Here is a 144,179-nt window from a genome sequence, read left to right on the forward strand (position 1 = left end):
GCTTCCAAATCCATGCGTGCAAGCACACGCAAGGTCACGTTTCAAGCTGCTGAGTTTTGTTCACTTTTGGAAGGGAAGAGAGAGAGAGAGAGAAAATTGAAAGTAGGAGAGGTAGAGAGAGAGAGTTTTGTTTATTAATTGAAAATGGAAAAGTGAAGGTTGATTGGGGCATCAAAGAAGACAAAGGGAAAGGGAATGCGTTTGTTAACGTGAAAATTGCAAACAACTCGCCCCTTTCTCTCTCTCGTACCGGTTAGAGTTTAGGAGGGAGGAAAGATGGAGAAGGTTTGAACTTGAGATTTTTGTTTCTAGTAAACAACTACGAGGTTCAAATGACGAAGAAAAAGGATAAACCACGGAATGACTGTTGGTTTTAAGGGCTGTGGTGGTTATTGGTTTGAGTTTAGTTTGATATATATATATATATAAAATTAGGGAAATTGTCTAAAATTCATAAGGAGATTTTAGCAATTCTATTAAACTCACCACAACTTTTCAAGACATTAAACATGAAAGGGTGTTAATATATTACCATTTTAATATTTAGACATGAAAAAAGGAAAAAGTTCAAAAAAACAAAATCAGAAAATAAAAATTGTAGAAAAAACACCAAAAATTATAAAAAAAGCACAGAAATTGCAAATAAATAACAAAAAATGCAGGAAAATTTATAGATTGTAGAAAATAAAAAAAAATAAAAAAACAGAAATTATAAAAAAACATTGGAAATTATAACAAAACGTTAAAAATGTAAAAAAAAAACAAAAAACTGAAAACTGAAAAAGACCATTTTCCTCTAATTCACCATTCAAGGGTAATTTGGTCATGAAAATTGTTATGTATGCTGACATGGACACCTCTATTAGGAAGCATTAACGGTGTACTAACGGAAGGTGAGTTTTGAAAAATAAAAACTTAATGACATTGTGAGTTTTAGACATTTTGAAAAGGTTGTGGTGAGTTTAAGAGATGTTGAAAACTCATGATGAGTTTTAGGCAATTTCCCATATAATTATATTCTTCTATAACATGTTTTTATTTTAGTTTTAACTTTTATGTTAAAGGAACACATAGATTTCAAAAAGTTACCCAAAATAAAAAATTGGACATTTGAGTGCAAAATTGGGACCCATAAAATTATGTGCTAAAAATTTTCAAAAAAAAAATGATTGGTTTTCTAAAATGGGACCAATTCACCAGTTTTCCTATTCGATTGGCTGGATCAGCGGCTTTGGCCAATTTTTAACCCAATCCGGTTGTGGGGATATGACCAAACCATCCAGGGTCCGATCACAATTTCTGGTCCGGTCCAGTTTTCTGAACACTGGATATATAGCTTAAGCTTTGAGTCGTTGGCCTGTTTGTCACTGTATGGATTTTGCCTCAAGGCATAGGTGATGTGAAGCTTAAACATTTGTCAAAAGGAGGTATACATCTCAAAAACCAATGACTATAAGGGATGTATATGGATCGAACTCAGGATTTGATTCATCATAATCCAAATTTGAATAGTTAAAAGGGGGACCCGAATCTGATGCAAAATCCTACAAATATAAGATAGTCAATTCATGATTTTCTATGATCAACTATAAGTAGTTTCCAAACAACACTAGCCTTGGTTGTCACCAGTAGTCGACTACTCACTAATCACAACCTTAGAAACTTAAAGATATTGGTTCCAAAAGTATAAAAATCATTGTTTAGGCTTTCAAATTTAAGTTCTTTTTGAGTTCAAGTTTGGTTAAGTTGAATTAAGTCAACCAAGTTTGATAAAGTTTAAGCCCATAGAATGCATCTCATACATATGATTTACATTAAGGCCAAGTTCGGGAGTACTTATTTGAAAAGTAAGTGTTTAAAAATAAGTGCTTATTCTAATAAGCACTTATGAATGTTTGGTGAAAAGATACTTTAAATAGGGGTACTATAGGTATTTTTTAAATAACATTGTGGACCAAAATGAGAAAAGAAATAAGCACTTAAAAATAAACCCAAAATTCGGGCTTCTCAAATAAGTGTCCATTCTTAGAATAATCACTTATTTCAGGCTTATTTCCCAAATGCAAATAAGTGCTTATTGGTGTGCTCCCAACCCAAAATAATGCTTATTTGAATAAGCACTTATTCTTAAGCACTCCCAAACTTAGCCCAAGTCCTGAAAGTATGACGCACAATGCAGAGTATTAGAACTTGATGTTCTTTTCCTTTGAGCTCTTTAGTAACAACCATCTTTTTCTTTGGAGAGTCACAAGTAGACTATCAATTGTCCAATGTACTTTATTCAAGCTTTGATCCCTTTTAATAATTTGTCAACTGTTTTAGCTCAATAAATATGGCTACACACTCGATACATTCATTAATACTCTCAATAAATTTGTTTTCATCATAAAACATAGAGCCATAATTTAGACTCTTGGATCTATAGATCTTCTACATTCTCATTAATCTAATATAATTTTTAGATTAATTATTCATTTCAATAATTATTAATGAATAGTTTAACTTAAATAAGAAACAACACATTAATAGCTGTATACATGAAGCTATGTTACATGTGTCTTGAACATTTAGTTGATTCATTATCAATAAAGTTGTATGATATCTACATGTTGAGTTAGATTAATTATAACATATTTTTTCATACAAACTATATATTGGTTTATGTGTTTTTTGAATACTCATGCCTATCATGGTTATTTCAACCTTTTATTTATATTAATGTATATGGATTGATTTGTTGATGGAACCAATCTATATCAGGTCCATATTGGTCAATATGAGCCAATTCTATAGGAATGCTTTGATTTTTTTAATAAATTTCTCTATCATTAATGTCTATATATAACATAGTTTTTAAAACTGAACCGGTCAGGGGTTCAGTTGCCAGGTCAAATGGTCTGATCGTTCAAACCGAACAATTGGCCTAGTCTGACAAAAAAATAAATAAATAAAATAAAAACCGATCAAAATCATTCGAACGGTTAACCGCCCGGGTCAGCAGTTTGCTGACCAAAATCAATGTTTTTTTATGGAAAATCCAGTTTTGGGGATAACCGGAACTGGTCACCTGACCAGTTCCTGGTTTTCCGGTCTGGTCCGGTTTCAAAAACCATGATATATAACTCCTCTCTCTCTCTCTCTCTCTCTCTCTCTCTCTCTCTCTCTCTCTCTCTCTCTCTCTCTCTATCTATCTATCTATCTATCTATCTATATATATATATATATATATATATATATATATATATATATATATAAAATTGATTATTACAATTTATATATTTATAAATATTAACATAAATCATATTGATCTTCTGAAATTAAGATACATGCATTCATATTTTAGTTCTCACCATCATTTTTTCTATGTTACATGGGTTTGATCCCCTACCTCCATACACGAAAAGACACGGGTGATCACATCTCTTAGGTGATTGGCAAGTATGTATTTTTTGTGTATGACTTATTTATAGTTATCTAAAATTTATATTTGGTGTGGCTGTATAGCTTTGGAAGGCAATTTACTTTTCGTGTATATAGCTTATTTATAGTCATCTAAAACTTATATTTGTTGTTGTTGTTGTATAGCTTCGGAAGGCAATGCAGCTTTTGGTGAAATCTCCTACTCCATGGCTTATCAACACCGTTGTTGATTACAGGTGCCTTCTCTCGCCTTAATTCATTCTCAATCCCTCATGTTAAGCGTCAAGCTCATATATGGCTGTTGCCGCTGTTCACAAACTTGCTATAACTGCTCTTCCGTGTAATTCTATTGTTACTTGGTCTGCATCTCCTCACTTCATTTCAGCCACTGTATCTTCTGAATCAGGGAACTGAGATGAATATGAAAGCTTGTTCACTGCCTGTTGTATGTCAGGTAAAATTTCCAATGCAACAATTCGTATTTCCTCACAATTGATTATATGAGACACCAACAATAAATAATTAACTCCAAACATTCTACAAAGAAACTTAGTGGTGAACAAACAGTACGGTCAAAAAGGAAAATATACGTTACAGGATGGCTCCTTAAACAACATCTGGGTCCTCTATCTGATTGATTTAAGACTGTTCAGCATGTCTCTGCCTCTTTGACTTCTTTGGCCGACCTTCATTTTTCAAAGAAAATCCCACATCATCAAGTAGCTCAGTAGAATGCTCATGCATTTCACTTCTGTCATCCTTTCTTTTCTTTTTCCTGATACTCCAATAGATATTACTTTTGTTAGTATAACAGTAGAAACTGGTAAATTTTGTGCTACATTTGTCGTAAAACTCTTTTTTTTATGATGGGTTTTCAGTTCAACAGACCAAGCTTTCATTCAAACAAGTATAATCACATACTTAAAGATCCTGAAACGCTACACCCCAAGTAAAAAAAATGAAATAAAAAATTAAAAAACAGACTGCAACGTAATGGAAATAGGAGTACCGAGTTTCCAACCTGTCTACCATTGAACCTTCTTCCATATTTTTATGTAACCATTTGGTGCTTCCGGTGTTAACTGGAATCAGGGATCCAGAAATGTGGAGTATTTCTTCATCAAAGCTACCATGATGGAAAAATAAGAATTATGCCAAATTATTACTAAAAAAGAAATGTCAAAGCATGGATGAAAGGCACCAAAATTAGTGCGGCTACAGTGTAATAAAAAACTGTATAAATGATAATGGAACTTTAACATAAAAAAAATTTTAAAATAACTGTCATCAAAGACGATTACATAAAAAGACTAAGTACAGTTAGCAACATAAAAAAGACAATTATTAAACTCATTTGTGTAGGTTTGGATGTTTGGTTCCTACTGTTCAATATTTTGAAAATCACATAGATACACTTGTTCTGCAACTCATTGCTGCCAGTTTCAGTTCCATATTTGACTGCTCCAAGTACACACATTAAAAGACATAATGACAATGAATACAAGGAACTTTATTTACCAATACTGGTAAATATCAACATACTAACTAAAAGTCAAATTTTTGTTTCTTCAATTATTCACCTCTTTTACTTCTAAATATATGCCTTGTTTATATGGTGACAATGAAATACTTGTCATACAATGACACAAACAATTTGGAATCATGACTAAAGAGTAAAAAACAAAATATAAGATTCCCATGCTCAGTGACTTAAATAGGAAATATTGATAAGAAAAAGAAGTTATTACTGCAACAAATAGGAAGCAGAAAACAAGTTTAACTTCTAATGTTTTCAGATTCCATCTATTGTATCCTTGATGAAACTAATGCACCTTAAGGGAATGTCCATCTCCACGTGTTTACCAGCCAACAAAACATGCATTTGTAAGACTAGTGATGTGATGAACATGTAGCATGATCAAGGAATATAGATAACTTTTTTTATGGGTATACACTGTACGGAAGTACCTCATAGTTTAGGCTGGCAACTGCCACCCAAGCCTCATTAATACTTTACAATTTACAACTTAAAGTTCCTCAACTGTCTCCAAAATAATTGAGTTCCTTTTGTGCCCTGTCTAGATAAAGCATCAGCCATATAGTCTGTATGATATACCCAGCTATAATCACCATCTCATTACTTTTTTCAACAGTAATACTTTAAAACAAGGTATAAGTGATATAATATAATGTATCACCACGCATGCTAAAAAGATGCAGCAATAGTAATAATATTATAATAAGTTACCTGCCTTGTGATTTCTTTTGAAGAAAGATAACTTTTATTGCACAAGGGAAACAGGAAGGATGTAAGTTAAGGAATTCAGGCTTGTTAGGTGCCTAGTTGCATAAGCAACATCTTGACAACTATGATGTTCAATATCCACTAACCAAGATGTTAATAACTTCTTCCTTCGAAAACCAAAATATAGGCATTATTAGTATAAAAGATATCTAGACTAATTTCCCCAATTTTTTAACAATATGGAAGCCTCTAAAAACGAATCATACTACCTAAAAGCAATGATCAAAACAGGCAGAATCATAAAGGGGCTGTTGGAGCATCTTCAAAAAACTCTCAAGTCTAAACCTTGGAAGTTCGACCTTATGCTACCTGTTGTTTATTTATTTTGATTGGAAATGGATAGGTTTATTAGTATAGAGAAAAAATCATGTCTAATTACAAAGGTATCTAAGTGCCAAGTACCCCATTGACCTCAAGACAAGTGACAGATCCCCCTTTTTCTTTTCCCTGAGTGATTGGCCCACTGATGACAATCAAGACCCATGTGATACTAGATCCCAATACAGTTGATTTCTATGCACCCTTCGCCTAGCTAGTGCATCTGTCCCATTGGCAGATCTCCTCACCCATTTAAAAGATGTGTGTATCTCTGCAGCTGGCTGAACTACCTCTCTCATAATATACCTGTATAGCCAAGAGACTTCCTTTTTGTTCTTCATCCAGCTTACAATCACACTAGAATTTTCCTCCACCTCAAGGGTACTAATGTTCAGGAGCTTTTTTTATCGCAACTGATTAATAATTCAGAGCCATGTCATTCTTAACTTTGCAATTCTGCAAGTAGTTCAACACTTGTGGAGTCTCCAACTCCTATTGGCCCCGAGAATAGTATAGTTATGTTACCATGACCATCTCTAAATACTCCTATTCTGATTGGCCTGGGTTCCCAATACCACCTGTTACAAATGGTAAAATCACATTCCATGAGGAATTTTAGTTGCACCTAGTTTAAAATAGAATAATTCACTTGGTGATGACAGACCTCTCCAAATAACAACCAATAGTGGTGGCAGGAATAAGCTTAATCAAACTGGAAACAAACCATAAGGCCCTCAACTTGCTTGTATGAGACTTGGCTGGAGAGCATTCAGCTAAAAAAAACTAGAAAGAACTTGTATAATGTTTCAAAAATAAGAAAACAAAGGGGAGACATAATTGATAATAGAAAACCATGCATAAGAATGAAAAACCACTGAACAACAAATGCATGATATTTAAGTTACTGTAACACAATGTCTTTCTTCTCTTCTATTATTTTTACTATTTTGCATCAACTATGTCAGTGTCACATCTTGGAGAATTGACATCGCTAGCACAAAAAGGAGCCTAGTCCAGATTTATCTGGGTGCATTTATATAGTTCTTTAATAGAATAAATAACATAACGTATGAAAATAATATATTACCTCTTTACTAAGAACTGTATCATGCTTCCAACCTTGATCACATGCCGCTTGTGAGATGTACTAGCAAATACTTCCTCTCCATGCTTCTAAAACAATAAAAATCATAGAAAGCAAACCAGTAATAAGTTTGTCTCTTGCCAGAACAAAAATAGTAAAGAGAGCATCTATAATAGAGCAGGGAGAAAAAATGATCCACTGAACCAAGAAGTCCTTACTATTCTATATCGAAACTCTTCACGAATATCCTCCTCTGCAATGGAAGCAGATGAGAAACCAAGAACAATGACATGAAGGGATTCTTTTCCAAGCTTAACAACCTTGCCTTCTGAAGTATCCACACAAAAGATAATAATCCAGGTTAAAAGAAAGAACAAGAAAATGGGCATGTTAAAATCTGCATAAAACTTTAAGTTAAAGATGCACACAGAAAGATATCAACAAAATTAAAATTTCAAATTAACTTCCATCTATCCATGTGAATATGCTTATGTATGAGTAAATACAAAAGAGCTTGATTTTTTTTAAAGGTAAAAGAAAAATATTATCCAAGAGAAAAAGAAGATTACAAGAAGGATAACCAGTAGTCACATGAGAGAGAACAACAAACCAACACCACCTACTTACACCTCCAACTTTAACCTGAAAGACACCACCATCCCAGTACCAACCACTTGAAAACAAGAAAACCCACACCCCCTCCAGCCTGAACACCAAACAGCGTTTAGCCTTGAACCACTCCCCAAAACTCCAGTCATTCAGCCCTTCCAAGAAACTGAGCATTTGCCTTTCTATTTTCCTCCTGAGATTTCTTTTTTTTCTTCACCTTCCTAATAGCACCTAACAGGAACAAAACCCCTTTTAACCTTGCAATGACTTTTGAGACCAGAACCTTTTGGAGAGGTACTTCTTCTGGATCCTGTTGTGTCTCCTGCCCTTGACATTCTGATTCTTTATTTTTGGACTTTACAGCTCTCATTTATCCTTTCTAATTCCAGAGCCGCATTCTTTTCAAAAGTCTGAGATGCAGCCAACTCACCATTCTCCATTTCAGCGTCAGACTTACATTCTTCTCCATCTTCTTCTAAAGGCTTGATCCTGTATCGCCATTTCCTTCGTACACTTGTAGATTTGAGCCCCCTAACTTTTCATTTTAGTGTTCACCTTTAACTCCTTCCCAACAGTTTCTCTTTCACCTTCACATACTTATTCGATGCTGACTTCAAACAGAGGTTTGAAACAGGGAGACCCTATTTCCCCTTTCTTTTTCACACTAATTGTTGAGGTACTAAGTAGATGGACCATCAAGGCTGATTCAGACCATGGTTTAAAACGTCCCTAATTTCCATAATATTTCCAGGACATATTTCCATTTGCATCGGTAGTGCCACAAAATTTTATCGGAATCAACATATTCCCCAATGAGCACTACCAGCACTATGTGGAGTACAAGAGATAGTTTCCACAACATGTTTCCGTTTCCACTTCCAACGGTAGCGACATGAATTTTACTGCAATCGACATATTTCCATTTTGTTGCTGGTTTGGAAATTTCTGGGGGTTTGATGTCCTGGTTTCTCTGTCAGTGGGCTTTGCCTTCTGTTTGTTTGGATTGGAGATTGGATTGTTTTTGAAAGTTTGTAGGATTTGGGTCTTGTGTTTTTGGGTTTTCTGGGTGATTACTTATCATTTGTGTGCATTTGCCTCTATCTTTTCTCTTCTCTAATGAAATTTTCTTATTCATTTATTTCAAAAACAAAAACACTGCTAGCACTATGTGGAGTACAAGAGACAGTATTATAACATAAGTTGGTGATAATATTGTAGATATGTGGAGTAACAATGTTACTGCCCGCCTAACGTACATGGTTACTACTTTGAACTAGCTCAATATTCATTTCAAGCATGAAGTTAAATATTAGTTTTTGTTTGTGTAATAGATTATTTGGTTGATCCATTACAACCATTTACATTTTCTATGGGTTTAAAATCTGCTTTAACTCATTCTACCATGAAGCTTTGAAACATAAGGTTTGTAAGGCAACTTCAGAACATATTCTTTTGTCTATAACCTTAGCTTCTTAGCTTTGTTTAATAATTTGGAACAAGATAATAATTTAAAAAGGCATGCCTATGCTTCTTTTAACATTTCATAGAATATCATTCTATATTTTGTGTATTTTACAATGTTTCCACCATGTATATAACTTTTGCAATATTTCCAATACGATAGGATGTGGTCAATTTCCACGGTTGGTTCTTTTACTTGTGCTTCTTTCTTCAACTTCTTAATACATCCAAATACCAAGGGGTTAACTTCCCAATGAAAGAAATTTGGGGCAAGCCTATTCCACCTAAAGTTTAGACTCTTTGTTGAGATGTCTTTCTTTGTTGTAGAAAAGAAGGCCGGATAAAAGCCTTTCCGCTCATGTGTGTTTCCATTGCAAGGATGGTGAAACCATTTCCCATTTTTTTATATCCTGTTCCTTTGTGCTTTGTATTTGGAAGCATCTTTGCTCCCTTTTTGGGTGCAGGTGGTCTCCCCCTCAGGATGTGGTGGGTCTTTTTGAGCCTAGTTTCCCAAGGCAACCAAAGAAAAGAGGACTATTGTGGAAAGCAGTGAGGGCAGTTGTTCTCTGGACCATTTGGGAAGAAAGAAATGGAAGAATTTTCAATGACCAAAGCAAAACCAAGGCGGGGATTATTGAGATAATTAAGATCAAGACAATACACTGGGTGAAAACTATGGTGGCTTTCTAAAATTTCTCCCTGAATGATATCTTGAGAATTTGAAAAGAGGTGGCACTCTTGGCTCAAGTAAAGGAAAGGCAAATTATGATAATGGAAACCCCCAGCTTCTAACTTCATAAAGCTCAACTTTGATGGAAGCTTCATTCTCAATGTGGGATTGGCTGGAGTAGGGGAAGTCTTCAGGGATTCAGAAGGAAGAGTGGTGTCCTTATTGCAGGGATTAAAACTTGCTTAACAACTTGGGTTCCACAATTTAGAAGTGGAAGGAGATTCTCAGGTAGTCATTTCCTAGACAAGATGCAGTACCGAAATCCTTTTGGTTTTCTGATACAAATTTAGGGAGATTGGGAGCTTAATAAGGGAATTAAGTTTTTCTTTCAAATGGGTGAGAAGAACAACAAGTGGAATGGCAGACACTCTAGCAAAGTAAGGGGCTTTAAGTTAAGACAACATTTATTTTGGGCAAATTTACAAATTCTTGTACTGTTGGGGTGAAATTTACACCCACCCTTTTGTAATCTTTAAGTCTTATTAATAAAACCTCTTTCTACTAATCAAAAAAAAATTCCATATGATACTTCCGACATGTCTCTTATATTTGGAGGACCAACATTTCCACTGACACCAACATTTCCACTGACACCAACATTTTAAACCTTGATTTGGACAACTTGATTGGGGGTTGGTGGGTAGGAACAATGCAGCTATAGCCCATTTACACAATGTACAAACAATATAACCATTTTCAATGATGGGAGTGATGAAGGTGTGGTGAGGAACCTTAGTCAATACCTCTCAAAGGGTTTCTAACCTAAAGGTGAATTGGAGAAAGATCTGTGTTTCAAGGATCAACTTGGGAAAGGATGAGATTCAATCATGGGCAGAAATCCGAAGTTGTGAGGTAAAAGATTGGCCACTAGAATACCATGGACTTTCATTGGGGAGAAACCCGAAGAGCGGAAGGCTTTTGGAAATCTATATTGGAGAGATTTTCCAAAAAGTTGGCACTTTCGGAAAGGAGTTATATTTCAATGGGAGAGAAAATACCCCTAATTAAATCTACATTGGCCAACTTGCCCATTTACTACTTGTCCACATTTTGCATTCCAACTAAAGTGGCTAGGTAGTTTGGGGTGTAACCAAGCCAAGCCAAGCCGAACTTTGGCATGTCTTGGCTGGACTTGACTAAAATGGTACTAGGTTTAAGCTCAAGTTCAATTCAAAGTCTATCTTTCGGTTCAAGCTTGATTCCATTAAACATCTAATGAGCTCAAGTTTGGCTCAAAAGCTTGAAAATGAATATATTTTTATATTTTATATATATAGGATGCTTTTTATAATATATATTATATTCTTATTATATATAAAATATAAAAACATGCTTTACATACAAAAATTAATAATATATTGTAAAATATATTTTTATATTCTATATATATATATATATATATATTAATCGAGCCAAGCTCACAAGCTTCCGATCCAAACTTTTTATTGGTCAAGCTCGAGTTTGAACAATTAATCAAGCTTACCCTAAGATTTGAGCTCGATTTGAACTTGATTATAACCAAACTCGATCTGAGCCTCATTGAACCAATGTTTTAAAAGCGCAAGGGCCAATTTGCACCTGAGGCGCAAGGCGCAAGGCGAGGCACCTTTTTAAGAAAGGCGCAAAATTACAAAAAAAAAAAAGCTAAAAAATCAAAAAAAAAATGTCAGAAAATTCCAAAAAAATGACAAATTTTAAAAAATGCAAAAATATTAAACATGAAGTTAATAAAAATAAACTTAAATTTTAAAATAAATGATTTAAAAAACCTATTATCTAAAATTAAAATACATAAACATAACACTTAAAGTGTATTCAAATGGAAATTAAAAATAAAAGCAAACATATAAAGCATTTCAATCTCTTTTTTTCCTTAATTGCATTGCTTCAAGTGGTTAATGTGATGTAAAACATATTGCATTCTTGATTCTGAGTCGCCTTTATAGCACGCCCCTCAAGGCAAGCCCAACAAGTCTATGTTAGGGTCTGAAATTCTTATTTCTCACATAAAAAAATAATGATTTTACAACTTTCATTGCCTTTTAAGAAGATATTTTATTGCAATGAATGAATGAACAACATAAGCATATAGGGGGTTCTCGGGCACAAAAAAAAAAAGCAAAAAGCGCAAAATTTTAAAAAGGCGCACGCCTAGGCGCACCAAGCGCACGCCTTTTGAAAGAGGTGCACCTAGGACCTAGGCGAGGCACATACCCCAAAATGCGCCTCACCTGTGCGCCTAGGCACACCTAAGGCACGCCTTTTAAATCACTGCATTGAACTCAAGCTCGAACTATCCGATTAGAACTCGATCCAATTACACCCCTACGATAATTAGAAAAATACATTAGAGACTATTTATGAGAACTGAGGGATGAAAGGAAAGACCATTTAGTGAAGTGGGAACAAGTGTAGATCCAAGTAATAGGATGGGCTAGGTAGTAGGAACATAATGTAGAGATCGCATCTTTGCTAGGTAAGTGGTTGTGGAGATTTCCCCTAGAAAGTGATAGGCTATGGTACAAGGTCATTGAAAGCATTCATGGTGTTATGAAAAATTGTTGACATGCAAAGGTGGCTCGTTTTTTCTTTTTCTTCTCCTTGGGAGGCAATACAAAAGGCACTCCTAACTTTTTTCAACTTCACTCATTTTGATGTAGCCATGTGGGTAGTAGGAATAAAGTTTTGTTCTAGGACCTATGAATTGGTAACATGCCCCTCAAATTGCAATTCCCTTTGCCTACTCCCATTCAAACTACAAAATTGAACCTATCTCAAAATTTGAACTAGCCTTTGCCTCGGGATGAACTAGGACTTTGGTTTCAAGAGGGGCTTGAAGAATAAAGAATGCTAACCCCTCATTCTCTTATTGGCAAGTTGGATGTGGTCTGCATGGATTAAAACTTGAATGATAATAGAAACTGATTTTCATCCTCTAATGGCTTCTTTTCTTGTACTTCTTTTTTAAAACTACTTATCCACTTTGTTTCCTTGGGAATGTAATTCCCGAAGAAAGAAATTTGGTGTGAGCCTCTCCCTCTTAAAGTTCAAGTTGTGTTGGGAAGTTTTCCTTGGAAGGATTAATACTTGAGACATGCTATAGAAAAGGAGGCTTAACATGTGCCTCTCTCTTCATGTGCATGTAAGGATCAAAGTATCAGTACTAGGTATTGTATTGGATAGTTCAGATATGGATACACTTTGGAAACACATTGATACAGACTAAATATATGGAAACACTTGGATATGCTAGGAAAATGCACACAAAGCACTTCTATATTTTGAAATAATAGACCCCATGACTCTTTTCATTCTAGAAGCCAAGACCTTTGTACATCCAAAAAAAGGAATAATGCTTTGTTAAGGAAATGGTTGTGGAGATTTCCAATGGATAGAGACAAGCTATGGACAAAAGTAATCATCAGTATTCATGGGCTAGTGGCGGATGGCTGGGACTCTCGGATTTTGGCTAGGGCTACTAGTGCTTCTCCCTAGAAAGCCATCAATGCAATTTTACCATCCTTGTCATTTGTCAGGTATAACCCTTGCTCCAGAAATCTTGTCAAATTTTGGGAACATGTCTGGTTGGATAATTCTCCTTTTAAGGAGCAACTCCCCTCTTTTTGCCATTTCTAGTCGTAGGGATGAGCCTATTTCTTCTTTCCTTGTTCCCTCTATTTCAATGTCTGGGTTCGATTGGAACTTGGGATTTAGGAGAGGGCTACGTGAGTAGGAATGAAGTGACATCTTTTTTTTTTTGATAAGTGAACTAAGTGTCTTCTTGTCTATTGTCCAAAAGTTAGAAGGGGTTTTCTTGGATCCCACCAAAAGGGATTGTCGAATATGGACTCTTTCTTTCTTCGGATCCTTCTCCTGTGCCTCCTTTTTCTCATCCTTAGTTCAGCCAGTGGATAGCTTAGGAATGCCTTTTCCTATTAAGGAGGTTTGGAGCAATCCTATCCCTCCTCGAGTTAGAGTGTTCTGTTGGGAAGCCTTTCTATCGAGAATTAACACTCATGATTTACTTCAAAGAAAAAGACCAAATTAGTGGTTATCCCCTATTTGGTGTTCTCTTTGTAAGGTTGAAGGTGAGTCTTGTTACCACTTATTAATTTCCTGCACTTTTATTTCTTCAATTTGGGAATGGTTTCTCTCTTTGTTTGGATGCAGGTGGAAGCCCCCCACCAAACATACAAAGCTTGTCTGCCTCTACCTTTATTAGTTAGCTGAAGAAGAGGGGAAGATCATTATGGAGATGCACAAGGGCAGTTGTGTGCTGGACAGCTTGCGAAGAAAGGAATTAGAGGATTTTTCTTGATATGGAAAGAAGTACAGCTGCTCTTATTGGCACCATTACAATTAGGGTGATGATCCATTGGGTGAAGTCTTTGGATCTCTTTGAGGAGGTCCATGCAAATGATTGTTTTATTAAGCTGAATTTTGATGGTAGTGAAGGAAATCCTGGTCCTTTTGGCATAGGGGGAGTTTTTAGAAATGGGGGAGGAAGAATCATAACCATTTACTCGGGTCTGATTGGTGTGGGAGACTCTCTAAGGGCTGAAATAATGGCTCTATTGGAAGGCCTACAAGGGCTAAAGAGCTGCACATTCATAAGCTCCTAATTGAGGGAGACTCAAAGTTAGTTATTGAGTGGTTGCAATGGGAAGCTAATTGTATGGCTGATGCAAGCGAAACAACTGGTGGCGTGAGAATAAATGTTTTGGGTGCAATTGTAAACTAAAAAGAGATAGGGAAGGAGTTAAGTGATCCTAGCTCCTTAGAGCTCCTGTATATGTGAACCTTCATGTTCTTTTAATAAAATTGCAGTTATCAATCAAAAAAACTGCTTTTTTTCTTGCACCATACCGCCCCCCCCCCCCCCAAGGGGGGAAAAAAAGGAAAATGAACAAGAAAGTAGCTAATTGCCTAATTCAGTCAAAAATTAGCTCTATTACACCATTCAAGTCTATCCAAATTCCAAAGTCATATCTTCTACCAATGCACACACCTTTAGTTCCTAAAGCAATTGTCCTTTTAATGACAATGCACCAAGTCCAACAAAGTTTACCAGAATATGCCCATTACATGGCACCAGCTCATATGCACACAAAATACTGAACTTAAAACAGAGCACATCAGAAACCTTTAATTTGATTATGGTACTTGACTGCTTTGTCCCCTTTAAATTAAAAAAAAAAAAGATAAACTCAATTAATTGGAATTTCTAAGTTAATCACTGTGTTCATAAGTTACCAGCCTCCTGTCAAAGTAGGCACATGCTGTTGCATTAGCTATATAAACAAATCAGAAGTAATCTAAATTGGCATAAAATATACAGCTTATTGGACACCATGAACCAATATTAAGTTTTGAAAATAAAAGCAACTGAATGACACTCATAGTACTCAGAAGTTCAACTCGGAACTACCTAAAAGCATGTCTGGCTTTGGAGTAAAGAGTAACATCTTTGCTTTCAGATTTACTCCAAAACATGGGTAAATTCCAGGAAGAACCTTGGCATTTTTATTCTGAATTGTTACGTCATAGGCTAGAACAACACCATCAAAGATTTCATTGTACCTGCAAAAAGGCAATGAATTCAAGTCAGTCAACTTGCCTAGAAAAGCACCAATATTAGTTTTCCAGCCACAAGAAACAAAACCAGAAAATGTAACCTAATAACTAATCTGGAGCTGCCACTTCTTAACAAATTGAACAACTATAGATTAAAAACCTATGTGGATTCAAGGTTTCAAATTCTGCTAGAAGACCAGCCTAGATTTTGATGGTTTTGCCAGAATTTCAGCAAAATTTCAAGATTCCTGTTGGAACAAAAAAAAATAATACCTTTAGTTTTTCTACTATTTTTCCTATTTTCCATTTTCTATGTCCCTTTCTGGATTGAATCCATCCTCGTTCTCTCTATTTCCTAATTATATTCATGCTATTTTTCTCTCCATTGTGTTTGGTGATTTATAACAAAATAAGAGATTGAATTGATTATTTTCCATTTTCTTTTTCAATAAAAATAAACCCCCATAATTCAACAAGGCAGTATGGTATCAACATCAATCCCTTTCAGTTCAGTTGTTTATCTTTCAAAACTGCAAAACCAATTCTTATGCAAATTCTGTCTTCTGCATATTAAACCTCAAAAGTAAGACAGTGTTTTCAGTTTTTCAAAGCAAAATCACCATTTAATTATGTCCTTACCAAGTAAATGGTAATTCAGTAACAAGTGTATATTGTATAATTTTCATTAGTTCATTTGCTGATCGTTCTACAAGTTTGTAAATTTTACATTTCAAAATTTAGTGAATGGCATGAGTACATGGTGTCGGATGAAATGTTTTCCAAGAGAATGTCAGCGTGTTCATATGCAAGAACCCAACCAGATCTTAAATAAAAATAATGTGACAGAATATCAGACGCTATTCATCTTGATATTATTAAGTAGAGGACTTTGAACCAAGCAAGGTCCCAACACAGCAAACCAAGCAATTAGAAAGTTAAAGGAATCGACAAAACCAAACAGGCAAGGTGAACATAAGTACAGCAACAAGGTCGTTGACCAAACTCATTTCGTGAGATCAGAGAGAGAGAGACATACTTAAATAGCAAAGTACTGAGCTCCCTAAGGATCGATTGAGAAACCTTGCCCGCCTTCGATGGGTGTATGTAAACAACCAAATTCGCATCAGAAACCTTCAATCCCTCCATTAGAGCTCCTGGTAACGTCGAGACCTCGAAAGAGGATTACGGTTTCTCTTGTCAACAAAAGAACCCCTCTAAGAAATCTCTCCGCAATGCCGTTGGAAGCTTGAAACCTGCCGGCCCTGCTCAAGTCTCAAGCTTTTTAAGTTTTGTTTTCTCTTTTTTTTTTTTTCAGTTTCGTTCTTCAGGCTTCATAAGAATATTCAACTTCAACATTCAAGCTTCCCTTCAGCTTCCATTTCGATTTTCAACATCAAGTTCCAGAGTTCAAACTTCAGACCTTCACGTTTGGACCATGAAGAAAGCTTTCAAGCTCTCGTCCCTGTCCTCTAAGCTTCAAATCTTCACCTTCATCGAACCAAATTAGGGCAGATCATTGAAAGGGCAAGTAAAATACCTAAACGACCCCTAAGTTATGAAAACTAACCTCTCTTGGCCATACTACCGGGGGTAGTGTCCCTTTAAAGTATCCTAAATTTTCTCGATCGACAAGATCTTCCCCGCCGTAATCATGCTAATACAATTTGCTTCTAACTTCTAAGTGATACAGATACATGCTTTAACAAATTTTTAAAATCTCAAAATTACCCTTTTATAATTAATTTTGCCCTTTATTATTTATCAAATTTTTAAAATAAAACCCAAACGGCTCTACTTGTATATTGTCTGATACATATTTCCACCGTAATCATTCACCACCATTAAATAAAGAAATTTTAAAGTTCTTGTACGATTCTAGGGTTTCCCAACATTTTTTGGCTTAAGGCTGTGTTTGATTTGAAGGAAAAGTAGAAATATCTTTACAAACTTTGTATAGTTTTTCTTGCTTTTCCTTAACTTTTTCTCCAAACCAAACATAGCCTAAAGGTTTCTAGTCATGCTTTTTACTTTTTGATTAACAAAATAGGAAAGAAAATAAAAACAACTAAGGCCTTAATCACTTTTTAGTAAGTTATTTACTCAGGTAAATGCAATTATCTGGGTAACCTTTTTCTGATAAATACTTGAGTAAGTGTCTATGTTCTTTTATTAAAAGAGGCATTTTTGTCCCATTCAAGTGTTGGGAACCCCCCCCCCCCGAAAAAGTTATTTACCCACCTAAGATATAGGTATCCAAGAAAATAAACTTTCCCTAATCCCCACACTAATCTAAAAAATTAGCATAGGATTTTTTGTTAACAATAACCAAAATCCCATTGATCAACTTTCCCCCTCTCAAAATCAAAAAACAAAAAAAACACCCCCTAAAAGAGAAAAGCACTGTTCCTACAAGCATTAAGGTTGTGTTTGGTGCCATTTCAACTTTTATTTGCAATGCTTTAGGTTGGTCAATACAAATTTTAAAGAATGTCTTATCACATTACACTAAATAAACCACTTCCACTAAAAACTATGTAGCCATTGGATTTAGTGTTGTCATTTATATTAGAAATATTAAATTTGATGTTTCCCAAAAAAAATATACCAATGATACTAGATATTGTATTGATAACTTAAATCATTTGAATATATATGTATGTATTCTCATAAAATTTGTACTGTCAAACCTAAAATGTTGCAAGTAAGATGACTCAAAATTAGGTTCGATCAGAGATCCCTCTCCCCTTCGACAAAGGGACTTTTATAGGGCATTCTTGTAAAATCGGGCGTAACCGCCACTAGGCTTTTGTCGCAACTGTTACCTGCCAGGGCTGTGCAGGTGACCGTTGCAGGCCACTACCCAATTGGATGGGTGACACATCCCAGGAGGACAGGAACGCCACCATCTGTCGAGAGACGTGAGTACAGTCTGTCGAATGGGCAGGGATTGCGCCCTCAGTCAAGAGACGTGGCGCAGTCTGACGGGTACGGTCTTGTCAAATAGAAGCTTCCTAAGAGCATCGCGTCGCTTAGTCACGAGCTACCCTATCGCGCAACGAGTTATCTTGTCGCGAGCTACTTCATGGCAAGCTCCCAGGGGTACTTCGAGGTGATCCTCATCGAGATTGTTTTTGGGGCAGTCTTTCTGCCTAAGTGTTGGAGCGAGCTGGTTACCCTAGCTCGCGAGTTGGGATAGTCTTGGAGTATTCCCTTTCAGTAGCTCGAGGGACCTCGAGCTCGCGTTGTAACGAGCTCCCCCTATAGTGAGCTATGACGTAGTGAGCTGTCTTACAGGCTCATTACTTAGTCGCAGTCAAGTTGTGGTGCTGAGTTGTTGCTCGTGCTGAGTCAAGTTCATGTGTCATTGTCTCAAGGGGTCGGTCAAATCATCCTCCATCAATTGCCCCCCACTCCTCGGGCTAAGAGTGCTACCTTAGCGTGAGGAGTTCATGAAGTGTGACGGGTGGATTTGACCAAAGATCAAACTTGATTGACTGCTTGCATTAAATGCGTGCGCAAAGTCAAGGGATTTCTAACGTTTCGAATGCCGAGAAACGCGCCGAAGTGGCTCTTAACTCTGGATGCCGTGCAACCATCATTACCTCAATCATGGGAGACATGCAGCCAATCACATTTCAGTTTCAGAAGATGTGCAGTCAGCTTGACTGCAAACCATCAGATCTGTTTCAATCTGGACCGTTGATCTAGGGGCACAGTGGCTATAAATAGGAGGGCCCCCAAGCCTCATTTTCTTTCATGCTAACTTGCTGTGTTCGGATTCTGAAGTTGCGCATCCATCTAGTCTGCCCGAGCTCTTCTGTTCACACCGTTTCATCTTTCCGGTGAGTCTTATTGATTCTGTCAATCATGTTTGGGTATCCGCACCACGTTTATCCCCAGGACGGCGACGTCCCCTCGAGCTCAAAGAGAGCTTGGGAGCAGCCTCCAGAGGTTCGGGAGGCCTCCGGCGATGTGGCTTCTACTTCTCGGGGCAGAGGGCCCGACACCTTCGGTCCCTCCTCTATGACGATGGAGAGACTTAGATCTCTAGTCCTCTACTTTCACCTTCCCGGGGACCTTATTTACGGTCTCCCCTCCAGTAACTTTCCCTAGGAGCATGGTCCCAATGACATAGTAATTTTCTAGGAACAACTCGATGATGGCCTGCGTCTTCCCCTGCACCCCCTAATAGTGGAGGTGTTGAATCATTTTAACGTCACCATTGACCAACTCCATCCAAATGCCATCCGGAATGTAGTTGGGACCATTTCCCTGTGCTATGAGTATTGCCTTCCCCTTGATCTCAATATCTTTTCTTCCATTCTCTGCATTAAGAATGCCACTCCTGGAGTGCCTCTAGAAAGGCGTTCTTATTACTTTTCTCCCCACCGCGGCTTTAAGCTCCTACACGACCTACCGAATAGGGTTCCTACATGGAAGCGAGACTATTTTGTGGTTCGTAACCCAGAGGGGTGGCCCTTCCCAACCTCTTGGAGGGGCACCATTCAGGACCCCGGGGTTGAGTTGGACCCTGAAACTTGGAAAACGCTGCTGTCCTGGGCAGCTGTAGGCCTTCTCTGTTCAGACTACATGACCGAGGAGAAGCTCGCGCAGGCTAGCCTGAGTCCAGGTAGGTTGCCTTTTAGGTCGTGTAGTGCCTTGCAAAAATACATCATATGTGTATACATATATTTTCTTTTTTACTGGACTAATACCTTGCGGTTTTTTGGTTGCCATCATGTCTAGTGTTGACGCACGCTGCCTTCTTTCCAGCAACCAGAAGCGTAAGGCAAAGAGGTCGCGTCCTGACCGAACTCCTACTTCTGGGGGCATTGAGTTCGAGTCTGCTGAGCCAGACTTTGTTTCTCCACCACTTGAAGTTCCACTGGCCCCATCTAAAGGAGGTGCCGGAAAGGGTGGCCTCGAGGAGGGCGAGCTCCTGAGGCAAGGGGTGATTCCTCCAGGTCCTTCCCGCCCATTCCCCTACCCGCAATTCCCGGTGGGGGACTGGGGGTGTCAATGACTACCTAGTGGCTGGGCGGAAGAGCCAAAGGGCGATCTGCCATGAGGAGGTCGCTAAGTGAGGCGAGATGGAGCCCAGGTCGCTCGTCGCGCTCACCGCCTCTCACTATATGGTGGTAAGTGGTCCTTCTTTTCTTCTCATTCTTTCCTTTCTTTTGTTGTTTTCTGACCTTAGTCCCTTGTTTGGCAGGTGAACTTCACCATCCACGCCATGGCCTTCCAGACCAACATCCACTCTGGCGATGCCCGTAATCATAGGGTCCTCATTCAGAATCTCTAGGGCGAGCTCGACCAAGCCTGAGGTGAGCTCCTTCAGACTCGTAAGGGGAGCGAGGCCCAGGAGCTGCTCGCCCGTGACTAGGAGGCGCAGATTGCCAGGCTTTCTGAGGAGAGCGCGCGCTACAGGGAGGAGTAGTCGAGGGTGGCAGCAGAGAGAGAGAGCTCCTTCGCCAGCAGGTTTGGGACTTAGAGTCTACACTTCTTGACCAAACTCAGAACATCGAATCCCAGGAGTATCATGACCTCCAAGTGGAGTATGGTTCGAGCTCATACCGCTCCGGGTTCAATCTTTGTCGCTGGTTAGTCCGAAAGAAGTCCTCTAAGCTCAGCCTCGACGGCATCACAATGAAGGGCTTGGCTCCCGAGACGGCGGACCAGGCGGAGGAGGAGGAGCCTAACTCCCCGGAGGACGAGGACGAGGTGGAGGAGGTGGACCCTTAAGGATGGCGGCTCTGTTTTTCTGCTTTTCTGACTGATTTCTGGTGGTTCCCAAGTGCCAAAACCTGATTTTCAAAAATCTTCTTCTTGGGCAGTTGTGCCCTTTTTTTTTACTTCTTGTTGAGCTTTCCTGAGCTTTTTTAGCTCAGTTTTTATTTATTAGTAATGAAATTTTTCTTTTTTCTGCTAAGTATGGTGTGGTCTTTTATTTTTTGCCAAAGCAATCTCATCACTCGAGCTATTAGAGCTACATACCCAAAATAGGATTTTTTGGTAATCATTATCCCGAGCTATCCCATAGTGTTCGAGGCATCTTTATAGCAAAACGCGAAGTACCACGTATGCATGAACTATATGTTTGTAGGTCATTCCTTACTTGGTCCAACCGATGTACTGAGACGAGCTATGCTTCATAAGGTTCAGACCCGAGCTGCTTACGCCTGTGATATTTCATACCTTGCCTCTATCAATGAATTGGCTAAGTCTTTCATAGTTTGAGGTCTTAGTTCGATGTATTAGCCCTTAGGCTGAGAGGGTGACTTATGGTCTGCCCTTGGAGTTCGCCCATGCCATGGAGGCGACTGGGCCTTATTGCACCGAGGTCGTGTTAGCTCAGCATTTTGTCCCTTAAGCTTTGAGGGTGACTCATGGTCTACTCAATAGTTCGCCCATGCCATAGAGGAGATTAGGTCTTATTGTGCCGAGGTCGTGTGAGCTCGGCATTTTGGCCCTTAGGCTCTGGGAGTGACGCATGGTCTACTCAGTAGTTACAGGTAATACTGCCTTAAGTTGACAATATTCCATGCCCGATGTACTTGTTTCCCTTCAAGGGTTTCAAGCTCGTATGTTCCTTCCCCGAGCACCCGTTTCACTCAGTAGGGTCCTTCCCAATTCGGTCCGAGCTTGCCAACGCCGAGCTCTGGTGCCATAACTATACGAAGGACTAGGTCGCCAATGCGAAGGTTCCGCTTCTTGACCCTGGTTTTATAGTACCGAGCTACTCTTTGTTGGTAAGTTGCTGTCCTGATATATGCAAGGTCCCTTACCTCGTTGAGTAGGTCGAGGTTGGTACGGAGCTCGTCTTCATTCGCTTTCTTGTCATATGCTTCCAGTCGCAGCGAGGGAACCTCGATCTCAGCTGGGATGACTGACTCGGTGCCATAGGTGAGGTTGAAGGGAGTCTCTTCTGTGGCGGTCTTCTCGGTGGTTCGGTAAGCCCACAGAACACTGGGTAGATTGTCTGCCCATAGTCCTTTAGCTCGATCTAACCGTGCCTTCAGTCCGTAGAGGATAGCTCTGTTCGTGACCTCTGCTTGACCATTTGCTTGAGGGTGTGCGAGCGAAGTGAAGTTCTGTCGGATCCCCATGTCTTGGCACCAGTTCTGGAATTTGATGTCCTCAAACTACTTACCTTTATCAGAAATCAATACCCGAGGTAACCCGAAGTGACACACTATGTTCTTCCAAAAGAAGTTCTGGACGTTTCGGGCTGTGATCGTTACAAGATGTTCAACTTCTACCCACTTGGTGAAATAATCCACTGCTACCACTAAAAACTTCCTCTGGTCTGTCGCTGGTGGAAATGGTCCAAGTATATCGTTGCCCCATTGCACGAAAGGCCACTGGATGGTGAGATACTTGAGATCAGCAGCAGGCTAATGGTGGATATTGGCATGCTTCTAGCACTTGTCACACTTTTTTACGAGCTCAATAGCGTCTGCTTTCATTGTTGGCCAGTAGTATCACTATCGTAGTGCTTTCTAGGCGAGGGCCCTACCTCCCAAGTGTCTGCTGCACAGGCCCTCAGTGTCACGGAGTACGAGCTCGGCTTCAGAAGGTCGCAAGCAGCGCAGGTAGGGGAGCATGTAGGATCTTTGGTACAGCCGTTCGTTTATCATGACATATTTGGCCGCTTGACGCACTACCCTTTTGGCAGCATTGCGATCTGCAAGGATGGTCTCGTGTAGTAGGAAGCTCGCGAGCAGGTCAATCTAGCTCGGCTCTGCTTGAACGGTAGGAGCGACCTCCTCTGCCCCCCCCCCCCCCGAGAATGCTAGGTCAAGGCAGGTTCTCATGGTGTTATCACTAGTGCTGGCTAACCGGGATAGGGCATCGGCCTTAGTGTTCTCCGACCTCGGGACTTGCCTGATGAAGTGTGACTGGAAATCGAGCAGAGCCTCTCTTACTTTGGCTTAATAAGCAATCATAGTCGGTTCGCGAGCTTCGTATTCTCTTATGACCTGATTGACCGCAAGCTAGGAATCGCTGCAGATGATAATGTGCTTGGCTTTCATTTCTTTGACTAGAGCTAGCCCGACTATCAACGCTTCGTACTCTGCTTCATTGTTGGATGTCGCAAACTCGAAGCGTAGTGCGTACTTCAGTTTTGTGTCACTTGGACCGTGTAGAACTATCCCGTCCCCGCTGCCCTGCTGGTTCGAGGAGCCATCCACGTGAAGGATCCAAGGCTCCTCATCCCATTTCGCGCTTGGCCTAACTAGGAGAAATGCCGCACTGGCTGCTACCTCATGGTGCTCGGACTCAACCGGCCTAGGGGCTCCGAACTCGCCCGAACTGGGGGTCTCGTGCTCAACCGGGGCTCGTCCAAACTATTTGAGCCTTTCATCTAAACCTTTCTTTGAAAAAAACACAAAACTTTCCAAAGATGCTTGAATCAAAAGAAAAAAAAATCAAGGGACGAAAAGAAGGAAAAAAGAAGATAAAAAAAAAAGAGAGAAGCATGAAAAAAAAGAGGAAAAAAGAACTAGGGAAAGTTCATTAAAGGGCCCCAACATGATCAAAGAGTAATATTTCTCCTTGTAAATGATCAATTGATAAACTTAACATGTATTTCATTTTATAAGCCATGCATACAATAAAGAGATGCATGGAAGTCATCTATCAATCATTTCACCATGTCTCGAGACATTTATAAATCATTTCACCATCTATCAATCATTTCACCATGTCTTTGAACCACTAACCGATCTTATGAATCTCTTCTGAACCCTATGTTCAAGAGACAAATGTCAAATGTTTAAATGTCATTATAACAAGCAAAAGAAAAAGGATGAATAAAGTCAAAACGAAGTTAGAAAAGTGCAATTTTGAAAAAAAAGAGGAAAAAACTAGGGCAACTAAGTTAAGCATCTATTTCCAATTTCATTTTAACCCCACCTCGTTCTCCACCCTAACAAGAAGTCCTCCTAGATTAAGATAAAGGTATGGCTCATGACATCGAAAGACATGAAAAGCTTTTCTCATCCAAAGGGAAGAAAAAAAAAGAAGAAAATCCTAACAAAATGCTAAAAGCCCCTATTTTTCAATTCAAGCATCTGAAACACATGTCAAAAGAATATTTGAGCCTCCCATTTTTCGATTTTGAACCTTGTCCTAAGCTACATTTCATCCCATTTAATAAGACCCCCTCGATTTTTGAGAGATTAGCAAATTGACCTTAGGCACACCGTTTTTCACTAACAACAACAAAATCAAGTGTAGGTTCCCTAAGTAGAAAAAAAAGAGGAAAAAGAAAAAAAAAAGTTGGACCTGGAAACATAAAACCAAGGGCCAAAGGGGCAAAAAAAAGAAGCAAAAAAATACAAGAAAAGAGAATGATACAATTCTAAACTTGGGGCAAGCGTATCAAGGCACAAGAAGTTCGATTTAGCAAAGTTGTGAAGATTCAAACTCTACTCGAATGGGCAATTACCTCTTGCTCGAACATTTTCCTGAAGTGAATTTCTAAATGGCACCTAACATTTCTAAGACACATGTCCTTGAAGCTAACGGTGTTGCTATCAACAAATCTCACACCACATTAAGGGCAAGTAGGCTCTTTTGAGTATCATTGCTTTGTTGGAAGTAAGCTAATCATTGTCAACCTCTTGGTTATTTACCATGCTTTTCAAAATCATTAATCTTCCAAATAGTCATATCATTTCCTACAATATGGCATAAAAATCATTGTTTGATTATCGAATCTGTTTTAAAAGTCCCTTGCAGCATCAAAGTCCCTCGTGGCACCAAAGTCCCTCGTAGTATCAAAGTCCCTCGTGGCACCAAAGTCCCTTGTGGCATCAAAGTCTCTTGCGACATCAAAAGTTCCATAAGTAAAAAAAAAGGGTCTTGCATCATCATCATCCTTTTTTCTCATCTAAAGCATCCAAAATTTTGTTTTCAAATTATCCAAAAGTTTTCCAAAAAATCTAATAAAAATCTCTCATCTTTACATTTTGGCATGCACGTAATCCAAATCGTCATCTTTTTTTCAGGTTACTTTCGTTTGAGTTTTCCAAATCCAAAAGTCATTAATCAACCAACTTTCTTTCATCAAAATTGAATACTATCAAATATCATCAAATTTTTTCGTTTGTGCGATCCGCGCTCGGGCATAATCGAATACACATCGAAAATCATCAAAATCGAATACCCATCAAATATCATCGAAATGTCTTGCCTTATGCAATTCACCTTCAGGCATAATAAAAAATCATCAAAATCGAATACCCATCAAATATCATTGAAATCTCTTGCCTTGTGCAATTCACCTTCAGGCATAATAAAAAATCATCAAAATCGAATACCCATCAACTATCATCAAAATCTTGTGCTTTGTGCAATTCGCCTTCGAACATAACCAAATACCCATCAAATATCATCAAAACTTCTTTTGCTTTCCGCCTTCAGGCATAACCGAATTTTATCGAAAGTCATCAAAATCGAATACCCTCAAATATCATCAAAATTTCTTGCTTTCTGCAATCTTCCTTTGGGCATAATCGAATATCCACAAAAAATTATCAAAATCGAATACCCATCAAATATCATCAAAATCTCTTGCCTTGTGCAATTCGGCTTTGGGCATAATAAAAAATCATCAAAATCGAATACCCATCAAATATCATTGAAATCTCTTGCCTTGTGCAATTCGCCTTTGGGCATAATAAAAAATCACCAAAATCGAATATCCATCAAATATCATCGAAATATCTTGCATTGTGCAATTCGCCTTCGGGCATAATAAAAAATCACAAAAATCGAATACCTATCAAATATCATCAAAATCTCTTGCTTTATGAAATTCGCCTTTGGGCATAATCAAATACCCATCAAATATCATCAAAATTTCTCTTGCTTTTCACCTTCGGGCAAAAACGAATTTCATCAAAAGTCATTGAATACCCATCAAATATCATCAAAATATCTTGCTTTGTGTAATTCGCCTTCGGACATAATCAAATATCATCAAAATTTCTCTTGCTTTCTGCCTTTAGCCATAACCAAATTTCATCGAAAGTCATCGAAATCGAATACCCATCAAATATCATCAAAATATTAAGCTTTGTATAATTTGCCTAATGGCATAATAAAAAATCATCAAAATCGAATACCCATCAAATACCATCAAAATCTCTTGCTTTGTGCAATTCACCTTCGGGCATAATCAAATATCATCAAAATTTCTTGCTTTGTGTGAAATGCCTTCGAGCATAATCGAATACCGATCAAAAATCATCAAAATCTCTTGCTTAGTGCAATCTGCCTTCAGGCAGAATCAAATACCCATTGAAAATCGTCGTAATTTCTCACTTTGTGCACTTCGCCTTCAGGCATAATCATATACTCATCCAAATTCATCAAAATCTATTTGGCATAATCTCTCACCATCAAAATTTTTTACCTTGTGTGCCTTGCCTTCGTTTAAAAAAAAATCTAAACTCAATTGTGGAGTTCAAAAATATTTTTCCCCTTGATAAGTGGCAGTATGTCCCGAAGCACAGAAAGCTTAGTGAGCTGTGATTGGACCACCATACCCTCAAACCACCTTATAAAATCTAGACCATCATTGGGGGCATTAGACTTGCTTTAACATCATACAAAATACTCCACACAGTTTTTGTCACTTGAGTTATTGAAGTTTTGATGCGCAAGTAACTCCTATCTGTAGGGATCTTATTACCTATCAGAATGACAACATGCATTATAGCAATCACAAGACCTTTGCCAAGTTTTTAAAATGTTTTCCTAAAATGATTTCAAACATAAAAAATCAAAACCTATAAAAACAAAATCAAAATCAAAATCTATCAAGTATTTTCAAAAATCAAAACCTCCAATATGAAAATCAAAATCCATAAACTTACATCAAATATTCAATTTAATTAACTAATTTCAACCCATAAAAACTCAAAACAAAAATCACAATACAAAAAAAGGAAACAAACAAAAATCAAAATCCTTTCAAAAATCAAAACCTATAAAAAATCAAAGTCCATATAAAACTTTTATCTAATGTTTTCAAAAATCAAAACCTGTAAAAACTCAAAGTCAAATAACAAATTTCAAAAATTGAAACCTATAAAAAAAACAAAAATCAAAGTCCATCAAATATGTAAAAACCCAAAACAAAAATCAAAATCCATCCTAAAACAAAAAATCAAAATACATAAAAAAAAAACAAACAAAAATCAAAATCCTTTCAAAAACCAAAACCTATAAAAACATAAAACAAAATCCATATTAAACTTTCATCAAATGTTTTCAAAAACAAGCTCAAAGAAAAAAAAAATGAAAACCCATAAATTTCCATCGAACATTTTAAGTAACTGAATTCAAAAATCAAAGCCCATAAAAACTCAAATAAAACAAAAATTAAAAAAAAAATCAAAATCCATATTAAGTTGATAAACTTCCTTAAGGTATCAAACAACTAATTCAAATCAAAAGTCAAAATCCATCAAATAATCAAATCCATAAAAAATCAAATATTTCAAAAATCAAAACACCATCAAATATTCAAATCAAATAGACAATTTCAAAAATCAAAGGCCAAAGTCCATCAAATATTTCAATCAAATAAAACCCGTAAAAAACCAACTATTCTCAAAAATGAAAATCCATAATCAAAAGTCAAAAACCATTAAATGAAATAGCTAATCAAAAGCTAAAGGCCATCAAATGTTTAAATCAAAATAAAACCTATAAAAAATAAACATTTAAAAGTAAAAAACCATCAAATATTTAAATCAAAATAAAACCTGTAAAAAATCAAATATTTTCAAAAATCAAAACCCATAAAAACCCAAAAAAACCATAAAATATTCAAATCAAATAGCCAATTTCAAAAATCAAAAGCTAAAATCCATCAAATATTTAAATCAAATAAAACCCATAAAAATAAAATAAAATCAAAAATCAAAACCCATAAATATTTAAATCAAAAAGCCAAAAACCATCAAGTATTAAAATCAAATAGCTAATCAAAGCCAAAGCTCACCAAACATTTAAATCAAATAAAATCCATAAAAAGAAAACATTCAAATATTTTCAAAACCCATGAAAATTCAAATTCATCATAATCAAGACCTATATAAACCAAAATCCTTATCAAGTTAATAAAATAACAAATTCAATCTGCATCGGTAAAAAAAAATATAAATTTATAGGCTTTCATCAATTCAAGTGTCATAACATACAAAGGACAAACCCATACAAACTTAATCTGAAAGCTTCTATCAAATAACAAATTCAAACTTCATAACCTTGACTATCAAAAGACCTAAATTAATAGAAATCAACAATCTTTCAAAATTTATAAGTATCAAATCATCAATGCGGGTTTTAATCAAAAATCAAGTCTAACTATTTTTTAGCGGCACCACTATGTTTTTCTTGTGTTTGCTTAACAGTTGCAATATCCTACCAAGGCCTGGGATGGTATAATACATCCTAATCAAAGGTTTTGCACTACATCAACTTCAACATTTACTAAAGCTCCAACAGCAAAATCCCCTCTTCCAAACTCTTGGCCCTCACAAAAATCTTTGTATGCTTCTTTTTCTTTGTTGTTTGGCAGTTTGCCACCTTCAACAAAGAGGGGCAGCTATTAGCACCCATTTTTTGCTCGGTCCCTTTACCCCACCTATTGGTACTCTCCCCTTAGACCTAGATACTCAGAAACATAACCAGATCAACTCAAGACTTTCCAAAATCCGAAATACCCTCCTTTGACACAACACACAAGACAAATAAGAACCTTGAAATCAACATCAACATTCGATCAGACATCATCCCGAGCCTTTGAAAAGTACAACGTAGTTATACAACAATTTTCATGACTAAACTCTAAAGGTCCACTATTCATCACACCAACTTCCTTTCTAGTGGCCTCAATCTATGTGATATCCAAATCCCAACTCCTCCAAAATCAAATCCAACATATCCATCACCCCAAGATCACTAGGAAGCAGTTAACTAGCGACTTCCACCACAAATATACCAAGATCCCATAACCTTGAATGATTACCAAGATTGTCCTTATCCTTCTTAGATCAGAACCATCCACTTGAATCCTCCCCTTAATCCATCCATACCCCCCAAATTGTAGCTCAAGATTCCCTCATTTAACCCCCATCAAGCCTAGATCATATTCCAACAAATCTTATTAATTAGAGCCTACCAACCATCATCCCAATTTCACATAACAAATCAGACCTTACCTTTGTGTTCAAAAATCCAAAAAACCTCAACATGTCAAATTTCATGACCAAATGCCTCCGTTTGATCGTTAAAAAAGTAAGATTCCATTTCAAACCCTCTCGTAATAAAAAAATCATAAGCTAAGACCATGATCTGAACTAAATTAGTCAATATACACCTTTGATCGAAAACCCATCACTTCTATTAGGTTTATGGTGATAAAAAATGCCAACTCAACAAATTTCTTCCCAAAATTCCCCCGTTTGACCATTTATCGAACAAAGATTTTATTTTAGCAAATCTTATTGATCTGAACTTGTCAGTCACAGATATCAATCCTTCCAACCCCGTTTGTCAAATCTAACATCATTACTGTGTTCAGAGACCCAAAAAACCACAGGACACCAAATTTCATGACCAGATTCACACATTTTACCATTAAACAAGAAAGATGCCATTTTGATGCACCAGATTAACTCGCCATGTCATTTGGCCCAATCTAAAGACTTATATGGGTGATGGCTGACGTCAGGCCCATTCTTGACCCATGATAACACTTGGACCAATGAAACAGAGCATAATAGGCTTAAAAAAACCGAAAATACCAAATATACCCCTACTTAAAACCAAGAAAAAACAAAACCACTTTAAAAAGTTCATTAAATTTACATTTTCTACCACTGACAACCCCAAATACGAGACTGCAGTGTCTGGCACGCCCTCTGCTCCCATTGGTTGCACAAAACCCAGGAAAACCACCACCAAATCGAAAAAAATGTTTCACCAAATAAGAAAACTTGACTGTGCACCCATTTCTTTGAAAGAATCTTGCCTATTTCAGTGAAAGAACTCTGCTCAGCCACAAACACTATCGCTGAGTGAATTTCAGACCATTTTCTCTATAAATTGATGCCCAACTCGAGCTTGAAAAAAGAAGGGGGACCGGATGAAGAAGAGAGACCTGAAAGAAGGGGGACCTGAGAGGCAACCTGAGGAAGGGACAGAAGAGAGAAAACCTGAGAGAGTCTCCTAGAGAGAAAGAGAAAGAGAGAAAGGGAGCTTTCTTCCAACCCATATTGCCTCTTATTCACCTGAAACTCGAAAGTAATCTAAATCCCAAATTCCAAATTCACCTTTATCCATTTTCAAGCGGAAGTTTCCACAATCGAAAGCACTTCCTAGCTCAAGAACCCATTCAAGCTTCGTTCTACCTCATTTTGAGTTGTTGGAAAATTCCCGTCAGGGTACATACGAAAAGTAAGTCTTCTTCTAGTTTTTCTGGGTTGCTTGAGATTTTGAATTGTTGAAAAACCATTGCTTGCAATTTCTTCTTGACTGAGAGTAGAGGCAAAGAGGCAAGGGTCTTAGGGAAATCAGTACCTAAGACCTGATAACATCACTTCAAAATTGGCCTTAAGAGGAGTTGAAAGCATGTTCCTCCAGATTTAAGAAACTCCTGCAACTATTTCTGTTTTCTCTGAAAGAAATTGAGCCTGGACAACTCCCGTGTTGGGTTACAACAGTAGCTTGGATAGAGGGGTGCCTAACACCTTCCCTCTCCCATTTCTTGGGACCCGAATCTCTTAGTTGTATGCCTTTCCCATGGAGAATGGAGTCACTATCAAAAACCCAAAATCGATATTTTCAAACCTGAAATGAGGGTCCATTTCCTCTAAAAAAATGGGTGGCGACTACAAATCTTTTGAGCCGGCCATGAGCTTCCTGGAGCTTACAAACATCTTATTTTCTTTTTGCTTCTCAATTAATGAAATCTTTTTACTTATCAAAAAAAGAAAAAAGAAAAGAAACCAAAGGTAAGGTCTGATTTGTTATGCTTAAACATTAATGAAATCTTTAAAAGAGATCTATTAATGAAATCTTTTTGCTTCTCTGTTTTTTTTAAAAGAGATCTATTAATGAAATCTTTAAATGAGATATTTAAAGATAAATATCAATTAATGAAATATTCATCATAAAGAAATAGGGATTTGCTTTTCTAATGTTTAGCCAAGTACCACCACTTCCCCCAACTTTCTCCTAAATTGTCTCTAATTCCTATTTATCTCCAAAAGTATCTCTCACTCTTATTTATCTTTAAATTAGTAGAGAGATCTATTTTCTCCTAAACTATCCCTAATTCCTATTTATTCTCTCCCCCACTTTTTATCTACATAATTTCTATTTAAAGAAAGTTATAAATAAATAATTTTAAAATTATTTAATTATCATAATGAAATTACATACTAACTTTAAAATATTTATTCAAAGCACAAACAAAAATTATAATAGGTCTAGTAATATTCAAAATATTAATAATCCTATATTATTACAAAATTCATCATGAAACTATGTAGTAACAATATAAATTATAATTTTATGAATTATTCAGTTTAAATGCTAATCAAACAATAAAAATTTAACATTAAAAACAGCAAAATAATTCTACAAAAATATTTAATATTGTGTAATAACTTTTAAAATAAATAAAATTCAAATAGTGAAATTTTTTAAATATTCTACATACTATTCAAATATTTAAATAATGAAATATTTAACATGACTAAATTTTAAATAGTTAAAATAAAGAAATTATGTAATAAATTTAAAACTTTTCTTAAAAGTAGAAAAATAATTATAATTGATTTTTCATAATATTCATATTATTAATAATTTAATATTTTATAAATTAATAACGAATTATGTAATAATAGTACTATATTATGATTTTGTGGATTGTTAAATACAATAACTAATTAATATCTAAAAATAAAAAAACAATATTATTTAAATAATTAAATAATATTGTAAATAAGTAATTTCACTTATACCAATTAATAGTTATAGAAAATAGATTTTAGTAATTGTTTGTTGTATTTTTTGATAAATATGTTTTAATAATTATTTATAAATCTATTTTTGTTTTGTTATTTAACATAAAATTGTCAATAACTAGTGGAGATTAAGCAACTATTTTTAAAATTTTGAAATTTAATTTTTTGTATTTTTGTTATAAATTTATTTTTAGTAATTATGTATTTTATTGTTTATTGATTAATATTTGTTAGAGATTAAATTATTATTTGAGATTATACTATTTATTGGAGATTAAACTATTATTATTTATTAGAGATTAGAATATTAATTTAGTTGGAATTAGAAGTGTTCAAGGATCGGTTCAGTTCGGTTGTAAGTTGTCTCACCAATCAAATAGACCTGGTCAAGTTGGGAGTTTGTCACACAAATTTAATTGACCATTAGTGAAAACCCACCAACTCAGGTTGTATCGGTTTTGATATGTTTTCTGTTTGGTTTGTTTGTGTATAATATTTAAACTTAAAAATTAAATTTAAATTTTATAAATTATAATGGTATTATTAAAATTAAATTAATGACATAAAATATTTTAGACTAAGAAATATGGGAATTTTCCCACTTTCCTGTATAAAAAAATTATATTTAACATACAAAATATTAATATATATCTATTGTTGGGTTAGTTCACTTTTGGTCGATTTACAAATGGCCAAACTCTAATTGACCTAACTTGGTCGGGTTAGAAAATTGTCGAACCAAAGCCGATTAGAAAATACTATAAATTTGACCAACTTGGGTTGAGTTCGATCGGATTGATTATAGAAAGTTAAAATATAAAACATTTATATACTCTTGTGTATTTCTATTGGTTAGCTTACATTCAACAAAGCCCATGTGTTGCACGGGTCCCGCTAGTGTGTGTGTGTGTCTGTGTCTGTGTATATAACATCAGCATGCCTCCCTTGCTCCATTATCCCCACCCTCCATTCTCCTTCACTGTCTCCCCTCTCCGCTTCCGACCACTCCCATTAAGCCATGTAACCATCCCAACCCAACTAGCCAAAAATATTCATAGAATCTCTCCCCTAAGGTATTTACTCTAAGCCATTAGGAACATATCATGTTACCCCACTCCCTAGTTAGTTCCTAAAATCTCACCCCCAAATCTATATCCACTCTCTCTCATTTAAAATATTCATATTAATTAATAAATAGTTAAATATGGTTAATATTTAATGCAGCCCATATTCAATGAATATTAGATAGTGTTATTACCAAAAGTTAATAAATACGGTTAGTAAATTATCAAAAAAAATATTATTATTAGTACGGTTAGTAAATTACTAAAAATTAATAAATATTGTTATTAATTAACAACATTTTATAGAAATTAAAAACTCTTTACCTAATTTCTATAAAATTGAGAATTATATTTAACAACTATCAAAAAGTATAAAATTTTAGTTATTGCTATTATTATAGTTGATAACCGAGTGCAGATGGGGGAAAATATTATAATGTTGGAAAATGAAATTATTAATTAATTTATATTGAAAAATAAAAGATAAATTAGTATAGTTTTGTAAGTAACTACCTAATAAAAATAAATAGTTACTAACAATTTATGATAATTTTCAATAAATCTCCATAATTACACAAATGTAATAAAATTTTCAAAAAAAAATCATAAATATATTTTCATAAAATAACATTTTGGAAATTAAAAGATATATAATTTTTAAAAGTTTATTCAAAATGTACTAAATAATTATTGAAAATTATTGGAATATTTTGAAAATTTTATGAAAATTTATTACATTTGATAGTTTTTGGAAAACTATTGAAAAATTATGTATGTTTCATTGTAAATTATTGAAAATTAATAAAGATAAATGAGTATGGGAAAGGGAAAACTGTACTTTGAACCAATAACTACACAAAATATTATGATAAATTAGTATAATATTGGAAAAGTGTAATTATTGATTAGTTTATATTGGAAATTATAAGATAAATTAGTGTAATTGTGTAAGTAAACCATTTAAAAAGAAAATAAATTATTTAATAACAATTTAAAAATAAATTTGAATAAACTTTCAAAATTACACAAATGTAGTAGATTTTCCAAAATTTTCATAAAATTATATATTTGAAAATTAAATACTATTTACTATGCTTTTAGAAATTTATCATGTGGCTGAAACTCAGTATAACTTTCTAATAATTTTTTGTGAACAAATTGAATATTAGGTTAATGGGGAGTGGGTGCCTTGCCTTGAACCTACCTAACACTTGAGAGGGGGTAGGGAAAATTCAAGGAATCCCCATCATTGATGAGGAGTGGGTGCCTTGCCTTGAATTCCTCAACACTAAAGACAAGGCGGGGAAATTAAAGGATTCCTCATCCCTAATGGAGAGTAGGTGCCTTGCCTTGAACCTGCTTGACACTAGGGATGAGGCGGGGATGGGGTAGAGTATTGACTACAAGGCAATGATAGGGATGGGGTGCCCCACCCGAAACCCTCTTCGTTGCTATTCTTATATAATTATTAATTATTAGTGAAGTTAATAAAAATGTTAGACTTTGCAATCATTTTTATTTATTAAACTTAATCAAAATTTTATTTAAAATAATGAAAATATAACAGATATTAAAATTACTAAAAATGATTGATAGAATTAAATTTATTAAAAAATATTTGCTCATATTAAATTAACAATAGTTATTTTTTTTTAAATCGACAATAAATGAAAATTACAGTTAATAAAATTTTAAATATTATCAATAACTATGAATGCTTTTAGTTAATTAACAACAAGTTTTGATTATTAATTTATCAATAAATTAGTAGTAAATGAAGCTATTCAATCTTTTAGATTTTCCTATGCATTGCACATGACCCTGCTAGTATATACTAAAAATAGTCTAAAAATTTTCTCTTATTTTTCAGTTTTTTATTTTTATTCTATGTAATTTTTGAAATAACCAATGAGATGTTCTCCTTCTCATAAAAAAAATACATAAAAGCTCCCTCCCCCCCTCTCCCCCCCCCCCCCCCCCATGTTCCCAATAACCTAAATAGTATCCTCTCCTAAAATTTCTCCTACACTACCTCCCTTACTTTCTTCTAAAATACATAAAAGCTCCCTCTTTAATTCCAATTTATCTCCTAAATTATTTTTAATATAGAAAGACTAAGTGGTGTTCGATGGTGTTGAAGCACCATCAGCCATTGTTGCTACTCCAAACATGCCACCCCAAAACTAATAGTTTGGTTGCACCGTGGCGTAGATCAAACCATACTATATCGTGGATTGGTCTACACCACAAGGCAAAATATCGTCCATGGTTATTTCTCGTGGACAGCCCATTGCTACCGTGGGTATTTATCTCTAATTTGTTTATATACTTTTTGCACTACTTTATAGTGTGTTTTTCAACGCTTCGTACTATTCTCAATATATTACCATTGCATTTAGGGCTCATCACTATGAAGCTTGTGTCTGCTACCTCTCTATCTCATGTCAGGCATTGTTGCTACTCCAAACACCAGTACATCATTGGACCATCAGATGTAAGCATGGTTTTCAAAATCGGACCAGATTGGATGGTCGGACTGAAAATTGGAAACCGGTTAAGTGATCGGATCCGTTTTTCCCCAAAACTAGATTTTTGCCAAAAAAACATTGATTTTAAAATCCTTGGATGTAAGTGATTCATCTCTATTTTCCACTGTCATTTTGTTTTTATTTTTTTGTGCAATATTTCCCTCTACCATTTGGTTTTGTTGGTCATTACAAGGCTTGTCAATGCTAATCCATTGCTAGGTAGAAGCTCACCATCGTTCACCATTTCCTACTATTAGGGATATAAACGAATCAAATCGAATTCAAATCAAGATATATCTGAATCCAATCTGACATTGTTCATTGCATATTCAATATGATCGAATATGATAGGCAAGGATTTGAATTCAAATCTAATCGAGAAGTTGGATATTCGGATCTAATCCAATCCGATTTGTTTTCTTTAAAAAATAATAAATTATTAAAAGAAAAGTAAAATATACCAATTTAAATAAAGAAAAACAAAATATACAAGTATTTTTAATTATTTTCATCATCATATATACATAGGGGTGATCCAAATCCGATCTGATTTTTTATCGGATCCTATTGTTTGACTCGATGTTCCAAATAGGGGTGATTTGAATTCAACTAAATATGATCAGATCTCGAATCAAATCAAAACCTGATCTGATCCATTTGCACCCCTACCCTCGTTATCTGTTGCTACAACAACTATCGTCACCACTGGTAAGAATTTGTAAACCTGTTATTGTAAAATTAGCTAGATTTTCTGAGAAGCATTCCAAATTTCCCATTATTGTCATATTGTGTGTTAACCAATGTTGTAACTAAGATGCATGGAACCATAACACAAGGTGTGGACTGAAATGAAATAAAACTTGTAGAATGCATACGGAGGTGTTGTGTGGTTCAATCCACACATTTTTGTCCACAGGTGTGGTGTGGATGAAAACACACTAGCCAATTTCTCATCTACGACATAGTACACCCCCTAAATTATCTCATATTCATATTTATCCTCTCCCCCACTTTTTATCTATATTTATCTAAACAATGTTTGAATTGAAAATTTTAAAAATCATTTAAGTATTCTAACAAAATTATATAATAACTACAAAATATATATTAAAAACACAAACAATATAATAGATTTAATAATATTCATAGTATTAATGATTTTATATTTTTACAAAACGCATCACGAAATTATGTACTAAAAATACAAATTATGATTTGCTAGATTATTCAAATAATAAAATTTTAACATTAAAAAGAATATATTATTTAAATACTTTAATAACTAAACATCTTAAATAACAAAATATTAAAAATAGCTAAATAATTATAGAACTGCATATTTAATATTATATAATAACTTTAAAATAAATAAAATTCAAATAAGGAAAAAATTTAAATATTTTATATATTATTTAAATATTTAACATAATTATATTTTAAATAGTTAAAATAAAGAAATTATATAATAAATTTAAAAAAACTTAAAAGTATAAAATTAATCATAACATAATATTCAAATTAATAATAATTTAATACTTTAAAGAATTAATAATGCAATTCTATAATAATAGTATAAATTATAATTTTAAGGATTATTAAACTCAATAAATAAATAATATTTTAAAAATTAAATAATGGTATTATTTAAATAACCATATAATATTGTAAATAACTAATTTCACTTATATCAATTAATAATTCTAGAAAATAAATTTCAAACAAGTAATATCTATTAATAAAAATTTAAAATCTTAATCTATATTTATTATATACTTATATATACTAAAAGTTAATATTTATTTTATTTTTAGTAATTTTTTATTGTTTTCGTGTTAAATATATTTTCAATAATTATATTCAAATCTATTTTTATTTTGTTATTTTACAAAAAAAAAATCAATAATTCTTAGACATCAAATCATTGTTATTTAAATTTTTAAGTTTAATTTGTTATACTAACCGAATTTGTTGTATTTTTGTTATAATTTATTGATTTATATTTATTTGATCTAGATTAAACTATTATTTGAGATTACTCTATTTATTCATTAATTTAATATATTTTTTGGTATTTATTATTTTTTGTAATTCTTGTATGTATTGTATTTTTATTATTTATTTATTATATTTCATTATCAATATATTTTCATTAACTGTGTATTTTCACTATAAATTTTCAATAATTATTGGAGATTAAATTATTGTTATTTATTAGAGATTGGACTATTAATTTAGCTAAAATTAAGAGTGTTAACGAGTTGGTTCAGTTTGATTGTAGGCATTTTAGCTAACCAAATTGACCTAGTTAGGTTGGAAAGTTGGTCACCCGAAATCGACTGACCATTAGTGAAAATTAGCCAACTCGGGTTGTATCAGTTTGGTCAATCAATTCATAAGATTTCAACTTAAAAATTTTAATTTATTTTTTTTGAAAAAATATAATAGCATTATTACAAAATAAATTTAAAAACTAAATTTATGATATAAAATATTTTAGACTAAGGAATATGGGAATTTTCTCACTTTTGTGTATTAAAAAATTATATTAAAAATATAAATTATTAATAGATATGGTCTATATGGTCAAGTCATTCCATTTGTAGTCAATTTATAAATGGATAAGGCAAAATTGATCCAATGTGGTCAAATTGGAAAATTGTTGTACCAAAGCCGATAAAAAATACTAGAAAACCGACCAACTCGGCTCAAGTTGGTTTCATCTATTTGATGAATAGCCCTAGTTGAAATTAATTATTGTTATTTTTTCTGTTGTAAAAAATTGTATATTATTATGTCTTCCTATTGTTTAGCTTTCACATAACAAATCCTGTGCATCGCATGGGTCCTCGCTAGTATTATATATTGATCAATTCGTTTAATTGCGGGTTTTTAATAGTTTAACCAAAATTTTGTAAAAAAATAAAAAACCCAAAATTGAACTAATCAATTCAAATAACTACATTTTTCAATTTAGGTGAAAAATCTAAACAATTTCAATTAACTAGATTTTCAATTAACCAAAAGTAACCAATTTCAATTTAAATTTACACTACAAGCAAACCGAGCATTGTTGTTTACCATTTGAACAAGGGTAAGTTACGATATGAACTTTCAAGTGTGATATTTTAATACCTTGAACTTTTAAAAATATAAAATTAAGTCTAACTCCATTAAATTGGTGTTACAGTGAGGGTGAAAATTATTAAAATGACCATGTTCAAATTCTTTTTTTTTTTTTTTCGTTCATTTTCTTTTACCTTTAGATGTATTCCAATGGCCACATAAAGAAAACACCAATTCATAGAATAACAAAGCAGCTAAAATCTACACCCAAATAAAAGCATCCGGAAGCAAGTGGGAACATTTGAGTTCTCTAATAAAGCCTCCAAACGATAAGGATGGATGAATACCGATCAATGTGTACATGTTGGTTTTTGTACCTGTATAAATGCATCGCCCACCAAATTTTTGTTGCCACCACTATTTGCATTCAAAGGTAGAAAGAAGATAAAAAAGGGAATTTGAACATATTCATAAGTGTAAATTTCTGAAAGTATAGGGTACTAAACTATGACAATAGAAAGTTTAAGCCCTCAAGTGTCATTACCCCTAAAGTACATGGTATCTATCTTGAACAATGCTTTCAACCCTTAACACAACTAATTAAATTAGTTCAATCATCACTTGACTAAGATTCTAAGTTCATTTTGTTGCCCCAAATTGCGGACTCAAGAGGGAGGAAACTTTTCCCCTTTTATTTAAAAGCTTTTTACAAAATGAGTTCAATAACAATAAATGTGAGAGTTGTGTGTGCTATGTGAATATAGCAAAATACATTGTAGTTAAACAAACAAAAATAAACAAAAGATAAAGATTGCAATAAATGTAAAACATTGAGATTTTTATAAAGGTTCGACCAATCCAAGCCTATGTCCTTTATTCAATCCCTCATGAGATTTCCACTAACTAAACTAATTGAACTTCTCAAGTATCAACCAAACCTTCACAAACCAACAACCCTTCCAATACTTATATAGAATTTCTTAGTGCTATCCCCACAACTTTGGTGTTTGCTTTTTAAAACACCCCAAATTCAAATGATAATAAGAGTGTAAGCACATATACAAGTAAAAGCCTCTCAATGGGCATATATAAATAAATACAAAGCAAACTGATATCATAATCAAGAGAATGCAATGCAATGATAAGCTCAACACATGAAGAGATTCTTAAATCTCAATGAGAAACATATAAGCCACAATGACTACTTTTTTTCACTCCAACTAATTAAACTTAAAGAATCCTTATTTTCTTGAAAATAAAAATTGCTCACATAATAATTTTAGTATAGCAAATATTTCACAAATGAAATTTTCATTCCAAAGCATCAATTTATAGATATTGACACATTACATGAAAAATGGACTTTTAGCTATAGACAAAATTGTAGCTAAAAGTTAGCAAAAATGTAGCTATAGACCTATGGTTATGGTATAGCTACGGTAAAAATCATAGCCTATTTTCCCATGGCTATAGCCTATAGGTTATAGCCATATATTTATGGTCTATGTGGCTAAAAGGACTTTTAATCATAGTTACAAAGTCAAGAATTATAACAATTTATGTCTATGGCCACAAAAAAAGTTTGTAGCTAAAACCCTAGTCTATGTTCCCAGTGTCTATAGTTATAGCTATGCATTTTATGGTTTGTGGCTAAAATGACTTTTAACCCTAGTTATTCTTCGTAGCTAAAAGTCCAAGAACTATAACCATTTATATCTATAGCTATAAACAAAACTATAACTAAAATTTAGCTACAACTATAGTTTCTATGGTATCCATAGCTGAAAACCAAGAATTACAACAATTTGTATTTATGGCTATAGACAAATCCCTAGATAAATATCCCCAACAAATATGATTTTTATGGAATCTGTAGTTAAAAACGAAAAATTAAATAGTTTGTATCCATAGCTAGGGTTGTTCATAACAAGACCCAAACCGACTAACCCGGTCCGATCCAAAAGGACTTTCACATATTATATATATATATATATATATATATATTTCAGTTTTACTATATATATTTCAGCTTTAATATTTATTTCAGATATATATTTATGGATATATATTTCAGCTTTATTTCAGAAATATACATATTATATATAAAATATTAGTTTTAATCCATCAAATCATTTTTAATTTTCAGGCATCCAGCCTTTGCTTTGTTAGACTTGAATCTTTTACCGTTCATACTGAGAGAATCATTCACAAAACCGACCCAAACCGATTCAAACCGACTAGGTTGGTTTTACTTGGTACTCGGTCGATTTCGATTTCATTTTTAGGTAAATGACCAGGTTGGGTCGATTGGGAAAATGCCAGTAAACCGACCCAACCCGACCTATGAACAGCCCTATCCATAGCTATAGACAAAACCATGGCTAAAAGTAGCGTATAGCTATACGATTTCACTATTGTCCACAACTAGATGTTCTATCACATTGTTAGCACCTGATTTTTGTCCAGTCCTTTTGTCCAGAAACCCAATTCACCCTCAAACACCTATCAAACCATTACGACCCTATTGAAACCTAAAGAATCTAAAAAACCAAAGTATTAACCCCTAGATCCCTAAAATCCATTGTTGAACCCACCTAATACCCTTAAAGCCCAAAAATGCCCCTTTTCTCCAAATCTCCAAAATGCATTGACCAAATTCCCCAAAAATATCCCTTCATGTCTAATACCCAAAATACCCTCATTGTGCCCAAATTCCTCATATACCAGTGTTCCAAATTATCAAAATACCCCCTTATTCTAAATTACCAATATACCCCTGACCAAATTCCCAAAATACCTTTGACCTAAAATTCCAAAATATCCTCATTTCAAATTACCAAAACACCCCCCTTCTTTTAAGTTCCCAAGATACCCCTCAACCAAATTACCTAATTACCCTTCTAAACCTACCATTTCAAACCTTATACTATCCTAATTATTTTTTGATATTGCAATTACCAAATTGCCCTTTTCATCTCAACTTTGTAAGCTACCCCTTGATCCAAAATTACAAAATTACCCTTTGGACCCTAAGTTACGAAACCCACCTATTCTCTAAATCCTAACATTCCAAAATCCCCTTTGTTTTAAGAGTGAACAAAAACCACTCTTCCCTCTCCTTATAAATATGAGGCACCCATCCCAAGAAAAGGGGTCAGACCTATCGACTAAGTCTAAAGGTGGGGATTCTAATAGAAAAGGGATGGGGATTCTCACCTTTTTGCTTAGCTCCCTACATCCAAAAAGGGGTTGATCTAAAGGATGGGGAAGATGCAATCTTAGCAACTTCTTTCCAAGTTGTCAAACAATATGGATCTCAATCCTTTCCAATGTTTCATTATTTTTAGACAATAATTAAGTAACAAATTGAAGGGGGGAAATTCAGTGTTCACACTGATAGGAGGGAGGGGTGCCTAATCCCTTCCATCTCTCCCTCTTAACTTACATGGATCGAGCCTTGTCTTGGTTGATTGATGTGGAGTCACTATCACTTGACTGATTTTGAAAAATGTAAATTCGAAGAGGCTCATCACTCCCAATTATGTATTCTGATGGGTGGCGACTCCATCTGTTCGACATGAAGTGAACTATCAGTATTTTCCCGATGTTCACATACATGTTGACATTTAGCTATATATTTTAAAAGATATTTGTGGCTATATCATAATAGATGCATTATATAGTGAAAATCATTATCACCACCATATCTTTATTCTTCTAACAACTAACATTATATCATGAAAAGAAAAAATTAAGACCCATTTAGTTCACTATAATAGGATTTTGGAATTGGAATCGAAATGAGTCATTCTAATTCAAACTATTTGGTTGGGAAGAATTGGAATCCCATTATCATTCATATTGGAATGGGGGAATGGTTATTTCCTCCCCCTCCATTGGGAATGAAATCCCATTCCAACTTACTCCAATTTTGATTTCAAAAGACTTTTGTCTCCATTCGTGCATTAGGAGTTACTCCTTACGTATATTCAAACTACAAAGAAAAGAAAAAAGAGATAAATAAAATTCACCTTTGTATATATAACTTGTGAGGATCTAATTAAATATACAATATACAATGGAGAAACACATTTATACTTCAAAAATTCATACTTGTTTTTAAGAATTCAATTGTTTTTCTCTAACTAAATGTCCCACAAAATAACGGGAAACATCATTTTCCATAATCCACACTATTCTACCTTGTTCACTAGTCCCTTAAGTTGTTAACTTGCAAAAAATGCTTTAATCAATTTAAAAAAATCACACACTATGTTAAACACCAAAACCCTTGCCCATAAACCTCAAACAAAAGAGCAATGAAGAAAGAGATGGTTAATTGTACTATAGGAAAATTGATCTATAACTACAAACAAAAAATGTAGTTATAAATGCATAAAAACATAGCTAGATGCAATAGTCAAAAAACCGTAGTAACTATTGCAGTGGCTATAGGCAATGGCTACAAATAACATAATCTATAGTGCTAACTAACTTACAACTACAACCTATGCTAGTGATTAAAGCCTAAATCAATAATGATATATGCATTTTTAGTTATAATTTTTAAGTTATCCATAGCTAAAAACTTAAATTTATAGGCAAAATTTGAATGCGATGTAAATATTTATCGATGCAAAAGTACATTGGCAGAGTTTAACACCAATCAATTAAAAATTGTAAATATTTACAACGATTTTATCAATGTTGTATTTACATTGATTATCGATGTAAAACTCTACTATGGGTGAAGTTTTTCATTAATTTTCAATGTAAAACTATATTCTATTCAAATGCCAACAAATATAGACTAGATTGTTTAATTACACCGTTTCTTCTTTACATATAGCTAAATGTTAATATATAGCTACATTTTTGAGTTATTCATAGCTATAAAATATGGATTTATACCTATGTTGTTTTTGTAACTAAAAATACAAACCTATAGTTATGGTAACTTAGTTTTCAAGAACTAGGAAAGTTTTTAGAGTTGTTAAGGGGTTATGTCTAGATCAAGATCGGGTGTTTTTGTCTCTTTTTTATTATTAATCGGAACTATAGAATAGCCCAAAATCAAAACAATTATTAATTATGAAAATCTGGTCCAACTTGATTAGACTCAATTATACTTGATGTGTATAATTATCATTGATAATAACAACTCAGAACTTCATTATGATGGTATAACCTTAACGAAACTAAATAGTAAAAAACTGAATTGTTTATTTGTTGATAATATATGTTTTTTAACCACAATTACATTATATATTATTTATGAAATTTACCCTTTTAGACATTAGTTATAACAAAAATTATAAAAAAGGTTTTTTATATATATTATCAATTATAGAATTGATTTGGGACTAAATTGGTCCAGAACAGTAAGACTAGTCCCAACCCAATTATTAATTGAAACAAAACCACATAACTAGAACCAACATAGTTGGTTTGGTTAGTTTGGTTTTATTTAGTATACCCAACTCATTAACAACCTTAGAAAGTTTAAAAGATCATACTAATACGACTCTCCTCAACCAGCATATGTTTGATTAGTTTGGTTTGACATTAGTCATGTGTTGTTCTTAGTCCAGTTGGGGAGAATTGAATCAATCAGATATTGTACATGAACTTTCAAGGTCTTAACCAACTCCAAGGTCATGATAGCACTGGTACATTATTTGGGGAAGTCGGGTCCCCGTCGAGGATGAGGAAATTTTTCATCCCTAAATGAAAGAAAAAATTACTAATTTACATAGCATGTATCAATAAATATTGTTTTCAAACTTTTAAGGCCTATACCACAAATTTTGACCATTAGATGTGGGTTACATTATATATCCATTGTTGGATTTGAAAATTGGTCTTTAAATGCAAGTATGTATAATTTGGACCATTGAATTAACAAATGGATCCTATATATCAAAGTAAAAGTGTCACACTGAAATATCCATATGGCTATTTATTGAAACGTGCCACCAAACAACAAGAAGTGAAAAAATGTTTATTGTGTTGAGTTGTAAAGGGGCATTTTTTAAATGCCCAAAATAAACCTAACCAAACAACACAAAAAAGCGTTTAAAAGTGTTTATTAGATAAACATTTTTCTAATAAATGTCCATCCAATAAAAGTAAATGCAACCAAACACATACTATATCTATATATTAAAATTGAATGTTCCAAGCAGCTAGCACTTTTATGCTTTGTAGTTTCTTTTCAAATGCACCAATCTCTTTTCCATCTTTTTAGTTTTTTTTTTTAATTTTAAATTTTAACAAAATAACTCAAGTGGCTAATCACATTTTTTTAACTCTCTTCATTAACTCTTTCTATGTCATATTTCCCATTAACTCTTTTAATTATCTCTCCTCGTTAACTATTCTATTAACCATCTCCTTCATTCATGCCACTAATTCTGCCTCCTCTTCCTTACTCCATTAAATTGCTTAAAATAATTAATTTTATCTATATCTAATGTAATAATTTTATATACATTAGATATACTTACATTAAATTATAGTATTAATAAAAATTAATTATATTGAAATGGAGATAATCAATGATATATTGTTATGCTAAATTATCTATTTCCATTGAAATGATAATTAACTTTTAAGTTAATTAATCAAGTAATTTGCATTTTAGAATAAATATTATTTACTTCACCCAAATATATAAACTTGACATTTTAAAAATTGACTTTGGAGGCTGAATAGATTTTACTTTTAGGTCATTTGTTAACGATTTAATTACCTAGGTTAAATGAGTCAAATTGTGACACTTCATATATATATATATAATATAATATAAAGTTTATTTGTTTTTAATTTCTTATAAATATAAGAGCCAAAAATTGAAATTTGAAGCCAACAATTGATTTTTTTTTTGTATAGTGAGACTCATGGTTTTGAAAATCAAATCAAACGGTTGGATCAGTTGACTCGGGAATTGGTCATATATTCCTATCTAGTTTTAGACCCCAAAACTATTTGACCTGACATCAGATCGGGTGGTTAGATCGTTTGACCCAAGAACCAGTAGCCAAATGATTCTATCTCCAATTTGGTTTTTAAAACCATGACAAGGTTGTAAATATCATAAAAAGTTATCTAAAATATATAAAAAAAGATCATCCCCAATTAAATACTTGAGCACAAAGTTAAATCCTCTAGAAGTTTTTAGTATTTTTTATTTTGTAACCAGTGACCCAATGACTAGGTCAAAGTGGTAAATGGTTCGATTACTCATGTCGTACATGGTTGGTTTTAGGAAACCCAAAATTAGGAATAGGGTCAAGTGATGGTTTGAATTATTAAACTTTTCAAGTAAATGATAGGTAAAAAGACATTGAATAGCATAATAAAAATTATAATTCATTTACTTTCCGGTTGAAAATAATAAAAATTAATCAACCATAATAAAAGTAACTTAGTAAGTTAAATAAAATATAATAATAAACTTTACTAAGATAATTAAGCGAAATTTAAATAACAGAAAAGGTAATTTACTAAAATACCTCTTATAGTTTCATGAGTTTACTAAAATCTATCATATAGTTAGCATTTTACTAAAATACCACTTATAATTTGCAATGGATTTAGTCAATCTTCCATTCGATGACAATGGAAAATGATAGTGTTAACCCTACTGTTCATGTAAATAAATTTAATTAAAGAAACTAAAAATAAAAATACCATTTTCATGCTTAATAAGACACAAGCAACCACTCTATTGGTTATATTTGGTCAATTTTTTTTTTATACAAAAAAGTGTTAAGGTTATTTTTGGAATAAACATAATGGGCCTAATGGCAAAACAAACACTCCTTATGAAAGGTTGATTAAGTAAATAAGTTGTAAAATATATGAGATGTTTTAGTAAAATGAAAATTATAAGATATGTTTAAGTAAATATGTAAAACTATAAGGTGTGTAGGAATGGCAAAGGGACGGGGATCCCCGTCCCCGACCCCGATTCTAAAATTAACCCCCATCCACGATCCCCGATAGGATAGGTTCCTCGTGGGGGACCCGAATCCCCAAAATGTATTCAAATAATATTGTTTTTTAATAAATAAAAAATTTAAAAATGTTTTGATATATATATAATTAGGGTTGGGGTAGGGCGGGGACCTCAATTCCCATCCTTAACCCCAACCCCAACCAGGGATTCCTATTAATCCCCATCCCTGCCCCTACCCAGTCAAAACAATCCCCATCCCCAACTTGAGTCAGGCCCTGTCGAGGATGGGGAAAATTGCCATCCTTAAGGCCCCATATGGTTTATGGGATGTGGATGAGAAAAAGGGAATATTCTAAAAATATTCTTTTTTCTCTCATTTGTTTTGAGGGAAACAGAGGGATGGGATGAGAAAAATGTGAGATGTTAAATTCCAATATTGTGGATTTGGGGTCGCACCAAAACTGTGCGCCCCTAGTAGAAAATTTTGAGAAATCATTGCTACAGGTACCAGTGACGTCGAAAATTATGAGATATCACCATTCATCGTCTTGTAGCTCCCCTCTCCATTCTAACCTAGAAGCAGAGTAGCAGTGGCGGCACAGCCTCTCAGCCACTCCCTTTCGTTCTTCTTCTTCCCCGTTTGAACCCAGAAGTAGAGTAGCGGCGTTGGCAGCCCCTCTTAGCCACTCCCTTCCTCCCTCTCTCCTTTCTTCTTCACTTTCTTTTTCTTTCGTTCATTGTCTACTACCTTTCCTTCCCCGTTCAACTTTTTAAATAATTAATATTTAATCATATTTTATATACTATTTTTAATATAAATTTTATAGTACAAAAATAACAATAATTAGTTTTAGTTAGGTTTATTCATCAAATTGATGAAATCGACCAACTTGATTAACTCAACCCGAGTTGGATAGTTTGTTTAGTATTTTAGGTTGAATTTGGTTCAAAAATTTCCCAATTTAACAAAGTTAGATCAATTTCACTTTGGCCATTTTATAAACTGACCTAAATCGAATAACCTAACCATGGATATATATTCTCATGTTTCTTAGTCTAAAATGTTTTATATCATAAATATAATTTTTTTTTTATTTTTAATAATTACACTAAAATTTTTAAAATTTAATTTAATTTACAAGTTTAAATCTTTTGAACCGACTGACCAAATAAAAAAATCGACTCAAACCAATACAACTTGAGTGGGTTAGTTTTCACAAAAGGTTAGTCGATTATAGCTTACCAACTCCCTAACCTGACAATGTCAATTTGGTTGGCCAAATAGTTTTATCTTTGATAAATAACAATAGTTTAATCTCCAATAATTATTGAAAGTTTATAGCAAAAATACATAATTATTGATAATGAAAAATACAATAATTATAGAAATTACAAAAATACAATAAGTACTAAAAATATATTAACTTAGTCAATAAATAGTATAATTTCAAATAACAATTTAATATCTAGTAAATATTAATCAATAACTTATAAGAAAAATACAATATGTATAATAAATTAAACTTAACAATTTCAATAATATTAATTTAATCTCCAATAATTATTGAAACTTTTCTATTAGATAACAAAACAAAATAAATTTATAAATAATCATTGAAAATATATTTATCACAAAAAATAATAAATATTAATTTTAGTATATATAATTATATAATAAATATAGATTAGGGTTTTAAAATTATTATTAAAAAATATTATTTTTCTTGCAAGTTATATTCTTAAAATATTACTTGATATAAGTGAAATTAATTATTTACAATATTAGGTAAAACCTAGTTACTTTAAATATTTTGTTATTCAAAATATTTAGTTATTTAAATACTTAAAAACACATAAAATCATAATTTATACTATTATTACATAATTTCATTATTAATTTTGCAATATATAGAATTATTATTAATTTCAATATTATGTTATAATTTTTTTTTCTACTTTAAAGAAAGTTTTCAAATTTATTACATAATTTTGTTATTTTAACTATTTAAAATCTAGTTATGATAAATATTCAGTTATTTAAATATTTAAATAATCTATAAAAAGTTTAAAAATTTTTGTTATTTAAATTTTATTTATTTAAATATATTACATATTATTAAATATTTAAAAAACTTTTAAATTGATAATCTGGAAAAACATAATTTAAATTGTTAGTACATAATTTCGTGATATATTTTGTAAAAATATAAAATTATTTTTTGTAAAGTAATTATATAATTTTGTTATGTTGTTCTTAAATTTTTTAATCCAAACTTTCTTTAGATAAATATAGATAAAAAGTAGGGGAGATGATAAATAAAAGTTAGAGCTAATTTAGGAGATAAATTCTATACTAAATTAGAGATAATTTTGGAGATAAATAAGAATTATAAATAATTTTGGAGAAAGTGGGGGATAGTGGTGGATGTAGTTTAGGAGAAATTTTTGGAGAAGAGATTATTTAGGTTATTTAGAAAGTGCATCTCTTTGGTTGTTTAAAAAATGACACGAAATAAAAAAAGAAAAAAAATGATAAAGAATGATAAAATTTCTTGATCAGGAGATTACTCATTATTGTTATTGATAAATATATTTTTATTAACATAATAAAAATAGTTTAATTAATAGAAATGAATAAGATAAATTAAAAACTAATATCAATTTAAAATAATATAAAACTAATACAAAACTATCTAACAATTATTAGTTTTTTAATTAATTTTTATTAATTTAAAACCAACTTAAATTTCACTAATAAATAAAAAATTAATATAGTTAATTAAATTGAATAATGATTCATAAAAACAAAAAAATAATAAAGTTTTATTAATTTTAAACATATTTTAATTAATTTAAAATCAATTTAAGTTCTATTTACAAATAAGGGAAATTATAAATACCTCCTTGTGTTACAATCCTATGAAACTTCCCTATTTTTGACCTTAACAAAAACTTCTCCTATTTTTTTGAAAAAAAATATGTAAATACCTCCCTCCTGTTTTGAACAAAATTGTAAATACTTCCTATAACAGAGATTTGCTTGCTTTTACTTTATTTCAGCCATTTGCCTTACTTCATCTAAGAAAATTAGAGAGAATTACTCTTGAAAGTCGTTCAACAAAATATATTAGAGAGGGTAAAGTTGAAACTTTGAATTGTGTATTATAATGCCTTAATAATGACAAGACTATTTTGGTAACTTTTGTTATTAAAAATTCAAGGAAAATGAGGTATTTGCATTTTTTCAAAACTATGAGGGAGGCATTTAATTTGTTAAGGTCAAAGCACAAATGTGGTTTATAGAAATGTTATACGATGATTTTTTTAAAGATTTTACTTAAAAATAATACAAAAATAGAAACACATCAATAAGAATTAATAAAGAATTAATATTTATACTATCTATCTATACTATTTTATATAGCCATAAAGGCCACGTCACAAGCCCTCTTCTCGCTCCATCACTCCAATCTTGGCTTCTCCTTAACTCTCTTTCCTCACTTACCCTTCCCAACCCTTCCATGTAGCCATGTGGCAGCCCTCTCCTCTTCATTAGAGTCCCACTCAAACTCCCTCTCTCTCATGCTCTTAATTATTCACCCAACCCTTCCCCTAAACTATCTCTAATTTTTGTTTATCCTCTCCCCCACTTTTCATTTATATCTATCTAAAAAAGTTTGAATTAAAAAATTTAATAATTATTTAAATATTATAACAAAATTATGTAATAACTTTAAAATATTTATTAAATATATATATATATAATATTTAATAATGTTCAAATTATTAATATTTTTATATTTTTATGAAATTTAAATTTAAATTATGTAATAACAATATAAATTATTTAAATTATAAAAATTAAAAATTTTTAAATATTATTTAAATATTCCAATAAATATATAATAGAATATTTAATATTATGTAATAACTAAATGATATTTTAAAAAATCAATAACAAGATTATTTAAAATTATTTTTAAATATTGAAACTTTAAAAGTTTAAAATAATTTTAAAATAGTTCAATAACTAAATATGCAAAATAAAATATTAAAAACAACTAAATAGTTATATAACCAAATATTTAATATTGTATAATAACTTTTAAATAAATAAAATTTAAATAAGGAAAATTTTTAAATATTTTGTTGTATTTATTTTGTAATTATTGTTTTTATTATGATGTGGCACGATCCAGGCACTCCTAACTGGTTGCTGACGGGCTCTTTGCTAGCAATGGACGACACCTGAGAAGATAAAAGGAAGGATTCCTTGGGATTTTACCCAGTGGGAATACTCCGATGCTTAAGTTAGAACGTAAGAAAGAAGGAAAAGAAGAGTTGGTAGCCAAGAGTGTAGATCGCGCTTTATCACTATACTCGAGAGATTAAAGGTCTCTAGAAAAAACTTCTCTTCTGCCTGAGGGCTTTTATAGGGGCGCTCTTATCAGATCGGGTATAACCGCCACTGGGCCCCTGTCACAGCCATTACCTGCCAGGGCTGTGCAGGTGGCCATTGTGACGTACTCCTCGCCCGGGTGAGTGACACGTCTCCAAAGTGACAGGCACGCCTCCGCTTGCTGAGAGACGTGGGTGCAGACTGTCGAAAGGACATGGACTGCGCCGTCAGTAAGGGACATGGCGCAATCTGATCGGTACAACCTATCAGATAGAAGCTTCCTGAGGAATGCTCATGCGGCCCATTCGCGAGCTACTTTGTAGCGAGCTTGGAATACTTCACGAGTACCCTAAGTAGAATTGGTCCTCAGGATGACTTGTTTGCTCGGGAGCTCGGGCGAGCTGGTTTTCTTAGCTCACAAGCTAAAGTTGCCTCAGAATATCCCTTTAGAGGTAGCTCGGGGAACCCGGAGCTCGCGTTGTGGAGCTCCTCCCTTTGTGTGCTACGATGTAGCGAGTGCTTTATGGGCCCGTTGGTTGTATTGAGCCTCAATGCTGAGCTGTCGCTTTATGCTGAGTTAGTGTCTACGTGTCATCGCTTCATAGGTTGGGCCAAATCATCCTTCATCATATTATAAATTTATTTTCGATAATTGTGTATTTTTGTTATAAATTATCAATAATTATTAGAACTTAAATTGTTGTTATGTATTGGATATTTTAACTATTAATTTAGCTGAAATTATGAGTGTTTAGGGTATTTTATGTACTTCTTATAATATATATGCTATATAAAAAAAAGTTAAAAATAATAGGATAAGTTAAAAATTGACATTCTCACTAAAATTTAATAGGATAAGTTAAAAATAATATTTAAATTGCACTGAGATGAACACGATTTAATTAAAAATGTCGTAGAGTTACTCCCTCAATTTTTTACAACAAAGACACTTTAAAAGGAAAGACAAATAAGAAATAGAATTAAAATTTGAAGACAATTTTGCTTATAAAATTGAATAAATCGATTTAAGGCTGTTTCGACGGAGTTCGGATTGCTGACCCAACACACTCCATCCAGCCGTGTGTTGAGAATCTCGGTGACCACAACCCATCCGATGGTCCATATCTGTGTCTGAAAGGACGTGGCCAACAATGTCTTGGATCCGGATTCCGGACTCGTTTTTTTCGGTAATAAACTGTAAACGAAAAGGGGCTACACAAGACGGGGGTAGGCCGGGTAGCATGTCCCCACGAATCACCGGACTCGTTTCGACGTGGTTAATGTTGCGGGCGAATGCTTGGGAGTTGGGAGCGTATTTGAAACTTTTCATAGTCTAGTTAGGAAAGTAATACAACCCATGGTTCGGGGGATTTTGGTTGGAATAAAGATTTAAGTTGTTCTTTGAGTTGGTTTCTTCTTTGGTACTTGCTTCTTCTTCGACTAACGATCAGCATTTACACAGAGAGGGGCTTGACAACGATCATCGAGCCGACGACCAACCTATTGGTTCCACCCTCCGGCGAGCAAAAAGCTAAGCAGAGGAGCTTCACTGCAGTGACCTGCGTCCGGCGACCAAAGACCAAAGAGAGGGGCTTGACAGTAGCAGGCCGGCGTCGGCAACCAAAATCCAAAATCAGCGGCTTTATGGTTCGTCCCTTCCTGCGTGGGACTCCTTATCAAGCCCTTATCAAGCCCTTCTTTTATGGAGTGGTTGAAGGGATGGAAGCGTCAGTTCAAACCATGTTATGAGTTCCTTGATGGTGTTATCTACTTATCTTTTTACTCTTGGACGCAAAATCTAAATTTTCTTCAAATTCTATTTTTTCCTGGTTGTATAGTAATAGATTTCTTTGGAGTTTGGACTCTGGAGTGATCGGACTGTAATTGCTTTAGTGCCTAAAGCAAAATCCAGCAAAGGGCTTCGTTTGCGGCCTTTTCTCGACCCTTTCTCTCTCTCTCTCTCTCTCTCTCTCTCCGCACCCACACGCGCATTCAAGATGGCACTTTTTAAACAACTCAAGAAACTGTCTTTTTTCAGCCCCCATCCTCCCCCAATCTCTTATCTTCTCTTGATTCGTTTCTCCACTTTCTCATCAAATCAACCATCCTGGCCTTCAAATCCCCTAACCTGCCGGAATCTTACTCCCCATGTTTCATCTGTACCGATCTCTTCTGACAACAATTTACAGCAGAAGATTGCACCTTCAGAGACAGGGTTGTATGCAACCCTGTTCTGCACTATAATAGAAGCTTACCTGGCCTGCACTAGATTCTCAGAGGCAATAGAAGCTTTCTTTTCCATGAGGAATCACGGGCTTACTCCGAATCTATATTCATGGAATCAGCTACTTTACAAATTTAATATTTCCGGGTTAGTTCCTCAGGTATGGACCGTTTACAGTGAGATGCTCTCTTGTCGAATAGTTCCGAATGTTTGTACTTATAATATTTTACTCCACTCTCTATGCAAAGTGGGTAGGTTGAGAATGGCTTTAAGTTTGCTTAGAACTGCCGAATCTGACACTGTTAGTTATAACACTATCATCTGGGGGTTCTGCAAAGAAGGATTCACAGAACAAGCACTTGGGCTTTTGTCAGAAATGATAAAGAAGGATGTGCTTATTGATTCTTTTACTTGCAATATTTTGGTTAAAGGGTTTTGCCAAATTGGGTTGTTTAGAGATGCAGAATCACTAATGGGTAAGTTGGTTAATGAGGGCATTAATCAAGATATTATAGGTTTGAACACATTGATTGATGGGTATTGTAAGGTTGGAGATATGAAAGCTGCTCTCAAGTTGAAGGAGAATATGAGGAGGGTGGGCTTCAGGCCTGACACTGTTACTTACAATACTCTGATTAGTGGATTTTATAGAATTAGGGAAATTGATGAAGCTGACAAACTTTTGGATGAGATGACTTTGGGTCTTAAAACAAATGCAAACAGTTTTGAAATTCATACAAGTCAGTGCCAAGATGAGAATGCAGTGGAAGATAATGTAACAGGATGTTCAGATTTGGAGCCAGACATTATAATACACACTATACTTATCAGTGGCAGTGAGTATTACAAGCAGCAAGTGCTTGAGGATCCACATTCTTTGTGTGAGGAGATGCTTAAGAGCGGTTGCTTACCTGATGTGGTCTTTTGTAGCTCCATTGTTAATGGCTTGTGCAAGAGTGGGAGGTTGACTGAAGGGAGGTTATTTCTCAGGGAGATGGAAAGGAGGGGTGTGGCTCCTAACCATTTCTCATACTCCAGTCTGATTGATTCCTTTGCTAAAACTGGGAATATTATTGATGCCCATATTCTTCAGGGAGAAATGGTGGTTCGAGGAATTGCATTTGATTTGGTGGTGTACAACAACTTGATTCATGGGCTTTTCAAAGTTGGAAAAGTTGATGAGGCAGAGGACTTATTCTGTGCACTGCCTATGCTTCAAGTTGTTCCAAACTACATTACATATTCCATATTGATTAATGGGCGTTCCAAGGCAGGAGATATGATGGGTGCTGTATCAGTTGTACAAGTAATGGAAAGGAAACATCTACGTCCAAATGTCATTATTTACTCTTCTTTAATCAATGGGTACACCAAACAGGGGATGCTTGATGCGGCTGTTGATTATATGCAGAGGATGAAGGACCAAAATGTTTCTCCAAATGTTTTCATTTTTGGCACATTGATTGATGGCTACTTAAAGGCTGGTAAGCAAGAAGATGCCATTGCCCTGTATGATGAAATGGGGTGGAGAGGTTTAGAGGTTAACAAATTTATACTTGATGTTTTTGTAAACAACTATAAAAGAGGTGGAAGGATGCAAGAAGCAGAGGTCTTGTTTAAAGAATGGACGCAAAGTGGCTTGTTACCCGACCGTATTAATTACACTTCCCTAATAGATGGCTTCTTTAAAGTGGGAAAAGAATCTGATGCTTTTGAAACAGCTAAAGAAATGGCTCAGAATAAGATAGACTTTGATGTTGTAGTTTACAATGTTTTCATTAATGGCCTCTTAAAACTGGGAAAGTTTGATGAAGCACAATCTATGTATACTGGAATGAGAGAGATGGGCATGTTTCCTGATTGTGCTACATACAATATCATGATCAATGAATACTGCAAAGATGGGAACTTGGAGAATGCTTTGAAACTCTGGAATGAGATGAGAAGTTGTGGGTTATTCCCCAGATCATTAACTTGTAACACATTAGTAGGAGAGTTCTGCAAGGCTGGTAAGATGCATAAAGCAATTGATTTGTTGAATGAAATGGTGGTTGCTGGGTTTCACCCAAATTTAGTTACCCATAAAGTAGTACTCAATGCATGTTCCAAGATGAATGGAGACTCAATTTTTGAAATGCATGAAAAACTCATTGTTATGGGGTTTAAACCTGATCAGATGGTTTATAACACACTCATTGCTATCTTATGCAGGCGAGGGATGACAAGAAAGGCTAATCATGCACTGAAAGATATGATAAGAAGAGGTATTTCAGCAAATACTGTTACTTATAATTCTCTTATAAATGGCTATTGTAAAAGTAGCCATCTGAAGAAAGCAGCTGCTTTGTATTCCCAAATGTTGGCCGAGGGTATCTCTCCGAATGTTATCACTTACAACACACTTTTATCGGGGTTCTCAACTGCTGGTTTGATGCAAGAGGCTGATAAAATTTTTGATGAGATGAAAAAGAGAGGCGTGATTCCTGATGCTACTACTTATGATGTTCTGATTACAGGATATGGAAATATGGGAAATAAGAAGAAAAGTATAAAGTTATACTATGACATGATATCAGAAGGCTTCATTCCTAGTACTGGTACTTTTAATGCACTCATTAGTGATTTTGTTAAGGTGGGGAAGATGGCACAAGTTAGAGAACTTATAAAAGAGATGCAGACTAAAGGAGTATCTCCTAATTCTTCAACTTATGACATTCTGATTAGTGGATGTTGCAAATTGTCTCATAATGCTAAGATTAAAAAGAGGCAGAGTGCATTATACCAAGCTGAGGCAAGAAGTCTGTTGGGAGAGATGATGGAAAAAGGATTTACTCCTTGTACAAGTACTCTTTATTGTATTGCCAATGCTTTTGCGGTTCCAGGAAGAAAGGCAGACATTCAAATGTTATTGGACAAACTGTGTGAGAGGAAGAAAGGAAAAACAATAAGTACAGTTTACAATGAAAAAAGGGATTTCAAATAGCTATAAAGCAAGTCAGGGATAATGCCTTTCTAGGATTAATGATCTCAAGCACAAAAGAATGCTTATGTTATGACATACCCAGTTATTAAATAAAAGCAGAATCTATAATGCTTGGCCAGGTAAATGAGTTTGTGGTTCAACACTGCCCTTTTTAGCTATAATGCTAATCATCAGGCACTTTTTTGTTGCTGGCTGATTTTCCTAGCAGAGAAATTTAATTCTGTTTTACGGAGTTACCAGAAGCAAGTTTGCATTGTATTGGGGGTGTCAGTTTATGCATACATGCCTCTTGATTATGGTGCAACCATGGGTTTCTTCCCTGTGGATCATGTCACTGTGCAGTACTTGAAACCGAGAGGCAGGTGTAATGATACTGTAAGTGGTTAATTAAAATTATGTTCTTTGTATGTGATGGCACTTTTTAATTGTACTAAACCTTTTATAAACATTCAGGTTTCTATGATAGAGTCCTATCTGAGGGCTTTTAAGATGTTTGTGGATTATAGCCAGGTAAAGTTTTGCAGCTTGTTCAATTTCCCATCTACGTATTCTTATTAAGCATGCTATTAGGAAATGAGTTCTAATTGTAATCATGTTGGCTGAAACCAGCCCAAGACTGAGAGGCTTTACTCTTCTAATCTGGAATTGAATCTTGAGGATGTGGAACCCTGTGTATCAGGACCGAAGAGGTAAGAATTTCAAGATACTTTTACTGAGATATCCTATTCAATAAAATTTGTTTTTTATTTACCTTAAAAAATGTTCTATATTAAGAGTATTTCCATGTTCTCAACTATTTCTTCAGCCTTTTATTTTCTGGTGCAGCCTTTGAGCATTTTATTTGTAGCAGATCTCATTATCAAGTTCCCTTGAATAAATGAAAGTAGACTGACATGCTTGCTTAGACAACAATGTTTAGTTCAAGGTAAGAAGTTTCAAGTTAAAAAAAATGAATACAAAAATTGGCTGTTTTGATTCTGGAATAAGATTTGTCATCATGGTCATGGGATCAGAGGGTGTTGTATTAGGGTGGCAAGTATTGGCTCAGGCCTGGATTCTGGTTGCAATTTCCACACTGGGCCTATTTAAAAGTTGGTAGGATGCAACTTTGGTTTACCAATTAGTCATTTTTTTTGAAGATTAAATGAAAATTTATTGAATAAAAAAAAAGAGTACAATCCAAATGGTGACAAGGTGTCACCATTGCTCACACAACAAACTAACTGTTAATAAGAGCAGACAATAATCCAAATTACAACGACTGAATTTCTAGAATATTCCAAAAGTTCCTCCCAGTTTCAGATCTGCTGATTTGATGAAATTCTGGTAGCACCCAAACCCCATCCGCTACTAGCTTCCCAACCAGAGCAACTAGTGTTTCAGTGTTCTTTGATCCGTCTTAAAAAATTCTTCTATTTCTTTCATTCCAAAGAACCCAGCACACTGTAAAGTGTGTTGTAGGCAGTTGGATCTGAACCGACCCAGGTGACAGTTTAATAGTGTTTAAGACCCACAGGAGGTTTACCAATTAGTCATTTACACTTATGTTAGTAAGTTTTTGATGTATGTCTTCTAGTAATGTCAGTTTGGATACCACTAATGTATATTTGTCCGTGAATGCATCATTTAATCTAATTGATTACCCAAGTGACATTTTAGCTTTGATTTTTAGCTTTTTTCTGATATGCAATTTCTTTTTTGGCCAACTACTTCTGAAGAAGTCTATTGAGTTCTTTTTTCTTTTTCTTTATCTTTTTGAGAAAAAGTAAAGTATATTGTGTTGATCATATAAGATGGGAAACCCCAAGACATTGCGGCTGTACATGGGGAGAGAAACCCCCAATATATACAAAGTATAGGTATAAATGTATAATTACAGGGTCTCAGTTGATATCTTAGAAGCCATTGCCCAAGAGAAAAATCTTTGCTGTCATGTTGTGTATAACTTCATCTATTTGAGAGGATTTTCCTTAAAAAATTCTAGTGTTCTCTCAGACCAAAGACCAAAAAACAGCCGCAGAAACCTTTTAGCAAAACAACAAAAAGAAATGCAACCCTAGTCCTTAAGTCTTTTCCCAAACAATTTATACATTGTGGCCCAGAAAAGGAGGTGTCCATATGCGCCCTGTTTTGTAAGATGGTCTGCCATGTTGTTTGCTGATCAATGAACTCATTATATCTTCAATTGCATGTCCCTTATGAACCATACAATTTTTTTTTTTAATTTCATTTCTGAACTCCCACATTTTTTTTTGAATTCATCAGCGAATTTATCAGTCCTAGAGTCTCCTTAATAGCAAGTTTTGCAACCCCCAATTCTTTGGAGTTTTGTACCCCATACACTACAGAGATCAGTTGTGTTCTCATGGAGTCTCCAACCCCAGTCAGCCTTCAGAACAATGCACAAATCTTTCCTTTTTCATTCCTAAGAACCCCTCCTATACCTGAAAGTCCTGGATTACCATCAATATTTAACTTAATAAAACCTAGCTCCAGTTGAGACCGGCTCCTCACTGTCTTTTGCTTCCTACATGAAGATCCTGCCACTGCAATCCAGTTTCTCATTAAATCATCAACCGTGAGGTTTACAAAAGCCTCCAACTTTTTATCCAATGTGCTAGTCTCACCATTATACTTTCAATTACAGCTACCTTCTTTTTCCTCTCCTAAAAAATGTGGTTTTTTGTTCTTCCCATACTGTTCAAATCAGAGCTACTCTTTTGTATTAGCTTTTAAAGGAATGCTGTAATTAAGTGAAGTCTTTGGTGGCTTAAGATGGAATTTAGTGTGGCATATATGGTGAGTTTGTATGTTTTGAGTGGTGGTTTGTGAAGCTGAAGTTTTGGGTGTTTAAGAGGTCTATCTTGTGAAGGTGGGTGGAAATTTAGGTTGTGGGATTTTGTTGTGCTGTTGTGTCTGGGTATATTTGCTGTGTTCTGTCTTTTTTTACCCAGTGTTTCTTTTGTTGTGCGGGCTTTGTTTCCTTTGAGGAGTGGAGGGTGGAGTAATTGTTTGGATGTAGGGATTTCTTTTTTTTTGTTTTCTCTTGAAAAATACATATTTTTTTATTTTACTATCAGTTGAGCATTTATCTAATAGGAACCATGACAAATCTTCAATTTGATACCATTTATCTTGTCTGGTTATCTCATGATTCCTTTTTTGTTAATGTTTTTTTTTTTTTTGAATAAACAAGATGAAAAGGAGGGAGGCAGTGAACAAGAAGAATTAAAAAAAGAGATTAGGGAAGAGGAGAATGGTAAACAAGAAGGTGATGGGGTTGTAGTCTCTAGGTTTATCTTTATTGCTAAAGATAAAATACCATATTATAACAACTGGGAAAAGGTGACTCTGTATTTGCTACAAGCAAGTGATGTACAAAGAACAATGGGGGTTCAAAATCCAATTACAAGTAGGGATGTCTGTGGGTTGGGTTAAGTGGTAGATCCACACTGAACTGACCTGTTTGGAATGAGGTGTGTTCATGCTAAATCCAACCTGTTGGCATTGCAGCACTGAAATCTAATGACCATCTATACTACTATTAAAAGTGTGAATAAGAGTTGAACTTTTGTTTGACTAAAATACCTCACTCTTTGAATTTGGTTGCTCTCTAATTGTAAGGACAAAAATGTATTTTGAACAACCACTTTTCTCCTCATTCAAATCCCTCTCATTAAGTCTTATATTTAAGGTATTAACTCTCATTAACATTTATTGAATTCTATTCTTGATTAGAATACCCATATTTTTTGAATTTTATCCCTCTATAATTGTGAGGGCACAAATTGTAATTTGGACTACTACTACATTTCTTCTCATTCAATTCCCTCTCATTAAGTCTTAGGTATTAACTCTCATTCTTTCATTGAATCCTATATTAATTAACCATATTAAAGGTAAATAAGTGTGAAAAAGAATAATTGTTTTCATTGAGGATAAAAATAAAATACGAATTTAAAACCAACACAAAACAGAGTTGTTTTCCTATTTGGTGGTGAGTCAACAATTCAACTGTTTTTGGGCCAAAAAATGTGTAATTAAAAAAGATGAAAACATACAAAAGTATACAAAATATAACAAAAATTGTAGAAAACATTTGGGCACTTTCTAATATTGTATATTCATCATGGTTCCAACTACCAGGGTCTTGTGTGGGGTGGCCTGGAGAGCGATCTAACCCTTTTCTGCATAAAGAGTCATTCTGTAAGTTCTGATTTGATGTGTCATGGATCCCTTGTTCTGATTGGTTATGCTAGTCTACCTTCTAGTTGGATCTAGGACAAATATACAGAATACAAGAATGAAGAAGAGAAATAAAATAAATTGTGTTGTTAGGCTGATAACAATGTCTATTTTATAGCTTATTAGAAAAAGCAAATAACAAGTTCTGGAGATGGAGAGATTTGTGGCCGCTGGAAGATGGAGGAAAACTTTGAAGATAGAAGCAAAGGATCTGATCTTTGAGGAAATCAGGATCAAAGATTTGCTGAGTCTGAAGATCAGGGAGGCCTAGAAAGCAATGGTTCTGCTGGAAGGCCTTGAAGTGATTGAATGGTTGCAGGACTTTGTTATGGGAACAAGGTCTAAAGGAAAGAGAGAAAACTATAAGGAATTTAACTTGGAAGCAAGGAAGAGGTATGTGCTAGAATGCATAAAGAATGACAAAGGTTCCTACATAACATTATGGGAACACTTTGATAAAAAAAAGTAAAAGCTAGTTTGCTTCCTTGAAGTAAAAAAGGGTCAAAGTTGGAAGGAAGTTGTAGGGGTGCTGAGAGATTGTATGCTTTGGTTGAAATCTAAAAAAGCAGAGTTAATGACAAGGGCTAGAGAGCTGGAGAGAAAATCTGGAATAGAGGATATCTCTGAGCAGAGTTTGGTAATTGTTGGAAAGGGAAGAAGAAACTGTAAGTTAGTATCCTCAGCTGGAAAGGAGTGGGGAAGGAAGTATGTGGTTGAAACGTCAATCCCACCAAAAGACTGGAGAAGAATAGCACAAGTGATTCTGAGAGAGTTAAGTTTGATGAGCTTGATTGTTATCACACCCTCCGACAGATGCAAGGCATTGCTCGATTTCGGTGATGCTGAAGTAGAAATCATGGCAAAAATTTTCAGTCAGAGGTAGGTGCATTCATTGTTTCAAAATGGTGTCCACTTTCAAATACAAAAAATATTGATATCGAGGATAATGTAACTGTCCGGTTGCTTGGTCTTCCATTCAACCTTTGGAAGCCAGAAACGGGGGTAGTCCATAGCTTCCATATGTGAGGCCAGATTAGATGGAGTTTTTGACTATGATCTTCACTCAACTGTGATGAAGTTTATTGGAGTAAAACCTTGTCACATTCCGAGAGGGATAGATTTACTGGTGGATGGACTCTCATACCCTGTTTGGCTGAAAATCTCCATTGAAGCTCAGTTGTGGAAGGAAGGTTGCAGGGTAGAAGACGAGGAAACAGAGTAGGTCTCCTTGAGAGGACTGCAAGATAGAGACTTTAGCATGAAATTGTCATAGTCAAAAGTGGCAACAAAAAAGAAAAGAAGCAAGAGGATGATTTTAGCACCTGGGGAAACAATGTTGGGCAGAGAAGACAGATGTGTGGAAATTCCTATGCCCAGGTGGTGATAGGATAAGTTAATATAAGGCATGTGTAGGAAGTTCAAAAGGTTACAGGAATGGAGCAAGGACTGAGAGAAAACAAGGGTTTGGACCGGACACTGGTTTTGAGTCGGGTGGATCTTCTGAACCGCAGTCAATTACACGACTCTTTAAGTAGTCATGTGGCGGGGGAGGAACTTTTAAAAGCTGGTCCAATTGAAACAAGTGGGCCGTTCAGTAGAACTAGTGGACCTCATACTTCAAAAGAGGTTGGTCCATGTTTTAACAAGACATGCGCCACTTTAAAAGGGCTTGTGACCGAGCCAACTGGGGTGACGATGGACACTAAGTTTGGTCAATCATTGTCCCCATCGAACATCTCTTGACTCTTTGCTACAGGAAACAACAGATCGACGACGTCTTAATCTTGGTTTAGGGTCCCAAGAAAAGGAAAACAAGTCGTTTCCTAGAACGATGCAATCCAAAATACCAGAAGTCTCCATCATATGCACAATCGATGTTTTCTGAGTTTTCAAAAGTGGCAGTTTGTAGTAAAACTGAATCCTTTGAAGAGGAATTCTCGATGGAGGAAGAGAGTTGGTCAGACTCCGACATTGAGGATACAGTCGGTCTTTTTTTTTTTTGATAGATAACAGAAACTTTTATTAATAGGTGTTAAGAGAAAAAGATACAAGAGGGGTAAAAACTCTTAACGCTCCCAATAGGTACATTTCAGTTTACAATATTGCCCAGAAAAAGTTGACTCTTCTCACCCCTTGTTTGGCCAATGAATCTGCCAAGGAGTTGGCACTCCTCTTAGTCCACTGAAACTTGATTTCCATGTTTTGAGTGAACTGTCTTAACTTTCTTTTTCTCATTCAGAAATTTCCACAAACTAAAATCGTCCTTCTGCAGCCAATTTATAGCCAGCTTAGAATCACCTTCCACCATCAGTTTTCTGATATTTAACTCTTGGGCTCTTTTTACCCCTTCCAGAACAGCCAATATTTCAGCTCTAAGAGAATCCCCCCATCCAATAGAACCGGAATACATGGCAATAATTTGGCCTTCTTCATCCCTGAAAACTCCCCCTATACCTGATGGGCCTGGGTTTCCCTTGCTGCTACCATCGAAGTTCAGCTTAGTGAACCCCAAAGCTGGAGGAGACCAAATTGGGTTAGATGAAATCTTCATTGGAGCTAACCAAACCATTTCTTTCCACTTCCTGATGATGTCTCCTTCTGAATAATTTTTGAAGAGCTTCATCCAAAACTGGGAAGGGGAGTCCAAAAACAGGTGGGGAATGAGCCAATTCTTTGAAAAAGGAAGAGCACGAGAAGACACCCAAAGGAGAAGGGACCCAAATCCTACTATCCCTCCTAGAGGGGTCAATACCCACCTCATCTAGGATTTTGAGCAGGTCAGAAATAAGGTTCAGTTCAGAGTCTCTAAGGGCCCTTCTAAAACCCAAGTTCCAACCAATAGTTGAATTAGAGGTGGTCAGAAAAGTGGAGACTGGCTGATTTTTAATTCGTGAAAGGGAATAGCTCTTCAACGGTGTGTTTCCCACCCAAACATGATCCAATAGAGATTAATTATTTTTCTGGAAATTACCTAAAGCAAGCCATGGTTTTCAAGGTGCCAAAGAAGGCGAGGCTAGGTGACAGGAGGTGCCTTGTTGCCTAGCCGCCTAGGTGGGCACTTAGGTGTCGCTTAGGCAATGGATATTTTTTTAAGTAAAAATCAGATATCCTAGGGTAGTTCCCTAGGTTCCATAACCAACTTTCTTTAATAACTATCCATAATTTTCATAAGAAAATTATAAACTTCATGTTTAAGTCTAGAAAATCAAGATTTTATGAGAAGAAAAAGAACAAAGGAAAGAAAATAAAAAAATATAGGGGCTAAACCCCTACTTTTATTATAGGAAAAGAAGAAAAGAAAAGGTGGAAGAAGAAAAAGATCTATTAGAAAGTGTGTTGATTAGACAAAATTTTAAGTTCTTCCCTTGCTTATTGGTTCAGGTTCTGAAATCTTTGAGGATTCAATCAAGGATCAAAACTTCGATACGATATGCCCTGTATTGGGTGTATTGTATTGTATCTTTGGTGCCCCAATACACATGTTTACAGATGTTTTCGGGAACCCATTTTTTAATATATATATATATAAATGAAATTGAAAACCAAAGAAATAAAAAAATAGGGGGAGTATTGTTATAAGTATTGATACACCTTTACTGATGCACAAAGGTGTAGCGATACTTTGAACCATGTGTTCAATACAGCAGCTAGCAATGTTTGTGTTGATTAAACACTAACAAATAAGAAAATAATAAAAAGAAATTAATACATAAAGACATAAAGTGAGTATTCTAGTTTTATAATGCCTATTTTATAATTATAACGTCAAAAATTAAAAAATATAAAAGTATTTTATAACATAGTGGACAAAACTACTTGGCGACTGGGTGAGGCGAGCCTCCAAGGGCGCCTTGTTGCCTAGGCATCGCCTTGACAACTATGAAGCAAGCCCACCATCACTTTTGGTTTTGGTAACTATATCCCACCTAACTCAATGGTCTCTTTTCTCCCCTCCTAGAGGATACAGTTGGTCTTGGAAGCGTGGATCAACAGATTTTGAAGGGCCTTTCCCGATGGTGAAAGTTTCAACACCGAACAATTGTTAATAGAAGATAAAAGCTCGAGCTCGATACAAGGTATCCAGATAAAGCCCTCTCAGCACTTGGCTTCACCGAAGGAAGCGATAAATTTGGAAGGCTTTACTAAGGAGAGTCAGGGTACACCTAAACTAAAAAATAATCCCGATCCAGTAGAACAGCCCAAGCTGGTTACTGGTGTAGTGGAACGGAACTCGTTTTTGCTGTTGAATGCAGATTCATCAATTGGGAACAAATTAGAAAGGTCACTTTGGCTGTTAAGGCTAACATAACTTTGGTTGAACCAAACTTAATCCCACAATTGCACTTTAGGGAAGGATCTGTCCTTGAACTGCTTCCCCATTTTGGGACATAGCTTCTTTGTTTGCTTCCTCCACAAGTCCAGGCACGTCTCTCAATTTGTTTTTGGGTACTAATGTGGGTTTTGTCCCTAGAACAGGTACCTCTACACCCCAGCCATAAGGAATGTCTAGGGCATGGGAGCTTTTGGGTGTCGAATTTGAGGGCAAAGAGAAAGAAGAACTGAGGAGAAAAAAGAAACAGGAGGAGTTAGAGAAGATTTGGGATTAGATATGTATTTATTTTGAGGAATACATAGAAAGAGAGGACTGGTTGGAAGGAAATACAAAATACTTTAAAGCTCAAGAGGAAGCTTTTTGTAGTGTGGTTAAGGATTGTGTAACTATGGCAGGAAAACCTGAATTGGAAAAATTACAGGAGGAGGAATTGGGGACAAATTTGTGCACTCTTTGAGGAACATAAACTTGTAGAAGAATCTTCGGAGGAAAATCCCAGAAAAATGGATCCCTTAAAAGCATCAAAGGTGTTAGCAGGCAAATCAGGACTAGCAAACAGCCACTGAAAAAAGAAAAAAACCAGAGGTAGAGAGACTAATTTCCGACATAGAAGTTGATATAGATTTAGTGGAAGAGGGGAGAGAAGGCAGGTTTCTAAGTAGGGGCCATGTAAACTGAGGTGGATGTCAAAATCTTTGTTTTCCCATGAAAATTATCAACTGGAATATGAGGGGCTTAAGCAATGAAGGAAGAGAAGAGCAATAAAGGATCTCCTTAGAAGGGAAAGACTAGATATTGTAATGTTAGAGGAGACCAAGTTAGCTGAACTTGATAGAAGATGGGCTAGAAGTGTTTAGAAATCTATAGGAATTAGTTGGGTTTCAACACCTTCTTGGGGGGCCTCAGGGGGTATTGTCAGTTTTTGGAGAGTGGATGTTGTGGAGGTAGTGGAGGAGGAATTAATAGGAAGTTTCTCTATATCCTTCAACTTTAGAAGTGTGGAGGATGGTTTTAGTTGGGTACTAACCAATGCGCATGGACCATGTAACTATAGAGAAAGGAATGAATTCTAAGAAGAATTATCAGGGATTTAGGGTTTGTGGGATGGTCCTTGGTGTTCGTGGGGGGGGGTGTTAATGTAATTTGCTTTACTAATGAATCAAACAACCCCCATTAGGCCATAACAACTGGCATTAGGAAGTTCAATGATTTCATTAATTGTTGTGAGTTAAAGGAACTTCCTCTGCTACAAGCTCACTTTACTTGGTCTAATTACTAGGAAATCCCAACCTGTTCAAAGCTAGACAAATTTCTCTTTAATGAAAGTTGGGAAAGTCATTGGAGGGATTTGGTAGCTAGAGCTCTACCCAAAGTTACTTCTAATCATTGTCCCATTGAGTTAGGATAAGAACCTTTTAGGCATGGTTCTCGACCCTTCATATTTGAAAACATGTGGTTGACACACCTGACTTTGTTAAGAAGATTGAGGAATGGTGGAGGGAAGATATAAGTGGGGTGAGGTGGAAAGGGGTGAGATTCTACAAAAAACTGAGAAGCTTGAGATCAAAATCGAAGGATTAGAATAAAGACCATTTTGGGAGATTAGAGGAACTGAAATCAACTTTGCTAATGCAAATAGAGGAGTTAGATGTGAAGGGTCCCAAAGAACCATGAATATGCAGGAGTGAGAATTGAGATGGAAGCTGAAGAGGGATCTAGAAGAGGTATTACTATGGAAAGAATTTCTTGGAGTAAAAAAATCTAGATGTAAATGGATCAAGGAAGGTGATGGAAACACTAAATTCTTCCATGAGATGGCTAACGGGAGGAGGAAAAATATGGTGACTAAGCTTGAAGTGGATGGAGTGACTTATGAGTTTCAAGAGGAGATAAACAATTGTTTTGTTGCTCACTTCAAATCTATTCTAAGGGGGCCTCTAGGTAATAGGGTGGAGTTGGAAGGTGTTACTTCGCCAAGACTTTCAGAGGAAAATAAAGGATGGTTGGAAAAGCACTTTGAGGAGGATGAGATTAGACTTGCTCTCTTTTCTATGGATAGATCTAAAGCCCCAGGGCCGAATGGCTTTACTATGGCTTTCTTTCAAGATTGTTGGAATATTATTAAAGAAGACTTGCTTGAAGCCTTTAAAGAGTTTGAAGAAAGTTCAATAATAAGTTGAGGAGTTAATGCTACTTTTCTAGCCTTGATTCCAAAGAAGAAAAAGGTCATTCATCTAGAAGACTTTATACTTATCAGTTTGGTGACTAGCATTTACAAGATTTTGGCGAAGGCCTTGTTGTTGAAGATCAAAAAGGTGCTCCCCTCAAGCATCAGTCAAGCCTAAGGTGCTTTTTTCCAGGGGAGACACATAATTGATCAAATTTTAATAGCAAATGAATGTGTAGAGGAGATGTGAAGTTCGGGTAATCAAGGCTTTGTCTGTAAATTGGATCTTGAAAAGGCCTATGATCTAGTTTTTTTTTTTGGAAAAAGGTAAAGTAATATTTATTGAGAAAGAGATACACATAGGAGGCTGAGATCAATCCTAGAATAGGCTGACTGATCTAAACAACAAATACATGAACCATCAAGAAACAGAAAATAATACATCTGACACATTACAGTTTCTAAAATTTGCAGCAACGGACAACCAAGAAATCAGCTTGGCCACTAACTTCTAAGTTAGGTCCTCCAGACATAGAAACTTGTTATTGAAAATCCTTCTATTCCTCTCGGTCCAGATGCACCAGATTACCGCATTTGGAATCAACCTCCAAAGTGTCTTCTTTTTCTTGCTCAAACCCCTAATCTGCCATCAGCATAACAACTCTTTAACCTGCCTTGGCATCACCCAGCAAACCTTCATGATGTTGAGGAAATGGTTCCACAACTGAGCAGAAAACGGGCAGTGGATACACAAATGATCAGTGGATTCAGCACTGCTACCACATAAACTACAAGACAAGTTTGAAACCTGGATTCCCCTTCTCACAAGTTTCTCCTTAGAAATGCATTTATTTAGAGCCATAGTCCAAACTAGGAAGCGGGCTTTTGTCGGGCTGATAGGATTGCACACGTGCCGAGCTGGGAAATCAGGTCCACCCCTCCTACCAAGCATAGTAGTCAATGATTTTACAGAAGACAGACCTATCAGAATTCCACCTTCAAAGCCACTTATCCTCCAAATTATAATCCAAAACTTGATTTTGAAGATAGGTCAAGAGATTCACTGCCTCTTCCACCTCCCAATCAAAAAGATTTCTTCGAAAAGAGGGAGTCCAAAGAACTGAACCACCCGAAATACTATAGCACTCAACAACTAAGGCCTCTTGATCTGAAGCACACTGAAAGGGGAGTGGGAAGGACTCAACAAGAGGAACATCTGAGCACCAAGGATCCTTCCAGAATTTGGTTTTGTTACCATTACCCACCCTAATTGAGACCGCCTTGGCCAGATCCGAATAGGTCTTCATTATCCCTTTCCATAGAGAGTTACCCTAGTTAGGAGGAGGATCCCTAGTTCTCCAATTTCCCCAACTCACACCATATTACTGGCAATGAGAGATCTCCGCCAAGCATCAGGTTCTACAACAAATCTCCAAATCCATTTATAGAGGAGAGCAGAGTTAAAATTTTTTTAGCTTCCTTATACCTAACCACCCTTCAAATTTGGGGAGGCAGACTTGCTCCCAACTCACCAAGTGCACTTTTTTCTCCTCTTCCCAGCCTCTCTAAAGAAAACTCCTTTGAAGCTTTTCAATCTGATTTGCAACCTTCTTAGGTATGTAGAAAAGAGACAAGAAGTAGGTAGGCAAATTGGAGAGAGTACTCTTAATAAGAATCACCCTTCCCCCAAAAGCGAGGTATTTTGCCTTCCAAGAAGCCAACTTCCTTTCCAATCTCTCAATAACTGGGTCCCAAATTGCAAAGGAACCACCACTCACCCCTAGAGGGAATCAATCTGACAAGCCAACATACAGCACATTCAGCTAAATTAGACACATGGCCAACTGGAATAATTTGGCTCTTGTTCCAATTTACTTTTAGACTTGTAATCACTTCAAACCAAGGCAGAATCCCAAGGATTAGCTCCACCTGAGAGGGGGAGGCATCCACAAAACACAAAGTACCATATGCAAATTGAAGAATATTCACCTTCTCTCCCCCTGGCACAATTGCAAAACCATCCCACTCTCTTGAGACTGCAGCCTTCTTATAGAACAGAGTAAGGATCTCCATTACACATAGAAAAAGAAGAGGAGATAAAGGGTCTCCTTGCCTGAGGCCCTTGGAACCATCAAAGAAACCTGTAAACTGCCCATTAACCAAAACTGAGAACTTTGGAGAAGTGATACAGACTTTAATCCAATTCCTCCATTTCTGCCTAAAATTCATCTGATGAAGCACAAGGTCCACAAATCTCCAGTTAACATGATCATAGGTCTTCTCAATGTCTAGTTTATAGATCAAACCTGGGGAACCTTCTTTTTTCCTTGAATGAATAAGATCTTTGGCAATAAGAACAGAATCTAGCATCTGCCTACCCGGAATAAAAGCACTTTGGTTATTTGAGATAACACTACCAAGGACTCCTTTTAATCTCTTAGCAAGCACTTTAGCTAGGATTTTATAGAAGCTATGTAGAAGGCTAATTGGCCTGAAATCTTTAATATTCACTGCACCTTCAATCTTTGGAATAAGGGTAATGAAGGTAGTATTCAGACTTCTCAACAAAGAACCCCTCTCAAAAAAATCCTGGAAAACATTCATGATATCCTATCTCACCACATCCCAACATTTAATATAGAAGAGATTTGTAAGACCATTAGGGCTAGGAGACTTCTCATCAGCCAACAACTTAATAGCTTCTTTGATTTCCTCCTCAGAGAAAGGTCTCTCAATAAGGGAAGACTGCTCATCACTCAACTGGTTAAAAGGAAGGGATCTAGGAAAAGGCTGAAAAACCAAGATTCCTTATACAACTTCTTGTAAAAGTTTGTTGCCACAAGCTTCATATCAGTCTCAGAGATACCTACCCTGCCCTCACCCTCCAGTCTGGTAATTACGGAAGCTCTAGCTCTAGCATTTGCCATTTTGTGAAAAAAATGTGTATTCCTAGCCCCCTCTTTCAGCCAAGCTACTTTGGCTCTTTGCCTCCATTTAATTTCTTCTGCCATTGCCAATTTGTCAAACTTCAACTTAGCCTCCTGTCTTTTTAATCTGAGCTTCTCAGCAATAGGACCTAATTCTTCAATTGTATCAATCTCCTTTATGGAACTCAGGAGAGCCTTCTTCTCAGTATTTGAAATCAAATTCTTTTCCAACTTCCAAATCTTTAATCTTGCTTTAATGACCCTCGAATTTCTTTGCCAATATGAATGAATTGGCACTCTCCACTTGCAACTCCTCCCAAGCAGACTTTAACAAAGGAAAGAAGCTTTAGCTCTCACTCTAGCACCACAAACCAGCTGAATTGGATTGTGGTCTGGCATTGGCCTAGTAAGAGCAATTTGCTTAAACTTCGGGAAGACATTTTCCCAATTAGAAGTAACCAGAAACCTGTCCAGCCTCACTAGGGTAGGAAGATCTTGGTTGTTGGTCCAAGTAAACCTGTTACCATGAAGAGGTAGGCCTTCAAGCTCAAATCTGTTGATAAAATCAGCAAACTGCACCATATCCCTCGATCTTCTCCCACCTGAGCTTCTCTCATCCACCGACAATGTGACATTACAGTCCCCACCAATGACCCACGGAAAAGAAAGATTACCCCTAGCCACAACTAATTCTTCCCAACAAATGGTGTAAATGGATGAAGGGATGCCTTTTCTTCTGTTAATATTCTGTTTCTAGTCAATGGGGAAGTTAATGTGATTTTTCCTAGCCTGGAGGGGCCTAAGACAAGGTGACCCACTATCCCATCCCCCTTCTTATTCACTTTGGTTGCTGATGCTTTTAATAGACTTTTATCAGATGCAGATAGGGTTGGGTTATTGAGAGGCTAGAGAATAGGTAGAAATAGAATTCAGGTAACCCGCCTTCAGTTTCCAAATGACATTATCATCTTTTGTGAGGGTTGTGGTTTGGTGAAAGTGAGAAACTTGAAGAATTTGATTATCCTCTTTGAGAATGCCTCTAATTTGAAAATCAGTTTTGAAAAGAGTTGTGTGGTTGGATTAAACCTTGGGTGAAGGGGTATTGGAGACTATCGCTGCCTGATTGTGCCTATTTCAAGTGGCCTTTGACCTATCTATGACTTTCCCTAGGTGCCAATCCAAAGGAGAGTCGATTTTGGAACCCCGTGGTGGGAAAGTTTGAAAAAAGATTGGTGGCTTAGGGGAGGAGCTACATTTCTTTAGGGGGTAGAGCGACTTCAATAAAAGCTACACTTGCCAATCTACCAATTTATTTTCTGTCAGTCTTTAGGATACCTAACACGGAAGCCAAGAGGATTGAAAAATTGATGAGGGACTTCCTATGGGAGCCAGGGGAAGGAAAAAATGATCATTTGGTTAGCTAGGAAGTAGTGAGGTGAATTAAAAAAAGAGGGGGCTAGGATAGGTAGTTAGGAAGAACGAAGTACTTCTAGGTAAGTGGCTTTGGATGTGGCCGTTGGAAAGAGAGAAGTTATGGCATGAGGTGGTGGCTAGCATTCATGACTATTCTATGATTGGTTGGGATGCAGGAGTATCATGATGGGCTTCACTCACAACCCCTTGGAAGGCCATTTTAGGCACCTTCCCTAATTTCCTCTGGTATGTAAGGGATGAAGTCTGCTTTGGTAATTTTGTTCTTTTTTGGGAAGATATTTGGGTGGGCTCTCAATCTTTAAAAGATTGCTTCCCCTCGTACTCTATATCCCTCTTTACAAAGGAGCCTGTTTCAAGATTTCTTTCTCCCCCAATTCTCCCCTTGTCTTTGAATTGGAATTTTGGGTTTTGTAGAGGTTTAAGGGATAAGGAATTTGCTTGTCTCTGAGCTCTTGCTTCTTTTGGATTTTGTTTGTTTGGACCTCTCTAAACCTGATAGAAGAATTTGGACCCTAACTCCTAATGGTTCGTTTACTTGTGCTTCTTATCTCAAGTCCCTCTATTCTGCCCCTCTCTCTTTGGAGTTCCTTATCAAAGAAATCTGGTCAAGCCATTCCACCTAAAGTAGCTGTTTTCTGTTAGGAAGCCTTTTATGGTAAGATCAATACTATGGATGACCTGCAAAAGAAGAGACCTTTTCTTTGTGTTTCTCCAAACTGGTGTATTTTGTGTAAAGTGCATAACGAGGATCACCACTACTTGCTGTTATCTTGTGCTTTTGTTGCTAATATTTGGAATTGGGTCTTTATGTTGTTTGGGTGCAGGTAGATCTTGCCCTCTGAAGTAAACTTGCTTTTTGATCTGTCTATATTTAGGCAGCCAATTAAGAGAGGGAAACTAATTTGGAAGCACATTAGAGCAGCCATTTTGTGGACTATCTGGGCGGAAAGGAATTTTAGAATATTCCAAGAAAAGGAAAGAAGCATCGATGAAGTAAAGAAGTGCATTTTGACAAGAACAATTCATTGGATAAAAACTTCAGATCTATGTAGAGGTTATTCTTTTGATGATCTCTGGAAAAGTTTGGCAGAGGTGGCCGCCACAGCCCCCAAAAGGATTAGATTACAAATAGAGCGGAAACCTCCTACAGAGGGTGTGGTAAAGCTGAACTTTGATGGAAGAAGCCTAGACAATCCAGGGCCTTTGGGTATAGGAGGGATCTTAAGAAATAAGGATAGAAACATCCTATCCCTATTCTCAGGACCAGTGGGAGTGAGCGATTCAACAAGGGCTGAAATACGGCTGTAGTGCAAGGAATACGGGCTGGAAACCAACTTGGAGTGGAAAATCTTATAGTTGAGGGAGATTCTAAGGTGGTACTGGGTTGGTCATTGAGTCCAGAAGCAGTTCTATGGGGCTACAGGGATCTTCTTAAGAAAGTTAATTGGCTCACAAGGAATATGTCAGTCACCTTTCAGTGGTCAGCAGATCAGAAAATGCCATGCCAGATCCGTTGGCAAAACAAGGGGTCTCAAGGGTTGTGCTTTTTTCTGCGATTCTTTGATTGTATTCTGTTGATTTGTTTATTCTTTCACCTCTAAACTTGAGAGGGAAGACTTGTCTGAACTTTTCTAACATTATTAGTTTACCAAATTCTTAAAGGGAAAAAAACTTGAACCTCCCCTGAGGTTTATGATAAATACTTTTAGCTCCCTGATTTTTAACTGGGACTTAAACTTCATCTTATAGGAATAAATGCCATTGAATTTGACAGAATTGATGAAAAAACATTTTTATCCTTTATTATGTTTTAAATTTTCAAAGAAAATCACTGAAGTCGAAAGTAGCAAAGAAACTGGATGGGATGGCTCCATGATGAATGAGGGAAAAGACTGGTATATGGAGGTTGCTTTCATGTGGCAAGAAATGGGCTCATAATCCATTACAGCATGATATGGCCAAGCATATTGAGGTAGACCGACATATTATTAGAGAAAGAGTTGCCTCACTCTCAAGAAGTGTGCCTTCCCTATGTTGCCTCTGATATGTAGCTTGCTGACTCTTCACCAAAGTAGTTACAAAGAACAAGTTAGAGATAGACTTATGCAAGTTGGGAATGACCAATATCCATTCCCAACTTGAGGGGGAGTGTGGAGAAATAGTGTAGTAAATTAGTTATGTAGTTGTTTTTTTCTTTTATTAGTTTCTGTTAGTTTTTATTATGTTTTTTAGTTGCTGTTATATTGCTGTTAGAGTTTCTTGGGTGGAAAGGGTATTTATGTCTTTGTACTGTTTTTATATTAGAAACATATAAATACTAATTGAGAGAGTGGGCGGCAGACTCATTAGCTGCGCCTTTCTTCTATTCTTCTTCTCTTCTCTTTTCCCTGGCTTTCTTCTATTCTCCTTTTTTCTTTCTTTTGCTTCTTGTTGAAACTACATCAGAACACAGGCCAATTATGAACAGATCAGCCAACCACAAATGAAAAATTTATAGATTGAAAAACTCACTACATTCTTTTCTTTTGATCCTCTGGAAACGAGATTTCCTTATTATAAATAAGAAAAAATCAATATTTTCTATAAGATATGATGTTGTTTCTCAATAAAAAAAGTAGTTTAGTTGGATAATAATTGTTTTATTTAGGAAATTGAAACAGATTGAAAACTAATTGGATTATTTATATATTTTGTTTCTTGCAGAAACAATGGCAACAAGAAATGAATATTTAGTTTCCTTCAAAAATGTCTTGAATGAACTGAGCTTGAGAATGCATTTGTCACCCCAAGAGTTGTAGTTGATGTTGTAGAATGGAAAATTAGAGTCATAGTTACTCTTAACATTGGTGGAGATAGTTGGAAGTTTTGTGGAAAATTAGCAACTATAAAGAAAGATACACAACAAGATGCTTCACATAATGCAATTAAAAAACATTGTAGAGCACTCAAGGTAGCAATAATGAATGTTAACTCTAGAGACTTGAAAATCATTTTGAGGTTTTGCAATTTGAAATTTCTAGACTAAAGAAAAAACCTAGTAAGATTGTCCCAACAAATGTCATCAACGAAGATGGAGATCTTGAAGGGGAAGAATATTCATTTGGAGAAAATTAGACTTCCAGTCTAAATGTCATGAAAAATAAAGATATTCTGTTGGTGAAAATTATAGTTGTCATTTTGAATTTGATAGTCTGAGTTGTAGAAGATAGAGCTTTTTTAATTTTAGTATTGCATAGTGTCTATTGAGGTACGCTTTCATTTGGTGAAAATTAGAGTTCTCATTTTGAATCTATATTAGTCTGAGTTGTAGAAGATGAAACCTTCTTTGTTTTAGTATTGCAGAGTGTCTATTAAGGTACATTTTGTATTTACTGGTTATATTTTGTTGAGGAGTTTTAGTGCTTTGTGATTTCTTCTTCTTCTTCTTCTCTTCTCTCTCTCTCTCTCTCTCTCTCTCTCTCCCCTATTTCTTTGGATGGCCCCTCACAATTGAAAAATGTGTCATCACTCTGAAAAATAGAATTGCATTTACAGGGTGTTGGATTTTTACATAATAATGCAATGGATATACATAAGTAATGTTTATAAATTTTGATATGTTTGAAAAATCACATGAATTAGATATATCATGAGTAAACAAGGTGAGACAATGACTAATGCTGATGTTGGAGAAAAAATATATACCACCATTCTAGTAAGAGATATGTAGATATATAGATTTTTGTATGAACTTGTATTTATTCAGCAATGAATTTACTTTACCTATGCTGAAAATCCTCTAGCCTCACATTTTTGTTTTAAGTATAATTAAGCAATTGAACAAGTTAAAACAAATGTCATAGATGGAAACAAACAAAATAAACTAAAGGCGAAAATCTGGATGAACTCATGCAAGTGGCTCTTGGAAGGGGATGGCATACAAAATTTTTTCACTCTTTAGCCAGTGGAAGAAAAAGAAAGAATCACATTGCTAGGTTAGAAGTGGATCACCTTGACGTAACCAGGGGCAGATTATCAGGATTTTTCGTAAATCACTTTAAGATCATCTAGCAGAGTCAACGGGAAAGAAGTCCAATTTTACCAGATTTTCGATGGAATAAAGTGCTTGAAGCTAAGGCTGCAGCATTAGAGGTTGCATTTTCATTAGAAGAAATCAAAGTGGCAGTTTTTTCAATAGAAAGGTGCAAATCCTCTAGACCAGATGGTTTTCCTTGGCCTTCTATCAAGAGTTTTGGGTTCTTATCAAAAGAGATTTGTGTTTCTGATGAGTTCTGTCTTGAAGGGGAAATTTCTCATGGAATAAACTTAACTTTCACTGCCCTTATCCCCAAGGAGACAAAACTTCCAAAGGATTTTAGACCAATAAGCCTAGCAGGAAGAGTTGGCTAGAGATTACTTTCCAATGAGAAGAAGAGGGTTGATGCTCCCCTTTCTCCCTTTTCACTTTAATTGCTGATGTCCTAAGTAGTATGATTGTGGAGGCTGATCAAAGCTAGAGGATGAAGAAAGGAAAAATGAGGTGGCAGTCACGCATTTGCAATTTACAGATAACATCATATTATTCTGTGAGAGAGGTCATCAAGAGAATATAAGAAATTTGTGAGAGCTCATTAGTTCATTGGAATCGATTTCCAAGTTAAGATAGATTGAGGAAAAAGTCGTATAGGAGGGATTAACTTGGATGATGAAAGTTTGAGAGTGCTAGCTGAGCTTCTGGAGTGTGAGGTTAAACAATGGCCATTGGAGTACTTAGGGCTACCTTTCGCGGGAAACCAAGATTAGAAGTATTTGGAAGCCAGTGGTGGAAAGGTTTACACGGAAGTACGCCTTGTGGAAGAGGAATTATTTATCCATAGGTGGGAGACTAACCTTTTTTTTTTTGATAAATAAGAAAGATTTCATTTCATTAGTAGAAAATTAATGCAGTTACAAGCTTCCCATGGAGAGGCACAAGCTGCGTCCTCTCCTAACAGCAGGAAAAAAAGCAAAAGATAGAAAACAGATTCAGTCTACAGTTGAGCCCAATACAAGCTTTCCCTGTTTACCCCTTGCTTTGCAAGACCATCAGCCATAGAGTTTGCTGATCTCCCCACCCATTGTATTCTCATTGTCAAACTCCTTGTCTGGCAATTGAATTCTTTAATTTGATTCTTAAACCACCACACTATAGAGTCCAGGTTTTGTAGCCAGCCCACTACCACCTTGGAGTCCCCTTCTATTATCAATTGTTCCACACCTATCTGCACTGCTAGCTGTACTCCCTAGATAGCGGCTGCAAGTTCCGCCCTAATAGAGTTTCCAACCCCTATGGGTCTTGAGTAAATAAGAACCACATTCCCAGCCTCATTCCTCAGTACCCCTCTCACCCCTGACAGGCCTGGATTACCAAGACTACTGCCACTGAAATTCAGCTTCAAGAAGCTTTTAGGAGGGGGTTCCCAAGCCAGTACTCACTTTAGTCTTTAAGGATGAACAATTAGCCACTGATAACCAATTCTTCCAAATATCATTAAACGAGAATTGATGGAATAGGTCTAATGATTTTAGCCACAGGATCACCTTATTTAGAATGCAGTCTTTCATCTCTTCTAGGCTTCTCTCCTTTTCTTGGAAAATTCTGGTATTCCTTTCTTCCCACATGGACCAGATCAGCGCTGCTCTTGCACACTTCCACATAATTCTTCTTCTGTGATGCCAAGGGAAGAAAGCAGGATCAAAAATCAAACTTGCATCTGCTGGCCTAACCAACCTGCACCCAAACAATGAGAAAAGCTACTCCCATAACTCTGTATTAAATGAACAAGATATTAGTAAATGGTTACAGTCCTCACCATGTGACCTGCAAAGAATACACCAAGAAGGTGAGGGATAGAGAAAAGGTCTTCTCTTTTGAGTTGTCTAAGGTGTTTATTTTCCCATAATACACTTCCTAGCAAAAAAGCCATAACCTTAGGGGGGACAGGCCAACATCAGATTTCCTTAAGAGTGAAAGGCTGGTTGGGGGTAGACTGAGTAATGGATTTAAAGAAAGAAGCACATGAGAAGGATCCATTTGGCCTGGGTGTCCAAATCCGTTTGTCAGGTTTAGAAGGGTCCAAGCACACTGTATCAAGTAGGTTTAGCAGATTTGTTAGGCACACAATTTCCTCTTCCCTTATACCTCTGCGGAACCCAAAGTCCCAATTTGGTGTCAATGGATTATTCATAATGGAAAAAAAAAACTTTGACACAAAATCCTTCTTATACCTTGAATAAGAGAACAAAGAAGGGAAAAGGTCCTTCAATGGAGCCTCTCCAACCCAAGTATCCTCCAAAAATAGGTGGGAGACTAACCTTGATTAGAGCAACTGTAGTAAACCTACTAGTTTACTTCTTGTTCACCTTTGGAATTCCAACTAGAGTAGGAGGGAAATTAGAAAAACTTATGAGGGATTTTCTTTGGGGACTTGGGGATAAAAAGAGGGACCACCTAGTAAAGTGGGAACAAGTCAGAAAAACAAAGGAAAAGGGAGGTCTAGGATTGGGAAACTTAGTTCATAGAAGTACTTCTCTGTTAGGGAAGTGGCTTTGGAGGTTTCCATAGGAAAGAGCCAGGCTGTGGCACAAGGTTATAGAAAGCATTCACGGGTTGATGAACAATGGTTGGGATGCAAAGGTAGCCCCCATATCATCCTTGAGCTCTTCGTGGAAAGCAATATAAGAGGTATATCCAATCTTTATTGATTCCATTAGATTTGATGTGGGTTGTGGTTCTTGGGTGCTCTTTTGGGAAGATCTTTGGTTGGATGACACTCCTTTTTGTGCTATTTTCCCTTAACTTTATTCAGTTCCTGACTACAAGTTACAACTTATATCAAATTTTGTTACTTTTCTCACTTTGGACCGAGTTAGGATTTTGGTTTCAGAAGGGATTTGAGAGATGATGAGTGTGAGCCCCTTATTTGTTTGCTTGACAAGCTTAAGGTAGCCTTTTTGGTTCCATATTTGGAGGACACTAGAGTTTGGTCTACATCATCTGATGACACCTTTACTTATGCTTCTTTTTTTTTTAATACTCTTGTGCAAACTCCAGATGGGCGAAAGAATTTCCCAACGAAAGAGATTTGGAGCAAGGCCATTCCACTAAAAATTCAAGCTTTGTGCTGGGAGGTTTTTCTTGGGAAGGTGAACATCTGTGACATGCTTCAAAGCAGGAGGCAAGATAAGTGCCTCACCCCTTACATGAGCATTATTTTCTCTGCAGATGGTGAATCCCTATCCCATTCACTGATCCGTTGCCTTTTCGTGCTCTTTGTTTGGGAGCCTTTTTGTTCTCTCTTTGGTTGCAGGTGGAGTACTCCCTAGGATGTAGTAAGCCTCTTCAACCCAAACCTTTTGAGGCAGCCAACAAAAATAGGAAGAGTTATGTGGAAATCAGTTAGGGTTGTGGTGGTGTGGACTGTATGGAAGGAAAGGAATGCAAGAATTTTCAATGAGAAGTACAAGCCAAGTGAGGATCTAGTGGAGGCCATCAAGATAAGAGTGGCACACTTGGTGAAAACACTTGAGCTCTTTCAAAAGTTCTCAATTATTGATATAGTAAGAGTGTGGAATGAAATGGCACATTCTTTTGAGAAGAAAGAAAGAAAGTTGATGGAGTGGAATCCCCCAGGTCTCAACAAATTCAAGCTGAACTTTGATGGGAGATTTATAGAAAACTTGGGATTGGCAGGCATTGTTGGTGTAATTAGAGATTCCTCAAGCAAAGTTTTGGCTACGTATTCAGGACTTTTAGGGGAAAGTGATTCTTTAAAGGCTGAGCTGTTATCTCTGGTACATGTGTTAAAACTGGCCAAGCAAGTAGATCTTAAGAATTTGGAGGTAGAAGTGGACTAAAAAATACTGATATCTTAGACTAATTGAAGGGGTAGTGCTCCTTTGATTTACAGACATCCCCTAAGGGAGATTGAAAGTCTAGCAAGGGAATTCAACACCTCGTTCACATGGATCAGGAGAATTGCAACTAGGATCGCTGATTTATTAGCCAAACAGGGAGTCCATAGGCAACAACTTTTTTGGGCATTATTGAAACACTCTATGGTGCGATGTCTGCTTTCTATTTGCTTTAATCCTGTAACTATTTCTTTTATTTGAATAAAATTCTCCTTTGCTGATGATGTACTTTATGAGTTTAGCTTCAATCAAAATGATGTACTTTATGAGTTTATTGTAAATGAATAAAAGTGCATATTTGATTCATGTTCCCTTGGTATGTTTCTATGTAATACCCTTAAACTGGACACTTAATGAGACTCGTGTTAGTTTAGAATGTTCACAGCCAGTGGGTCGGTCTGGGGAGACCTATCCTGATAAGGCTGACACTGTAGTGCCACCAAGTCGGTTGGGGTGGCTTGTCTCAGCTACCGGGGTGAGACCCTAGGCACACACAGTGTGGGATTAATTGAATCTTTGAACTGGACCAGATTTCCAGTATTGCCTTGGACCTTGGAGATTGATGGGCAAAACTGGAAAGTTACACCCGACCCCTAGACTCGATTATGATACTTCATTAGGTGTCGGATTGGGCTGTCTTTGATGTACCAATCAGTGAGATCCTTAGCGGGGGTCAAAACCTGGGTATGTTGGGACAGTCTGAGAATTCATCTGAGTGGGTGATCATAGTGACATGATCAGCCCCTTTGTCGGACAAAGGTAATGATCGGGGATGCACTCTCACTGATGGAAACCAAGACTGCCGGCAGCCGATTTCAATCGTTGAGATTTGTTTTTGCAAAATATATTTTATATGAGATATAAAAGTATATATATTATGCTTTCAAAATGTTTGCAAAAGGTTTTAATTCCCGGGATCCATATTTGAGAGAGTGCAACACTGTTCCTTGCAGCCGAGGGAGAGGTCCTCTCTTGTCGGGCAGTGTATGATCATTATGGGCTGAGAGGTTAAGTATAAGGCCATTGAGGATAATACCTGATGGGCTAATCTTGCATCTGCCCACAGTCCCTGGGTGTTACAAGGTGGCTTGGCCCAGGGACCACTTAGGGTAAGTGTTGGGCCCATAGAGCCCATCTGATGGGTTTCAGGGGGTGCACTGTCCATAACAGTGTATTCGGCTAGGCCTTGTAACAAAGGCTGGGCTGAACCCATGTGGCTGATGTGTAGATCAATGTTTGGGTCCCACGCCATACAAGGAAGCCCAACTGGGCAGCAGTTTGGAAGGCTTAATGAATACATAACCCTAAATGGGCTTTAGGCCCATTTCGAACTGGGCTAATTTGATTAGTCTTTAAGGGGCGAATTCTGAGATAAGATCAGCTGATAGGATTGGGCCCACACCCTATCCACTCAGAGAGTCCAAGATCTAAATGAGATTTAGATTTGGAAACTTCCTAATTAGATTAGGAACTGACTGATCTAATCTGCAGATAAGATAAGGATTATCCCTTATCTTAAAGGGACTTCTAATCCAGATATGATTTGGGTTAGCAACTCCTAATGGGATTAGGAGCTGATCCCTTTAAGTCTATAAAAGGAAGAGGGGGCGACAGCCTTTAGACACAACCTCCAACAGACTCAAGTCTTGTCTTCAGAGCTGAGATCACAGAGGAGAGAATTCTGCACCCTGCAAATTCTTTCTAGCCGCCTCCTTCCTGCAGCCGCCGCCTATTGCAGTTCGATCTCCATTCCTTAGGAGAAATCAAGATTGGATCTTGATTCCAATCTTTTGGAGAAAAGATTGGTAGGAGTTGTATTCACAAGCCGTACAAGTGATTCTTAGGAAGAATCAAGTTCTCGGGAAGGACACTGCTGATTCTGCTCCACCTTGCACTGCGCCATCTTCAGTGGGAGTAGATTTTGGTTTCTACCTTGGGCGTGAACACCTCCATTGAGAGATATTGTTTCTCTGTATCAGGTATTATCTCTCTCTCCTCCTTTTGGTTCAGATCTGGTTCAGTTTATGGTTCAAGAATGATCATTGAAAATATGATTTTCTAAATAGGGAATTCGATTCCCAGTTGAAGGGAAAGAAAAATTTTTGAAATTTGCTCCCTTTATTCCGCAATCTGGGGCGTCCATGTGATGGATTTCCTATCCCTTCATTCAACACCTCGTTCACATGGATCAGGAGAATTGCAACTAGGGTTGCTGATTTATTAGCCAAACAGGGAGTCCATAGGCAACAACTCTTCTGGGCGTTATTGAAACACTCTATGGTGCGATGTCTGCTTTTATTTGCTTTAATCCTGTAACTATTTCTTTTATTTGAATAAAATTCTCCTTTGCTGATAAAAAAAAAACTAATTTGGTGGCTGCTATTTAGCTGAAACCTAAACAATTTTGCAGTTTAATTAGGATGACTAATATATATAGTGAATTAGAGCCATGTTCAATTTGCCTGTTCTGTTTAGTAGGCCAACTTGAGAGAAGCTAAATCTGTAGTCTCAAAATTGGATTCAATGAAGAAAATGCCAATAATGTAAAATTAGGGTTGTTTCATAATGCAAATGTTGTCCCTGTTACCAATCAAATAACATCCTATGAATTCCATTAAGATTATTTTCCTTGCAAATAAAATTATTTTTCAAAGAAAAGACTTAGAGAACAAGCTATAATTCAGGATGAGGATTAGAGATTCATTTATGGCATGGGGAAGGTATTAGGCACCCAAACATTAAAGAACTAAAATGGCTCCAAGAAGAGCAAGAGATATGAAGATAAATGAAACAACGAATTGCTGATTCTAGTAGGATTATTTTCTTTTAGTTTAATTTAATTTTTATAAAGAAAATCATAAAAGAGGATAGGTAGCAACATTGAGATGAATTTCTATAGTACCTACTCTTTATTTTATCTAATTGTATACATAATTTAGTTTAGAATATCTGTATGTCTCCAACTCTTTGTAGTTCTTTTTCTTTCTACTTATTTTTCCTTGTTGTATTTGGTTTGTTGAATGAATCTTCTAAGGCAGAGATATGGTGAATATATGATTTGAGGTGTTTTGGGCTACAAAGAGGAAATCAAGGTTTTCACTCACACAAAAGCTCTTAGGGAGATTGGCTGCATTTCTAGAGAGGTTGAGTCCAATTTTCTTTGGTCAAGACATTTGCAATTGGTTGGGAAGAACTATTTTGGAAAGTGTGGAGGATGAGTAGAAAAGTCACATTGCCATGGAACCACCTGCACAATGATCATTTTTGTTTTAATCTTTTTGCTTAGGATCCCTAACCTTTTAGTTCAATGAATTGACATGAAGCATGGAAAGATGGAAAAGGAGAGCAACAATTAAGATGCTAAACGTACCTTGTGATATTTGATACTAATGTACACCCTCATTTCTTCCATGAAAAGGTTAGATCATGAATCACCTGGTAGGTATTCTAACTTGTACACAAATACTAGTTAGGACTCATGCAATGCTCGGGCTTTGTTAAGTGAATTGAAGCTGAAGGAGCCCATGAAAGTAAAGAAATATAGATGAACATGGGTCAAGCTGATCCATGTTGGGTGGCTCAATTTGTAGGACCATTGACTTATTCTAGCAAAGACTTGGGATCAAATCCCACTCATTGAATTAGGGGGTGCACTCCTATTTGATTAGCTCCACAACTGGTCAAATATGGCTTGATTTTAGGATCCCAAGCAAGGTAGAGAAGGTATTAGGCATGCCTTCCTTGTGCTTGACAAACCCCTCTCTCATTCGTAGATCACTTTATAAAAGTAAAGGAAAAAGGAAAGTGTGAGCATTCAAAAAAGGGAAGAACAAGCTAGAAACATAGTTTAGTAGAGGTTCATGTCATTTGGTATGTAGGCTATTCCCTACCATCGATTTCCCACCTCATTATCAGTTTGGCGTTCAACTGGGTGGTGGCTTTAGGTTCCCCTTCCACCACCTCCGCTGGACACAAATCCTATAGAGCCCGTGGGAGATGTGGGATCAAAAGGCAAATGTGATGTAGGATCTTGCAACCCACTGATGTCTAGATGTGTGCAACACAACAAAGAACTAAAAGAGAAGGAAGAGAAGAGAAGGGGAGATGGAAATAAGATGGGAACCCTAGGCAATCACACCTAAGGGCGAGGGCAATCACGCCCCCAACTTGGCAAGCACACCAAATTATGTAGAGAAGCTTTCTTCTTCATTAGCAAAAATTGTCCCCCAAATGAGCCTTACAGGCTTAATAAGAAGAAGCTTCCAAAGAAAGAAACTTGCCCCCCAAGTTAGCTTGCCCAGCAAGCCATTGACAAAAAGAAGCTAGTGTAGAGAACACTGATGTGGGCCCCACAGCTGTGGTCCCACTCTGTCCGTAGGGTAGAATGTATCTAGTCTTCCTAGGGTTAGCTGCTGTTATTCTAGTTGTTACTTATTTTTCAGTTTTACATTATTATGTGTTATGTAAATATCAAGGGCAGATGTGTCCTTTCATGTAACTAGCATAATCTTTAAATATTAAATAGAAGTGGCGGTGGCAGAATGATTGAGATTCTGTCCTTCCTTCCAAAGTTTGTGTTCTACTGCTCTCTCACTACTCTTTTCTCCTCTTCCCTCTATACTCTCTCCTCTCCAAACCTGAAATTTATTAGTGCTCAAGACTGATAGCAGTCTTGAACAACTACATGGTATCAGAGCCAAGTTAGGGTTTCTCATGTGAGTCTAGTACCAGCCGACCACATGAGAATCTCCTAGGACTGGAAGCTGAAAAGGTGGAGTTCGCAGACTGATTCTTGGAGATCGCCAGAAGGGCTAGCAGCTGTTGAAGTCTTTGAAAGAATGGTAGGATCCATCTAATGGACGCCATAAAGGTTGCGGAATGGGTGGGCGAATTTCAAAAATTTTCCTACCTTCTCCCAACTGGGAATCATATTCCCTAAATTTAGAATACAATATTCAAGGATCCTACTTGAACCATAATCAAACCAGATCTGTACCAAAAGACAAATGGGAGGAATATACCTAATCCGGAGAAGCACTATCACCCAAAGTTGGTGTTCACGCCCAAAGAATGCTCCAAGATCCGTTCCTGCTGAAGATGACACAGCTGTGGATGGAACAGAACCAGCAGGGTGCGTCCTACACACTGGATCCTTCGCAAGTATCCTCTGGAAGCACTAAACACTGAATCTATTTCAGTCTTTCTTGCAAGACTGATGTCAAGAACAGATTTCTTGACATTCTTTTCTGCAAAGATCTAATCTTGCAAAGGAGATGGCGGCGGCAGGAGGAGAACTCTAAAGGCGAAAAGGCTGAACTGCCTTTTTTTATTTTTCTGGAGTATGAGATCTGATCTCAATTCGCAGGAACCTTTCTTGCGATTTTCTTGATTCGAAATCTGTTGTATTTCTCTCCTTTTTGGTTAGGGTTTCTCCTCCTTTCTTCTTGATTAAGAAACCTCCTAATTAGGAGTTATCCCAATCCAAATCAGTATTTGGATAGGGGATAATCTTAATCCTATCTGCAGATAAAGTTAGCTTACCCCTGATCTTATCAGGAGGTTACCAGATTCAAATCTAATTTGAATTTGGTCTCCAAGAGTGGATAAGGCTAAAGGCCCAATCCTTTTACTAACATTAATCTCAGATTCGCCCCAAGGATGGGTGATCATATCAGCCCACCTCGAAATGGGCTTCTAGCCCATTAAGTGTTCAGTGTCTAATTACTTTCCAATCTGCTGCCCAGTTGGGCTTCTTTGTATGGTGTGGGATCCAAGCATTGATCTACACACCAGCCACATGGGTTCGGCCCAGCCTTTAATACAAGGCCCAGCCTTTAATACAAGGCCCAGCCGAATTCACTGAAAAACTCAATGAACCCCTTGAGTCCATCATATGGACCCTATGGGCCCAACACTTACATTAAGTGGTCCCTGGGCCAAGCCATCTTATAAAAACCCAGGGACTGTGGGCAGGTGCAAGATTAGCCCATCAGGTATTATCCTCAATGGTCTTACACTTAACCTCTCAGCCCTTAATGATCAAGCACTGCCCGACAAGAGAGGACCTCTCCCTCGGCTGCAAGGAATAGTGCCGCACTCTCCTCTCACATGGATCCCAGGAATTAAAACCATTTGCAAACAATTTGAAACCGTACATATATATATAAATATATTAATTTTGCAAAACAAAATTCCAACGATTGAAATCAACTGCCGGCAGTTTGGTTTCCATCAGAGAGAGTGCATTCCCGATCATTACCCTTTGTCCGACAAAGTGACTGATTCTGTCACTATGATCACCCACTCAGATGAATTCTCAAACTGCCCCAACATACCCAGGTTTTGATCCCCGCTAAGGATCTCACTGATTGGCATATCAAAGGCAGCCTGATCCAACACCTAGTGAAGTGTCATAATCGAGTCTAGGGGTTAGGTGTAACTTTCTAGTTTTGCCCATCTATCTCCAAGGTCCAGGGCAATACTGGAAATCTGGTCTGGTTCAAGGATTCAAGTAATCCCATACTGCATGTGCCTCGGGTCTTACCCTGGTGGCTGAGACAGGCCATCCCAACACTTGGTGGCACACCAGTATCAGCCTTGGCAGGATAAATCTCCCCAGACTTATCCAACGGCTGTGAACATTTAAAACTAACACGAGTCTCTATAAATGTTCAGTTTTAGGGTTTTACACAGAATTAAACCAAACAACATGAATCAAACATGCACTTTATTTATTTCCACTAAATAACAAAAGTACATCAAATCAGATAGAAGCTAAGGGCATACAAAAACTGTCTAACAGTCTTGTCACGGTTGCAGAGTGTTGGTGGTCAGGAAGGATCAGAGAAGACTAGGGTTCGGGTAACCTTGGAAGGCAGCGAACACTTTTTCCTTGTAAGTTCTTTATTTTCTAAGAGAAGTTCTATCAGAGAAGATAGATTGGACCTATCTGGAGAGGGCGGCCAAACCATTCTAGGGTTTTCTCCCTTCGATTCTCTAGGGTTTTACAACAAACCCTACTGTTGGGCCGAACTTCCTTAGCTTTGTTTCTCTCTGCTCTAGGGTTAGAAAGTGAACCTTGCGATCTACCTGGAGCTGACCCCAAGTTTGTTGTTAGCATTGATCAGATTCTAGGGTTTCATATTAACCCTACTACAAGTCTATCTATACGGTACTGATTGGATTGTGCAATTGAACTGTGCACTTTAAGGACTGGTTAAAACCCTAATTCTGCCAAGCATATCAGACTTCCAAGCTTTTTTCAGAGTCTTTTGAGGTTTTCGAACTCTTTTAAGGGGTGGGAACCCTACGGACAGCTGCTGTTGTGCTTGCTAGTTGGTTTCAGATCAGAGTTATCCCAGTTTTGTGCACATACACTGTGAATACAGATCGGTTCTGCACTGTTTTTGATTGTGATTAGTAGTCCAAGTGCTGTTTTTGAGACTTGACCGAGATGGAGTTTAAGAATCAGGCATAAGGCAGCTTTGGGAACATCAGTTATGGTGGTGTTTCTGAGACGGGTGGTCAGATTACAACCGTAAAGTTTGATGGATCAAACTATTTGGAATGGGCTCAATCAGCCGTGATGGCTATTGGGGGAAGAGGTAAATTAGGGTACCTCTTGGGAGATGTGAAAGAACCCCCCAAGGGAGACCCTACGTATACCAAATGGATCCAAGAAAACTACTTGGTTATGACATGGCTGTGTAATTCTATGCAGCCTCATATTAGCCGCAATTACTTGTGGGCAAAGACAACTAAGGAGGTATGGGATGTGATGAAAGAAATTTATTCCCAACCCCTTAATGTTGCCAAAGCATATGAATTGAAATGTGAAGTGAAAAATCTTAAACAAGGAGAGAAACCTGTTTCAGTATATTTCTCTACCTTGCAGTCTCTGTGATGTGAAATTGATCACTTAGAGACTCTTGAGTGGGAGAATCCCAAAGATGCACAAATATATAGAAAGCAGGTCGAGACAAACCGGGTGTTTGAGTTTCTGGCGGGCCTAAATTCAGAGTATGATATTGTGCGGCAACAGATTTTGACTAGAGACAGTGTGACTCTCTCTCAGGCATACTCATTCGTACACAGTGAAGAGACCAGAAGGAAAGTTATGATGCAACCTCAGCCCCTCACACCAGCCTTTGTAGTGGTCTCACCCAAATCAGGAGGTGATTCAGAGAGGGACAGGAGGAAGGAAGACAAGAAGGATGTGGTATGTGAAAATTGTAAGAAACCCAAACTTACAAAAGAAACATGTTGGAAACTGCAGCCTCACTTGGTTCCTGCGAAGTTGAGAAGCAAGAAGGGCACTGCTCATGTGGTTGTGAGCACTGATTCAACATCCTCATCTGGCACAAGAGGAACACCTTTAGAGACCTTAGCTGCAGTTCGGGCTTCCCTAATACAGTTAGAAAAGGAAGTTGGAAATTCAGCTCAGCCACCACAGTCACCATCAGCTCCTGCCACATCTGCCTTCGCACATTCAGGTACTCGAGCTTCAGCCTACCATGCCTCAGCTCTAGGTACTACTGAACCTTGTTGGGTAATAGATTCAGGTGCATCCGATCACATGACTAGCTTGCCTTCACTGTTTACCACTTACCATTTCTCTTCTGGTAGGGATAAAGTATCTATTTTTGATGGCTCCCTGGTTCCTATTTCTGGGAAGGGTGACATCAAGTTATTAGATACTATCTCCCTGTCATCTGTTTTGCATGTTCCTAAGCTTGACACTAATCTTATTTCAGTCAGTAGTATTACCAAGCATATGAACTGCTCAGTAACCTTCTTCCCTGATCGATGTGTTTTTCAGGACTTGGAGACGAAGAAGGTGATTGGGACTGGCCGTGAGATGAATGGGATCTATCTGCTCGGGGGAGAGGTTCTGTCAGGAAGAGTCAGTAGAGAAGATGTCTTTTGTTTCTCAGAGTGTGAGTCCGGTTATGCTTTGGCATAACCGATTAGGTCATTTGTCTTTTCGATTTCTAAAGAGTCTGTTTCCAGCTTTATTTGAGTCATTGAGTTGTCTCAGTTGCAGTGTGAAAGTTGTGAGTTTGCTAAGCATTGTAGAAAGCCTTATTTATTAAGCAATAAAAGGAGTAATATTTTTTTTGATATTGTGCATACTGATGTTTGGGGGCCTTATCACATTCCTTCCATGGGTGGGTACAGATATTTCTTGTTATTTGTTGATGACCATACCCGTTTTTCTTGGGTTTATCTCATGCATTCACGAGATGAGGTACCTGCCCTGACCCAAAACTTTCACCAAATGATCCTAACCCAATTTGATGCCAAGATCAAAGTTCTCAGATCTGATAACACAAATGAATACTTTGCTAAATCATTGACATCTTACCTTCTCAACCATGGGGTTATCCATTAGAGCTCTTGCCCTCATACACCTCAGCAGAATGGAGTTGCAGAAAGGAAGAATTGGCACATCTTGGAAGTGGCTAGAAGTCTCATGTTTACTTCCAATGTTCCTATTCGCTTCTAGGGTGATGCTATCCTCACGATGGTATATCTTATTAATCGGGTCCCTTCCCGGGTCCTTGATATGATATCTCCTTTTTCCCTTTATACCCAAGTGAGGAGTTGTTTTCTATTCCCCTTAAAACATTCGGTTGTACCTGCTTTGTTCAGCTTCTCGGACCCCATCACTCCAAGTTCGAACCCAAGGCCTCCAAATGCATCTTCCTTGGTTATGCACAAACTCAAAAGGGTTATTGCTGCTATGATCCTGTCTCAGGGAGGAAGTTTGTCTCCATGGATGTCACTTTCTTTGAGGAGACACCCTATTATCCTCGGGTTTCTCCTCAGGGGGAGAGCAATGAGAGTGGGGGTTTGAGTCCTTGTCTTCAGGGAGAGAGCAGTGAGAGTGGGGTAGTTCCTTTACCTATTCCATTGGGTGATGAGAGCTGCAATGGTGAGGGCGGTCAGAGGGATCAGGAGTTGAGGGAAAGCTGCAATGGCCAGTTGAAGCGATACCATGAGTTTGCCATTGTTTACTAAATCCATGAAAAAGACAGTTGTACCAGTACAAAAATTGTAATGTACATTGCGATGAATTGGCTTTTAAATTATATCTACAATTTCGGAGGAGCAAAACAAGCATTTTTCCAAGATTCGGTTTCAAGCTTTAGTTTAATAAATTAAATGGCCAAATAGGATTCATGTAAGCAACTCCATATATGTTCAAATGGGCAATTCCTGTGATACAGGAAAATTATTTTATAGTCAGAAACCCATGTGAATTTGAATGAATTCCAGTGATTTGTAACAGAAACTAGAATAACATTATTCACTAGAATTCACTGAAACTGGAATAACATTTATCTTCTCTTAGAAGATAAAAAGTAACATTGACCTTCCGATTGCCGTCCGTAAAGGGAAATGACATTGTACCACATCTACAACCCACTGTATCTCCCAGTTTTTATCCTATGATTGCCTATCTCCTACCTACAGGTCCTACCTTAGTTCCATTTCCAATGTCCCTACTCCAAGAACAGTGCAAGAAGCCCTATCTGTCCCGGAATGGAAAGATGCATTGCAGGTTGAGATGGATGCCCTATTGAAAAATAACACCTGGGAGGTAGTTGATCTGCCCAAAGGAAAGAAACCAGTTGGATGTAGATGGGTATTTATGGTGAAGCATAATGCAGATGGATCCATTGAGAGGTATAAGGCTCGGTTAGTTGCAAAAGGGTTCACACAGACTTATGGCATAGATTACTTGGAGACCTTTGCCCCAGTAGCCAAGATGACTACCATTCGGGTCCTATTATCCCTTGCAGCAAGTCACACTTGGCCTTTATACCAAATGGACGTGAAAAATGCTTTTTTGAATGGAGACCTGCAGGAAGAGGTTTACATGCGTTTGCCTCCTGGATTCTATGATGCAGAAACAGGTAAGAAGGTCTGTCGGCTCAACAAGGCTTTGCATGGTTTGAAGTAGTCACCTAGGGCTTGGTTCGATAGATTCAGACTAGCCCTTGTGAAGTTTGGTTACGTACAGGCCCAGTCAGATCATAATCTATTCATCAAGAGGGTAGAGTCCTCCTTGACACTACTGGCAATATATGTTGATGATATTGTGGTGACAGGGAATGATAGCCATGAGATCGAGTCCTTTAAACAACTCCTTCATCAAGAATTTGAGGTGAAAGACCTTGGTGTACTCCGGTATTTTTTGGGTATTGAGGTTGCTAGATCCAAACAGGGGATCTTTATCTCTCAAAGGAAATATGTCCTAGACCTGTTGGTAGAAACTGAAAAGTTAGGTGTCAAGCCTGCAGATACACCCATTGAACAGAACCACAGGATTAGTGCTGAGAGTGGGGAGCTTCTTGAAGACAAGGTTATGTTCCAACAATTGGTAGGAAAGCTCCTATATCTCTGCCTCACTCGGCCAGATATTACTTATGCTGTTAGTGTTGTCAGCTAGTACATGCATTCTCCTAGAACCACACATCTTCTTGCAGCAGAAAGAATTTTAGCCTACTTGAAGAGATGCCCGGGTAGGGGTATACTGTTCAAGAACAATAACCACATGAAGGTGGAGGTCTATACGGATGCCGATTGGGCTGGGAGTGTTGATGACAGAAGGTCTACCTTAGGATATTATGCCCTTGTGGGAGGTAACCTTGTCTCCTGGAGAAGTAAGAAACAAAGTGTTGTCTCCCGGTCTAGTGCTGAAGAAGAATACAGGTCCATGGCTAACGGAGTGGCTGAAATCCTATGGCTAAGATCTCTACTTGAGGAGTTGGGCATTGAGTATGAGAAGCCCCTGATGCTGTATTGTGATAAACAAGCAGCTATTAACATAGCACATAATCCAATGCAGCATGACAGAACCAAACACATTGATGTTGACTGACATTTTGTGCGAGAGAGGGTCTCATCTCAAGAAGTTTGCCTCCCTTACATCACATCCAGTATGCAACCAGCAGATATCCTCACTAAAGCCGTATCAAGAAAGAAGCTAGAGGCGGATCTATCCAAGTTGGGAATGATAAACATTTACTCCTAACTTGAGGGGGAGTGTAGAGAACACTGATGTGGGCCCCACATCTGTGGTCCCACTCTGTCCGTAGGGTAGAATGTATCTAGTCTTCCTAGGGTTAGCTGCTGTTATTCTAGTTGTTACTTATTTTTCAGTTTTACATTATTATGTGTTATGTAAATACCTAGGGCAGATGTGTCCTTTCATGTAACTAGCATAATCTATAAATATTAAATAGAAGTGGCAGCGGCAGAATGATTGAGATTCTGTCCTTCCAAAGTTTGTGTTCTACTGCTCTCTCACTACTCTTTTCTCCTCTTCCCTCTATACTTTCTCTCCTCTCCAAACCTGAAATTTATTAGTGCTCAAGACTGATAGCAGTCTTGAACAACTACAGCTAGATTAGACTAAACCTGCCCCAAACAATTACAAACGTAAAGCCAAACAAAAGGAAATGACTAGACTAAGACCTATTCCCAAACATAACCACTAAACATGCAAAATTGTAAAAATACCCTTACTATCCAGAAATGTAAGAAAACCAAATTAGTCCTGTCCAGCAGCAAGCTTAACCACACAAAGAGCATCTTAAGGTAGATTGAAGACTCTAGAGTCTTCCCAAGTCGATGCATTGCTAACCCAGCTCTAATGTCTGCCCCACATCTTCATAATTATGCCAAATGAGCATAGGAGCGGCTTTGGTTCTCTTTTGATATGCCTTAAGTTGATTCCCATGAGCAAGCCCTGCCACCTACAGATGAAACCCTTACTTCTTGACAAAGTAACTGGACTAAAAAGGCTTAAAAAACAGAAGTAAACGAACCGGGAACTAGCTCATGCTAATTAAAGTGTGTCAGTTTCTCATCATCATCAATTTCTTGTTTCATTGTCAATTTGACACCCAGTAGACAGGTGGCTTCAGGTTCCCCCTCTACCACCTTCACTGGATTCAAATCCTACAAAGCAGTGAGAGATGAAGGATTGGTTGCATGCCCTACTATTTAGTGGAAGCAATCCTTACTAGTCAAAGAAAAAGAGGAGTTAAAGCAGTAGAAGTTTGAGGACGAAGAAGATAGTAGATTTTTTATGTTATTTGTGCTTGTAAGAACTTGCTTTTTTGATTGAATGGAATACTACAGCTGCAAAGTCATGGGGATGTTTATTAGAAAGAGAGAAGACCGATGAGCTTAAGACTGGGTGCATGGCGACTTTCTCTTTTTGTTCTAGGATGAAAAAGGGGTTTGTGGGGACAGATGATGGGGCATGTGAGCCTAGGAAGGAACAACCTTTCTACATGGCTTCTCCATTTGGCATCTTAATTCTTGTTGGTTTTTCATCCATTTATAAGTGGAGGATAGGGGAGGTGGTTGAGATTTTGATGGGTTTAGGGTATAAAAGTCTGGGTAGGTGTGAATGAGGTCAATTTGGGGATTAAAAAAGGAGATCAAGGGTAATTTTATGCAGTGATTTAAAAGGCGTGCCTAGGCACATAGGTGAGGCGCATTCTAGGGTAGGCGCCTCACCCAAGTCCTAGGCACGGCCCTGCTTGGTGCGGCTTTTGAAAATTTGATGCTTTTTCCTTTTTTTGTTGAGTCTAGCGGTTAGGTCCGGGTGCTCCGCCCCCGGACTTTAGATACCTTGATGGGATGTTGGTTTCCAGTAAAATAATTGACTTTAGATTAAGGAGTTGGAGATATTTGCAAGGCTGATATCATGGGGAATCCAGGGGCTTCAGGTATTGGGGGGTATTAAGAGATGAGAAAGGTAATGTAATAGCTATGTTCTCTGGCCCAATTGGAGTGGGAGACTCTTTGAGGGCTGAGGTGTTGGCAGCTTTAGAAGGGGTACAAAGGGCTAACGACCTAAATGTCAACAAATTGATTATAGAGGGAGATTCTGTGATCATAGTGGACTGGCTAAAAGAAGACACTTCTAAGATGTGGAGCTACAGTAATGAAAAGAGGAAGTTCAAATGGCTGATCAAGAATATGGAAGTTCAGTGTACTAGGGTAAAAAGAAGTGCAAACTCTTTTGCTGATGGATTAGCTAGGCAAGGGGTTAATAGTGTTTCTGGGTTCTGGGCTCAGTTGTAATTGTTGTTTTTATCAGTTTGGTTGCTTTCCCAACTTCTAGGGAGTTCAGATCCCTTAGCTCCTCTTCTTTGTAAGTTTACTACTATTTAATGAAATCTGTTGTTATTGATAAAAAAAAGATATTTGCAAGGCTGATATGGAGAAGGCATATTGATCATATGAATTCATGTAGCCAACCCCATATGGTTGGGACAAGGCTTAGATAATGATGATGATATGATCATATGGATTTATAAATTTCTAGATCTCATCCTTGTAATGATGAACTTTGGATCACCACCCCTATCTTTTCAGTGATTACAAATGGGGCAAATCATGGTAACTCTCCAAGCTCCAGGGGAGTTAGGAAGGAGTATCCATTATCCCTATTCCTCTTTGTATATGTCAGAGGCTCTAAGCAGGATGGTGATGATGCAGGAAACTCAAGAGATATTTATTGAAGGTTTATAGGCAGCGGAGGAATTAGAACTGATCCCATTGCTATCTGTGGATAACACATTATTCTTCTTCAAGGCTGATGTAGATCATATGTCCATCTCTGTAGCATTCTAAGATGGTTCAAGGTAGTTTCATGTTGGCATGTCAACATGAACAAGACAGAAATAATGTCGGTAGGAGAAATGGCAGAGATGGGGACCTTAGCTAATATGTTGGTGGGGAACATGTGCAAGATTGCTCTCATTACAAGTATCCTCGCATCCCTCCCCACATATTTCTTGTCTATGTTCACATTAGCAACTTACCATCTAGTGTCACAACTTGCAAGAAAGCAGAAAAGTTAACAAGGGACTTGTTATGGAATAGATGGAAGGATGAACACAATGATTGGGTAAATTAACAAGGCACATGAACCAAAAAATCAAGGAAGATTGGGATTATGGCGACTAAAAATAATAAATACTGCCTTATTTGGAAAATGGCTTGGAGATTAAATAAACAGTTTGGAAAGCTGTGGAGGCAGTTCATTTCAGAGAAATCTGGCACAAGAAACTTCCATTGGGATCTAGGGAAAGCCACTGCTTTGGATGCATGTTGTGGAAGAAATAGGAAAGTTAGGAGTGAAGCCTGTTGACACACCCATTGAGCTGAATAATAAAATAAGTGCAGAAGGTGGAGAACTTGAGGACAGAGCTATGTATCAAAGGTTGGTTGGGAAAATTTTTTATCTTTGCCTAACATGACTTGATATTTCATATGCTGTCAGTGTTGTTAGTCAATACATGCATTTTGCTAGGACCACTTACCTTCTTGCAGTGGAAAGCATACTTGCTTACTTGAAAAGATGCCGAGGGAGAGGCGTACTCTTCAAGAATAGTGGTCACATGAAAATAGAAGTATATACAGATGCTGATTGGGCTGGATGTGTTGATGGCAGAAGGTCCATGTTCGGGTATTGTGCATTTGTGGGGGGAAATCTTGTTTCCTAGAGAAGCAAGAAACAAAATGTTGTTGCTCGCTCCAGTGCTGAAGCTGAATAAAAGTCCATGGCCAATGGTGTTGTAGAAGTGTTATGGCTGAAATCTTTGCTTAATGAGTTGGAAATTGATTATGAGAAGCCTCTGATGTTATATTTCGATAATCAAGCTGCAATTAATATTGCCCACAACCCAATATAGCATGGTAGGACCAAGCATATTGAGGTGGACAAACATTTTATCCGAGAGCGAGTTGCATCTCAAGAAGTGTGCCTTCCTTATATTGCCTCAGACATGCAGTTAGCTGGTCTCTTTACTAAAGTAGTCACAAAAATCAAGTTGGAGACAGATTTACATAAGTTGGGAATGACAAATATCTTCTCCCAACTTGAGGGGGAGTGTGAGTAGCTCATTAGGTGTGGTTTCAGCCTCACACTTTATTTTTCTTGTCCAGAACTGAAGTGAAGAAAAGATAGAGGAGAGAAAGAGAGAAGATAGGAGAGAGATTTAAGAGCATCAAAAGTTGTTGACGGTGCCAGCTTTTTAATATTTATATTAGGGCGACTGTTCATAACATAAAGACAAGGGGAATTACAATAATACCCTTGCGACGCTAATAGAAATAAAAAACATAAGAAAAAACACTCTTTAACCAGTCTTTTAACACTCCCCCTCAAGTTATCATGCCCAACTTGTCACATAAATCATTGTGCCACAAATGATGTAGCCCTTTTGTGAAGATGTCTGCAAGTTGATCTTTGGACCTGACATAGGGAGTACACACTTCCCCTTTGACAACCTTCTCTCTGATAAAATGCTTGTCTACTTCAATGTGTTTGGTTCTATCGTGTAGTATTGGGTTTGCAATAATATTTATGGCTGCCTTGTCGCAATATAAAGTCATAGGTCCATCAACTGTAAATCCCAATTCACTCAATAGATTTTTTAACCACATTATTTCAGCCACTCCATGAGACATTGCTCTATATTCAGCTTCAACACTAGATCTAGTTACCACATTTTTCTTTTTGCTTCTCCAAGTCACCAGGTTTCCTCTCACAAAGGTACAATAGCCATTGGTAGACTTCCTATCATCCAGTGATCCTGCCCAATCTGCATTAGTATATACTTCAACCTTCAGATGTCCATGCTTCTGGAATAACAAACCTACACCTGGGAATTTCTTAAGGTATCTGAGAATTCTTTCGGCTGCTTCAAGATGGGAGGTCTTAGGGGCATGCATGAATTCACTAAGAACACCCACATAATAAGCAATGTCTGGCCGAGTCATCAACATACACTATTAGGGCTGCAATTTTTCCTTCCTCTCTTTTGACAAACAATGTATGGTCAGAATGGCATTGCTTGTAGCCGTTTTGTTGCACAACTACTTGTAATCTACTGACAGGCTCTTGGTGACTGTTTTAGGCCATATAAAGACTTTTTTAATCTACAAACCTTTTGTTCATTACCTTGAGCCTGGAAACCAGGAGGTTGTACCATGTACACTTCTTCTAGATCACCATTTAGAAATGCATTCTTGATGTCCAATTGGTGAAGGTCCCAATCGAAATTAGCAGTTAAAGAGAAGAGAACCCTAATGGAGTTCATCTTAGCAACTGGTGTAAAAGTTTCTACATAATCCACCCCTTACACTTGAATGGACCCTTTTGCCACTAGACGAGCTTTATACCTTTCCACTGTGCCATCAGCCCTATGTTTCATTGTAAATACCCATTTACATCCAACTGGTTCTTTTCCCTCATGAAGATCCACCAATTCCCATGTACCATTTTTATGTAATGCATTAATCTCTTCCTTCATTGCATCTATCCATTCAGGCATTGAGAGAGCTTCTGTCGCATTCTTAGGAGTAGGTACACTGTCCATGGAAGAGAGGAATGCCCGAAAGGAAGGTGAAATGTTTTCATAGGAAACAAAGTGGGAAATGAGGTGCTTGGTGGTGCAAGATCTAACACCCTTCCGAAGAGCAATAGGAGGGTTAAGATCGTCAGCACTTGAGGTATCAATAGCAATCGGGTCAGAAATATCAATGGGAACTAAGGTACCTGAATGTGTAGGATCTGTCCCTGGAGAATGTGATGGCATTGGTGGTACAACTTCTTGATGCTCCATAGCTCTTGAACTTGGTTGGCCTTTATGACGACGACAGAAAACATGGAAGGGAGGAGGATTAGGTAGAGGAGGGAGCTGAATCTGAGGTAGAGGAGGGTTTTGAACCTGTTTGTCCTCATGCCTTCACTCCCCTGAGGAGAAACAGGAGAGAAAGGTTCACTCTCAAAAAAGGTGACATCCATGGAAATATGATATTTCCGAGAAACGGGATCAAAGCACTGATACCCCTTCTGGTTTGAAGGGTATCCCAAGAATATGCAAGGAATAGCACGAGGATCTAATTTCCCACGAGTGGGTGACAGGTTTTGAATGAAGCAGTGACAACCAAAAACACAGAGAGGAATAGACAAAAGAGGAGCCTTGGGAAACAGAAGCTGATGCGGGGCTTTGTACTCTAACCACCGAGAAGGCATACGGTTAATAAGATAGGCAGCACAAAGGATAGGTTCAAGCCAAAAGCGTTTGGGGACGTTCATATGAATCAATAGTGCCTGAGCTACTTCAAGAAGATGGCTGTTCTTTCTTTCAGCAACACCATTTTGTTGTGGTGTTCGAGCACAAGAGCTACGGTGGAGAGATCCATGTGAAGGAAAGAACTCCGTAAGGTCATTATGGAAGTATTCTTTGGCATTATCAGATTGGAAGATCTGGATTTTGGTTTAAAATTGGGTGAAAATCATTCTTCGGAAGTCTTGGATAATTTTTGGTACTTTATCCCTAGTTCTCATGGGGTATACCCATGTATACCGGGAATAATCATCAATAAAGGTAATGGAATACTTGTAGCCACTTTCAGATGGTAGAGTGACTGGGCCCCAAACATCAGAGTGAACAATATGGAAAGTAAATTCAGATTTAGTATTCTTCGAAGAAAAATGAGTTCTACAATGTTTACTCAATTGACAAGTTTGACATATCAACTCTGACACTGACACTGACTTAAACAGCTTTGGAAACACAATCTTTAAGGAATCAAAGGATAAATGGCCAAGACGATTGTGCCATAAATAGGCTTGACTCTTACTAGATTGACTCTTAGACTGACTGCAAGGCCAGCCTTATTCTCCAGCAAGTAGACACCATCATCATACGCCCTCTACCAATCACCTTCCCTGAGTCCAAATCCTGGATTACACAATGAGAAGGGAAGAAGGTTACTGAACAATTTAAAGAATTGGTTATACTACTAATAGAAAACAAATTAATAGGGAATTGAGGAACATGTAAAACATCAGAGAGTGTAGGACCAAAGGGAAGAGAAACAGTCCCTTGACCAGCTATGGTAGAGAATGAACCATCAGCCAGCCTGACTTTGTCTCTTCTAGAGAGAAGATGATAGGTTTGAAAGTAGGTGGACTTACCGGTCATATGTTTTGACACTCCAGAATCAATTATCTAAGGAGAGTAAGAGGAATGAGACGACACATAGAGAGCTATGGCAGAATTACCTGATGTAGACGCATATGAAGTTGATGGAGGGGGGCATCCATTTGGCGAATTGCCCTACCATAAAGCTCTCAATGATCACGGAATGAATTAATGATATCCTCCCTAGGGTCAGAACCAAGTGTATATGTCTGAACTGTAGTAGTAGCAGGCTGGGTTTCCTGAGTAGCCATGGTTGCTACAATGAATTTTCTTGGATCTTGCTGGCTTAGCCTCTTATGCAGGTCTGAACCTTGTTTCTTACTCAATTCCTGAGTCCATTTTGTCTTTCCATGAGGGTCCCAACATGTCACTATTCATGATAGCTAGTTTAGATCACACTAGAAGAGGTTGAATAATCGAACTTATTTCCCTTTCACATGGTGTTAATTTTGGGGGAAAAAGAACTGCACCAGGAATAATAAAAGAACCAGGCAGCCACCTTCTAGGTCAACTATAGTACTTCAGTCACCACGTCACAAAGCTGCTGTCAGTTATGACACCACTGCACTCCTTTCCCTTCTTTTAGAACTCAGTTCTTCACCAAAACCAGCTGCTGTTACCGGACTTACAGGTCATCACTAGCCTACCATAAATCTTGTACGGCTGTTGTAGCAGTATGTACAGGTCCTCTTTTGACCTACAAATCAAGTGTGGCTTCTGTTGCAGCATATATAGGTCATCCCCTGACCTACAAGTTCACCAGAAGGCTGCTGTTGCATCATATAAAGGTCATCACCAACCTGCAGTTTTGTTACAGGGATTAGCCGATCCACAAAAAAGGAAAGAGGAGGGATTGCTCGCCTCACATTGACAGACTGAACCTATTGCAGGTTCTGTTCTGGCACACGACCAGGAAAAAAAGAAAAAGAGAAAGGGAGAGAGAGTACTTCAGACAGAAAAAGGTTTGCTTGATCTCTTCTTTCAGATCTAACAGTCCTGCTCTGATACCATATTGTCCAGAACTGAAGTGAAGAAAAGATAGAGGAGAGAAAGAGAGAAGAAAGGAGAGAGATTTGAGAGCATCAAAAGTTGCTGGCAGCGCCAACTTTTTAATATTTATATTAGGGCGACTGGACATAACATAAAGACAAGGGGAATTACAATAATATCCCTGCAACATTAATAGAAATAAAAAACATAAGAAAAAACACTCTTTAACCAGTCTTTTAACAATTTTATTATTTATTTCCTTATATTACAGTTGGGCCGGTTGGGCCTTGTTTATTCTTTGTTTTTGTCTTTTATTTTAAGTAGGGGTGCTAGAGTAACTCCTACCTTTGTATATATATATATATATATATATATTAGTGGGGCGGCAGAACTAATCTAACCGAACCCCTTTTCTCTTTTCTTCTCTCTTCTCTCACTTCCCTCTTCTTCTCTTCGATGCATAGTTGACTCTTCTTTCTTCTTCCTGAATTACATCAGAACACACCTTTATTCTTTTATTTTATTTAAGTATAATAAACATTATAACCAAGTCAAACTTTGTGCTTCAAGCCTCAAAGGCATCTAGAATAATAATTTCATGTATACTGTGATTTCCCCTCTCATCTATGCTCTTGCTTTATAAGCATTATCCTTTTATAATGATTACTTTTACCTTTATCTCAGATAACAAGATACACACATGGGCATACCATATGTTGAGTCACTCATACATGGCTCTTAGTGATATTCTTATCTTCCTTCAGGTTGTTGGAAAGAAGTATATATGTAAGGCTTTATCCTGCTTTGATATCGGAGGATCTTTATCCTTACATTGAATCTATGCTTAGCAATTCCGGCCAGGTAGCTTATCTTCCAAGTCTCGCTTGCTTAAAAAAACGGTTCATTTGAGGCAAGTTAATCTGGTACTATGGTAAATATGCATATACTTGGTTCCTTATGACAACACCTTTGTAAACAAGTTCAGTCTTGACTATTGTTGTACAACCTTTATCTCATATTTTTACTGAGCATGCTCCCCTGTTTACTAGTTTGAATGCATTTTTTTTAAAGTACTTTTTATGATTTATCATTGATATTTGAGAATACTTGGTGAAAGATATCAATGCTAACTTTGAAAGAGAGGTGAAAAGGTTGGGACATGAGAAATTCAAATTTGGATGTAAAGGATCATTATTTCTGGTGCCACTGATTTTTAATGCTTCACCAGTGCATCTCCTAATTGGTGGTTTCTGAGTTCTGTGCCATTTCTTTCTCATGTAGAGGATACCAATCTTTTCTCAGTCATTGTATATGTTCCAGTTTTGGGTCCCTTGATGGATATGTTATCTGTATGCCTGTATGGAATAATTATGTCTTTCTTCTTTCGGTGTCAATGGGTACCTGATTGCCTGGATATCCAACACAGGTGGCCCCAGTCAGTAGGGTCTGGGTTTGCAAACATTGGTCCTAGGTGGATACCTGCTAACGTGTGATATGTGTATCTTGAAATTTATAGATTAGTAAATCAACATTTTCCTCTAACTTTTAATTGTATTTGTGCAATTAATTTGGTATGATCTGTTAGTACTGATTTTTTGGTGTATCAGGTCCAGTATCCAATTCACCATAACTTGAATTGGCATATCTAATATAGCTTCTGGGTGTGGGTATTCATATACCTTGTCTAGATTTGACTTGTTGGTACCTCATTTTTTTTCGGTTTTTGATAAATGAACCTCTACTTTCTTCACAACATGGATAAGGGTGTCTCCGTGATTCTGAAAAGTAGGATTTTTTTTTCGTAAAATAAAAAATGGATTTGGGACTCCACAAGTGTACTTCAACTTTTGAGTTTTAGTTTTTTTGGTATTTTTATTTTTTGTAATATTATGTAATTTTTGTTTATAAAAATAATTGAATAAATGTTGGAAAAGAATGCAAATTAGATGATGAAGCATAAACTAATTCAAGCAACAATAACCAATTAAAATAATTTGTAATCAACTATTTTAAATGGAAAAAAGGTTCTTAAATGGGTCAAGTAGGAAACTTTGTGCATAACCTGTTACACTTGCCTTGTGAAGGGATGCCATCAGCAATCCAAACTGTCAATCAAATAGAGAACCCTAGGGATAGTCACCTCTGCAAATTTTCAAGCCTAATCAGAATCTCATTGTACAGACTATAAAGAGACTGGGCTGAATGGGCCCTATTATCTTTTCTTGTAGTATGTTTTATTTATTTGTTAGCTAATGGGCCTGCTATTTCTTTTGCTATTTCTCTTTATGTTACTGCCTAGCTGGCTGCCCACTTAAGGGTATACTTGTAATTATGTTCAGATTGAAGTTCAGTAAAAGGATTAGAGAAGGGAGGGAAGAGATTTTCGAACTCTTCTTCTTCTTCCTCCTCTTTTCTCCATCTTCCTTCTCTTGCACTGCTGTTTTCTTCTTTTCTTCCTCTTTTCTCTCTATTTTTTCGCAAGTTTACATCAGATTTAGAGGACTGATTTACATCTTGGTATCAGAGCAGGTTTCTTTCTTCCTTCTTTTCTTCTTTCTCTTTTTCCCATACACCCTTTGGTTAAGAGAGTATGGTGAGATAGGTTCTCTATAGTTCAGAGAATCTTTGGCCTAGTTGGTAGAGGATTTGGAGAGTGTAAATCTGGCTGGATATTGCTAAGAAGTGGTGCTGTACTGTATCTACCCAAAACCCTAGCTGATTAGAGATTTTTGAAGTTACAAGTAAAAGTGAAGCTTTGGGTGTGACGCTCTATGCTTGGGAGGTGTCTTTTGACTTCTAAAAGAGGGTGGTTCAGGTTTGGAAGAGATTGGGAAGCTCTGGTAGGAGCGGCTGCATCTTCTCTCTTTCTCCCCAACAACCAGACAAAGTGAAACCCTAGTTTTCAAGCATTTGGGTACTGGTTTGACTTCAAGTAAGTTTATAAGGACCGAATTTCTGGTTTTTTGATTTTCGTTTGATTAATGGAGCAATATGGAAGTGAGTTCAAGCAAATGCCGATTTCCAAGCTTGGCTCGGTGGATTCCGTTTTGAATGGTGTGACCACAATCAAGCTAGATGGGACAAATTATTTTGCTTGGGCACAACCTTTAAGGATTTATGTCTGTAGTAGAGGAAAATTAGGGTACCTCATAGGCAGTAAAGTGAAACCCGAAGAGACAGACCTTGAATATGAGAAATGGATGCAGGAGAACTATACTATCATAAGATGGTTAGTCAACTATATGCAACCTCATATAAGTCAACACTATCTCTGGATGTCCTTTGCCAAGGAGATCTGGGACAGTGTTACTGAAACTTATTCACAGAAGTTGAATGTGGCTAGAGTCTACAAGCTGAAAAGTGATGTGAAGAACCTATGACAAGGGGAGAAGAGCGTGGCAATCTACTATTCTATACTGAAATCCTTATGGCGGGAAATTGATGTTATGAAGATAGTTGGATGGGAGACTAAGAATGATTCAGAAATGTTTAGGAAGTTGGTGGAAAGAAACAAGGTGTTTGAATTTCTTACTGGACTCAACCCTGAGTTTGGCATCATTAGGCAGAATATTCTGGCCAAAGATGACGTTACTCTTGCCCAGGCATATGCTATGGTGAGCAGTGAGGAGAGTAGGCGGCAAGTTCAGTTACAAAGTCTACCTATGGAACACTTTGCACATGCGGGAATAAAGCCGAAGGGTCCAACTGAGAAGGAGCAGGTATGTGAATATTGCAAGAAATCGAGGCATACGAAGGACACTTGCTGGAAGCTTCACCTTGATCTTCTTTTTGACCGGTTTAAGAATAACAATGATTTTAAGAAGGGTAATCAGACAGGAAAGCTGAAGACAGCTAATGTCGCCATAATATTGGAAGGAGGAAGGAGAGTGAAGAGAAGTACACCATTGAACAATTGGCATCAATGAAGGCGGATTTTGAAAAGTATGGTAGGCTGTTAAGTCACTTGGATGCTACTGTTTCTACATCTCACTCTTCAGGCAACACATCGTCATCAGCATTTGCTCACTCAGGTATTTGTGCTTCTACAAACCATGCTTCAGTTTCAGGTAATCATAAAATCCCTTGGATCATTGATTCTGGTGCATCAGACCATATGACCAGCTTGTCTAACCTTTTCTGTTCATACCACCTTATCTTTGGTAAAGAGAAACTATACCTTGTTGATGGGTCCCTTGCTCCCATTTTTGGCAAAGGGGATATAAAAACCTTTGGCACCCTTTATTTATTCTCTGTCCTTCATGTCCCTAAACTTATTAAGAATCTTTTATCTGTTAGTAGCATGACTAAATCCATGAATTGTAGCATAACCTTCTTTCCCACTCATTGTGTTTTTCAGGACCTACAGTCTCAGAGGATGATTGGGAGTGGCCATGAGGCGAACGGAATATACTTGCTGGACACACCTGATTGTGCTCTTGGACCACCTCATGGAGTTGCCTTGGAGTCGGTCTTGTTAGAGTATTGATAAAGTTATGTTATGTCACTTTTAGTTTGGTCATTTGTCTTTTTTCTGCTTTGAGTCATTTATTTCCAGATATGTTTAAGGGAGTGCCTTTATCAAGTCTTCATTGTGAGTCGTGTGAACTGGCAAAGCATTGTAGATAATCTTATTCAGTAAGCAATAAATGATCTATTTCTCCTTTTCATATTGTTCACTCTGATGTGTAGGGGCCATATCATTTGCTTACTATGGGGAGTTATAGGTACTTTATCCTTTTTATTGATGACTATTCGCGTTACACTTGGATTTATCTCATGAAATCTAGGGATGAAGTACCAACTATTGTGCAAAAGATTCATGAATTCATTCTTACCCAGTTTAACACCCGGATCAAAATATTCCATTATGATAATGCTAAGGAGTATTTTGAGAAAACCCTCTTAGCCTATCTTGAAACTTTTGGGTTATTCATCAAAGTTCTTGTTCCTACACTCCACAACAAAATGGAGTGGCGGAAAGGAAGAACCGACATGTGGTTCAAGTTGCCAGATCCCTTATTTTTTCATCCCATGTTCCTATAAAATTTTGGAGAGATGTTGTCCTTACTGCTACCTTTTTGATTAACCATATGCCTTCCCAGGTTCTTGGCTTCAAAACCCCCTTTAGCTTTTTCTTTCTAAATGATGATCTCTTCTCTTTTCTTCTTTGTGTTTTTGGGTGCACTTGCTATGTGCATGTTCATAGCCATCAAAGGCACAAATTTGAACCTAAGGTTCGTAAATGTGTTTTTCTGGGATATAACCCCACAGAAGGGATATTGCTGTTTTGATCTAGTTAATGGCACTTGTTTTGTATCTCGTGATGTCACATTTGTTGAGTCTACTCCTTCCTTTAGTATTCCTTCTGAGGGGGAGAAATCTGAGGAACCCTTTGCTAGTCTCCAACAGTTCCTCTTCCTGTTCCCTTTTAGTCATCTCATGAGGTATCTACTTCTCCCATCGAGCCTACCTCCATTATTCCTATTCCTCCTCCACCTCATCCTCCTGTAATTCCTCCTCATCCTATTCTTCAAAGGTGGTACCAAAGGCACATATTCAAACATGGACAAGTTGTTTCCACTCCTACAAAAGAGCCAATTGCTCCTCCCATCATTATTGAGGTAACAGGTCAACCTTCCTTTGACCCATCTACATCTTTCCCAAACATTGATCTTCCTATTGTATCTCCAAACACCTAACTTATAACCTTTTATCTCCTACCTATTACTCTTTTCTTGCTTTTGTTTCTTCCCATGTGATACCCAAGTTTGTACCAGAAGTCTTATCTAAACCTGAATGGAGGGATGCTATGATGGCTGAACTGGATGCTTTGCATAAGAACCATACCTGGGATATTGTTGACTTGCCTGAAGGGAAAGTGGGTTGTAAATGGGTATTTGCCATTACATATCATTTTGATGGCTTTGTTGAGAGGTTTAAGGCCAGGTTGGTTGCTAAAGGCTATACTCAGATGTATGGTATTGACTATCTTGAGACATTTGCTCATGTGGCTAAGATGACCTCAGTCCTGGTTTTGTTATTTATGGTTGCTACTTTTGATTGGTTTCTCCACCAGTTTGATGTTAAAAATGCCTTCTTGAATGGCGATCTACATGAAGAGGTCTATATGTTTGCCTCCATGGGTGTATGGAAGGGAAATGCAGGGGAAGGTGTGTAAACTGCAGAAATCTCTTTACACTCTCAAACAGTCTCCTCAGGCTTGGTTTGAGAGGTTCAAGGCTGCTCTTGTCTCATTTGGTTACACACAAGCTCAATCGGATCATACATTGTTCTTGAAAAGAAGTGGCTCTCTGGTGACCTTTTTGATAGTCTATGTTGATGATATTGTGGTCACAGGTAATGATACCCAAGAGGTCAGTAAACTCAAAAGATTTCTTAACTTTGAATTTGAGATCAAGGATTTAGGAGATCTCCTATATTTTTTGGGCATTGAAGTTGCTAGATCTGAAGATGGTATCTTCATTTCTCAGTGTAAATATGTCCTTGACCTCCTTGCTAAGACTGGAAAACTTGGTGTTAAACCAGCCTCCACTCTTATTGATCCCAATCACAAGCTTTTTGCTATAGATGGTGAACTTTTATTTGATAAAGGAGTGTTTCAGAGACTACTTGGGAAGTTGTTATACCTTTGCATGACTCGGCTGGACATTTTTTATGCAGTGAGTGTTATTAGTCAATTTATGCATTCTCCTAGAGATAGTCATTTAGCTGCTGCAGAAAGAGTTCTGTATTACTTGAAAGGTACTCCAGGGAAAGGTATGCTATTTGCCAAACATGGACACATGAAGTTGGAAACATACATTGATGCTGATTGGGCAGGATGTATTGATGATAGGAGATCCACCTTAGGTTATTGTGCTTTGTGGCAGGGAATATTGTTTCATGAAGGAATAAGAAATAGTCTGTAGTTGCCAGATCCTCTGTTGAAGCCGAATATAGGGCTATGGCACATGATGTGTTAGAGTTATTGTGGCTACGTTCCCTTTTAGAAGAATTGGGAGTTGACTATGAGAAGCCAATGATGCTCTACCGTGACAACCAAGCAGCTATCAGTATTGCACATAATCTTGTTCAACATGATATAACTAAGCACATTGAGGTTGATTGACATTTTATACGGGAAAGAGTTTCCTCAGGAGAAGCTTGTTTGCCATTCATCACCTCTGAAGAGCAACTGGCTGATATTTTGACCAAGGGAGTTCCGAGAGGGAAGCTGACACACTATATAAGCAAGCTGGGCATGATTGACATCTATGCTCATCTTGAGGGGGAATGTAAAGAGATTGGGCTGTGAATGGGCCCTAGTATCTTTTCTTGGGCCTATTATTTCTTTTGCTAGTTCTCTTTATGTTATTGCCTAGCTGGCCGCCCACTTAAGGGTATACTTGTAATTATGTTCATATTGAAGTTTAGTAAAAGGATTAGAGGAGGGAAGAGATGTTTGAACTCTTCTTCTTCTTCCTTCTCTTTTCTCCATCTTCTTTCTCTTGCATTGCTGTTCTCTTATTTTCTTTCTCTTTTCTCTCTAATTTTTCCCAAGTTTACATCAGATTTAGAGGACTGATTTACATCTCAGACCTTGATATTTTGTTATACTATTAATTCAAATATATCTTACCTTCTCAAAAACAGTATACTTCATAAGTAATATTGAACCTTTTAAATTCCATTTTTTAATATTAATTTTCCTGAAAAAAGTGGTTTATTTTGGCCACATGTCATGGGTTTTGGGATCAAATTATCCCTGTTAATAGTGGATCATAAGAGCAAACTATGGGGCCATTTTGGGATCCAGATCAACTTGCCACGTGAAAGATGCCTTGGTTGTTCAGTCTAATTAATTAAATGTCCTGACTAGAAGACCTGTTCCCGTTAATTGTCTTGTGTTGCAGATACACTTCAAGCCCAAATTTTATAAAAGGCTGTGTTTGGTTTGATAGAAATAAGAGAAGCCAAACACAGTATTAGAGTCAGAGCCCAGAGGTTCTTAAATCACATTGTAGATTTGATAAACAACATATTTCCTAAATATTTAGTTGGTTGTTTGTGTATCTATATGTTTTTGACATGGGTAGTGTGTTTATTTTTTATATCTATATGTTTTTGACATGGGTAGTGTATTTATTTTTCCTAAATATTAAGTTGTTTGTGTATCTATTGTAGATTTGGTTGTGTTTATTTTTTATCTTTCTGTAATTAGTACATGTATCAGATATTTGCAGGAAAAGTAACTATTTTTCACATAGTGTGTTCATTACCATGGTGTAATGGTAAAATCTTGCGCTGCCAAGTCTGAGAAGCAGGTTTCTGTGCCACTTCATGCAAAAAATTCCAGAGGTTACAACTGTATCCAGTTTACCTGTCCCAAGACCTCAGATAGCTAGGACCAACTTTGGGTAATGGACTTTTTTCCGTTTAATTTTCCAATTTTTCCTCAACTCAATTCAGCCTTAAATCCTTAATCTTCATTTTGGGTTGGTTGCACAAATCCTATCCCGCTATTTTGCTCTATCAAGAACCATGTTTCCTGTCAAATTACTGGTCCTTTGTTCTCAATCACTTCAGATTATGTTTTCTTTGGTTTCCCCTTTGCTCTTTGGACCCTTGCATCAATATACATTATCCGAAGAATAGGCATAACAAAATCATATCAGTTGTCTACTAAGGGAAGAACAGACATGCATGTTTGTATAGTTGTAATATACATGAACATATTAGTACCAAAAAATATACATGAACATACAAGCATTAGTTAAAGGCTCACCCAATGTTGGTTCCAGTGGGAGGGCTAGATTGGAAAAGGTCCTAACTTTTTGGTCTTCTTTTTGCAATATATGTTAACATACAAGCAAAATAAAAAAATATTGAATCATTTTGGTTTCAAATATGATTTCATTTCACTTTTTATAAACCTTTGAGTTTTATATTTATAGCTAAGTTTTGAATTTTTTTTATTGCTTATATGTTTTGAATTTCAATATTCGTTTTATGAGACACTATTTATTTTTGTGCTTAACTTTTGAAAATTATTGTTTAAGCTATATCTTATTTTTTGAGACCAAGAAAATCTATCAATTTAACTTTTGTTTTTGATGGCTTAATTCATCTTGGATAGCTCTTACAGCATGGGAACCTTGTTAGTCTATCTTGGTTCTTGCCTTTCAGCAACCAACCAAAATATTATGGACATACTATATTTAAACATCATGACATCTTTAGTTGTATTACCTAATCTTTTAACTACCAACTCTGAACTTATCCCAAGGTGGCTCAATTCAAATGTTACATTTATCATGTATTCTTTGAAAAATCTATTTATAATTTTATATTTTTTTCCACAAAATATGCCACACACTTTGATCAGCTATAGATAGATAAGCTACCAATTTAAGTCTCCCAGCTCTGCTAGTATACTATTAAAAGTATGAATAGGAGTATGAAACTTTGTTCAACCAGAAGACCCCTATTTTTGAATTTGGTTCTCTAATTATTAGGGTAGAAAATGTAATTTGGCTAACTGCTTTTAACCTTATTTAATTCCTTTATAATTAAGGTATTAGTTTCCATCATCTTTCATCTAATATTATTCTTGATTAAAATTCCCATCTTTTGATCTGACTAATTATATGAGCAGAAAATGTAATTTGAGCTATTTTTTAGCTCTTCAATTCCTTCTCACGAACTCATATATTTAAGTTATTAACTCCCATTCTCTCTCATTTACTTCTGTATTTAAGAAAGTTTTTCACTAACAAATTCTCTCTTTTTTTTTTTTTTTATTGCTTTAAATTAATTGTGCCGTTAGATCTATATCCAATAGTTTTAACAGTATAAAAACCAAGTTTAACATCATAATTCAACCAAGTTAAAATGGGTCAATCCTTGATGCATTAGTTAAATATTAAAACTTTTAAAATGGAACCAAATTATATCTATATATATATAAATTTGTTTTTATTGTTATTAGAATTGAACTTCAAAATTTAGAACTGGTCCAAAAATGAAATTGTTTCCTATTTCGTGGTGGGTCAACAATTCAACATTTCCAAATGTGGCAGCCCTTGATAGAATTAAATAATAAAAATAAGCAAGAAAGATAAAGACAAAAAGATACAAAAATGGATAAATTTTGTAGAAATCATTTGGGCATATCTCTGCTGTCATATATTTATTGTATTAAACAAAAATATGATAAATAAGAATTTTTATACACAACTAAAAATTTTAGAAAAATATTATTACTATCATTAAGTTGCCATGTGCAATGCACGCCCACACTTACTACGTCCGTGTAAATAATACTAGTTTGTGGCTTTGGACGTGGAAAGTTTAAAATAGTGGAGTATCTTGTGTTTTGAAGTTTGATTGGTCGTGAATACACAAATTGTGACTGGTTCTTGCCTTGTTGGTTAGTCAACTTAGTCTTTGTTACAATGGTACTCTATTTTGAGTTTTCACCTGAAAAGAAAAAAAAAAAAAAAAAAAAAGAATGAAGAAGGAACCGTATCAAATGTAAACTCAAAACTCTGTTTTCAACTTCTATTTCTACTAGAAACTCAAAAGAGGAAGAAGAATTGTGATTCAGGCTGTTGTTATGGCCTAGGCTCCAGTTCTCTAAGAAAACCTATGCACCAGAATCGGAAAAGTGAAGAAGATAAAGAAAGGAAAAACTATCACCTTGGTTGCTTGTCAAAAGTCTCAAAACTTCAAGAAGTTTTCAATGGAGGAATGGAGGTCGAGTCATTTCTTCAGTTCTGAATAGTGAAGAAGAGAATAGGGAAGTTGCTAATCACAACAAAACAAACTTCTTTCTGTTCAATCACCCAAGTCCCTAATAAGTAGTGTCAATATAGCCTATAGTGACAAATTTAAAAATCCATTACTAGTTTAGATCTATAGGCTGCATTTGGAATCAGTGTAAAACGTCATCAATGTAAAATTACATAGATAACGTTTTATATTAAACTGTGAAAGTGACTTGCTTTTTGAAAAACGTAATGGGTGAAAGAGTGTAAAGTTTTACATTGATAAAATTGATGTAGTATTTACATTGATTCTTGATGTAAAACTTTATGATTGATGAAGTTTTACATTGATTCACAATATAAAACTCCATTTCATCCAAATGCACATAAAGCTAAATTAGAGTGGAGTTTTACATTGAATTTACATTGATTCTTAATTCACACCATTTCCAAACGCGGCCATAGTGATGATTAAATGTCACTATAGATTTATGCAATAGTGGCGTCTACATTTGTCACTATAGATTCCTATAATAGTGACTCACAACATGCATTCACTATAGATATGTATAGTGATGATGGCTTTATTTATTGCAAATAACAAATATATCAACTGATATATCCGTCACTATAGATATATATAGTGATGGTTTTATTCGATATTAACAACAAATATAACAACGAATATATCCATCACTATAAATGTTTATAATGACAAATTTATCTATTATTATATTAGATTTTAAATATTTATTGTGCCCGTTTGGTTCATCGCTATATTAGGCCACGAGTCTTTATCGTGATGAGTTCATCACTATATCTATGGTCATGAATATCCTTTTCAAAGTTTTTAAGGATTTTCCATGTATCACATAGGTCCTCACTAAGGTTTTCGAACCACCGTTGATTTGGATGGTTGGACCGTTTGGCCCAAGAACTATCTAGGCAACCGGTTTCGTTTAGCCCAAACCCGGTTTTGGAAAAAATTGTTGAAAAAGTCAACAATCCATTGATCCGGGTAGTAGAACCGCTGACTTATTGACCCGTTCAACGGTTTTTGACTGTTTTTTATTTTTAATTATTTTTTATCTTTTCAATTTGTTTGTTAGAATGGTCCATCCATTCGAACCAGAGGGTCGGACTGTCGACCTAGAAACTGGTGGCCATAACGGTTCCGTTTCCGAATCATTTTTTAAAACGTTGGTCCTCGATACTATATAAGCAAGTTGTTCATGTCACATAGCATCTTCGCAAGTTCTTATTGTGATCGTTAAAAGAGATATGTTTTCTTTATTTTCTTCACTATTGAATCTCTGTTGAGCATCGAGTGTTGGTAATCGTTTGAAAGAATTGCTTCAGAGGAACAACAGCCTTACGTCTGTATTTAATGCAGTTACAATATTCTCTCATTTCTTTCTTTTTAGTTGCTCTTAGAAAGTAAATTTAAAAATCTCTTATATTTATAAATAATTGCTGTTGATATTTCATTGCTGTTTGCATGTTGTAAAAATGGGGAAGACATGTTCAGATATATTGGGGGTTTCATGACACCCGTTTAGACAAACGAGTGAAGAAGACGATTATTAGGTCATGGTTTACCCCTTTACACCAAACCCATATTGATCACGGGTCATTATATTCCTGACTGTGAGTTATTACTTTTTTGACCCAGATTGTGACCCATCCCCCTTAACTAGTTTCTATAGATTGAATGTATAAAACAAAGTTAGCATAGTGCCCTTATTTTCCTACGATTATATAATTAAAAAGATTAATTGAATAATAAGATAATTATTTAACTAATTAAATAATTAAGTTAGTAATATAATAAAAATTATAGATAAAAAATAATATGAATTAATAAAAAGTATTTTATTAATTTTTTTTTACCAATGCAAGTTTTATTTAAAAATAGTTAATATAAATTAATACATGTTTATTAATAAAACAATAAAAAAGTAAGAAAACTTTAGTTTCAAAATTAAATCTTATAATTTGATATCCATTTAAATTTCATTAAAAAAATAAAACGATATTGCAAATTTGTTGATAATTAAAAAATTAAGAAAATTAATAGTTTTGAACTTAATTATTAATTATTTAAAAATCCCCTGGTCCATTTAAAAATAACAAAAATTAATACTAAATAAAAATTTAATAAAAGTTAAAACAATTTAATGAAAAATAAAAACTAATGCAATTAGGAATGTCACAATGCTCCTTAGGGTGCAACCGGGTGGGTTGGGTCGGGTTGAGGGTCAACCCAAGCCTAACCCTAACTCTCAAACCTCGATCTTAGGCTTTATCCAACTCAAGGTTAAGCCCAAGTTTACGAGCCAAGGCCAAACCCGAGCTTAACCCAACATCTCGTTTGGGTTTCGCTTGGGCATGTTGAGCTTTATAGTATGTGGAGAAGCATTATTGTATTAGTTACCTTTTTTATTTACTGGTTATTAGTCTTTCTAGGCTTGCTTTAGCTATTATTGTCTGTTAAGGAGTGTTTTGGGTGGTAGGGGCATAGATGTCATTGTAGATCTTTTGTGATAGAAGCATATTAATATTAAATCTTCCTTTATCTTCCCATTATTCCCATTCTTCAAAACTGATTTGATCTACTCCCTTTATCTTCCCATTATTCTTCTCTTCTCTTCCTTTCTTCTTTCTTCTAGTTTTTCTTTTTATTTTTCCTTTCTTTTCTTGCTGAAACTGCACCAGCCATCTTGGTATTTGAGCAAGGTTTAAGGCTTGCTAGGGTTCCCATGTAGGCTTCTTCCAGCCGGCTACATGAGGGTTTATTAGGGCTGGATATTTCAGTCTGCATTGCCTGATTCTTTGAGGTTTGTTGGAGAAATTTTTGCTGCCCATGATCTGTAACCTTGGAGATCACTAATAACTAGCAAGAATTAGTGTTCTTTGGATTAGATTAAGGTTTAGGGGTTAAATCTTCAATTGGTACTGGCGCTCAGTGGTTTCTAAGTAGAGAATAGTTCTTTTCTGAGATTGATAGCCTGTAAAAAGTAATTGGGATGTTCTGGAAGGAGCGATTGAATCTTTTGGGTTTTCTCCCTAGGCTGGTTCTTGGGTTTCTACTGAGAACATGTGAGTTCTAGTTTTTTGACTTATCCGATTTACTTATACTATTCTGATTTCACTATCGGAATGTTAAGAGAGTATCCTGTAATTTATACTGGATTACTACATAAGCTCCGTTTTAGTCACCTTCTTAAGGATTTGTGAGGTCTTGGTGGTGTGATTAGTATGGAGACAATTGAGGAGCCAAAATCCTTTGGATATGGATCTATGGGGTTTGGGAGTATGTTAGATAATACTTTTATGATTACTGCTATTACGTTTGATGTCACAAATTACCTGGAATGGACCCAATCATCTATGATGGCTATTAGGGGATGGGGGAAGTTTGGATGTAACTGGAGACATTAAGAAACCAACAAAGGAAGACTTATGCTAAATGGGTTTAGGAAAACTATCTAGTGATGACTTGGTTGTGCAATTCTGTACAACCACATAGTAGGAGAAATTACTTATGGAGGAAGACTACTAAGGAAATCTGGTAGAATATAAAGGAAATCTACTCACAACCCCTAAATGTTACTATGGCATATGAGTTGAAAAGTGAAGTGAATAACCTTAACCATGGGGAGAAACCTATATTAGTTTACTTCTCTACATTAAAATCTCTATGGCTCGAGATTGATCCCTTGGAGACTATTGAATGGGAAAGCCAAAAGGATCCAACAACATATAGGAAGTTGGTTAAAACAAAGAGGGTGTTTGAATTTTTTGCTAGATAAAATTCAGATTATTATATTGTAAGGCAACACTTAATCATTAGGGATAGTGTCACTTTGTCTTAATCTTATTCACTAATACATAATGAAGAGAGTAGAAGATAAGTTATTGTTACAAATCCCACCCATGGAATCAGCCTTGGTAGTAGTGAAATTAAAACTTGTTGGTGATAAGGAGAGGGGAATGAAAAGGGAAGACAAGAGGGATGTGGTGTGTGATTATTGTAAGAAGCTAAAGCACACTATAGACACTTGTTTGAAGCTGTATCCTCATCTTATTCTTTTAAGGCTCAAGCATAAGAAGGGGAATGCCAATGCAGTAGTTACTACTGATTGTGCATCTTCCTCTGCTACAAAATCCACATCACTAGATGTATTAGTTGTAGTTAGAGCTACCATAACTTAGAGTGTGAAGTTGGAGCCTCAAGATCATCTCAGCCATAAGCTGCTGCATCTACTACTACTCAAGTACAAGAGCTACTATCTATCATGCTTATTAGAGTATATCCACTATACCCAGTTGTGTATATCCTTAGGACTCCATCCTTAGGATAACAATTATCCTTAGAGGTTTAGGATAATTGTTATCCTAATGAGATCTGTTTGTTATCTAAGACTATCTAAGATAGAGTTTCCTCTTTGTACAACTCTTCTATTATAAATACATTTTAAGGCCAATGACCAATTCATCGTGCCCAAACATTATTTGTGTTCTCTGATTTTAACTTGGTATCAGAGCTCTGTCGATCCCATGGCTTCCAGCGGCTTTAGTTTTGCGTCGTAACAATCAGCAGACGCGTCAGCCTCTAGCAACACAACAGGTTTGAATTCAGTTCCCCATAGTGGGATTCATTATCTTCCCATCAAGCTCACTAATGATAACTACCTGCTTTGGAAGGCGTAGTTGCTGCCAATTCTCTACACCAACAGACTGATGGAGTATGTAGATGGTTCTATCGTTGCACCTCCTTAGTATATACCAGATCCGACAGATGGAAGTGGGATGATTCTCAATCCTGTGCATATAGAGTGGTTTGAGAAAGATCAGCTGGTCTTATCCTGGATCATTGCGTCGCTCACTGAGAACGTATTCGCTCAAGTTGTAGGACATCGATCTTCTCGTGATATATGGAATGCTCTGGCTAAATCTTCTGCAAAATTACTCACGGTCCAATTCAGAAGACAACTTCAAGGTCTCAAAAAAGGAGGTATGTCTATTTCTGAATATGTTTGAAAAGCTAAGTCCATAGTCGATAGCCTTGCAGGTGTTGTAGATCCGGTAAAGATGAGTGGTTTGATTCTTTATATATTGACTAGATTAGGATCCGAATATGAATATGTTGTTATTGCCATTACTAATAGATCCGATATATAGGACCTTGATATTGATGATGTTTTAGGCATTCTTCTTGGCCATGAGGGCTGGTTAGAAAAGAATGCTATCACAGTTGATTCACCCCCTACAGCCAATATGGCTAAATTTAAAAATAAAAATCAAAATAATAATCAGTACTCCCCTTCCAGGAACACTTGTGGGAGAGGCAAGGGGGTATGGTTCTTCTAAAAACCGCATGAATAATGGCGGTAGAGGACGTGGAAATGCAATTATCTGTTAGCTGTGCAATAAGCCTGGACATGGGGTGATTAAATGTTACCGGCGATATGATCTCAACTACAAGAATGAGGAGGCAGAACCAGCAGCTTACAACAACAATACTGATCTCTCTCAATATGCTTTCGATCCAACCTGATACTTGGACAGTGGTTCAACACATCACATGACGCCTGATGTTGATAATCTGTAAACTGGACCTGAATATGGTGGGTCAGATTTCATTAATTCTGCATACTACTATTCGTCAATTTTCTTTAAATAATATTTTTTTTATGTATCGGAGCTCTCCAAAAATATGTTATCTGTTTAGAAATTTGCTTGGGATGACAAATTATTTTTTGAATTTCATGGTAATTATTTTCTTATAAAGGATTATACGGGGAACATCCTGCTACGAGGAACTAGTAGAGACGGGTTGTATCAGTTTTTCGAGCGAGGTGATCAATACAAATCAGTCTTTTGCATTGATTGGCTAAAGTGCTTCTATTGATAATTGGCACAAATGTCTTGGGCATCCAACCATGCGAATTGTGAAGCAAGTTGTCACTCAGTTCTGTCTACTTTATGAAGGTCAATTTTGTTTCAGTTCTAATTTACTTTGTGAGTCCTGTTAAGTCACTAAGAGTCATAGGTTACCTCTTCCCTTGTCCCAATTTTATCTAATGCAGGGTTTTGATATTATGTAATTTCCATTGATGCTTATAGTAGATTTTCTTGGTTATTTCCGGTGCAACGGAAATTAGATGTTTTTGATGTATTTTTATCCTTTAAGTGTCATGTTGAAAATTTATTTAATACCAAACTCAAGGTTTTGCAATCTGATTGGGGTGGAGAATATTGAAAACTTTCTTCTTACCTGGACTCCATTGGCATTGCTCATTGATTCGCCTATCCTCGCACACATGAATAGAATGGTTGTGCTAAATGGAAACATTGTCATGTCATCGAAGCAATTTTGTCTCTACTGGCTTTCTCGTCGCTCCCCTTCTCCTTCTGGGTAGATGTCGCTCTTACATCAGTTTACCTAACTAATCGGATTCCTTTTGCTACTCTCCAGCACAAGTCTCCATATGAAGTTCTGTTCGGTTCCCCTCCAGATTACAAGTTCCTCAAAATTTTTGGGTGTGCTTGCTATCCACTACTTTGTCCGTACAATCGGCACAAGATTAATTTTCATTCCAAAAAATGCATCTTTCTTGGCTACAGCGACAAACACAAAGGGTATCGCTGTCTGCACCATGAATCTGGGAAAGAATACATCTCCAGACATGTTATCTTTGATGAACAACACTTCTCAGGATACTCTGTGACTGCTTACACCGAATCAGTTCAGCGAACTGGGTTTTATCTACAACTGTTGCCTACACCTCCAGCTGCACCTCCGACTTCCACTACAGTTTCCCCAGCTTTTGACTCACTATTATAGGATAATTCAGATCTTCCACCACCGACTGATATCCCTCACCATTTGGTAGCTTCCTGCACAAGTAGGACATTCCTGCTGTAACAGTCCTAGTTGCTTTTTAGCATTCTCGCCAGCATCCTATGGTCACTCGTTCCATGGATGGATCTCTTCCTCCCCATTCTCATCTCACGATCAGGTCTCCCTTACCACAATCACTATTAGTTCAGTCTCGTGATGATACTATGGAACCCTTCAGTTATTCACAAGTAGTAAAATCTACTCATTGGCGTGATGCCATGAGTAAGGAATTTAATGCACTTGTTTCTAATGGTACTTGGAGTCTTGTTCCCTATTCGTCTAACATGATTGTGGTAGGGAGCAAATGGGTCTATAAGGTAAAACGGAAGGCATGATTGGTAGATACAAGGCATGATTGGTAGCATAGGGTTTTACTCAAATCCCTGGGGTTGACTTTACAACTACTTTTAGCCCAATTGTAATACTCATAACCATCCATACCATGCTTTCTCTTGCTGTGATGAATCAATGGTGTATACATTAGATTGATTTCGATAATGCTTTCTTGAATGGGGGTACTTCGTGAGGATATCTATATCAAACAACCAAAGGGATTTGAAGATCCCTCCAGGATGACCCATGTGTGCAAATTGCAAAAAGCTCTTTATGGACTTCGACAGGCACCACGGGCTTGGTATGCTCGTCTCACTCACCAGTTAGCACAAATGGATTTTAGAGCCTCTACATCTGATACTTCTCTCTGTGTTCTGTTCCAAGAATGTTACTTTATCTTCTTACTTATGTGGATGTCTTATTGAAAACTGCCAAAGTGCTTTCCATAGCTACATTCAGTGCTATCCATACCATTATGCATGGTCTGAACCTTTTACGAACATCCTCTACCTCTCTTACTCTTCATGCTTTTTTCGATGCTGATTGGGCAAGTTGTCTAGATGATCACAGATCTACTGGAGGCTTTGTTATCTATTTATGCCCTAATTTAATTGCTTGGAGCTCCCGCAAACAAGCAACGGTTGCACGTTCCAGCACTAAATCTGAATTTCGTGCTTGTGCCACATTTGCCATTGAGGTGCTTTGGATTTCATCCCTCCTTCGAGATCTTGGAGTTATACTCTGAGATACCTACTATTTGGTGTGACAACATTGGTGCCACCTATCTTGCTACCAACCCTATGTTACGTGCTCGGACTCGGCATGTTGTGGTTGACTTCCATTTTCTCTAGGATCTGGTTCTTGCACGATAGCTTACTTTCCGTTTTATCTCTTCTAAAGGTTAGGTTGTTGGCATTATCACCAAACCTCTCGCCGGTGATCGCTTTTGCTTCTCGAGGGACAAACTCCATGTTCATGATGAGCATGGAGCTTGAGGGGGCGTATTAGAGTATATCTAGTATACCCAGTTGTGTATATCCTTAGGACTCCATCCTTAGGATAACAATTATCATTAGAGGTTTAGGGTAATTGTTATCCTAATGAGATCAGATCTGTTTGTTATCTTTGTTGGTTGTTATCTAGGACTCTATCGAAGATAGAGTTTCGTCTTTGTACAACTCTTCTATTATAAATACAGTTCAAGGCCAATGGCCAATTCACTATGCCCAAACATTATTTGTGTTCTTTAATTTTAACTATACTTTAGCCACAAGTAACACTAATCTTTTTTGGATTGTTGATGTAGGTGCTTCTGACCATATGACTAGTTTGTCCCTTAAGTTTACTTTCTACTCCTTATCTTTTGGAAAGGATAGTTTCTATTGTTGATGGCTCCCTTGTACCTATTTTAGGTAAGGGAGATATTAGAGCGTTTGATGCCATCTCATTATCCTCTATCTTACATGTCCTTAAACTTAGCACTAATATGATTTTACTTAGTGGAATTACTAAAAATCAGAATTGCTTAGTAACATTTTTTCCTAATTGTTGTGTCTTTTAGGATTTGGTGATAAAGAAGGTGACTGGGATTGGCCGTAAGATGAATGGAACCTACTTGCTTGAACATCCACTTGGGAGGAATAAAGAAGTTGAGAGGTCTTTTGTATTTTAATCTGTAAATCAGATTATGCTTTGGCATACGCGATTGGGTCATTGAAGACTCTTTTTCCTACCTTGTTTGAGTCTGTTCAAGTATTTAGTTTAAGGTGTGAGAGTTGTGAGTTTGAAAAGCATTGTAGACCAACCTATTCTTTGAGTAATAAAATATGCTTTGTTCCTTTTGAAATTGTGCCTACATACTAATATTTGGGGACCTTATAACATTAATGCAATGGAGGGAGCGGGTACAAATATTTCCTACTATTTGTTGATGATTACTTTTGGTTTTTGTAGGTTTACCTTATGTATTCTCGAGATGATGTACTTACTTTGATCTATACATTGCACCAGATGGTTTTAACTCACTTTGGAGTCAGAATAAAAAAATCTCAGATATGATAATGTAAATGAGTATTTCGTAAAGTTCTTGGCCTCATATCTATTAACTATGAGGATATTTATCAGAGTACCTGTCCTCATACACCTCTACAAAATGAAGTAGTTGAGAGAAAGAATAGACAAAATCTTGAAATTGTTATGAGCATAATGCTAAATTTTAATGTTCCTATTCAATTCTGGGGGTATTCCATCCACATAGTTATCTACCTTATCAACAAAGTTCTTTCACAGGTTTTAGACATCAAAGTTCCTTTTAACCTATTGTACCCTAATAAGGACCAGCTCACTATTATTGTTATGACCTTTGGGTCCACTTACTTTGTTTAAATCCTTAGGCCTCATTGTTCTAATTTTGATCCAAAGATGGCCAAGTGTATTTTTCTTGGGTATGCATAAAACCAAAAGGGGTATTATTGTTATGATCTTTTTAGGACTAGGTTTGTGTGTATGGATGTTACATTTTTGAGGATGTTGCTTATTACTCCAAGAGTTCATCTCAAGAGGAGAGTGGTGAATAGGGTGCTTTTACTTAGGAAGTTCTATTGCTTATTCTTGGGGCTGTCAGAAATGTAGAGAGTTGAGCGTGTTTCACAAATGATGGTGGAAGTTGGTTGGTTCTAGTAATTAATAGTTCGAGCCAATTCCAATCTCCTCTACATCTCCAGATTTAGGTATTTAATCATTTGTACCCACAACCATTGCACATGATATGCCTACCACCACCATTGAACCTTAGCCTAGGGGTGTCCATAGTTTGGTTAACTAAACCATGGGTGATTTTTACAAATCGAACTAGAGGTGCCAGTTTTTCCATTTCTCCAAACTGAAACCAAACTGGTGCCATCGATTAATCGGCTTGGTTCTTTGGTTTTTTAAATTTATAATATATATTATATAAATATATGTATAATATTATATTATAAATATTTTAAAAATATATAATATATATAATATATTTTAAATAGATTATTATAAATATAATATAAGTATATATTTATATATAATATATAGAAAATATGAGACATATATTAAAAAATATATAAAATATACATATAAATATATATACTAGTTGGTTCGGTTAATCGTTGGTTTTTTTGTAGGTTAACCGAAAACCAAACTGACACTTTGTTTTTTTTGTAGGTTAACCGGTTGGTTCGGTTAACCACATTTTGCAGTTTGGTTCATTTTTTTTTTGGTTTTTCATGGACACCCCTACCTTAGCCTCCTATAGATGATCTTGACCTTCCTATTGCAATATGCAAAGGAAAGCTTTATTACACATCTTTTATTGCCCATTGTGTCTCTCATTTTCTTTCTTATGACCATCTCTCACCATTATATAAGTTCTTTTTGGTGTTCGTTGCTTTTGTACCCATTCCTAGAACTGTGTAGGAAGCCCTGGTAATACCTGAGTGGAAGGAATTAATAAAAGTTGAAATGGATGCACTTATCAAAAGTGATACCTAGGAACTAGTAGATCAACCCAACTAGTTGCTAAGGGATACACACAAACTTTATGTAGAATCCTTTGCAATAGTTGCCAAAATGAACACAATTAGAGTGTTATTGTATCTTGTTGCAAACTTTTAATGACCATTGTTCGAGATGGATGTTGAAAATGCTTTATTGAATGGTGATTTATAGGAAGAAGTATATATGGAGTTACCCTTAGTGTTCTATAATGAAGACCGTGGAAAAGTCTATCGATTGAAGAAGGTTTGACAAGTTTAGACATGCCTTGGAGATATTGTGGTGACATGCAGTGATAGTAATTAACACTCTTTTTCCAAGAAAGTAGGTTCAGCTTTAACTCTCCTGGTTGTATATGTTGATGATATTGTTGTGATAGGCAATGATAATAATGAGATTAGTTTCTCAAGAAGTTACTTAGTAAGGAGTTTGAAGTAAAGGATCTGGGGGATTTGAGATATTTTTTGGGAATTGAATTGGCTAGATCTAAGCATAGTATCTTTGTATCCCAGAGGAAGTATGTCCTTGATCTCTTAAAAGAAACTAGAAAATTGGGAGTTAAACCAGCAGATAGACCAATTGTTTTGAACCATAAGATAAATATAGAAGGGGGTGAACCACTTGAAGATAAGGCCATGTACCAAAGACTGGTTTGAAAGCTTCCCTACCTCTGCTTAACATGCCTAGGTATTTCTTATGCTGTTAATGTTGTTAGTCAGTATATGCAATCTCCTAGAACATCTCATCCTCTTGCCGTTGAAAGGATACTTGCCTACTTAAAGAGATATTAAGGTAGAAGTATACTCTTCAAGAATAATGGTCATATGAAGATAAAAATGTACACTAGTGCAAATTGGGTTGGCTATGTGGATGATAGGAGGTTTACCTTAGGGTGCTATGCCCTTGTTGGGGAAAACATTGTTTCTTGGAGGAGTAATAAACAAAATGTTGTTGCTTGCTTTGGTGTTGAAGCAGAGTATAGATCTATGGCTAATGGGGTGGCTACATTGTTATGGTTAAGATTACTACTTGAGGAATTAGAGGTTGAATATGAAAGACCCCTATTGTTGTATTATAATAATCATATTGCTATTGATCTTGTTCATAATCCAATACAACATGATAAAACTAAACATATTGAGGTGGATTGACACTTTATCGGAGAAAGAGTTTTCTCCCAAGAAGTGTGCCTTCCTTATGTTGCCTTTGATATGCAGCTTGTTTATCTTTTCACCCAAGCAGTTACAAGGGTCAAGTTAGAGACAAATTTATGCAAGTTGGGAATGATTAATATTTATTTCCAACTTGAGGGGGATTGTGAAGAAATGGTCAAGTAAATTAGTGAAGTCCCTGTCATATCAGTTACTTTTTTTATTTACCTGTTATTAGTCTTTTCAGGCCTTGTTATTAGTCTTTCTGGGCCTTTCTAGGCCTACTTGAGCTGTTGTTATTATAGTGTTTTGGGTGGTAGGGGCATAGATGTTACTATAGATCTTTCATGACAGAAACATATAAATATTAAATCTGGGAGGTAGAAACTGATTTGATCTACTCCCTTTGCTTCTCATTCTTCTTTTCTTTTCTTCTCTTCAACTCCTCTCTTCTTTCTTTTGGGGTTTTTCTTTATTTTTCCTTAGTTTTCTTGCTGAAACTGCACCAGAATATTAACCAACTATGAACAACACCAACCATCTTATCCCAATTTCCAAATAGAATAGATTGATAATGTGTAGAGATGTATATCATGAAATGTTGGTCAGGCCTATATTGAGTTGGGTAGGGCTTGGTCTATTTGAGGCTTAACCTAAGCCCAACTATAGTTTAAGTTATGCTTGAGTTTTTTGGCTCAAGCTCTATCAAAATCTCAAGCTGAAACCTATGCAAAAGCTTTGGTTGATCTAGGTTGGGTTTAGATTGAGCTCACCCATGCAAGTTGCATCCCTAAATCCTTAGGCCTCAAATTCTTTTAACAAAGCTTGTGCATTGCACAGGGTCCCTACTAGTGTATACATATATACATGGAAATATATCTTTTACATTCTCTGAATGGATATTGCACACTTTCTCTCATAGTCTTTTGCTATAAAGCCCTTTCATTTTTTTTGGGTACATCTTTATAGGGAGCCAATTTAATTGCTATTTATTTGCTAATAATGATAGTTTTTGAAAACGACTTAAAAGGCATTGTGGTGAATACTTAATACAATACAATACAATACAATACACCCATATCTAAATTATGAACCTTGAATAGGAGAGAAGCACGTTTATGAATCGGAATTGAAATCAAAATCCCCCAAAATTGGAAACGGAAGCACCTATTCCTAATGCATGTTTGGTTCAATCAGGAACCATAATCGGATTCTAATTGTTTGGTTCATTGGGAGTTGGAACCAAAATCAACTATTTTTTTTTATTTTGTATTATTCTATTTATATTAATATATAAATATAAATATTTATTGGAAACGGAAGCACCTATTTCATTAGTACTTTGTTATTGTTATTTTATTACTATTTAATAATTAATATCTTAGTATTCGTCATTAATTTATGAACACTTTATTAATATATCATTATATTGTTATTACTTTAATTATAATATATTAATATTTTAGTTGTACTTAATTATTCATATGGTTATTATTTAATAAATAATATCTTTGCCTTTTATTGTTAATATTTTATTATAGTATTATTATTTTATGAATGTTTTATTTTGTATTATTATATATTACTTTAATTATATTATATTAATATTTTATTTATACTTTACTATTATATTTAATAAATAATATCATTATTTGTTATTATTAATTTATTAATATTTTAATATTGTATTATTATTTTATTACTATTTTACTAATATTTTGTTAATAATTTATTATTTTATTAATGTTAAGGTTCAAGGGCTTTTTGTGACAGGTTCTTTACTTCTTGACAGACTTAGGAATGGGAGTCCCATTCAGGCTGGAATAGCCATTCCCCCATATGGAAGAATCTCATTCCCCCAAGAATGGAAATCAAAATCCCATTTCTATCAAACAAATGGTTGGATTTGGAATGGGCCATTCCGATTCTGATTTCAGACACCTACTCTTGAAACCAAATCGGACAAAGACCTCCATTCTGTAAGTAATCCTCCTTTGTCGAGTGAGTGAGTGATTGGACAAAGACCTCCCTTCGGTTGGTAATCCTCCCTCGTTGAGTAAGTCTCCAGACAAAAACTTCCCTTCCATTCGTAATCCATTAACATCCATTTGCACGTGATATCACCTGTAGCGGTAGGTATTTTATTTTTCTAAATCTATTGATTTTGATCAACAAACCACTGAACCGACTGATTAACCGTTCGAATGGTTTTGACTGTTTTTTAATTTTTTTTGTCAAAACAGACCGATCATTCAGGTTGAACGGTCAAACCGTTTGAACCGATAATTAACCGACATCCAGCCTGAAGCTCTCCTAGGTGATTGGGTACCAATTGTTCGACGAAGAATCTGAATCACAGACACTTATAAAATCAGTGCTCAAAGTTTGTCTTTGTTTCCTCGACTTGCTTTATAGGCCACTTCTTTGTTTTTTACCCGTTTGAATTTGCTAAGTTGGAATGCCAGGGGATGTAATAACCCTGAAACAAGGAGATACCTTAAGAGGCTGTGTAACCCAAAACCCAGTAATTCTAATTCTATTTGAAACTAAATTAAACGAATCAAGAAGTGTAGCTCTGGGAAAGAAGCTGAGGTACCCTCTTTTCTGCCATCAACCAACACAAGGGAAATCTTGGGGTTAATTCTATTGTTGCAAGTGTGGGTTAAAAGCTTAAGCATCTTGCATCAAAATGATAGGCTTGTCTTTTGTAGAGTATAAACAAATCTACCCAACAACCTTGGTATTGGTGTTTTGTGTATGGCCATCCAAATAAATCAAGGAGGAAGGAATTATGGTTGTCTCTGGAAAGTATGACGTTCCTCAAAGAGGCCACCAGTTTGGTTCTCTATGTGGAGACTTTAATGACATTATAAACTATACAGGCTATGAGGACCTAAGGTCTCAATCACACTACCCTCCAAGATGTTTGTTTCACTTCATCGAGACCATTAACCTTGTGGAACTTGAATCTAGTGGCCCTTACTTTAACATGGTCGAATAACTAAGCTGGATCACAGAGTCAAAGAATGAGTTCACATCCTGCGAACCCGCCAACCAGAAACGCCCACATTGACATGTTCAAAATTCACTTAGTTTAATGACATTTACCCGTTAGTTGAAAGTCTGGTTGAACCAGACACAAAAGGACAAAAGTTAAAACACACCTTTCATATCATTTTCAATTCCCCTATTCTCCCTCCCATACTCTCCTCCGCCAAGCCTAGAAGCATCCACCGGCGTCGTGCGTTCTCTTCTTCTTCATTACCCATTTTTTGGATTCAGAATCTAATTAACCAAGGCCAGCTATTTTCTTCTTCATTCTTTTAAATCAATAAAGGCATCCATGGAGGATGATCAGATGGCCATTCCTTACTTCTTCAAATGCCTAATTAGTCTAGATCTGTTCACAGATCCAGCCACTCTGTGTACAGGTCAAACCTGTCACAAGAATAGGCTCCATGGTCCTTTCCGTTGATGCTCGGGTTGGCTGAGGCCAATACTGTCCATTCACTCCCAAGTCCAAGTGGATCCGAGGTGCTGGAGGTTCGAGGACTGATGTGACCGAGGAGCGGAATCCGAAGTCTGATGTCTGAGGCGTCTGGTGTTCGGGGTGAGTAAGGATCTCAGTGTTAGTTCTGTAAGGAAAGGAAATGTCAAAGGCTTCAGGTGAAAACTTGAGGCGAGGACTTCGACGATCAAGTTAGCGAGGAGGTACAGAGTGGGCGAGGTCTGAGGTGCTAAGACCCAAACGAGACCACAAGAAAGCAAGTGATCACAAGAGAAAGTAAGGAAGCTTGAGTATTCAATCCTTTACCTGGAGGGGGTTTCCTCCTATTTATACTTGAACTCGCTTGGAGGTAGGTGAGCTTGGATGGTGGGGATTGAGTCAGTATGCGAGGTGCACATAAATTCGAGGACGCCAGGTGACCCCGCACCATTGGTTCCGCACTTTTTGCCATGCTGGGCAATGCGTGCTCACTGATTGGCCGAGATCCCTACCCTGTGCTGAGAGGTCGAGGTGCTTAGGGAGAGGACTGCCCCTGGTGACACAGTGTGCAGCTGAGGGGGTGAGGGAGAGTGCCGAGTCTACAGTGCTGAGGGAACCCAAAGGGTCCCCCATGGTGGTAGAGAGGGAACCGGCGGCCGAGATCAATTTGAGGACGATGGCCGAATATGCTACCCAAGGAATGAATGTGCAGTGGATGCCTTGCTCAGAGCTTGATTGCATCTTGGACTATGACCTGGTTAAATCCTTAGTGAAGAGATACCTTATCCCTTGGTCCTATCAACTTAGGGTCCCCAAATCTTCAAGTGTCTTACACTTGGTTTCTATCGGTCCAACATAGGGAGTCATAGGAATGGATTTGGTTGGAACCCTGTTCAGCACGTATATAGCAGTTTACAATGCGTGTTCCCAAAAGGATATAGGTAGTTTTGAGTGGATGAGAAGTGATCAGGCCATATCTAATAGAGTCTGATTTCTCCTCTCCAATATATCGTCTAATTGTGGTGTAGTAGGAGGAGATAACTGTGATATAATCCCATTGTACTTTAAGTAGTCCCTGAATTTGTCAGAGAGATACTCGCCTCATCGATCTGATCAAAGGGCCTTGATTTCTCTTCCCAACTGTTTCTCAACTTTTTGTCTGAATTCTTTAAACTTTTCAAAGGATTCGGACTTATGTCTCATTAGGTACACGTAACCATACTGAGAATAATCATTGGTGAAAGTTATAAAATAACAGTGCTAGTGCGTGCCCTAACATTCATGGGACCACATACATCATTATGTATCAGGTCAAGTGTGCCTGTACATCTTTTAGGCTTTCTCGTAAATGGCCATTTCGTCATCTTACCCTGAAGGCAATGTTCACAAGTTGGAAGATCTTCTACAGTTAGAAAATCCAAAGGACCATCCTTTACCAACATTATGATATGATCTATATTAATGTGGCCAAGTTGGTAATGCCATAGGCACGTGGGATTAATCGTATCATGCAATTTTTTCTTGGGAATAATTTTCGTCGTAGTTTTGGTTATATTTGTTTCTAGAGAAGGATGGAGGACATAGAAACCATTTTTTAAGTTCTCTATAAGTGAGGAATTTATTGTTTAGTTTAATAGTAATCATATTACTAAACAAAATATAATAACCATCATTGCACAATTTTGAAACAGAAATCAAATTTCTTCTCAAAGTGGGTACAAAAAGACAATCTTTAAGTTTAATAATTCCTTCTATGAAAACTAGTTCTACAGTTCCTATGGCTATAGCTACAATTATTGCAAGAGTCTCCAAATAAAGTGTCACCTCATCGCTAGTATTTTATTTTCTTTGAATCATTGCAATGTGTTACATACATGAGTAGAAGCCCTGGAGTCAATGCACCAGGATGTAGAAGTGACCAACATATTGGTCTCTATGACAAGAGATTCAAAATTACCTCCTTTGTTCTTGGTTTTCAGATACTGAGGACAATTCCTCTTCTAGTGCTCGATTTGTTTGCAAAAGTGACATGTATCTGATGCTTTATCTTTCTTCTGCTTCTTTGGCTTGCTGGATTTCTTCTAAGGCCTCTTCTTGCCCTTCATCGTTCTCTTTCCTGACTTGCCACCTTCAACAAGAATGGCTATTGGCTTATTTTTCTTGATCAGTTCTTCGGACCTTTGCAACATATTTTTGAGTTCCTGAAGGCTAACTTTTAGCTTGTTCATGTTGTTGTTCATGACAAACTAATTGAAGAAGGGAGGTAGAGAGTTTAAGATTGCATTAGTTTTGGTGTCCTCATCTAGCTGAGAACCAAGAGCCTCTAGTTTGTTAATATAACCCATAGTTTTTAAACAATGGTGATGAAATTGTTGGCTCTCGGTCATCTAGGTGGTTATCAACAATTTGAGGACCTTTTAACAAGCAGAATGATTATGCTCCTCATACATAGCCTTTTGACTACCTAGGATGTCTTTAGAGACTTCGATCTTATCGAATTGCCTCTGATAGTATTATCTAAAGATTTTATGATGTAACACTAGGCAAGAGAATTTTTCTCCTCCCATTTCGGATACTCTTTTTTATAAGCCTTAGAAACCCTGTCACCTGGACATTCCGAAGTAGGGTTCTTAGTAACCTTCTCCGATTTCTCAGACATTAGAACTAGGTTAACGTTACGAAACCAGTCAGCATAATTGGGTCCTTTGAGCTTATTATCATCCAACAACTTGGCGAATTGTCTGTTTGCCATTTCTGATAAATGGCAACACATATTAGTTCATGACCTAAAAATTATTTATTTTATCTACATAGAAATGTCTCTTATCTTTGTTGCATCTCCATATATTCATCTCTGAGGTTTTTCTCCTATCTTAGTGATGGAGACATGGTACATGTCTTTGAAAATGTGGGAAATCACATAGGTGCATGGAACTAACTGTTTCAGCTGTAAAGCACTACCACTTTCTATGAAGGATCATATCCACTCATCCAATGAGCTTTCCCTTTGGCCTCTATCAAACAAGGTTCATTATCATTTTATGTTAAAACTTTATGTCTAGTAAGTGCTGACCCGTCATATCGTGGACCCCAAGGTACCGTGAAAGAGTCTTTCATTTTAGAATAGGCCTCTCCCACATCGGTCTATGACACCCTTATCATCTTATGAAGTAATCCAACCGACAGGACCAGCAAATGGATGGCCCAATTTTATGGTGCATCTCCACCTACCAATTTAGCCCACCTTCATGCTAATGACGGAAGACCTTTCGAGAATTCATCATATGATATTCCCTATTACTTTCACTTATATTAATCTGGAGGGAATAAATTAAAACAATCCCTAAGTCTGATTTAGGTCATACCAAAGTGGCTCCCATTGACTTTCATAAAGTCAGATTCAAATGGGTCCAAAAAGTGCTAGGATTCCGCGGGGTTCCTCTTGGGGAGGAAACTTATCAGGGGTCCTATTGAGAAGGGAGATCATCTAATGATTTAAGGGCACTATGGAAATAATGTGCATTTAGCCATGGTGTTCACAGAGAGCCACATACGATTATACATGGGCCAAGTACTTATGGCCCATGTACGAATCACATTCAACACATTACAAGCATTCACATCCACAAATTGATCAAATCAATTAAAATCTTGTAAAACCCGAATTAATTTAACATACAATCAGCCCATTAAGGCCCACGAATTATCAAATAATATCATCTACGTATATGGGCTAAACTGCAAAAAGCAGTTCGGCCCATATAGCAGTTATGTTGAAATGGGTTGATGTTGCTTTAACTTAACAGAATTAGGTCTTACAAGGGAGGGCCGAATTGTATCATGTAATGGGCCATCAAACCCTTGGCCGATAATTGAATTTAGGTCACTTAAAACGTGACCCATGGGGCTATGATCAGACCCCATCGAACCATGGGTTTAGTCCAACCAGTTTGGACCAAATTGGGTTAATTTGGCCTAGGGTTTGGTGTCTAAAATATGTTACAAATTTTCAAGATTTTGATCTAAAATTATTAATACCTGAGGAAAGACAATCAATCACAGCAAAAACACATAACATAGGGCTGCAAGTGTGATGGTCCGAATCTGATCCGGTCAAATTGCAAACCTGCAAGAAAAGGGTTAATTGCAAATTGCAGATTTCTTTTCTGCAAAACTTCTTCTCGTCCGCGTGCTGCAGCAAGTCTTCCAATGTAAAAAAATAGAAAAACCTAATTTTCTATTAATTATATCAGAACAAATCCAATACATTTTGTCTAAAACAAAATATTTACGGACCAAAATTGAATAGATAAAATTGTAGGGTGCACAAATCTTGGCTCCAATAAAGAATCCCATCTCCATCACATCAACAACCCAAAATTCAACAAATAAATATAGAATAATCCTAAAAATTATTGCAGAAAAATAAAGAATTAATTTCAGATCAAAACACCCAAAATTGAGAACCTAATTCCCACAAAAACTGTACATTGCGCATATCGAGTAAAACCATTCTACCGATTTCAAACTGCTTCATATCTCATCTAAATTTAGGTTCAAGCTTGAACCTGGTTCTAATACCACTGAAGGAAGGGGAAATCCATCATATAGATGGATGAACCATGCTTGATGGCTGGGCAAAATTTCAAAAAAATTCTTTTATCCATTCGGGAATCGTATTTCTAATATTAGAAAAAATGTATTTTTCAAGGATCATTCTTAAACCAAATTAGACCAAACCTGAAACCAAAATAAAGGAGGAGAAATACCTGATATGGAATCCACACGTGTAGCTCCCAAAGTAGGTGTTCATGCCCAAAGAGGGTACCAAAACCCGCTTCCACTAAAGATGATGTAGCTAGAGATGAAACAGGTTCAACAATGCAGTTCTTCAGCAAGAACTACAATCCAATAGCTTTGATCGAGCGAGGGAGGTGAGCACGAATTAGATATGATATTTTCTTGCAATAATCAAAATCAGAACTGATCTCTATCAATTCAAGAATGGAGATCGAATTAGGGTTAGGGCGGCAAGAGAAGGAGAGAGAGAGAACTAAGAGCAGTGTATATTCTAGAGTAGTTCGCCCTCTTCTTTTATAGAACTTAAAGAGAAGCTCTCCTAATCTAATTAGAAGTTTCCTAATCCAAATCTTTATTTGGATTTGGACTCTTTAAGTGGATAAGAGTTATCCTCTTATGTTATCTGCTAATCTAAACCTAGATCCATACCCATATTTGCCTTGTCATGTGACACCCTTGATTAATCAAATTAACCTTGGGCCCTAGGCCCATTAAGTAAATGGCTCACGACCCTAATTAGTTGTTGGCTAACTTGGCTTTCTTTATGTGGCGTGGGACCCTAATATTGATCTCACAAAATGAAGGGATGGGAGATCTATCATATGGATGACTGAACTCTGTAAGAAGGTTGGGTGAAATTTCAAAAACTTCTTTACTCCCATTCGGGAATCCTATTCCCAATTTAGAAAACTACATTTTAAAGGTTCGTTCTTGTAATCAAACCAGACCAAATCTGAAACCAAAATTAGGGAGGGATATACCTGATACGGAATCCTCCGTCCAGTGAAGATGACACAACTTAGGATTGAAAGAATGGTAGGTTCCATTGTATGAACATCAAAAAGGTTTTGGAATGGGTGGGCGAATTTCAGAAATTTTTCCTACCTTCTTCCAACTGGGGATCATATTCCCTAAATTTAGAATGCAATATTCAAGAATCCTACTTGAACCATAATCGAGCTAGATCTGAACCAAAAGACAATGGAGGAATTATACCTGATCTAGAGAAGCAGTATCTCCCAAAGTTGGTGTTCACGCCCAAAGAGGACACCAAGATCCGCTCCTGCTGAAGATGACACATCAATATATGGAACGAAACCAGTAGAGTGTGTCCTACACACTGAATCCTTCGCAAGAATCCTCTGAAACTCTGAGCACCAAATCTTTTCAGTTCTTTCTGCTAAACTGATATCAAGAACTGATTTCTTGATCTCTTTTCTTCAAAGATCCAATCTTTTCAGAGAATGGCGACGAGTGGAGGAGAATTCCTGAGATGAAGATGGTGAATAATGCTTCTCTTCTCTCTGGAGAATGTATGAGATCCCATCTCAATTCGCAGCAAACTATCTTGCCAAAAACCCTAGGTTCGAATTCTGTTGTATCTCTCTTAGGGTGTCTCCTCCTTTTTTTTTTCTTCTTGATTAAGAAACCTCCTAATTAGGAGTTATCCCAATCCTAATCAGCATTTGGATAGGGGATGATCTTTATCCTATTTGTAGATTAGGTTGTCTGACTCCTGATCTTATCAGGAGATTAGCACATTCAAATCTGATTTGGATTTGGTCTCCTAGAGTGGATTAGGTTAAATGCCCAATCCTTTTTGCTAACCTTAATCTCAGATTCGCCCCTTAAGTGGGTAATCATATCGGCCTAGTTCGAAATGGGCTTTTGGCCCATTAAATAATCAGTGCTCAATTAGTTTCCAATCTGCTACCCAGTTGGGCTTCTTTGTATGGCATGGGACCCAAGCATTGATCTACACACCAGCCACATGGGTTCGGCCCAGCCTTCATTATAAGGCCTAACCGAATTCACTGAGAAGCCCAGTGAACCCCTGAGCCCATCACATGGACCCTATGGGCCCAACACTTACATTAAGTGGTCCTTGGGCCAAGCCATCTTTTAAAAACCCAGGGACTGTGGACAGGTGCAAGATTAGCCCATCAGGTATTATCCTTAATGGCCTTACACTTAACCTCTCAGCCCATAATGATCAAGCACTGCCCGATAAGGGAGGACCTCTCCCTCGGTTGCAAGGAACAGTGCTGCACTCTCCACTCACATGGATCCCGGGAATTAAAACCATTTGCAAACATTTTGAAACCATGTATATATATATATATATATATATATATATATATATATATCATATATAAATTTTGCAAAACAAAATTTCAACGATTGAAATCAACTGTCGGCAGTTTGGTTTCCATTAGAGAGAGTGCATTCCCGATCATTAACTTTGTCCGACAAAGAGGCTGATCCTGTCACTATGATCACCCACTTAGATGAGTTCTCGGACTGACCCAACATGCCCAGGTTTTGACCCCCGCTAAGGATTTCACTGATTGGCAGATCAAAGACAGTCCAATCTGACACCTAGTGAAGTATCATAATCAAGTCTACGGGTCAGGTGTAACTTTCTAGTTTTGCCCATCTGTCTCTAAGGTCCAGGGCAATACTGGAAATCTGGTCCGGTTCAAGGATTCGAGTAATCCCATACTGCATGTGCCTTGGGTCTTACCCTGGTGACGAAAACAGGCCATCCCGACACTTGACAGAACACCAGTATCTGCCTTGGTTGGATAAATCTCCACAGACTTATCCAATGGCTGTGAACATTTAAAACTAACACGAGTCTCATTAAGTGTCTAGTTTTAGGGTCTTACATAGAATCATACCAAACAACATGAATCAAACATGCACTTTATTTATTTACACTAAATATCAAAAGTACATCAAATCAGATTGAAGATAAGGGCATACGAAACTGTCTAGCAAGGATGAGGTAGGATCAATAGGTAGTTCTTCACCAAGAACTTGTGATTCTTTAGCAAGAATCAAATGGGGTAGTGAGCACAACTTCAACATTATTTCTTCCAGCAAAAAACAATATCAAGATCAAATCTTGATCAGATCCAAGAACTGGAGATCGAACAAGGTAGGGCGGCAAGTGCAGGAAGAAAAAGAACTGAAGGCAAGATCAACCTAATTGAGTTGTTTTCTCTCTATGTTGTGTTTGGTGTCTTTTTGAGGTCCGTTTGCTCTCTATTTATAATCTTAAAGAGACAACCTCCTAATCTGATTAGGAGTTTCCTGATCCAAATCTTTATTTGGATTTGGACTCTTGAAGTGATAAGGATAATCCCTTATTTTATGTGCAGTTCAAGATCAGCTTATTACTAATCAAATTAGGATTTTTCTGATCCAAATATTTATTTGGATCTAGACTCTTTAAGTGGATAAGAATAATCCCTCATCCTACAACCCAAGTTTTAAAGCAGCCCAACTCAAATTTAAGAGTCAAGAGTCCAAACTTCAAATGTAATATCCAAGGAAAGTCTTATCAGATCTAAAGTCTTGAATGTAATCCTAGAGAGATAAGAAGATTGAGATTAGATCATTAGATAAGAGATATGATATGATTAGTTCAAAGAAGATCAAGACTCCCTAAAGATAAGATGATCTCCTAGAAGGAGTTGGAAAGCAGCCCTCTCCTTTGGTTATATAAAGAGGAGGGCAAACCAACTCTAACATCACTCACTCCAAGATCCAAGAGATCATCAAGAAAATCAAGAAACTCAAGAAAGCAGTTCTGCCATGGAGAAGCAGAGCATGGAGATTGCGCAGATCATGAGCAGCTAAGCTTCTTTTTCTGGTTCAAGGGGGGAGGTTTGATTGTGTCATTGTGAGGTTCTGTAGTTAATTTATTTTCTTGCTTTCTAATTTAAGTATTCATTGATTCTTGTGCATATTTTTATTGGATGTTGCTGTTAATTAGTTTGACAAACTGAATTAATGTTGATTTTGCTACTACTATCCATGATTTCGGTGATCCGTAATTGTCACGAATAGTGGTATAAGTAGCAATTAGGTTAATATCTTTTTGGGTCAATTGTTCGTGACAACCTTTGACCAATGTATTGACATGGTTTAACCTAAGGGAATCGATGGAACAGGATTCGATAATTGCAGCTATCTCAATTATTGTTGTTTTGGTTTAACTATTTTCACAAATCTTAATGCTATCATTGTTTAACATGGAACGCTATCGTACCCAGTTGATTGGTGATAAGTGTTGATCGAATGCTGGGTTTGGTCAACTGAATTAGGAAAATACAAGGTTTATTATGGCTATCCTAATAAATCTAAGGTTAAATGCTTGAATTGCAAGAATGCTGAAATGTACCTAGGATCGATGGCCAATCGATTCAACCCAAACCTTTGAATTAGAATTCGATAAGACTGATTTTCTCTTGTTTGTTTGGTTTTCTATTGTTTTTTTTATTCTTTTAATTTTAGTTATTAAATTTTCCCACTCAATTATCCATTCGGCTAAAAGATTACTGTTAGCTCCCTGTGGGATTCGACCTAGTACCACTTTTACTGCAAATATCTTATTGTGGGACTAGTACTAATTTTGAGGGCTTCAACAAACCCATCAAATTTTTGGCGCCGTTGCCGGGGAGAAACTTTAATTTCTTAGCTATTACCTTCTCTTTGTTAACCTCTTTGGTTTTATGACTCGTGCTTTTCAACGAGGTGAACTCGAGTACAACCCCGAAATTGAGAGGACCACCCATCGTTTAAGGAGGGAAGAAAAACAAAGGAATGATCGCTCACCAAAAAAGGTGAATTCAGATTGTGATTTGCTCATATGTGATCTACCCATCTTCGAAGGAGAAGAAAGAATGGCTGATAGAGAGAGGACATTGAGAGAGTTAGTTGCACCAATTATGAACCAACAACCCCTATGCATCATGTATCCCACTTTGAGGTAGGTTTTGAATTGAAATTTGGTTTGATACAATTGTTGCCTCTATTTCATGGTTTTCCAGGTAAGGACTCTCATAAGCATCTGAAGGAATTCCATGTCATCTGTTCAAGCATGAAACCCCACGGTATAACCGAGAATCAGGTAAAACTCATAGCCTTTCCATTTACTTTACGTGATAAAGCAAATGATTTGTTTTATATTCTTCCTCCCGATTCAATACACACATGGGATGAGATGAACATGATATTTTTAGATAAATATTTCCCTGCATCCTGGGCTGCAAATATAAGAAAAGAAATATGTGGAGTTTGGCAATTTGGTGGTGAGATGCTATATGAATATTGGGAAAGATTTAAACAACTTGTTGCTAGTTGTCCACACCACCAAATACCCGAACAACTTTTGATCCAATGCTTTCTATAAAGGGCTTCAACCCATGGATAGAAGTATGGTCAATGTAGCTAGTAGAGGAGCCTTAGTGAACAAGACACCCGAAGCGGCCAGGGAATTAATTTCCAACAAGGCCGAAAATTCATAGCAGTTCGGTGCAAGGATAGATGGCACCACTATACGGGTTAATGAGGTAAGCCATGTCAATTTAGAAAATCAGATTTCAGATTTAACAGCTTTGGCTAAGCAACTTGCTGCAGGGCAATTACAAACAGCCAGGGTGTGTGGTATCTATTCGATCCCTGGTCATCCTACGAACATGTGTCCATCATTACAAGATGGATCGATGCAGCAAGTAAATGTCCTTGGAGGATTCGCGGGGCAGCCCCAACAAAAGTATGATCCCTACTCCAATTATTACAATCCGAGGTGGAGAGATCATCCAAATTTAAGTTACGGGAACCAAGGAGGACAGTAGAAATACCAACCCCAGTTTTTCAATCGGCAACCCTAGTTTTTGGCACCCATCATGATGCAAGGACAACCCCCGAATTCAGGTATGTCCTTAGATGATATAGTTAAGGCTCTAGCTACTAATACTCAACAATTTCAACAGGAAACAAGAGCCAATATTCAGAATTTGGGGAACCAAATCAGCCAATTTGCCACTTCCATTAGCAAGTTGGAGGCACAGAGCTTCGGGAAACTACCCTCACAAATGGTAGTTAACCCAAAAGAGAATGCAACTGTGGTGATGCTGAGAAGTGGAAGCTCACCTTTGAAGGCAGCCAAGGAAGAGGAAAGACAATGGTCAAACAACAGCCCCATTGAGGTAATATCCGACCCCCCTCTTCCTAAAGTTACTAATGCTATTGTACCTCCTTTTCCTAGCAGGTTGGAAAAGTCCAAGAAGGAGGAATATGAGCAAGAACTGTTGAAAACCTTCAGGAAGGTGGAGATCAACATTCCCTTGTTAGATGCAAAAAAACAAATCCCAAAATATGCCAAATTTTTGAAATAATTATGCACTAACAAGAGGAGGCTGCGAATTGATGAAAATGTAAGAGTTGGGGAGTACGTTTCAGTCGTGATCAAGAGGACCCTGCCAGAAAAATGGGCTGTTCCAGTATGTTTACCCTACCCTGTTTGATTGGTAACAAACAAATCGAGCGTGCCATGCTAGACTTAGGTGCATCTATTAATGTCATGCCATACTCGATTTATTGTGCATTGAAACTAGGTCCCTTGAAGGAAACTAGAGTGGTTATTCAATTAGTTGATCGTTCTAATGCTACCTCGAGGGGATTGTTGAGGATGTATTGGTGCAGGTTAACGATTTGATCTTTCCAACTGATTTTTACATCCTGAAGATGGAAGATGACACAACCACGAGTTCAGCCTACTTCTATTAGGCCAGCCATTCATGAAAACTGCCAAGACCAAAATAGATGTGGACAAGGGTACCTTCTCCGTCGAGTTTGACGGAGATATTGTAAAATTTAATATTTTTGAAGCAATGAAATACCCTTGTGAATGTCATTCGAGCTGCTCTATTGACACCATTGATTCGATTGTGCAGGAAGTCTTTGGAGAGGAAGACATGGGCGAGGTGCTGGAATATAAGGGACAATCAGACAAGGAAGAGGAGTTCGATGCATCCTATGGCACTACAGAACCAGAACAAGAGGTAAGTAATTCTGATATTCAATCAAAGATTTCTCACACAAAATTGTTGCCTTCTGTTTCGCAGGCTCCGGAGCTGGAACTGAAGACCCTACTTGATCTTTTGAAATATGCATACTTGGACGAAAAGGAGACACTTCCCGTAATCATTGCAAAAGGGTTGACTGAGGAGGAAGAGGAGAGGCTCATCAGAGTCCTAAAGGACCATAAGGCTGTGATCGGCTGGACCCTAGCTGACATAAAGGGGGTCAGCCCCTCGATTTGCATGCATAGGATCCTTTTGGAAGATGGTGCCAAACCGGTTAGGGAATCACAAAGAAAACTCAACTAGGCAATGAAAGAGGTAGTACTGAAAGAAGTGCTTAAATTGTTAGATGAATGGATAATTTATCCAATCTCAGACAGTAAATGGGTAAGTCCTATTCATGTTGTACCTAAGAAAACTGGGATTACTAAAGTAAAAAATCAAAATAATGAATTAATTCCCATGAGGGTACAAAGTGGTTGGCGAATAGTAATAGATTTTTGAAAACTTAACTTGGCCACTTGAAAGGACCATTTCCCCTTACCCTTCACCGATTAGATGCTAGAGCGGTTAGCAGGTAAGTCTTTCTTTTGTTTTCTTGACAGTTTCTCAGGTTATTATTACCAGATTCTTATTGCACAAGAGGACTAAGAGAAAACAACATTTACTTGCCCATTCGGCACCTTTGCCTACAGACGAATGCCTTTCGGTTTGTGTAACGCTTCAGACACTTTTCAAAGATGCATGATGAATATATTTTTTGATTTTATTGAAAAATGCATTGAAGCATTTATGTATGATTTTACTGTTTATGGTGATTCGTTTGATGACTGCCTAAATAGTTTAAGCAAAATTCTGAATCGATGTGTTGAAACAAATCTTGTCTTAATTATGAAAAATGCCACTTCATGGTGAGGGAAGGCATTGTGTTGGGACATGTAATTTCAGCAAAAGGAATAGAGGTCGATAAGGCTAAAATTGATTTAATTGATTGAATGCTGGGTTTGGTCAACTGAATTAGGAAAGCACAAGGTTTATTATGGCTATCCTAATAAATCTAAGGTTAAATGCTTGAATTGCAAGAATGCTGAAATGTACCTAGAATCGATGGCCAATCGATTCATCCCGAACCCTTGAACCAGAATTCAGTAAGACTGATTTTCTCTTGTTTGTTTAGTTTGCTATTGCTTTTTTATTCTTTTAATTTTTGTTATTAAAATTTTCCACTCAATTATCCGTTTAGCTAAGAGATTACTGTTAGCTCCTTGTGGGATTCGACCTAGTACCACTTTTACTACAAATATCTTATTGTGGGACTAGTACTAATTTTGAGGGCTTCGACAAACCCATCACAAGGCTTGGCCTAATTCACTGCTGAATATAATGAACCCCTGAGTCCATCACCATGGGCTCTTAATGGGCCCAACATTTACACTAAATGGTCATTGGGTCCAACCATTTTATCAAGGCCCAAAGACTGTGGGCAGATGCAAGATTAGCTCATCAGGTATAACCCTCAATGGTCTTACACTTAACCTCTCAGCACATAATGATCAAACATTGCCTGACAATAGAGGACCTCTCCCTCAGTTGTAAGGTGCAGTGCTGCACTCTCTACTAACATGGATCCTAGGAATTAAAACCTTTTGCAAACATTTTGAAACCATTATATATATATATATATATATATATATATATATATATATATATATATATATGTATCTTTCTCTCTCTCTCTCACTCTCTCTATATATGTATATCTCTATATAAATATATTTTGCAAAAAACAAATTTCAACGGTTGAAATCAAATGTCGGCAGTTTAGGTTTCCATCAGAGAGAGTGCATCCCCGATCATTCACTTTGTCTGACAAAGGAGCTGATCATGTCACTATGATCACCCACTCAGATGAGTTCTCGGACTATCCCAACATACCCAGGTTTTGACCCCTCTAAGGATCTCACTGATTGACATATCAAATACAACCAAATCCGACACGTAGTGCAATATCATAATCGAGTCTAGGGGTCAAGTGTAACATTCTAGTTTTGCCCATCTATCTTCAAGGTCTGGGGCAATATTGAAATTTTGGTCCGGTTCAGGGTTTCAAGAAAACCCACACTACATGTACCTCAGGTTTCACCTTGGTAGCTAAGACAAGCCACCCCAACTAACTTGGCAGTACACCAGTGTCAACCTTGGTAGGATAAATCTCCCCAAATCTATCCAATGCCTGTGAAGGTTCTAAACTAACACGAGTATCATATTTGTCTATTTTAAGGGTATTACACAGAAACTCACCACAATAATATGAATCAAATATGTACTTTATTCATTTACAATAAATGTCATAATGTACATGCTAATTGGAGCTGAGGTGTAGTGTTGCACTCTCTTATTGGATGGATCCCAGGAATTAAAACTTTTTGCAAACATTTTTCATAAAACATGTATATATATTTTCATATAAATATATTTTGCAAAACAAATCTCAAACAATGTTGAAATCGACTACCGGTAGTTTTAGTTTCCATCAGAGAGAGTGCAGTCCCTGATCATTCACTTTGTCTGACAAAGGGGTTGATACTGTCACTATGATCACCCACTTGAGTGAATTCTCAGATTGTCCCAACATACTCAGGTTTTGACCCCTAAAGGATCTCACTGATTGGCATATCAAAGGCAGTCTAATCTGACAACCAATGCAGTAGCATAATTGAGTATAAGGGTTAGGTGTAACTTTTCAGTTTTGCCCACCAGTCTCCAAGGTCAAAGGCATAACTAAAAATTGGTCCGGGTTCAGTGCTTTAAACAAATAGACACTACATGTGCTTCGGATCTAACGTTGACAACTGAGACAAGCCAACCTTCTTGGCAGTGCATTAGTGCCAGCCTTGGCAGAATAAACTTTCCCAAGTTTATTCAACAGCTGAGAACATTCTAAACTAATACGAGTCTCATTAGTGTCTAGTTTAAGAGTAATTACACAGAAACACACCAAATATAACATGAATCAATTATGTACTTTTATTCAATTACAATAAATGTTTATGTACATTAATCTAATTGGAGCTAAGGGCATACACTGTCTGACAAGGCCCTCACTAGTTCAGGCGGTAGATGGAGGAAGAGGGCTGAGGAGAATCGGCCAAGGGAGACTGGCCAGAAAAGGGCAGCCGAGGTGCCACTCTCACCTCTTGCGAAGAGTCCTATGCACAGGGAATGCCTAGCCGAGGGCGGTTCGCTGAGGAAGGGGCTCTTGCTACTCTGAGGAGGTCTCCTATGAAGGGGCCGGCCACCGGGCCTTTATCTTCACCCCCTCCGCTTCCGAGCCCGCCCAGGAGGGGGAGCACCTGAACTGCCTTTTTCGCCCAAAGTGGAGTGTTCGCGAGAGGACTCCATTGACACCGAGGGCTTCAGTAGGGCCCTTGTAAAGGGGATGGTCCCTCTAGGGGAATACTTTGATATGATGCAGAGGGACCCCCTTGCTCTCGTCGACAAGGGGATGGACTACTTGGTTGAGGTGAGATTCCTTCCATTTTTGACTTGTCATTTGTTCTCTTTTGTTGGCTTTACTGATAGTGTGCTTAGTGCAGGTCTGCTGTCACTATGTCAGCCTCAGCAACCGTGTGTGCCTTCTTCTTAATCACGTGGAACGGCTCGAGAAGAAAATGAGCAGCTTTAGGTGTGGGTGGCATCCGCGGAGAGTAGCCAAGATGAGACCCTTGCACTACTGAAGGAGGAGAAGCAGGTTTGTCAGACTCTGGAGGATGACTTGAAGGCAGAGAGGGCCCTCATTACCCGAGGTGAGGAGCGGTTGAGGAGATACGAGGAGGATTGGTTTTGCCTTGATGGGGTCGCTCTCGAAGCCAAGAGGGAGGCCGATGATGCTAAGACACGAGCGGCGGAGGCTGAAGCAAACTTCTGGAATGCTATCACCGTCTAGCAGTAGACATCAAAGTACTAGAAGTGCTTGGCACACTACGGGTCTGAGGCCTACCTAGAGGGGATCAAGGACGTTAAGAAGGCCCTTTTGAAGATGGATCCAGACTTCCCAATCGATGAGTTGAAGGTGCTCCCTGACTCTCTCCCTCCCTCCCAAGGACGAGGCCGAGGTTCCCACCGAAGTTGTTGATGCGGGGGTTGAAGACTCTACCATTCCTCCAGTCGAGGGTGAAGCCTAATCTACTCTAGTGCTTCTCCTTGTTTTTTGTCTTTTTGTTGTAAATGTGCTCGGCCTTTGAGGCCTTTTCTGTAAGCTGAACTGTGAAAATAGAATGAGCAGTTTGTGTATACATTGTGTCGTTCTCTGTTCTCCTCTCCTTTTCTCTGTTTTTGTTTTTGTTTTTGTTTTTTTTTTGTTTTTTTTTTGTTTTTTTGTTTTTTTTACCGTAAGGGGTCCATGCCCCTTCCCTTTAAAAGGTCACAAGTAGACAAAAATGGCTCATCTCGTTATTTGGATGCTTGCTTTAGGAAGTTAGAGGGCATGGCCGAGGGCGAGTTGTGTCATTGAGGTGTAGCTCGCTTGACGCACTTTTATCCTTTAAGCGTTAACTTAGGTGACGCCGAGTTGATCGGGGTCATGATCTTCTTTCCTTTTCCACGCTAAGTATCTTGGAGCCAAGGTGGTTGCCTGATGCCGAGGCTTGGGGTGAGATGTGCAATACCTTGGCTGACCTGGCTCTTTTTTCTTGGCGAAATGTTTTGTTTAGTGTTCGTTATAGGCTGAGTACAACGGCCTTGCAGCCAAGACCCCTTCCTGTCCTTGCCTCATTTGTGGAGGGTGGATGGACGTTTGGCTCAAGATGAGCCGTATGTCTTGATGACAGTCCAGTCTGAGCGCAAGTGCCTCGATGGAGGCTATGCGTGTCGGCTGGTTGTGCAACTGAGGGATACTGGCCACTTAGAATAAGAACACTCATAAAAGATTGAGCCGAGGAGAAACTTTGCAATATATTCATTTGTTTAGCCAATAGGTGTTACAATCATTGGTACTACATTTGGAAATTCTCCGAGTTCCATGTCGGAGGGACTAGTCTTTGGTGTGTCCGGACTCCGGAAGCGTGTCGTTAACCACTTTGGAACACCAGTTTCAATATTTATAATTTTTTGGATTCTCAAAATAACTACAAAACACAGTTAGTGGCGAGAAAGGGGTCGTATCCACAGGGAAGCAAGGGAAAAATTGTTACATGCTTTAATTCGAACAAAATAACAAGATTTGAGATTGCAGGAATACAAAATTTAATTAACTGAACTGGAATCCATTAAAATAAAATTCTAACAACGCTGAAAGTAAAAATTGCAAAAAAAAAAAAAAAAAATAAATAACAAAAATAAAAAATCAGCAACTCGGTCAAAGGTAGTAGTCTCCGGATCTATCCTTTGACCCTTGAACTCCTCGAGCTGGGCCTTCCTTCTTACCTGGCCGGATTTCAGATCTATAGAAAGGAAGACAAAAATTAAAGTTGATAAAAATAAATTGTAGAAATAAAATAAAAATTAGAAATTAAAGAACGAAAGATAAAAACATGTGTAAAAAGTAAATCTAAAACTATGGGAAACTGGTTTGGATCCGGATCCAGAGGTGGCAGTAGTGGCTAAGCGAACTGCAAGCAGGAACCCCTCCTCTTGCCTGGACATTCTCCTCTTCCTCTACCCTTGAACTTCTCAAGAGCAACCTTCCATCTTACTTGGGGGCAGAATCCAACCCCTTCTCAGGACCCCTTGGGTCATTTTTATAGAGAAGGAAGGATAGGTTTGGGATTAGAGAGAAAAAGAGGGGCAACAACTGGGCTTTTGTAGAAATATGGGTGCCCTAGGGTTGAGAATGGAGGGTTAGGATTGTTCTAAGGTGATCCTAAGGCTGAGAAGAGAAGGAGAGGGCGCCTGATATTATGTAGGGCTGAGTTTTGGGTGTCCATAATGGAGGGAGCAGATTTGGGTGCCTAGAGCTGGAGAAACGTGATTGGTTGGTGTGATGTGGCGCCCTAAGGTGACTGGTTGAGGTTTAAGGAGTGAGGTGTAAGGCTAGGATGCTGTCTAAGGAGAGATCTAAGGGTATGAGGGGCTTCTAAGGCTTGGATGGTTGAGATTAGAGAGATGTTGCAGTGAAATGTGGAGATTTGCAAAGCTAGGGTTGGCAAGGAGATAAAGAGATGAGGGGAAGGTGCCTTGGGCCTCAAAGAGAGAGTATTTCATAGGAAAGGCACCTATCTGGGTTTAGAAGATAGGATGCGCCCTCTTGTGCTCAGTTTTTCACATAAACACCCACTCTCTCAGCTGGAATTCGCACTAGCTTCCCAAAATCTGCAGAAAACTCTATAATTTTCCCAGTTTTTACCCAGAATTTGCATAGGGACACTTAGAAGTCACAATATTGAATTTAACTGAAAAAATGGTATAGATTAGCTGGTCTAAGGTCTAAAATGCCCTGAAATAATGCCCTTAAGGCATCAAAATAAAGAGTTATCAGTCTTCCATCTAAGTTCTCGAGACGAAAAGTG

The 144,179-nt window shown here is 36.9% G+C and overlaps 3 protein-coding genes across 13 annotated transcripts; 1 reads left to right on the plus strand and 2 right to left on the minus strand.

Moving 5' to 3' along the window:
- Positions 1-3,916: 3,916 nt before the first annotated feature.
- On the minus strand, positions 3,917-17,157 carry LOC148874153 (uncharacterized). Of its 3 annotated transcripts, XM_088964310.1 has the most exons (7): positions 17,069-17,157; positions 16,538-16,989; positions 15,356-15,507; positions 7,346-7,455; positions 7,131-7,216; positions 4,430-4,546; positions 3,917-4,195 (listed from the first exon to the last, which is right to left on the minus strand). In XM_088964310.1, the coding sequence occupies exons 2-7, from the start codon at positions 16,645-16,647 to the stop codon at positions 4,060-4,062; spliced, it is 711 nt and encodes a 236-aa protein (XP_088820436.1). In that variant the 5' UTR covers positions 16,648-16,989; positions 17,069-17,157; the 3' UTR covers positions 3,917-4,059. The 3 variants fall into 3 exon arrangements, with proteins under 3 accessions (XP_088820436.1, XP_088820438.1, XP_088820435.1); XM_088964312.1 differs by lacking the exon at positions 17,069-17,157 and having other exon boundaries at positions 4,442-4,546; positions 16,538-17,027; XM_088964309.1 differs by lacking the exon at positions 17,069-17,157 and having other exon boundaries at positions 16,538-17,021.
- Positions 17,158-52,811: 35,654 nt separating this feature from the next.
- On the plus strand, positions 52,812-116,631 carry LOC148874154 (PPR repeat protein). 9 transcript variants are annotated; one of them, XM_088978047.1, is made up of 10 exons: positions 52,812-56,892; positions 56,982-57,131; positions 57,227-57,283; positions 57,383-57,462; positions 57,599-57,698; positions 100,511-100,687; positions 115,138-115,222; positions 115,300-115,609; positions 115,926-116,222; positions 116,387-116,631. In XM_088978047.1, exon 1 carries the CDS (start codon positions 53,564-53,566, stop codon positions 56,771-56,773), a length of 3,210 nt encoding a protein of 1,069 aa, XP_088834173.1. In that variant the 5' UTR covers positions 52,812-53,563; the 3' UTR covers positions 56,774-56,892; positions 56,982-57,131; positions 57,227-57,283; positions 57,383-57,462; positions 57,599-57,698; positions 100,511-100,687; positions 115,138-115,222; positions 115,300-115,609; positions 115,926-116,222; positions 116,387-116,631. The 9 variants fall into 9 exon arrangements, with proteins under 9 accessions (XP_088834173.1, XP_088834254.1, XP_088834331.1 ...); XM_088978128.1 differs by lacking the exons at positions 115,138-115,222; positions 115,300-115,609; positions 115,926-116,222; positions 116,387-116,631 and adding an exon at positions 108,060-110,987; XM_088978205.1 differs by lacking the exons at positions 115,138-115,222; positions 115,300-115,609; positions 115,926-116,222; positions 116,387-116,631 and adding an exon at positions 108,060-110,987 and having other exon boundaries at positions 100,591-100,687.
- On the minus strand, positions 63,192-71,027 carry LOC148874155 (uncharacterized). Its single transcript, XM_088958831.1, has 6 exons — positions 70,818-71,027; positions 70,419-70,667; positions 70,138-70,308; positions 69,331-70,041; positions 65,820-65,913; positions 63,192-63,532 (listed from the first exon to the last, which is right to left on the minus strand). Exons 1-6 carry the CDS (start codon positions 71,025-71,027, stop codon positions 63,192-63,194), a joined length of 1,776 nt encoding a protein of 591 aa, XP_088814957.1.
- Positions 116,632-144,179: the final 27,548 nt, after the last annotated feature.

Source organism: Nelumbo lutea, chromosome 1, assembly GCF_056320005.1.
Source record: "Nelumbo lutea isolate HS-2025 chromosome 1, American lotus-T2T, whole genome shotgun sequence".
In the NCBI taxonomy this organism is placed as follows: Eukaryota; Viridiplantae; Streptophyta; class Magnoliopsida; order Proteales; family Nelumbonaceae; genus Nelumbo; species Nelumbo lutea.

What these genes read in the sequence shown, in the direction of transcription:
- LOC148874153 (XM_088964310.1), bottom strand. Translation starts at nt 16,647, where the DNA reads ATGGAGGGATTGAAGGTTTCTGATGCGAATTTGGTTGTTTACATACAC. An exon ending in CTCAGTACTTTGCTATTTAA is followed by an intron (nt 15,508 to 16,537) that starts GTATGTCTCTCT and finishes GCCTTTTTGCAG; the next exon opens with GTACAATGAAATCTTTGATG. An exon ending in AAGAGTTTCGATATAGAATA is followed by an intron (nt 7,217 to 7,345) that starts GTAAGGACTTCT and finishes TTATTGTTTTAG; the next exon opens with AAGCATGGAGAGGAAGTATT.
- LOC148874154 (XM_088978047.1), top strand. Translation starts at nt 53,564, where the DNA reads ATGGCACTTTTTAAACAACTCAAGAAACTGTCTTTTTTCAGCCCCCAT.
- LOC148874155 (XM_088958831.1), bottom strand. Translation starts at nt 71,027, where the DNA reads ATGGTGCAGTTTGCTGATTTTATCAACAGATTTGAGCTTGAAGGCCTA. An exon ending in ATATTAAATGTTGGGATGTG is followed by an intron (nt 70,042 to 70,137) that starts GTGAGATAGGAT and finishes CTTATTCCAAAG; the next exon opens with ATTGAAGGTGCAGTGAATAT. An exon ending in CTCCGAAGATTCTTCTACAA is followed by an intron (nt 63,533 to 65,819) that starts GTTTATGTTCCT and finishes GGTCTCCTCCAG; the next exon opens with CTTTGGGGTTCACTAAGCTG.